General features: G+C 42.0%; 1 protein-coding gene across 5 annotated transcripts; it reads left to right on the top strand.

Moving 5' to 3' along the window:
- Positions 1-2856: 2856 nt before the first annotated feature.
- Positions 2857-99971, top strand: LOC115156246 (LIM domain only protein 7). 5 transcript variants are annotated; one of them, XM_029703684.1, is made up of 26 exons: positions 2857-3169; positions 24491-24607; positions 34887-35070; positions 36288-36543; positions 45299-45331; positions 46702-46816; positions 51754-51890; positions 53249-54089; positions 59063-59347; positions 60238-60352; positions 67054-67215; positions 68678-68865; positions 69130-69193; positions 69607-69666; positions 73172-73197; positions 74241-74348; positions 83961-84053; positions 84140-84519; positions 87407-87499; positions 89297-89352; positions 90951-91109; positions 91407-91593; positions 92031-92381; positions 98102-98210; positions 99023-99125; positions 99362-99971. In XM_029703684.1, the coding sequence occupies exons 4-26, from the start codon at positions 36326-36328 to the stop codon at positions 99382-99384; spliced, it is 3906 nt and encodes a 1301-aa protein (XP_029559544.1). In that variant the 5' UTR covers positions 2857-3169; positions 24491-24607; positions 34887-35070; positions 36288-36325; the 3' UTR covers positions 99385-99971. The 5 variants fall into 5 exon arrangements, with proteins under 5 accessions (XP_029559544.1, XP_029559545.1, XP_029559547.1 ...); XM_029703687.1 differs by having other exon boundaries at positions 2858-3169; positions 68765-68865; XM_029703685.1 differs by lacking the exon at positions 34887-35070.
- Positions 99972-144179: the final 44208 nt, after the last annotated feature.

Raw genomic sequence — 144179 nt, forward strand, 5'->3', positions numbered from 1 at the left:
CGCTGAGTATACTTTTAACCCTAACTTAGCCTATGACTTCACTTATGTATTACTGCCCCACAGTGGCCCAAAAACTATACAACAAGTAAATGGCTTCTAGCCTTCCATGCTAAACTGAAAACTAAACTGAAAAAAAAAAAAAAAAAATGTAAACTAAAATAAATTAAAATGAATATAAAAACACAACTATAATAACCTTGCTGGGGAGCATCTGTTTTCTTCAAATAGTTAAAGAGCACTATCGCTCTTTTTTTTACAAATAATGAAATGTATGTCTGTTCTCCAGAAATAGTTAGGCCTAAGTATATGCTCTCTACAAGTCATTAAGAAAATGTTTTATCTCTAAAAAAGAGTATAGAGATTGGACAATAGTTGGTATACTCCCGTTTTCTCCAAATAACCATCTCCACTCGACAAATTGCTAAGAGTATTGGATGTCTCTTCTCAAGAGTTAATATGATTGAGTTTTATCTTGAGAGGTATACTGTAATGAACTCCCTAAGTTTCTTGAAGAGCAAGTGAGTGGGAAAATATTTTTAGTGTTCTGGTACGTTGAACTTACATGGAAAGTATTCAGACCCCTTGACTTTTTCCACATTTTGTTACGCTGCAGCCTTATTCTAAAATAAAAAAACCCAGAAATATCACATTTACATAAGTATTCAGCCCTTTACTCAGTACTTTTGTTGAAGCATCTTTGGCAGCCTCGAGTCTTCTTGGGTATGACACCACAAGCTTGGCACACCTGTATTTGGGGAGGTTCTCCCATTATTCTCTGCAAATCCTCTCAAACTCTGTCAGGTTGGACGGGGAGCTTTGGAGCACAGCTATTTTCAGGTCTCTCCAGAGATGTTAGATCGGGTTTAAGTCCGGGCTCTGGCTGGGCCACTCAAGGACATTCAGAGACTTGTCCCGAAGCCACTCCTATGTTGTCTTGGCTGTGTGCTTAAGGTCATTGTCCTGTTGGAAGCTGAACATTCGCCCCCAGTCTGAGGTCCTGAGCGCTCTGGAGCAGGTTTTCATCAAGGATCTCTCTGTAGTTTGCTCCGTTCATCTTTCCCTGGACCCTGACTAGTCTCCCAGTCCATGCTGCTGAAAAACATCCCCACAGCATGATGCTGCCACCACCATGCCTCACCGTAGGGATGGTGCCAGATTTCTTACAGAAGTGACTCTTGGCATTCAGGCCAAAGAGTTCAATCTTGGTTTCATCAGACCAGAGAATCTTGTTAGTTGTATTGTACAGATGTGACGCTTGGCATTCAGGCCAAAGTGTTCAATCTTGGTTTCATCAGACCAGAGAATCTTGTTTCTCATGGTCTGAGAGTCTTTAGGTGCCTTTTGACAAACTAAAAGTGGGCTTTCATCTGCCTTTTACTGAGGAGTGGCTTCCGTCTGGAAACTCTACCATAAAGGCCTGATTTGGTGGAGTGCTGCAGAGATGGTTGTCCTTCTGGAAGGTTCTCCCATCTCCACAGAGGAACTCTAGAGCTCTGTCAGAGTGACTGTCAGGTTCTTGGTCTCTAGGAAGGGTCTTGGTTGTTCCAAACTTCTTCCATTTAAGAATGATGGAGGCCACTGTGTTCTTGGGGACCTTCAATGCTGCAAAAATGTTTTGGTACCCTTCTGTGCCTCGACACAATCCTGTCTCAGAGCTCTAACAGACAATTCCTTCGACATCATGGCTTGGTTTTTGCTCTGACATGCACTGTCAACTGTGGGACCTTATATAGACAGGTGTGTACCTTTCCAAATCATGTCCAATCAATTGAATTTATCACAGGTGGACCTCAAGTTGTAGAAACATCTCCAATGATCCTCAATGGAAACAGGATGCACCTGAGCTCAATTTTGAGTATCATAGCAAAGGTCTGAATACTTATATAAATAAGGTATTGTTTATTTGTAATATAAAAATAAATAATTGAATCCATTTTAGAATAAGGCTGTAACGTAACAAAATGTCGAAGGTCAAGGTGTCTGAATACTCTCTGAATGCACTCTTTTACGTTTGTATTTTTAATATGTGAATATATTAGGCTTCCGTATAGGTTTAATACTTCTAAATCAATGTGTGTCTGTATCAATATGGACTTAAAAAAAGATCAAGTCATTTGGGGGGATTTTGAGCTGTAGTAATTCTATAAATAGGACCTTTAGGATCTTTTAGGTTTCTCTGGAGACATAATGACATGTTATCCACAGCACCACAGGGTGACCAGACCTGTATCAGTGGTTTGAACCAGATCACCTGCAAAGAGAGAGCTCCCCATGTACTCACTTAAGATTGTACTTTTCTATACCAGGTATCATATGACTGTGTTCAAAACCAAAATTACCTTATTTTTGTGCAAATAAAAATATGCCAATGGTATACAAGTACTTGATAGTACTGCAATACAGAACTCAGATGCACTCTGAATCTACGCAGAGCTGTATTGTTGTCTATTCCAAATCGAAGTCTATTTTTTTGAATCCAGGAAGAGAATATTTTCTCCACTCCCTAATAGTTGCTCACAGGGAATATTTAGCTGTAAGTTTCAGTCACCTGACCTCTTGTTACATGGCAACCGCATGTTTCCAAAATAATCATCCACCCCTGAGATTCCACAGGTATTCTACAGCATGGGAGGAGAGGGAGAGACGTGTTAGAGAAAGTGTATTACAGGTTGTAGACTACACTCACTAGGTGGCAGCTCTGCTTTGCATGACTGGGGCTGGTGGGGGGTGGGACTAGTATGTAGCTCTGATGTCATTCTTCTTAGTTCCAAAAACCCTGCCCCTTTGACCGGCCCACACACTCCCACAGGTAGTTCTGGAGCTGTTAATTTGCTGCTGCCTAGCCTACCTGTGTTTGTGTGTTCTGTATTGCCACTCTCTATTTGCTACGCACACACGCTCCTACCTGCCCCCTTCTCAGTTCTTCCTGGTGGTATGAACTTTAGATGCAGCAGTGAAGTGTCGAACTGTTGCGTGTCACATCTGCCAGAGAATTCCTGAGTGATTATTGACGGTGACTGAAGGTGGACACACCTCTCTACCTATCAGTCTCTCAGTCCTGGCTGTCTGTCTGTCTACAGGACAATGTTATAGTCTTCCTCAGACTAAAAGAGGCACAGCTCTTTCGCCCAGGAGACCTCCAAGACACATCCACTAGAGTCGATGTCAAGTAAGTGCTGCTACATATGATACACAGATTACACATATTTACATACCGATGACAATATAATAATTACATTTTTGTCTATTGACTATTGACTATTGAAAATTCATTTTTTTGTCTATGACTGATCTGTGACTGGATCGTTATGAGACTAACTTTGAACAGTGCGAGAGACTCGCCTTTCTCCTAACTAGACTTTGGATAGATACTTCCTTGGGTGTGCAAGTGTGTGTGTGCGTGACTGGGGTGAACGTGTATCTATCTACAGTTGAAGTTGGAAGTTGGAAGTTTACATACACCTTAGCCAAATACATTTAAACTCAGTTTTTCACAATTCCTGACATTTAATCTTAGTAAAAATTCCCTGTCTCAGGTCAGTTAGGATCACCACTTTATTTTAAGAATGTGAAATGTCAGAATAATAGTAGAGAGAATTATTTATTTCAGCTTTTATTTCTTTCATCACATTCCCCCCCAGTGGGTCAGAAGTTTACATACACTCAATTAGTATTTGGTAGCATTGCCTTTAAATTGTTTAACTTGGGTCAAACGTTTCGGGTAGCCTTCAACAAGCTTCCCACAATAACTTGGGTGAATTTTGGCCCATTCCTCCTGACAGAGCTGGTGTAACTGAGTCAGGTTTGTAGGCCTCCTTGCTCGCACACGCTTTTTCAGTTCTGCCCACACATTTTCTATAGGAATGAGGTCAGGGCTTTGTGATGGCTACTCCAATACCTTGACTTTGTTGTCCTTAAGCCATTTTGCCACAACTTTGGAAGTATGCTTGGGGTCATTGTCCATTTGGGAAACCCATTTGCGACCAAGCTTTAACTTCCTGACTAAATGTAAAATGGTCCTTATGGCCAAACAGTTCTATTTTTGTTTCATCAGACCAGAGGACATTTCTCCAAAAAGTACGATCTTTGTCCCCATGTGCAGTTTCAAACTGTAGTCTGTCTTTTTTTATGGCGGTTTTGGAGCAGTGGCTTCTTCCTTGCTGAGCGGCCTTTCAGGTTATGTCGATATAGGACTCGTTTTACTGTGGATATAGATGCTTTTGTACCTGTTTCCTCCAGCATCTTCACAAGTCCTATGTTGTTGTTCTGAGATTGATTTGCACTTTTCTCAGCAAATTAGGTTAATCTCGAGGAGACAGAACGCGTCTCCTTCCTGAGCGGTATGATGGCTGCGTGGTCCCATGGTGTTTATACTTGCGTACTATAAGTTTGTACATATGAACGTGGTACCTTCAGATGTTTGGAAATTGCTCCCAAGGATGAACCAGACTTGTGGGGTCTACAATTTATTTTCTGAGGTCTTGGCTGATTTATTTGATTTTCCCATGATGTCAAGCAACGAGGCACTGAGTTAGACAGTAGGCCTTGAAATACATCCACAGGTACTCCTCCAATTGGCTCAAATGACGTCAATTGCCTATCAGAAGCTTCTAAAGCCATGACATCATTTTCTGGAATTTTCCAAGCTGTTTAAAGGCACAGTCAACTTTGTGTATGTAAACATCATATGATGTTTCTGTATTTTGAAAGTTATATATTTTGAAAACTTGATTGATGACATGCAAAACATTTTGATAACATGTGTAAAACAGTACAGTGATTTCTTAAGAGCTCTCCTAACAATGCAGTGTTAATAATTATATAGGTAATGGAAAATACAATAAAAAAAAGGTGTGTTTGCGCATATGTTTACAGTTTCTGTGTTGTTCTCCTTCTCACCTACGCACTGGGCAGAGGTGGATGCGGTATGTCGAACAACCTGTTTAGTTTTCACACAGGTGTGTCTCAGGGAGGTGGTGAGGTGGCGGGAGGTAGAGACCGTCCGCTTAAATACATTCACCACGGACGTAGCATGGAGAAACACATACACTATTAATACAAAAGTATGTGGATACTCCTTAAAATGAGTGGATTCTGATATTTCAGGCACACCCGTAGTTGACAGGTGTATACAATTGAGCACACAGCCATGCAATCTCCATAGACACACATTGGCAGTAGAATGGCCTTACTGAAATCACCCTTATAAGATGCAACCTTTCCAACAAGTCAGTTCGTCAAATTTCTGCTCTGCTAGAGGTGCCCCGGTCAACTGTGCTGTTATTGTGAAGTGGAAACGTGTAGGAGCAACAACGTTGCTAGGAGCGTGTAGGAGCAACAACGAAATCTTCTGATTTCCATCTGCCTCTGGAAGCAACGTCAGCACAAGAACTGTTCGTCGGGAGCTTCATGAAATGGGTTTCCATGCCCAAGCAGCACACAAACCTAAGATCACCATGTGCAATGCCAAGCATCGGCTGGAGTGGTGTAAACCTTGCTGACCATTGGACCCTGTAGCATTGGAAACGTGTTCTCTGGAGTAAAAATTCACGCTTCACCATCTGGCAGTCCGACGGTCGAATCTGGGTTTGGCGGATGCCAGGAGAATGCTACCTGCCCCAATGCATAGTGCCAACTGTAAAGTTTGGTGGAGGAGGAATAATGGTCTGGGGCTGTTTTTCATGGCTCGGGCTAGGTCCCTTAGTTCCAGTGAACGGAAATCTTAACGTTAAAGCGTGCAATGACATTCTAGATTATTCTGTGCATCCAACTTTGGCAACAGCTTGGAAGGCCCTTTCAGCATGGCAATGCCCCTGTTCACAAAGCGAGGTCCATACAGAAATGGTTTGTCTGGCCTGCACAGAGCCCTGACCTCAACCCCATCGAACATCTTTTGGGATGAATTGGAACGCTGACCGTGAGCCAGGCTTAATCACTCAACATCAGTGCCTGACCTCACTAATGCTCTTGTGGCTGAATGGAAGCAAGTCCCCACAGCAAAGATCCAACATCTAGTGGAAAGCCTTCCCAGAAAAGTGGAGGCTGTTATAGCAGCAAAGGGGGACCACCTCCATATTTATGCCCATGATTTTGGAAGGAGATGTTCGACGAGCAGATGTCCACGTAGTTTTGGTCATGTAGTGTTTCTGTGACGAATGGGATTTTCATGATAAATACGCTGTGTAGGAGGTGTGCCACACTACTGATGTAGTCTATTGACTCTCATGGGTGAAGTGTATTATACAGTGTACCCTTTTTACGAAGTGATTCATTAGACAAAGGTGTGTTCCAGTAATGTCTTAAAACACGAAACCACTGTGAAGTGAACCTGACCTGACATGCCAGTGAATCTCTCTCTCTCTCTCTCTCTCTCTCTCTCTCTCTCTCTCTCTAACTCTCTCTCTCTCTCTCTCTCTCTCTCTCTCTCTCTCTCTCTCTCTCTGTCTCTCTGTCTCTCTGTGTGCTTTAGTGCGTCATTCAGCATTGTCTAATGATGCAGCTTTAAATTAGCCACTCCTTTGATAAGGTCGCGCAAGCAGCAGGTTAATTTCTCCCAGGATTCACAATGACTGTCAACCGTCCTTCTATGGGCGCTGTCAAAAAGGTGTGCACGCACGCAGTAACACACACACACACACACACACACACACACACACACACACACACACACACACACACACACACACACACACATACACACACCAAACAAAGCCAACTCTGTCTGTTGGTAACTAACCACACCACACCCTCCGGACCCTAGCAACGTGGTCGGCACAGACAGAATATGAGATACAGATAAGGCAGGAGAGGGTAATGAATGGACAGATTATACAGGAAGTATGCTCCTTTAACATATTTCACACAACCACAGCCACAGGCGGAATATATCGTTTTCAATAAAACGTCACAATACGTTAGATTTGGCTGCTGGGGGGCAAGGAGAACCCCAGCTCCGCTAAAATCAATGACAACTACATGCCATTTTCAAGGGATTGTTTAACATATGGGTAACACTTTACAATAAGGTTGCATTTGTTAAGGGTTTATAAAGGGGTTATAATGATATTAACGATTATTTAATCATTTGTAAATCCATTAATAAACTGTTATTGCATTGGTCATAATAGTGCAATAACTGGTCAAGTGTTAGCCAAATAATGAGACAATATTTACCTCCAGTTATAAACCATTCATAAATGCACTTACGATTGCTTATAAGATTAACCCTTATGAATCGTCACACAACTTTATTTTCATTCGTTTTTCAGTTGAACAATAGTTATATTCATGTGATGCATTGGCACTCTGCATTGGGACCTTAAGCACTACCCTCTGTAGCGCCTTACGGTCAGATGCTGAGCAGTTGCCATACCAGGCAGTGATGTAACCAGTCAGGATGCTCAGGTGCAGCTGTAGAACTTTTTGAGGATCTGAGGACCCATGCTAAATCTTTTCAGTCTCCTGAGGGGGAATAGGCGTTGTCGTGCCCTCTTCATGACTGTCTTGGTGTGTTTGGACCAGGATAGTTTGTTGGTGACGTTGACACCAAGGAACTTGAAGCTCTCAACCTGCTCCACTACAGCCCCGTCAATGAGAATGGGGGCGTGTTCGGTCCTCCTTTTCCTGTAGTTCACAATCATCTCCTTAGTCTTGATCACTTTGAGGGAAAGATTGTTGTTCTGGCATCACACAGCCAGGTCTCTGGCCTCCTCCCTATAGGCTATCTCATCGTTGTCGGTGATCAGGCCTATCGCTGTTGTCGTCGGCAAACTTAATGATGGTATTAGAGTCGTGCCTGGCCATGCAGTCATGAGTGAACAGGGAGTACAGGAGGGGACTGAGCACGCACCCCTGAGGGCCCCCCGTGTTGAGGATCAGCGTGGTGGATGTGTTGTTACCTACCCTTACCACCTGGGGGCGGCCCGTCAGGAAGTCCAGGATCCAGTTGCAGAGGGAGGTGTTTAGTCCCAAATGTCAGTGAAGACACTTGCCAGTTGGTCAGTGCATGCTCAGAGTACACGTCCTTGTAATCCATCTGGCCCTGCTGCCTTGTGAATGTTGACCTGTTTAAAGGTCTTACTCAAATCGGCTACGGAGAGCATGATCTCAGTCGTCCGAACACCTGATGCTCTCATGCATGTTTCAGTGTTACTTGCCTCGAAGCAAGCATCAAAGTAATTTAGCTCTTCTGGTAGGCTCGTGTCACTGGGCAGCTTTCGGCTGTGCTTCCCTTTGTAGTCTGTAATAGTTTGCAAGCCCTGCCACATCCGACGAGCGTCGGAGCCGGTGTAATACGATTCAATCTTAGTCCTGTATTGATGCTTTGCCTGTTTGATGGTTCGTCGAAGGGCGTAGCTGGATTTCTTATAAGCTTCCGGGTTAGAGTCCGGGCTACCCTTTAGCTCAGTGCAGATGTTGCCTGTAATATATGGCTTCTGGTCGGGGTATGTACTGTGGGGACAACGTCATCAATGCACTTATTGATGAAGCCAGTGACTGATATGGTGTACTCCTCAATGCCATCGGAAGAATCCCGTAGCATATTCCAGTCTGTGCTAGCAAAACAGTCCTGTAGCTTAGCATCTGCTTCATCTGATCACTTTTTTATTGACTGAGTCACTGCTGCTTCCTGCTTTAGTTTTTGCTTGTAAGCAGGAATCAGAATCATAGAGTTATGGTCAGATTTGCCAAGTAGAGGATGAGGGAGAGCTTTGTATGCATCTGTGTGTTGAGTAAAAGTGGTCTAGAGGTTTTTTTCCTCTGGTTGCACATTTAACGTCCTGGTAGAAATGAGGTAAAACTGATTTAAGTTTCCCTGCATTAAAGTCCCCGACCCCTAGGAGCGCCGCCTCTGGATGAGGGTTTTCCTGTTTGCTTACGGCTGTATACATCTCATTGAGTGTGGTCTTTGTGCCAGCATCGATTTGTGATGGATAATATACAGTTACGAAGAATATAGATGAAAACTTTCTTAGTAAATAGTGTGGTATACAGCTTACCATGAGATACTCTACCTCAGGCGTCCCGTTGGTAGGATATTTGTGATCATAGTTTGTCTATTTTGTTATCCAATGATTGTACGTTAGCTAATAGTACTGATGGGTGAGGCAGATTACCCACTCGTCGTCGGATCTTTACAAGGTACCCCGAACTACGTCCCCTATATCTCTGTGTCTTTCTCATGCGAATCACAGGGATTTGGGCCTTGTCGGGTGTTTGAAGTAAATCCTTTGAGTCTGACTCAAAGGAAAAAAACTTCTTCCATTACGAGGTGAGTAATCGCTGCCCTGATATCTAGGAGCTATTTTCGGTCATAAGAGATGGTTGCAGACACATTATGTACAAAATAAGTAACAAATAATGCGAAAAAACACACTCAATAGTACAATTGGTTAGGAGACCGTTAAACGGCAGCCATCTCCTCCGGCGCCATTAAATAGCTTGAATTCTTTGGGGCATGGATTATACAAGGTGTGGCATTCAAACATTGCTTAATTGGTATCAAGGGACCAAATGTGCCTGTACTGTTGACACCAGGCAGGATGGGGCCATTGACTCATGGTGTTTATGCCAAATCCTGACTTTGTCATCAGCATGATGGAACAGGAACCGGGATGTTTTCCACTCCTCAATTGTCCAGTGTTGGTGTTCTCATACCCACTGGAGCCACTTCTTCTTGTTTTTAGCTGATAGGAGTTGAACCCAGTGTGGTCGTCTGCTGCAATAGCCCACCCATGACAAGGCCCGACGAGTTGTGCATTCAAAGATGATGTTCTTCACACCACTGTTGTACTGCCCCGTTATTGCCTGTTTGTGGCCCACTTGTTAACTTGCGTGATTCTTGCCATTCTTCTTCGATCTCTCATCAACTAGCTGTTTTCACCCAGAGGACTACCGCTGACTGGTTATTTTTGTTTTCCGCACCATTCTCGGTAAATCCGAGACACTGTCATGCGTGAAAAGCCCAGCAGGCCAGCCGTTTCTGAGATATTGGAACTAGCACGCCTGGTTCTGACGATCATACCACACTCATCCTCCTAAGTCACTAGTTTTTCCCATTCTTACATTCAATCGAATAGTCACTGAATGCCTCGATGCCGGTCTGCCTGATTTATATAGCAAGCCACGGCCATGTGACTCACTGTGTGCAGGAGCGAACCATTTTGTGAACGGGGTGGTGTACCTAATAAACTGGTCACTGAGTGCAAAAATTACACACCGTAGTATACAAATAGCTAAATAAAACTTATTTCAATATCCTTCAAATATATATGTTTATGTAGCCTATACTGTATTTATATTTGAATACAGTCATCTCTGTTTTCCTTTGAAGCGTCTTTATATCCTTGCAAAGAAATGGGCAGCTTTACATTTGTAGTCTAAAGGTAGGACGCCTGGCCGCAATGATTTGTTTTGCGTAATTGTTTTGCTTTTGTATATAAACCTGTTCAATGGAAAATCAGTGCGGCATGTGTAAATGGTAACGGCAAATACAGTGCATTTGGAAAGTATTCAGACCCCTTCCCTTTTTCCACATTTTGTTCCCTTACAGCCTTATTCTAAAATGTATTAAATTATATTTTTATTTCTCATCAATCTACACACAATATCCCATAATGACAAAACAAAAACAGTTTTTTTATAACTTTTTTTAGCAAATGTATAAAGAACTTAAAAAATACTTATTTACAGAAGTATTCAGACCCTTTGCTATGAGACTCAAAATTGAGCTCAGGTGCATCCTGTTTCCATTGATCATCCTTGAGATGTTTTAACAACTTGATTGGAGTCCACCTGTGGTAAATTCAATTGATTGGACATGATTTGGAAAGGCACACACCTGCCTATACAGTGGGGAGAACAAGTATTTGATACACTGCCGATTTTGTAGGTTTTCCTACTTACAAAGCATGTAGAGGTCTGTAATTTTTATCATAGGTACACTTCAACTGTGAGAGATGGAATCTAAATCTAGAAAATCACATTGTATGATTTTTAAGTAATTCATTTGCATTTTATTGCATGACATAAGTATTTGATACATCAGAAAAGCAGAACTTAATATTTGGTACAGAAACCTTTGTTTGCAATTACAGCGATCATAAGTTTCCTGTAGTTCTTGACCAGGTTTGCACACACCGCAGCAGGGATTTTGGCCCACTCCTCCATACAGACCTTCTCCAGATCCTTCAGGTTTCGGGGCTGATGCTGGGCAATACGGACTTTCAACTCCCTCCAAAGATTTTCTATTGGGTTCAGGTCTGGAGACTGGCTAGGCCACTCCAGGACCTTGAGATGCATCTTACGGAGCCACTCCTTAGTTGCCCTGGCTGTGTGTTTCGGGTCGTTGTCATGTTGGGTCGTGGCTGGGTCTTCCATCTTCAATGCTCTTACTGAGGGAAGGAGGTTGTTGGCCAAGATCTCGCGATACATGGCCCCATCCATCCTCCCCTCAATACGGTGCAGTCGTCCTGTCCTCTTTGCAGAAAAGCATCCCCAAAGAATGATGTTTCCACCTCCATGCTTCACGGTTGGGATGGTCTTCTTGGGGTTGTACTCATCCTTCTTCTTCCTCCAAACACGGCGAGTGGAGTTTAGACCAAAAAGCTATATTTTTGTCTCATCAGACCACATGACCTTCTCCCATTACTCCTCTGGATCATCCAGATGGTCATTGGCAAACTTCAGACGGGCCTGGACATGCGCTGGCTTGAGCAGGGGGACCTTGCATGCGCTGCAGGATTTTAATCCATGACGGCGTAGTGTGTTACTAATGGTTTTCTTTGAGACTGTGGTCCCAGCTCGCTTCAGGTCATTGACCAGGTCCTGCCGTGTAGTTCTGGGCTGATCCCTCACCTTCCTCATGATCATTGATGCCCCACGAGGTGAGATCTTGCATGGAGCCCCAGACTGAGGGTGATTGACCGTCATCTTGAACTTCCATTTTCTAATAATTGCGCCAACAGTTGTTGCCTTCTCACCAAGCTTCTTGCCTATTGTCCTGTAGCCCATCCCAGCCTTATGCAGGTCTACAATTTTATCCTTGATGTCCTTACACAGCTCTCTGGTCTTGGCCATTGTGGAGAGGTTGGAGTCTGTTTGATTGTGTAGACAGGTGTCTTTTATACAGGTAACGAGTTCAAACAGGTGCAGTTAATACAGGTAATGAGTGGAGAACAGGAGGGTTTCTTAAAGAAAAACTAACAGGTCTGTGAGTGCCGGAATTCTTACTGGTTGGTAGGTGATCAAATACTTATGTCATGCAATAAAATGCTAATTAATTACTTAAAAATCATACAATGTGATTATCTGGATTTTTGTTTTAGATTCCGTCTCTCACAGTTGAAGTGTACCGATGATAAAAATTACAGACCTCTACATGTTTTGTAAGTAGGAAAACCTGCAAAATCGGCAGTGTATCAAATACTTGTTCTCCCCACTGTATAAGGTCCCACAGTTGACAGTGCATGTTCGAGCAAAAACCAAGCCATGAGGTCGAAGGAATTGTCCATAAGAGCTCCAAGACCTGATTGTGTCTCAGCACAGATCTGGGGAAGGGTACCAAAAAATGTCTGCAGCATTGATGATCCCCAAGAACACAGTGGCCTCAATTATTCTTAAATGGAAGAAGTTTGGTACCACCAAGACTCTTCCTAGAGCTGGCCGACTGGCCAAACTGAGCAATCGGGGGAGAAGGGCTTTGGTCAGGGAGGTGACCAAGCACCCGATCGTCACTCTGACAGAGCTTCAGAGTTCCTCAGTAGAGATGGGAGAACCTTCCAGAAGGACAATCCTCTCCTCAGCACTACACCAATCAGGCCTTTATGGTAGAGTGGCCAGATGGAAGACATTCCTCAGTAAAAGGCACATGATAGCCCACTTGGACTTTGCCAAAGTCACCTAAAGAAACAAGATTCTCTGGTCTGATGAAACCAAGATTGAACTCTTTGGCCTGAATGCCAAGAGTCACGTCTGGAAGAAACCTGGCAGCATCCCTACGGTGAAGCATGGTGGTGGCAGCATCATGCTGTGGGGATGTTTTTCAGCAGCAGGGGCTTGTAGACTAGTCAGGATCGAGGGAAAAATTAACGGAGCAAAGTACAGAGATCCTTGATGAAAACCTGCTCCAGAGTGCTCAGACTGGGGTGAAGGTTCACCTTCCAACTGGACAACGACCCCAAGCACACAGCCAAGACAACACAGGAGTGGCTATTGGACAAGTCGCAATGTCCTTGAGTGGCCCAGCCAGAGCTTGAACCTGATCAAACATCTCTGGAGAGACCTGAAAATAGCTGTGCAGCGACGCTCCCCATTCAACCTGACAGAGCTTGAGAAACTATCCAAATAGAGGTACCAAGCTTGTAGCGTCAAACCCAAGAAGACTTGAGGCTGTAATCACTGCCAAATGTTCTTCAACAAAGTACTTAAAGGGTCTGAATACTTATGTAAATGTTATATTTCAGTTTTTTATATATATTTGCTAACATTTCTAAAAAACATTTTTGTTGCTTTGTCATTATGGGGTATTGTGTGTAGCATGAAACGTAACAAAGTCTACCTTCACTGTTAGTATCCCTCTGATGAACAACCTTTGCTGCAGGCTGTGGGGCATTACTCTCATCTTATCTCCACTTTGCTCCTTCCACAATTGTACATGAGTCGGTAGAAAAACAACAACAACAAAACTGAAAAGCTTTCCTCCTTCTTTTCGTCAGTTGTTTGGCCTAAACAACGTGCGTCTACCACACCCGGCATGAACCTTCCTTCTCTGGTAAAATGGCGTTCACACACATTCTATGTCCATTCCTACACCTACTGTAGCAAACTGTAGAAAAAAGAAATGGCCATTGCTGATTTTATTTTATTTATAAAAAATAAAAAAATAAAAACTTTTTGTTTTTGTTTTTACAACAACAGGCTTCTTCGGTCACAGTCCAATCCAAATCAAATCCCTTCTTGTGTTCAGTATTCCCTGCAATGCTTCAGCTGTTAAACAACACATTTCACTACATCTATCAAGTCTATGTGATATCCGGTTGCGGGTCATCCACTGCCATAGCAAACATGTTTTACACCCAAGTTCATGAGTTGTCCATAATTCATGAGGTAATGCTTGGCGTCTTCAGTTCTCATGGGCACACAAATCCAACAATGTAAGCCTATGCCATTGCAAAATCGAACGCTTTTGACCGAAAAGAGTAAACTATAGGCCTACTGTCATTAACTTATAGGCTACTTGTTGGATGGATTGGATGCACATTGGTGTCTAGCTGTAGGCTAGTTGTCTAGTGATATTGTCGACTATCACCTGTATGCAAACAAATGGCGACAAGGAGGAAGTACAAAGGAAAGTCTATGCTTAAAGGAGCTAAGATGAGGCCATTTCTTTCAATGTCCGCACCCCCATGGACATGGGGACATCATCTTTCAATGTGGACTGCGGCGCCACTGTAAAACATATTTACCACTGCATTTAAAACAAATAGGAGAGTGGTTAAATTAGCATTATTTAGAGACCCCCCCTCCCCCCCTCCAAAGTTTGACTTTTGTTACATTTAGGGGAGCCAACGTCTCATTCAGGGGACTCTGATTCTACCTCTCCTAATGCATCCTTTATCATCTTTGTGATCTCATAGATCTCAACAAGTATACAGTACATCATTGTTAATGAATCGCACTCCAACAAGAAAACGATTTTTATAATTTACAGCCATTTTTGCTCTATTTTTCGTTGACAGTCTTCCACTCTCTTGCTGAGCTTGCTCAGCTCTCCATCAGAATCAACCAGCACTTCTACTTCCACCGTCATTGCGTCCAGCTATTGCTTCTCCGACCTTCTCTCCATAGCTACATCCTCAGTACTGGTTTGAACCAGTCCAACAGCTTGTTAAACAGGAATCTCAAACCAACCGGCCATCCTAACGTTACAGTATGGTATTCACTCGCCTATGCAAAACCCATAGAAATAAGAATGAATAGAAAGGGCGTCTCCATTTAAGTCAAGGATAGCATAATAGGTGGATTGGCAGCCATTTTAAGTGTACCCATGCCAGGAAGTATAAGCAGGAAGTGTACCCTTCAATCTGTGCTGTGATTTGTTGAGTCAACGCAACTGACATTACAAAAAAATGTATACCATGGCATTGTTGAATACTCGTTTTTGATTGGCTTTAAGGGCATTCTAGAGTGAGCATTATTTCCCTCTAACCCACTTTTTATTCATGTACCTTTATTTAACTAGGAAAGGCAGGTAAGAACAAATTCTTATTTACAATGACGGCCTACCAAAAGGCAAAAGGCCTCCTGCGGGGAAAGGGGCTGGGATTAAAAATATAAAATAAAATATAGGACAAAACACACATCACGACAAGAGACACCATAACACTACTTAAAGAGAGACCTAAGACAACAACATAGCATGGTAGCAACACATGACAACAACACAACATGGTAGCAGCACAAAACATGGTACAAACATTATTGGGCACAGACAACAGCACAAAGGGCAAGAATACATCACACGAAGCAGCCACAACTGTCAGTAAGAGTGTCCATGATTGAGTCTTTGAGCATGGTACATCAGAACGGTAGAATTCAATGGCTGTACTTCATTATCAGCATTGCAGAATTCAATGGCTATACGTCATTCTTACATGTTCTATGTTTGAGATGCTTTTGACAGCAAAAATATAATTGAAAATATTATTGCCAATGCTGAATTCTGAAGGTTTGATTACTTTGTTCTGTTACCAAGGCAACTACTGTAGCTATCTATTAAACTTACTAGCTACTTCAGTGGATGTTGAACACATTTCTACTTTAAATTATAGCCATGGTATAAAAGGGATAATCAACTCTGGGTTCTATGCGTTCTCTGGAAAATAATGCAACTCCGTGGAAGGTTAGTTCCACTCTGCTAACATCTAGTGGAACCAGATTATGTGAGTGGAGTTGGAGCACATCGAGGAGCAAGTTTCCCAAAGGCTAGAGCGTTGGCCTTCTCACCTGCTCCAGTACTGCTCACTTATCAAGTTTAGGGCATGCCCGGTCCAGCATGCATTTGTAGTCTACTTGTGTGCTGCTATAGCCCCTTGCTTTAGCTACTATCATGGAGTTCACTAAATATTTTCATAAAGAAACTGATAAAACACACAGGTGCTAAATCAGGTTGATTTACAGAGATGAGGGAGAACAAGAGAGAGTGCGTTGATGTTGTGTCCACAACTAAAGAATCATTGTGGAATCTGAAAAGACACGTATCCCAAAAGCATGATGGTGTACTTACTACGTGCACATGCTAACAGAAAGGAATGACGTGGGTAGCTGGTTAAGTATGGAATTGTAGCAAAGTATTTATAAACAAAAATTCTGATCTCTTATAAGTTATATCTATACAGTAGGCTATAATTAATTTTGACCCAATAGGCCTGACATATTTCCTCTTTCAAATTATTTTACGTTTTGATAGGGTTATTTTGCCTAAAAACCTTTAGGCCTACCTATACATAAAAAAATAATTAAAGAAAACTGCCCAGCCTGGCAAGAGTGGCCTGAAGGGTGTTTAGCATCCCCAGCGGCTCCGCCAGTGTGAAGAGGGTATTTGCGACTGCTGGCCTGCTCTCCAGGCACCATCGCATGAGCCTGAAGCCAGACTCTGGCCAAACTCGTGTTTCTAGTTCAAAGGCACTAGACTGAGCCTAATAAGGCATTTTTGTTTCATTTGTATTTCATTCTCAGTAAGTCACAGCCTATATGCACAATTTATAGACTATAACGATTTAATTCAACAAAATGTTTAAACGCTGAGCCTTAATGTCCCTGCCTGCCTAGTGTGTCGCACTCGCAAATGCTTCACAATGTATTTCTTTGTAGGCTATATAGCCTTGGAATAATTTAAATAATAGGCTAATAATATACCCTAAGTAAAACATTTTTCTTCCTCCTTAGGCTACCTGTCTGGCTCTTGACCTGTTTAGAGTGTTTATATGCTGTTTAATAGGACATGTAGCCTATTTCAGATGATGAGCGCTTCTTTAGTCACCTTTTCATGTTTATTAAAATACTTTTCATTCAAATCATATGGCTTGGTTTCAAAACCAAATTGTAGGTCCAGGTAGTCACAAAAATAAATGGGTGTTGGTTAAATGGTGATTTTAATAAATGGAGCAAATTTGGAGTGGCAGGTTTTTTTTCCTGTGAGTGAGAAACGCTTTTTAGTGGAGCAGTTGGAAAGGAGGTGGAGCTCCAGAGCAGTGTGCCACCACAGCCCCTTAAGCATGAGCGGGATTTCTGACCGCTCAACTCCACTCACATACTCTGAGTGCAACACACCTTCCACATCTTTGATTATTTTCCATAGAACGCATAGCCCCACCTTGATTATCCCATACACATGCCATTGCATGAACCACATCAGTTAGCATCATTTTACTGAACATTCTACATTCCCATGGCAATCCAGCATCAGTTTATAGGACATTCCAAAATACCATGGAAATTATTGCATCACACAATACCAGGCCACCATTGGGATTGTACCAATGGCTTTACGAGCCAATTACCAGTGTTAGAGCTCCCAGGCCCGTTCTATTTATTCTTATGTCTATGGCAAAACCTCTCCTGGTGGTCGTCTTGTTCTTCTGGTATTATGGCAGCAACAAACAAACATTAGAGGTGAATGCTGCCACCTACTGTACTGGAGTGTGTTGTCAACAGCTTACCGACTAAATGATTAAAGAACCAAACATTAAGAAAAACTAAACCCTCCTACCTAATCCTGTACTACTAAGAAAATAAGAGCCCTACTAACTTCTAACAAATCCTACCCATAACCCAAATCCCTTCCAACCCCCACCCATCCCCGTCCAACCTCAGCAACCCTACACATCAATATTTCCCTCTCCAACATACCGGTACTTACAACAATACATCAACACATGCTTCACTGTTTCATCAACCATACATTCCATACACAAACCATTCACGTGCTTGCCAACCAGATGTCATAGGCGCAACAGAGCAAACACCACCTCTTCCTTCCTAATCTGACCTTTAAATGCTGGCCCTTGGGCTCGCTGTCACTCCGCTTCTGCCACACATCTATCATAATGGCTCTAATCTTACATTTGACCTCACCTACCTCTCCAGGTCATACTGTAACAGGGTTCCCCAACTGGCAGTAGTTTATTTTGTTCTATTGTTTATTTATTTGTGTTTATTTTTTTATTTTTTTTTGTAAATGTTCTTGTCTTTCAGTGTATGTATTTTGTTACTTGTTGTGTTTTTTGTGGAACCCGGGAAGAGTAGCCGCTGCTTCTACAAAAGCTAATGGGGACCCAAATAAACAGGTAAATGGCGTTGTTCAGCCCAATGTGATTTTCTGAAAATCCATCTATTTTTACTCCTGAACTTGTTTTGGCTTGCTATAACAAAGGGGCTGAATACTTATTGAGCCAAGACATTTCAGCTTCTCATTATTAATTCATTTGTAAAAATGTCAAAAAACATGATTCCACTTTGACATTATGGGTTATGGGCTTTGGAATTCCGATTAAAAAGCTATAATAATTTTAATGGCATTATTTCCTAATGCATTTCATTTAAAAAAAATTGTAAAACCGTGATTATTTTTTTATTGAACTGATCTCAAAAAGCACATCTCTCAGCACTACCGCTGGCTGGTGTATACGTCTCTATTACCCAGCCTTACGTAACCTAACCACTGATAAGTCTGTCAAAAGTGCACATACCTTGGATGAAAATTGCCATATGTCATGAAAAAGCTGTTGGGTTGAGGATACGGACTGATAAAATATTTCTTATGAAAACATGAGGTTGCATGTGACATGTAGAAAATATTCTATAGAAAACAAAAATATAAATTCAGAATCAAATGTTCATTTCACTACCATAAGCTTCATCAATGTTGTTTTAGAGAATTTGGCCAACTGGCTAACAACCACAGACCACGCCAGCCTCTTCACCTGCAGGTTCATCTGAGACCAGCCACTCAGACTTCTGATGAAATTGTGGGTTTGCACAACTGAAGAATTTCTGCACAAACTGTCAGAAACCGTCTAATCTGCGTGCTCATCGTCCTCACCAGGATCTTGACCAGACAGTGTGTATGGCGTCATGTGGGCGAGCGGTTTGCTGATGTCAATGTTGTGAACCACCGCCCCATGGTGGCGATGGGGTTATAGTATGGGCAGGCAGACAACGAACACAATTGCATTTTATCGATTTGGCAATTTGAATACACAGAGATACCGTGACAAGATCCTGAGGCCCATTGCCGTGTCATTCGTCCGCCGCCATCACGTCATGTTTCAGTATGATAATGCACAGCCCAATGTCGCAAGGATCTGTACACAATTCCTGGAAGCTAAAAATGTCTCAGTTCTTCCATGGCCTGCATACTCAGACATATCACTCATTGAGCATGTTTGGGATGCTCTGGATCGACGTGTAAGACAGCGTGTTCCAGTTCCCGCCAATATCCAGCAACTTGCCATTGGAGAGGAGTGGGACAACATTCCACAGGCCACAATCAGCAGCCTGATCAACTATGCGAAGGAGATGTCCTGCTGCATGAGGCAAATGGTGGTCACACCATATACTAACTGGTTTTCTGATCCTTTTTCATTTGTTGGAGTTAAGGTAGAAAATGGTTTCGCCCTAGTGTAAATTACCCCGGTCTGTGCACATTCTAAGCAATCAGTAACATTAAGGATGGATTCAGTGCCAAGGACACACTGGTGCTCCTGAGGAGTGTACTTAATAACAATTCCCCAAATACTACATGCAGCTTAAATATGGTGTATTTAGCCCTGCTTATGTTTAACTTTGTGGCCTGTCTGCTTCCTTTCTGTGTCTGAGAGGCAGACTACATTTATGGTCCAAAGTCCCTCTGCTGTTGGCCTTTTGGTTTAGCAAATTATTGACATGGGGTGTTTACTTCACAGCCCAAAAACAGAACTGCACAGAGGATTCTGAGGGAGGTAGAGTACAAAAATCTTTTGCCCCTGAGGGATTTAAACGACCGTCACCAGACAATTAGCTAGAGGAGTGGCAATGTGGCACGATAGCATATGATTATGTAATACTCTCTGCCACAGTTGATCAAGCAAACTGTCTGATTTACAGGGTGGAGTGCCTTTTTGTCAGACCACAATCCTCACAAATGATTGACGGCTGGATATTAAAGTTTACTTTAACTAAACAAAATCAAGCGGAAAAGGAATGTTGCACAAATATGCCATTAACATTTTTACATTTTCATGACAGTATTAACCCATTGACATACACCATCTCATATTCGAGGAGGTCCTGTATAAGTGTAATTGACATTTCAGAATTTCCCTGGTATGCAGAAAGAAACAGTGTTTGTTTGGTGGTTTTACCTCCACAATGACAAGTCTGGAACTGTCACTCTGTTTGCATTTATGATGTGTCTGTGTGACAAACTTGCACTGTATTGGTTTGGTTTCATCACAGGACCGCTCAAACTGTCTGTCCTCTATGCAGCCATGTGTGAACTGTGAAGAAATTGTGAAACGGAACGAGGAGTGATGGTGAACAGCCAATAAAGTCCTCTCTCTTCTCCATGGTTACGGCCCTGGCTGTAAACGGCAACGGGGCAACACAACACAAGGGCTATATTTGTGCTCCCTGGCTGGAGAGAGAAATGCCAGCCTCACCCTGTTTGCCCGCCCCGCTTCTCCTCTCACTCACCAACAGTGGCTGTAGTGTCTGATTAAGTGTTACACAATCCCTTTCTCATATGTATATATGTGTGTATATATGTATGTATGTATGTATGTATATATGTGTGTGTGTGTATGTATGTGTGTGTGTCACCTCCAAAAGCTGATGCCAGACTGATCTGACATTTCCTTCTAATTTTTCATAATGCTTCATTGATACTGGGTGACAAGGTGTTATGTGTACGCATACATGTGGGTTATTCACTGATAAAGAATGCAGAGAGAAAACATTCCATGCCCTTGCTGAATCAATCAATCAATCATGCAGAAAGACGGGTGATCTTTATTTTTGCAGTTGTGCTGACTGCACTGCTGTGCACACCCATTAATTTAAGGCTTTGGTATTTTTATTTTGGGATGGTGTACTTTCAGTACAACGTGGTGTTTAGGTAGGTGTGGTCAGTGTGTTCAGTGTTGAGGCATCACTCATCAGGAATGGCAGACCTACCCATCCATTGTCAGTGCGTGATGGCATTGACACACTGCAGGGCTTGTCATGGGTGAGTGAACAAATGGGTAATTGGTATGTTATGGGTGTGGCCATGATGGTGGTGCTCCTCCTGGGTGGGTGTTAGTTCCATCCATGTTCTGATTATAGTTTCATCTCTGGTACAGTGTTGCTGATGGACATACATAGAAGGCCATTGTATACAGGTAGTTAAGCACGGAGCAATGGCAGAAGTTGGCAATTTTTTGCAAGATCCTTTTGTTGTTTTTTTGCCATAATTTGTCTTACACCTATTCAAAATGTGTGTGTGCTTAGCCTGTGTGAGTATCTACATCTTTAGAAATTAAATGGAATGAAGTCACAAGAAATTAGCCAAAAGGAGACTGTGAAGAGCTAAGAAGGTGGCGCGGTACCCATCCACTGAATGAGCCCCATTCAAAACAGTCACATACATTCATGTACACAGTGTTTCTGAAAGATCAGCTCTTTTACTTGTAACTCCCATAGCCATCAGCCTATCAGATTTACAGCCAATGTGAACCTGTATGGTATATACTGGTGCAGGTAGGGCCTCTGTCAGAGGGCTCCAGTTGTGTCTCGGACGAAACCACACAAGAAATTACTGTCAGACTTCCTCTTCCATTCCCATTGGCGGTCGAACTAGGAAGGATGTTGTCTAAGACCTCTTCATCTATCCCGGAGTGTGGAGGTTTGAAAAGTTGTATAACTAAGAAGAGGTTGTAGCATTTGACTCACAGGAGGGGGCTATGTCCATGTTGATAAGTTATTGTCAAAGATTTGTCCCCGATTTGTCAACACCACCAAAATGAAAGCAATCCAGTTCAGCAAGGTTGTAAGTAAGGGTGTGAACGTTAAAACGAAGTTGGAATCCTTAATGTTAAGAAAACTCCTTAACTGAAAAACATTTTTTTTTTCTCCCCCACTTAATTAAAATCCAAGTTTATCGCGAAACATTATTTTCCGTATTACAGCCGGAAGGCTATAAAGGCTTGGGGAGTTGTGTAATTCAAATAAAACCAGAGAGGAAGAGGCAAACTTCATGCTACATGGGGAATTTGCAAGGCATGCAAGACAAAACATTGTGAGATACAGATTACCAAAACATGAGCAAGCTTCTCTGCCTTCTTCTCCCTCGCGTTGGCCTGCCTGCTCTGCCTGCTCGGTCTCTTTGCTAGTGATGTGTGTTCAGTTTTAGGTCTCTTGAGTGTATAATATCCTATCCTGTTCATGGGACCGATGTCCTACAGTAGGCTACTGGTAGCCTGCATTGATTAAGCTTTTCAGACATAATGGAATGTGGCCCCTTGAAAGCGCCTCGGCTAAGGAATGTTGTTTTTCTGGTAGGGTAGGCTACACTACGTTTTTTTGTTTAAAACCTCTGGTGATACGAACTGGCATTTTACTTCTGAAGCAGGACTAAAGTCCATCACTAGGCAATCAGAACAGTCAATCAAATAATCTTGAGCTGCTGCGCGCTTTCTGCTTGCCTGCTGCCTGCGCGCAGACCACTCTCTCCTAACAGAGTACTTTAAAGTTTATTTAATACCCTGACATTTAGTAGAAATAAAACACATCTAGCTACCATACCATAAAACTGCATAAAAAACAACACTGCAGCACATCAGTCAGCAACGTTTATTGTTGTCAGGGAAAAAATACAGAACATTTTACGTAGGAGCAGAATTCTACTGTCTGAAAACGTACATACCTGATGCTGCATCTTTTATTAAATTTTCTGAAAAGTTATCAATGGTCACTATTGACAATAGCTGCGTTCTATGTCTGTAACGGGTTGCGGGAGATTTAACTGCATTGCCTGGCCCTAGTAGTCATACATACAGTGCATTCGGAAAGTATTCAGACCCCTTCACTTTCTCTAAATATTTGTTAAGTTACAGCCTTATTCTAAAATAGATCTAAAAAATAACCTATACATCAACCTATACACAATACCCCATAATGACAAAGCAAAACCAGTTTTTTGACATTTTTGCTAATTAATAATTAATAAAAACTGAAAAACCTTATGTACATAAGTATTCAGACCCTTTTCTATGAGACTTGAAATTGAGCTCAGGTGCATCCTGTTTCCATTGATCATCCTTGATCTTTCTACAACTTCATTGGAGTCCATCTGTGGTAAATTCAATTGATTGGACATGATTTGGAAAGGCACACACCTGTCTATATAAAGTCCCACAGTTGACAGTGCATGTCAGAGCAAAAACCAAGCCATGAAGTCGAAGGAATTGTCTGTAGAGCTCTGAGACAGGATTGTGTCGAGGAACAGATCAGAGGAAGGGTACGAAAAAATGTCTACAGCACTGAAGGTCCCCAAGAACACAGTGGCCTCCATCATTCTTAAATGGAAGAAGTTTGGAACTACCAAGACCGAGACTCTTCCTAGAGCTGGCCGCCTGACCAAACTGAGTAATCAGGAGAGAAGGGCCTTGGTCAGGGAGGTGACCAAGCACCCGATGGACCTTCCAGAAGAACAACCACTCCACCAATCAGGCCTTTATTGTAGTGGCCAGATGGAAGTCACTCCTCAGTAAAAGGCACATGACAGCCTGCTTGGAGTTTGCCAAAAGGCACCTAAATACTCTCAAACCATGAGAAACAAGATTCTCTGGTCTGATGAAACCAAGATTGAACTCTTTGGCCTGAATGCCAAGCGTCACATCTGTACAATACAACTAATACAACTGTATTAGTTGAAAGCCCTACATGTTAACAAGGGGTTTAGGTCAGGTCAGTGCACACAAACAAACAGTGGTGTATCAAAGGATTCTGGATGAGGCAGGAAAACAAAGAGCTGGACACTAGTGTTCACAGGGGCCAGTATGACCTTATGACAACTCTGCTGGGTCATTACTATACAGAAATCTTATCATGATCCATCCTAACAGTCCACACTATATACAGTCTATTTAGTGTGCTGCTAGAATGTACTGTAAGTGTGTTCTTATCAATATAGAACTGAACGTCATACTGTTTTCAACTGTTTACCTGGGTTCACACAGTATGTTTTCTTTCAAATACTTTAGCCACACAAGTTCAAACCCCACCCAACTGGCACTCCAGGCAGGCTCAATCAAACACTCAACATATTTGAAAAGAAGCAAATACTCTCATAGTAATATGCTCTTTATTCTGTTGTAGAAAAATATTACAGAATTGGCATTGCTCCTTTAAAGAAACTATACGTACATTATAATTATAATGTTTGTATTAAGCCATGTCCTCTTTCTCCCAGGTGCTGATCACCATATACTGGCTAGGTAGGAAGGCACAATGCGAGCCCTTCTATAATGGACCTAACTTAAACCTCAAGGCCTTCGAAGGACTACTGGACATAGCAGCGCTATCCAAGGTAAATAAATAACCTTACTGTACGCTGTGCTAGCCTAGGTTAACGTTCTATTATTCTATAATCATCCACTCTATTATACTCTATATAACCCATTCCATTACTGTTTGTCCCTTCTAGTAATTATGTTTCTATGGGTACAGTATTTATAGCCTGGTCACAGATCTGTTTGTACTGTCTTGTTAACGTGTTTAACCATAGGAGTTTGCAAGACCAGGGCCAAGTACAGTATTAGCACTATTAAATGTAAATCTGCCTCACTCTACTACAGTGGTCTAGACCAGTTTGGGGTCCATCCATTTCAATTCGGTCAATTCAGGAAGAGAATTAACATTAAGAATGGAAAGGTGCCTTTTAATTTCAATGAGGATTTTTCAATACTTTAATTGGAATTTCAGTTCATGAGATTCATGAGATTGAATTAGAATGGACCGCTGACCTGATGTACCTGTTCTTTATTCAACCTACAGTTTTTATGTTATGTGTGCTACCCTGTAATGGTTTGAGTAATCAGCCTAACTAGGAATCGTATGAATGAAATCCTCTTTTACACCCACTGGCCAACACATGTCTATATCCTTCCTGGTATGTTAGCTATGTGTTAAGGAAGTCAGCCCATTGGTTTAGGGGCCTCAGAATACTTGACAGTCGGCACTAAAACCATCTCTACATCCTTCCTGGTATGTTAGCTATGTGTTAAGGAAGTCAGCCCATTGGTTTGGGGCCTCAGAATGCTTGACAGTCGGCACTAAAACCATCTCTACATCCTTCCTGGTATGTTAGCTATGTGTTAAGGAAGTCAGCCCATTGGTTTAGGGGCCTCAGTATACTTGACAGTCGGCACTAAAACCATCTCTACATCCTTCCTGGTATGTTAGCTATGTGTTAAGGAAGTCAGCCCATTGGTTTAGGGGCCTCAGAATACTTGACAGTCAGCACTAAAACCATCTCTACATCCTTCCTGGTATGTTAGCTATGTGTTAAGGAAGTCAGCCCATTGGTTTAGGGGCCTCAGAATACTTGACAGTCGGCACTAAAACCATCTCTACATCCTTCCTGGTATGTTAGCTATGTGTTAAGGAAGTCAGCCCATTGGTTTAGAGGCCTCAGTATACTTGACAGTCGGCACTAAAACCATCTCTACATCCTTCCTGGTATGTTAGCTATGTGTTAAGGAAGTCAGCCCATTGGTTTAGGGGCCTCAGAATACTTGACAGTCAGCACTAAAACCATAGCATAACTGATCCATTCTTCTGACTCAGCTATTTTAATCTTCTTTACTTAGGAGTGCATAGGTCACTTGGTACATGTATGGAAGTGTGTTGGTCTCTGTGTGTGCACATTCATGGACTTGTGTTTGTCACGACAGAGGGGGTGGAAGGCACAATGTTGAATTTGACAGTTTGGTTTGTTTATAGTTAGATTTACCAAGCAACCCCTGCAAATACGCTCTATACCATACGAATTTTATGATAAACAACAGTCAACAGTGACGGTTACCCAGCTAACAATTCTAGGGAGAGAGAGAATGTTTTTGTAATGTTACCCGTAATGTTTACCTAATATTTGAGTGTCCAGTTTTCCATTAGTTAGGGGAACATTCCATCTATGTTAGCAAAAATGTTCTGAGAAACTTTTTATCATGTTTTGGTGTTAAAGTTAGGAGAACATTCCCTTAATGTCAACCAGAACTTATCTAGAACATGGTTACAATGTTCTTAGACTATACAACATTAATGTTCTAAATGTGTTTTATGGGTGGTTGCAAGAACATTCATGTGTCCAGTTTTCTGAGGGTTAAGAGAATATTCCATTAATGTCCCACCAAACATACACAGAACATAGTTGCAATGTTCTCTGAATGTAAGATATTAATGTTCTAGACACGTTTCATGGAAACGTAACAAGAATATTGTTATCAGTTGTCCGGACATCGCCTGATGGTCCCAAAGAAATGTTCTCCCCCCCAAAAAGTGTTTTCAACTTACAGTGAGGGAAAAAAGTATTTGATCCCCTGCTGATTTTAGACGTTTGCCCACTGACAAAGAAATTATTAATCTATCATTTTAATGGTAGGTTTATTTGAACAGTGAGAGACAGAATAACAACCAAAAAATCCAGAAAAACGCATGTCAAAAATGTTATAAATTTGTTTGCATTTTAATGAGGGAAATAAGTATTTGACCCCTCTGCAAAACATGACTTAGTACTTGGTGGCAAAACCCTTGTTGGAAATCACAGAGGTCAGACGTTTCTTGTAGTTGGCCACCAGGTTTGCACACATCTCAGGAGGGATTTTGTCCCACTCCTCTTTGCAGATCTTCTCCAAGTCATTAAGGTTTCGAGGCTGACGTTTGGCAACTCGAACTTTCAGCTCCCTCCACAGATTTTCTATGGGATTAAGGTCTGGAGACTGGCTAGGCCACTCCAGGACCTTAATGTGCTTCTTCTTGAGCCACTCCTTTGTTGCCTTGGCCGTGTGTTTTGGGTCATTGTCATACTGGAATACCCATCCACGACACATTTTCAATGCCCTGGCTAAGGGAAGGAGGTTCTCACCCAAGATTTGACGGTACATGGCCCCGTCCATCGTCCCTTTGATGCGGTGAAGTTTTCCTGTCCCCTTAGCAGGAAAAACACCTCAAAAGCATAATGTTTCCACCTCCATGTTTGACGGTGGGGATGGTGTTCTTGGGGTCATAGGCAGCATTCCTCCTCCTCCAAACACGGTGAGTTGAGTTGATGCCAAAGAGCTCCATTTTGGTCTCATCTGACCACAACACTTTCACCCAGTTGTCCTCTGAATCATTCAGATGTTCATTGGCAAACTTCAGACGGGCATGTATATGTGCTTTCTTGAGCAGGGGGACCTTGCGGGCGCTGCAGGATTTCAGTCCTTCACGGCGTAGTGTGTTACCAATTGTTTTCTTGGTGACTATGGTCCCAGCTGCCTTGAGATCATTGACAAGATCCTCCCGTGTAGTTCTGGGGTGATTCCTCACCGTTCTCATGATTATTGCAACTCCACGAGGTGAGAGCTTGCATGGAGCCCCAGGCCGAGGGAGATTGACAGTTCTTTTGTGTTTCTTCCATTTGAGAATAATCGCACCAACTGTTGTCACCTTCTCACCAAGCTGCTTGGCGATGGTCTTGTAGCCCATTCCAGCCTTGTGTAGGTCTACAATCTTGTCCCTGACATCCTTGGAGAGCTCTTTGGTCTTGGCCATGTTGGAGAGTTTGGAATCTGATTCATTGATTGCTTCTGTGAATAGGTGTCTTTTATACAGGTAACAAACTGAGATTAGGAGCACTCCCTTTAAGTGTGCTTCCAGTCTCAGCTCGTTACCTGTATAAAAGACACCTGGGAGCCAGAAATCTTTCTGATTGAGAGGGGGTCAAATACTTATTTCCCTCATTAAAATGCAAATCAATTTATAACATTTTTGACATGCGTTTTTCTGGATTTTTTGTTGTTGTTATTTTGTCTCTCACTGTTCAAATAAACCTACCATTAAAATGATAGACTGATCATTTCTTTATCAGTGGGCAAACGTACAAAATCCGCAGGGGATCAAATTATTTTTTTCCCTCACTGTATACAGAGGCCCATTATCAGCAACCATCACTCCTGTATTCCAATGGCACGTTGTTAGCTAACCCAATTTTATTATTTTAAAAGGTTAATTGATCATTTAGAAAACCCTTTTGCAATTATGTTAGCACAGCTGAAAACTGTTGTCCTGATTAAAGTAGCAATAAAACTGGCCTTAGACTAGTTGAGTATCTGGAGCATCAGCATCTGTGGGTTTGATTCCAGGCTCAAAATGGCCAGAAACAAAGACCTTTCTTCTGAAACTCGTTAGTCTATTCTTGTTCTGAGAAATGAAGGCTATTCCATGTGAGAAATTGCCAAGAAACTGAAGATCTCGTACAACAATGTGTACTACTCCCTTCACAGAACAGCGCAAACTGGCTCTAACCAGAATAGAAAGAGGAGTGGGAGACCTCGGTGCACAACTGAGCAAGAGGACAAGTACATTAGAGTGTCTAGTTTGAGAAACAGACGCCTCACAAGTCCTCAACTGGCAGCTTCATTAAATAGTACCCTCAAAAACCAGTCTCGATGTCAACAGTGAAGAGGCGACTCTGGGATGCTGGCCTTTTAGGCATAGTTCCTCTCTCCAGTGTCTGTGTTCTTTTGCCCGTCTTAATATTTTATTTTTATTGGCCAGTCTGAGATATGGCTTTTTCTTTGCAACTTTGCCTAGAAGGCCAGCATCCCGGAGTCACTTCTTCCCTGGGCGAAGAGATCAATGCTGCCTTTGCAGAGTTTTTATTTGTCTAAAATTATATTTTTCCTCGATTAACTCAAAATTAAGGGGCAACACAGCTACCATACTTCTTAGATGTTCTGCTTTACGATAGCCTATTAGAAAATGGTTAGCCTTCAGCATGAATTCCATTAGCACGAGACAAGGCTTTAAAAAATATATTCAGTGACTTCAAAAAGTTTTCAAACCTCTTGACCACATGTTGTTTTGTCACAGCCTGAATTTAAAATTGATTAAATTTAGATTTTGAGTCAATGACTATATTGTCAAAGTGGAATTATGTTTTTAGAAATGTTTTGAAATTAATAAAACATGAAAAGCTGAAATGTCTTCAGTCAAGTATTCAACCCCTGTGTTATGTTAAGCCTAAATAAGTTCATGCATGGACTCAATTTGTATGCAATAATAGTGTTTAATATGATTTTTGAATGACTACCTCAGCTCTGTACCCCACACATACAAGAAGCAGTGCATTTCAAACACAGATTCAACCACAAAGACCAGGGAGTTTTGCCAATGCCTCGCAAAGAATTGCACAAATTGGTAGATGGGTACAAAACAAAGCTGACATTGAACATCCATTTGAACATTAAGTTATTAATTTCACTTTGGATGGTGTATCAATACACCTAGTCACTACAAAAAGATATAGGCATCCTTCTAACTCAGTTGCCGGAGAGGAAGTTAACCACTCAGGGATTTCACCATGAGGCCAATGGTGACTTTAAAAGTTTAATGGCTGTGATAGGAGGAAACTGAGGATGGAACAACAACATTGTAATTACTCCACCATACTAACCTAAATTACATAGTGAAAGGGAAGCCTGTACAGAATAAAACATTCCAAAACATGCATGCAGTTTGCAATAAGGCACTAGTAAAATGGCAACAAAAATAGCAAAAAAATGAACTTTATGTCCTTAAAACAAAGCATTATGTTTGGGGCAAATCCAACACACACATCACTTTGTACCACTCTTCATATTTTCAAGCATGGTCGTGGCTGCATTATGTTATGGGTATGCTTGTCATCGGCAAGGACTAAGGAGTTTTTTGTTTTGCCTAACTTGCTGACCACACCACTCGCATCGCATGCGCTGCAAAATAAATGTACACCTACATGTTATTCAATCATTGCACCCATACTGCTCGCGCGTGCCAATGAGCGTCTGCATTGCCAAGCACGAAAATAGAAGTTGCTTCTATTTGTGACGCAGAACGCGATGCAAGTCCTGCCTCACCCATCTCCTCATTGGCTTTTAGAAGTATATACCCACGAGCCATCTCCTCATTGCTTATACCCACGTGGGTGATTGATAGATGAACATGTCGGTTGTGGTAATGCACCTTATTATCAAAGTTAGTTGCCAATCGCCATATAAAGTCCAAAGAAGAAAAAGCCTGGAAGGAGGAGAGATGACTAGAAATGATTTGGCTGACCGTTTTATGTGTGGATTAATTGTCGGAGTGGCTACAGGTTCATCTGCCTCACCTAAAGCCCATTCTTGTGGGAAGCTGCTATAGACCACCAAGTGCTAACATTCAGTATATGGATGATGTGTGAAATGCTTGATAATGCATTGATATCAACAGAGGTATATTTCTTTGGGTGATTTTTAAATATTGACTGGCTTGCATCAAGGTGCCCACTCAAGAAAAAGCTTCAAACTGTAACCAGTGCCTGAAACCTGGTTCAGGTTATCAATCAACCTACCAGGGTAGTTACAAACAGCACAGGAATGAAATCATCAACATGTATTGATCACATCTTTACTAATGGTGCAACAATGTGCTTTAAAGCAGTATCCAAATTCTTCAGATATAGTTATTACAATATAGCCATATCTAGGAAAACCAAAGTTCCAAAGGCTGGACCTAATATAGTGTATACGAGGTCACACAAATTTTGTAATGATTCCTATGTTGATATAAAGAATATTTGTGGGTCAGTGGTGTGTAATGAGGAGCAACCAGACGCTGCACTTGACATTTATGAAATTGCTTATTCCAGTTACTAATAAGCATAGCCCCATTTAAGAAAATGACTGTAAAAACTGTTAAAACCCCTTGGATTGATGAGGAAATAGAAAATGGTATGGTTGAAAGGGATGGGCAAAAGGAATGGCAAATAAGTCTGGCTGCACAACCGATTGGCAAACGTACTGCAAATTCAGAAATAATGTGACTAAACTGACTATAATGAAGAAACTATGCTATGAAATAAAGATGCATAAAAAGCTTTGCAGCACCTTTAAATACATTTTTGGGCAAAAAGGCAAACTCGGCTCCATCATTCATTGAATCAGATGGCTCATTCATCACACTGCCCACTCATATTGCCAATTACTTTAATAATTTGTTTTATTGGTAAGATTAGTAAACTTAGGCATGACATGCCAGCAACAAACACTGACACTACACATCCAAGTATAACTGATACAATTATGAAAGACAAGCACTGTAATTTTTAATTATTTAAAGTGAGTGTGGAAGAGGTGATAAACAGCAATATTTTTTTCAACAATGACCCTGGGGTCTGACAACTTGGATGGAAAATTACTGAGGATAATAGCGGACGATATTGCCACTCCTATTTGCCATATTTTCAATTTAAGCCTACTAGAATGTGTATGCCCCCAAGCCTGGAGGGAAGCAAAAGTTACCTAAGAATAGTAAAGCCTCTTTTACTGGCTCAAGTAGCCGACCAATCAGCCTGTTACCAACCCTTAGTAAACTTTTGGAAAAATGTTTTTTGACAAGATACAATGCTATTTCACAGTAAACAATATGACAACAAACTTTCAGCATGCTTGTAGAGAAGGACATTCAACAAGCACAGCACTTACACAAATGACTGATGATTGGCTGAGAGAAATTGATGATAACAAGATTTGTGGGGGCTGTTTTGTTAGACTTCAGTGCGGCTTTTGATATTATCGATCATAGTCTGCTACTGGCAAAACTTATGTTTTATGGCTTTACACCCCCTGCTCTAATGTGGATGAAGAGTTACCTGTCTAACAGAACACAGAGGGTGTTCTTTAATGGAAGCCTCTCCAACATAATCTAGGTAGCATCAGGAATTCCCCAGGGCAGCTGTCTAGGCCCCTTACTTTTTCCAATCTTTACTAACGACATGCCACTGGCTTTGAGTAAGGCCAGTGTGTCTATGTATGTGGATGACTCAACGCTACATGTCAGCTACTACTGCGATTGAAATAACTGCGACATTTAACAAAGAGTTGCAGTTAGTTTGAGTGGGTGGCAAGGAATAAGTTTGTCCTAAATATTTGGGACAAATCATTCACTAAACCCTAAACCTATATGAAGTCTTGTAATAAATCATGTGGAAATTGAGCAAGTTGAGGTGACTAAACTGCTTGGAGTTATCCTGGATTGTAAACTCTCATGGTCAAAACACATTGATACAACAGTAACTAAGATGGGAAGGAGCTGCTCTGCCTTCTTGACAGCACTGTCAACAAGGCAGGTCCTACAGGCCCTTTTTTTTGTCGCACCTGGACTACTGTTCTGTCGTGTGGTAAAGTGCAATAAAAAAGGACTTAGGAAAATTGCAATTGGTTCAGAACAGGGCAGCACGACTGGCCCTTGGATGTGCACAGAGAGCTAATATCAATAATATGCTCTCCTGGCTCAAAGTGGAGGAGAGATTGACTTCATCACTACTTGTTTTTGTAAGAATGCACCGAGGTGTCTGTGATTTTGTATTGTAGTTATTTGGTAGTAGAGTAGTGGCCTGAGGAAACACACTTAATGTGAAAAGTGTTATGGAATGTAACGTAATATTTTAAATTGTATATAACTGCCTTAATGTTGCTGGACCCCAGGAAGTGTAGCTGCTACCTTGGCAGCAGCGAATGGGGATCCTTAATAAATACTAATACAAAAGTTGGCTGGATGTCCTTTGGGTGGTGGACCATTCTTGATACATACAGAAAACTGTTGTGCGTGAAAAACCCAGAAGCGTTGCAATTCTTGACACACTCAAACCGATGCGCCTGGCACCAACTACCATACCCCATTCAAATGCACTTAAATCTTTTGTCTTGCCCATTCACCTTCTAACTGGCACAAATACACAGTCCATGTCTCAGTTGTCTTAAGGCGTATAAATCCTTCTTTAACCTTTCTCCTCCCCTTCACTGATTTGAAGTGGATTTAACAAGTAACATTAATAAGGGATCATAGCTTTCACCTGGTCAGTCTGTCATGGAAAGAGCAGATGTTCCTAATGTTTTGTACAGTCAGTGGATAATTAAAGTGACAGATAATAAACAGTAGCAGCAGCGTGGTGCAAAAAGGGTCAATGCAGATAGTCCGGGTAGCTACTGGTTAACCTTAGAGTCGATGTCTGCTCCCCCACAAAAATCGAATTAGCATAATACAAATGCTAAATGTCTGTTTAATCTAGAGATGTCTGTTTTGTTGCATTGGATGCTTCTGGACCACAAGCATCTTGGGACTCATCTGAAGTCGGTACAGCCGATCTGCCAACTTCTGTCTGTAGCCTCCGAACAGTTTGGGCTACACACTAATATGACCCCTCTGTGGAAAGGTGTGTGAATACTTTCTGATTGCACTGCATGTCAAAGTGTGTCAAATATGTAAGTTGAAAACACTATGTTAAAAGCATTGTGTGTGTGTGTGAGTATTCCTAACCTTGCCAACAGACAAAAAGAGCTGTGAACGGATCAGTGGTTCACTGATTAGGGCCTTGATGGGCTTGGCAAAAGTAACAAGGCGTGATGTGCAATTAAACTACTTGTTTTGGAGAACATTTCTTTGGGACCATCAGGTGACGTCCTGACAACTGATACACAGAAATGTTATTCCCATGAAACGTGTCTAGAACGTTAATATCTTAATTTGGAGAACATGGCAACCATGTTCTGTGTTTGTTTGGTGGAATGTTGATGGAATATTCTCCTCACCCACAGACAACTAGACACGTTAATGTTCTTGCAACATGTAACTTGTCTAGAACATTCATATCTTATGTTCTGAGAACTTGGCAACCATATTCTGTGTATGCTTGGTGGGACGTTGATGGAATATTTTCCTAACCCACAGAAAACTGGACACATGAATGTTCTTGCAACGTTCCCATGAAAAGTATCTAGAGCACGGTAACCACATTCTGGGTAAGATCTACTTGACATTAAGGGAATGGTCTCTTGGAAACATTCCGTGCACGTCATGGGAACATTCCTCTGAAATCATTAGTTAATGACCTAATGAGACTCTTAAGGGAAGGTTCTCTAAAGTTGTGGGAACGTTTTATGTTAGCTGGGAAGGCCTTGTTTGTGTTCTTACGCTAAGCCCTTTAGACTGTAAACAGTTATCATTGTCGTCATCATCACACAAAGCATGGCTTATTGGCTGTGCTTGCATGACTGACTGGGAAACAGTTAGGGGTCAGAGTTCCGGTCATCAGAAGTGTGTGATGGGTGAGATGGCTGTGTGTGTTCAGTAATTTAGGGAAATATTCAATGCATTCTCTGGTCTGGAGAAGGGTTTAAGAAACTAACTCGAACTCTACAAGTGTTTGTGTCATGGGGGTACGTGTGTTTTTATGGGGGGGGGGGGGTTACTATCCTTGTTGAGACCAGAGGTCCTCACAAGGATAGTAGAACAGGGACAAGTGGGGACATTTTGCCGGATCCTACAAGGAAAAAGGCTATTTTGGGTTAGGGTTAGAATTACCGTCAGAATTACAGTTAGGGGGTTGGTGTAAAGGTTAGAGTTATGGTTAGGGATAGGTTTAGGGTTTGGGAAAATAGGATTTTGAATGGGAATCAATTATTTGTGTGTGTGATATCATGTGCCCGGGGAGGATAACCCTAAGGAGTTAAATGACTGAAAGACACATCACTCTTTCTTTCAGAGTGTGAGCTCACGATTGTGTTTGTTCGTGTGTGTGTGTATTGCAGGCACTTGAGGAATCATCCGGCCAGAGAGCCAGCAGCAGCAGAAGATTTAGAGAAAGAGACAGTGGTTTCAGAGACAGCTGGTATAGTGGGAGAGAGGATATATTACCTTTACTGAGAGGAGGAGGATACAGTGTTCTAGACCACACAGCAGATCCCTGACAACACGCTCAAAGCAGCAGTGAGGGTATGGACAAACACGCTCACACTCTCACTCACTCACTCACTCACTCACTCACTCACTCACTCACTCACTCACTCACACATGTCAATCTCAATCGGGCAGGACTCGAGTTGTGTGTGTTTGGTTCTACTTTGTTATGCTTCTACACACACGCACATACGCACGCACACACATCAATCTCAATTATCACGCACCCCAGTCGGACAGGACTTGAGTGTGTTTTGGTTTTACTTTTTATGCTATGTTTTAGGCTCTTAGCAGTATACCTTTAGCCTCTAGATCTAAGTCTGAAATCTTGAATGGTAGTGATTGCGTTAACGTGATGGTATTTCAAGGGCGGGTATCTATTTGTTTATTTTGGACTATCTGAGGTAATCTGTGAAGTTCACACTGAGCATGTTGATTTTACTGATACCAGGTCTTTGTTGGCATTTGACAGTGGGTGGACTAGTTTAGCGTTTCAGTCAGTAATTAGAGAGAGACTTGGCTCCCACTGTGAGACAGGCCAGAGATACATTCCAGATGCTTCTACACCAGCCTGTAAATTAAGCAAGGAGGGGGTAATAGGCCTCTGTTCCCAAAGCAATGTGCCCCACCCCCGCTATCCTGGTACTGGGGTGTGTTCAGTGAGGTGAAAGGTTCAGAATTTTAGTGAGGTGTTCAGTGAGGTGAAAGGTTCAGAGTGGACTTGTAGATCTTATTTTTATGTCTGTGTCTAGTATGAGGGAAGCTATAGGAAGTTTTGTGAGCCAATGTTAGCATGACTTCATCTGACTTTAAGGACGTAGATAAAGGGCCTCATTGCCAAAATCCCAAAGTATCCCTTTAAGTATAGAGCTGACCAGATTCCCTATTTTATCTGCCAGACAATTATATCACAAACAACACTAAGTAGACTTCTACTCTTCCGACCTTTTCCTTTTCTCTCCTCGTCTCTCCTCCTGGACCGACCTCTGAACTCTACCCTCTTCCATTCTCTGCTCTCCACTGCCTTTTCCTCTCTCCTCCCACCTTCCATTCCCCGCACCTCCCTTTCCAGTCTCCACTTGTCTATTCTGGCTTTCACCTCTTCTCTCCCCTCTCTCAGAGCCCTCCCTCTTACTCTTTCCTGCCCCTCTAATCTCCACTGTCCTTCCCCTCCCCTCTTCCTTCACCTCGCACCTCAATTTTACCCCTTTTTCTTCTGTCTATCTCATCATCCCCCACCTCTCCTCCCCTAGGTTCTGGGAGTGACGCGGAGACGGACTCAGTCTTCAGGATGGCGGCAGACAGTAACAAGGATTCACTGCACTACCGCCGCTCGCTGGTCATCGAGCCTAAAACGACCACGCAGTTCAACCAGTTCCTGCCCACCAAGGACAAGCCAGCGGCCTATGTGCCAGCGCCGCTCCGCAAGAAGCGGGCCGAGCGCCATGAGGACAGCCGCCGGAGCTGGGCCAGCCCCATGTACACGGAGGAAGATGGCACCTTCACCAGGTAGCAGAGTCATACACACATCTGTAGCCTATACACCAGAAATCAGCTGCCTCTAATCTTTGACCGCAGGTGCTGCTCTAGCATATCCTTTCAGATCTCTCAATGGTTAAATTATCCAGAGGGATGGGGCTCAATTCCATTTTATTTCAGTTAAATTCAGGTGAATTGTTAAATCGAAATGGTACCGAGCCAAAATATCCCACCCAGTTTCTTAGATCGTTATGACTCGTCATTGCAGCACCAGCTAAGCTAGCTTTATACGCCAGCTTGTCTTCTTTCACCGTGAAGAAAACTGCTGCTTTGGATAGTGAGTGCTGTGTATGTGCACTGTACCATCATATCCTCCTGTCGCGGCTGACCACAGAACACTGACCTCAGTGAGACCAGGCCCGATTCCAACCAACAACGGATGCATATCCCAGAATTCCCTGCAGTGGGCGTACAAGTGCGAGAGTGGCAGTGACGACGAGTCGGAACCCGAGTGGCCGGACCCCGACCTCGTTCTGGACGGCCTAGCCCCTCCCCAGCCCACCAACTTCACCCAACCCGTCAGCCCTGTAGAGGCTGGGAATTCCGTGGGGTTAGGAGGAGGGGGAGGAGGAGTTTCATTGGTGAGAGGAGGGACCTGGCCAATGGTCACAGTGAACACGAACACCCCACCACGGAAGACGGTGACCTGCCTCAGTGACCTGCCTCTCTGATAACCGTCTGACCAAGAGAGAGAGAATAAGAGAGAGAGAGCTTTTATGCCTATCTGACAAGAATGAGAGAAAGAGAGAGCGCTTCTTCTGTTACGTCTGCCAGATGAACGAGTGCGGGAGAAAGAAAGAATGAGAGAACAAAAGAGATCTTCAGTTTGCATGGTTTTCTAGAACCACCTTGGTCTTAACTTGCCGGCCGATTTTGATTTGATATAACTTTTGTTTTCTTTTATTGTTTTCTTTAGTTTTATTTGCTCGTTCCTCTTGCATTTGTATTTGCTGTCCCTGAGTGACTTCCCATCCGAAATATCAGATTTCATTTATTTGAAAACAACAAAGCTTTTGCTCCTCATGTGTCTGAGGAGATTGGGTGCTATGTACTCAAGGATGTTCCAAACACCATAACACCAAAAGCCCTTTCCACTCCGATTGGCTGGTCTTTTTCTCAAGCAGCAGTGGATCAATGACACCTGATGCGATCCCCCCACCCTCAGTGATGTGGGGTACGCCGAACCTGTTCAGGACGACCTGTACGCCTGCAAAGTGGGTGCTTCCCCCAAACCACCCGCCAACGGGTTATATGATGGGTTCCTACCCAAGTACAGGACACCCGAGGATGCATACGTGCAGAAGATGGAACTGGGGTCACAAAGGAGATGCTGGTACAAGAAAATCCAGGACTTCAGGCCTGTGGACACACTGATTGGGGGGGGGTGTATCATCATTATACCCCAAACCACATCATTTAAAGCACTTGCATTCCATTCAGATGTTCATACTGTACATAACAAATATGATATAAAACATTAGTACATACAATGTCAACATTTACAAAACAGACATTTCCTTACTCTTTCTTCCCTCCACTATTTTTAATGGCACAGCCCATGCTAACATTACTTTATCACTCTATCACAACAGTTTCCAGTGATTCCCGTTAGTCTTTTTTTGTTAGTTAATGCATGTGATTCCATCCTCATTCATAAAACTTTGATTTGATTGATTAGTTGGGTCTGCACTGCTTTACTCTACTTTTACACTACTTCACTGTGTTGATTCCACCTGTCTGACCTCTCTTCTCCCCACTCTCTCTCTTTTCTAAACCCTCTCCTCTCCCCGGGGCTGTAGCCGAATGAAGTCAGGTAGACTGCATGTCAGTCGCTGGCTCTCCTCAGCCCCGCCCCCTTCCGGCACCTCCCCCCTATCTCCCCCATGCACCTGAAGGCTCCACCCACACTAGCCACCACGCTGCCGGTCAAAGGTCGACACAGCTTTTCGATTGATTGTAACATCACAGGAGCACTCTAGATTGTTTTAGAGCTTTGCCTTAAAAGGGCAGGAGTTTTGATTGGCTGTCCTCTGTCACTTACTAATAGCGATACAGTTCTACAAAGCTAAGCTAATAACATTGTTCTTCCATACCTTGAAGAGCAGTTTGTTTTTAGAGTTATACCAGTTATATTATACTGAGGAATAATCGCTTTGCTGTCTTGCTGTTTAGTCCAATTTGCATCAGTACATATGTTAAGATACTGGCCGTGTCTGAAATATGGCATGCCTACTACTTACTTAAACTGTGTCCTAATCGTACTACATTCTATTTAGAACATACTGTTTAGTAAAAATATATTCAGTAAGCAACAAGTATCAACATACTACTCATCCATACTGAGGACGTAATCCAGTTTGCACATAATGTTCTGGAAACCATATGTTTCTTTGAGCTTTGTGAGAGTGTGGTTGTCCTATGGTTATTATGCATAAAAGAACAGAACAGAACAGGTGAAATGTACACTTCCCTTCTCAGAACGTTTAATTAACTTTTAATGGTTTTAATGGTCAGGAAACATATGGCTTTGTTCGCAGAACCAATGGTAAACCAAATACTTACGTTCACACAACTTCCAATGAACCAAACAAGCCACCTGGGAAGTATTGGTGTTCGGACACAGCCATAGTACTGTGTTTGCCAAACACTTACAATATGAATAAGCTGCTTCTGAATACTATTAAAAGGGCCCCTGTTTGATGGAGCCCTATTTTAAATCCAACATAACCTTCCTTTTTTCTTTCGATCTATCTTCTCTCTACTACTGCCCCCCCCTCCCTCCAGTACTTACAACACTCAGCCACTACACACTGCCCCCTACCAGCCCCCTAAACTGAAACCCACCAACATCCCGTACCTTGAGCACTCCCCGGTGGTACTCCCCAGGATTGACCGCACCTTGGTGCCCCGGCTGGTCAAATGCAAGAAGCGTGCCCTCCTGAGGCGTGAAAACCCCCCGACCCATTGGACGAGTCCCTGGTGAGCATCCTCCCTGACCTGGAGAACGACAACATGTTTGCCAGGCACACCCAGGCCTTCCACTGGCTATGCTGAAGACCTGGGTGTGCAAGAACCGCTCGTCTGGCCAACGCTACGCCTCGGACCCCCAGCTCAATATTTCTACTGATTCTGAAAAACATCAAAAGAAAGATGCCCAGGGTCCCTGCTCATCTGCGTGAACGTGCCTTAGGCATGCTGCAAGGCCAGAGCAATAAATTGCAATGTCCGTACTGTGAGACGCCTAAGACAGCGCAACAGGGAGACAGGACGGACAGTTGATCGTCCTCGCAGTGGCAGACCACGTGTAACAACACCTGCACAGGATCGGTACATCTGAACATCACACCTGCGGGACAGGTACAGGATGGCAACAACAACTGCCAGAGTTACACCAGGAATGCACAATCCTCCGTCAGTGCTCAGACTGTCCGCAATAGGCTGAGAGAGGCTGGACTGAGGGCTTGTAGGCCTGTTTTAAGGCAGGTCCTCACCAGACATCACTGGCAACAACGTTGCCTATGGGCACAAACCCACCGTTGCTGGACCAGACAGGACTGACAAAAAGTGCTCTTCACTGACAAGTCATGGTTTTGTCTCACCAGGGGTGATGGTTGAATTCGCGATTATTATCGAAGGAATGAGCCTTACACCGATGCCTGTACTCTGCAGCGGGATCGATTTGGAGGTGGAGGGTCCGTCATGTTCTGGGGTGGTGTGTCACAGCATCATCGGACTGAGCTTGTTGTCATTGCAGGCAATCTCAACACTGTGCGTTACAGAGAAGACATCCTCCTCCCTCATGTGGTACCCTTCCTGCAGGCTCATCCTGACATGACCCTCCAGCATGACAATGCAACCAGCCATACTGCTCGTTCTGTGCGTGATTTCCTGCAGACAGGAATGTCAGTGTTCTGCCATGGCCAGCGAAGAGCCCGGATCTCAATCCCATTGAGCACGTCTGGGACCTGTTGGATCGGAGGGTGAGGGCTAGGGCCATTCCCCCCAGAAATGTCCGGGAACGTGCAGGTTCCTTAGTGGAAGAGTGGGGTAACATCTCACAGCAAGAACTGGCAAATCTGGTGCAGTCCATGAGGAGGAGATGCACTGCAGTACTTAATGCAGCTGGTGGCCACACCGGATACTGACTTTTACTTTTGATTTTGATCCCTCCGTTGTTCAGTGACACATTATTCCATTTCTGTTAGTCATGTCTGTGGAACTTGTTCAGTTGATGTCTCAGGTGTTGACTCTTGTTATGTTCATACAAATATTTAAATTTGCTGAAAATAAATGCAGTTGACAGTGAGAGGACATTTCTTTTTTGCTGAGTTTATAACTCAAGCTATTGACTCAATCTAATCTCCCATGGACAGACACGCGTAACAAAGGATGGCATCATGGCGTCTGTCAACAGACTGTGGGACAACTAACAAGGAACTTTGTTTCCGTCGTGCAGATGTTTTCATCACTGATCATTTGGACAAATCATGATTTCGCAGGTGTTGCATCTTTTGAATTTCGGAAGGGGAGGGGACATTTGACCAATGTTTTGGCTGAGGGTTTCCATTTAGGGGGGGTGGAGACATCCTTGGTCTTGTTAGTATCTTTACTCATAAATTATACAGTGCATTTGGAAAGTACTCAGAGCCCTTGGATGGGATTAAATAAATGTTTTTCCTCATCAATCTACACACAATACACCATAATGACAAAGCAATTTGTTTTGCAGATGTATTAAAAATAAAATCCCAAAATAGCCTATTTACCTAAGTATTCAGACCCTTTGCTATGAGACTCGAAATTGAGCTCAGGTGCATCCTGTTTCCATTGATCATCCGTGACATGTTTCTACAACTTGATTGGAGTCCACCTGTGGTAAATTCAATTGATTAGACATGATTTGGAAAGGCGCACACCTGTCTATATAAGGTCCCACAGTTGACAGTGCATGTCAGAGCAAAAACCAAACCATGATGTCGAAGGAATTCTCCATAAAGCTCCGAGACCTGATTGTGTTCAGGCACAGATCTGGGGAAGAGTACCAAAACATTTCTGCAGCATTGAAGGTCCCCAAGAACACAGTGGCCTCCATCATTTTTAAACGGAAGAGGTTTGCAACCACCGAGACTCTTCCTAGAGTTGGCTGCCCAGCCAAACTGAGCAATTGGGGGAGAAGGGCCATGGTCAGGGAAGTGAACAACAACCCAATGGTCACTCTGACAGAGCTTCAGAGTTCCTCTTTGGAGATGGGAGAACCTTCCAGAAGGACAACCATCTCTGCAACACTCCATCAATCAGGCCATTATGGTAGACTGGCCAGACGGAAGGCACTCCTCAGTAAAAGGCAAATGACTGCCCGCTTGGAGTTTGCCAAAAGGCACCTAAAGGACTCTCAGACTGTGAGAAACAAGATTCTCTGGTCTGATGAAACCAAGATTGAACTCTTTTGCCTGAATGCCAAGCGTCACGTCTGGGGGACACCTGGCACCATCCTTACGGTGAAGCATGGTGGTGGCAGCATCATGCTGTGGGGATGTTTTTCAGTGGCAGGTAATGGGAGACTAGTCAGGATCGAGGGAAAAATAAACGGAGCAAGCTACAGAGAGATCCTCGATGAAAACCTGCTCCAGAGCGCTCAGGACCTCAGGCAGGGGGTGAAGGTTCACCTTCCAACAGGACAAAGATCCTAAGCACACAGCCAAGACAACACAGGAGTAGCTATGGGATAAGTCTCTGAATGTCCTTGAGTGGCCCAGCCAGAGCCTGGACTTGAACCCGATCAAAAATAATGGTGCAGCGACGCTCCCCATCCAACCTGACAGAGCTTGAGAGGATCTGCAGATGAATGGGAGAAACTTCCAAAATACAGGTGTGCCAAGCTTGTAGCGTCATATCCAAGAAGACTTGAGGCTATAATCGCTACCAAAGGTTCTTCAAAAAAGTATTGTGTAAAGGGTCTGAATACTTATGTAAATGTGATATTTCACAAACCTGTTTTTGATTTGTCAATAATAGGGTATTGTGTGTAGATTGAGGGATTTTTTTTCTTTTTTGGGTTTAATTTTAGAATAAGGCTGGAATGTAACAAAACATGGAAAAAGTCAAGGGGTCTGAATACTTTCCGAATGCACTGTATAATCTCCCCCCAGAACCTAATTGAAAATTTGATTCAAATAAGCAAGATTTTAGTCCTGGATTTCTGAGATAAACCCCACACTGTCACCAAGGCACTACACCAAACCAGACCTGGGTTCAAATACTATTTGCAATCAACTCTCAAAGTATTTTTTGTAGTATTTGAACCCAGGTCTGCACAGTAGCGGTAGATGATAATAGAGTGCAGGTTTGTTAGTAAGGAAGACAGACATGAAAACATGAAATTCCCCAATGCCGTGTGACGGGATGAAAGTTGTTGCCAGCCACTCTTGAGTCCATGGCCACGTGAAAACACATGCCGTGTACACACACTCACAAACACACATACACTTTCCTTATCACTAACACACACACACCATTTATGTCTGACACACACTCACAAAAAACTATCCATTTAAAATCAAATCAAATTTTATTTGTCACATGTGCCAAATACAACAGCTATAGACTTTACTGTGAAATGCTTGCTTACGAGCCCTTCCCAACGATATAGAGTAAAACATTTTATAATAGTTATACAATACACAAGAATGAAGCTATATACAGGGACTACCAGTACCATATCAATGTGCCAGGCTGCGAGGTATTTCAAGTAAATATGTACATAAAGGCAGGGTAAGGTGACTAGGCTTCAGAATATATAATAAGAGTAAGAATAAAAAACAGAGTAGCAGCAGCATATGATGTGTGTGTGTGCGTGTGTGTGCGTATGTAGTGAATGTGTGTGTGTGCGTGTGTGTGCGTATGTAGTGAATGTGTGTGTGTGTGCAGTGAATGTGTGTGTGTGCGTATGTAGTGAATGTGTGTGTGTGTGTGTGCTTATGTAGTGAATGTGTGTGTGTGCGTATGTAGTGAATGTGTGTGTGTGCGTGTGCATATGTAGTGAATGTGTGTGTGTGTGTGTAGTGAATGTGTGTGTGTGTGCGTATGTAGTGAATGTGTGTGTGTGTGCTTATGTAGTGAGTGCGTGTGTGTGCGTGTGTGTGCGTATGTAATGAATGTGTGTGTGTGTGTGTGTGTGTGTGTGTGTGCTTATGTAGTGAATGTGTGTGTGTGCGTGTGTGTGTGCGTATGTAGTGAATGTGTGTATGTAGTGAATGTGTGTGGGTTTTGTGTGAGAGTGTCATAGTCAGTGCAACAGGGTTATTGCAGGAAGTCCAGGATCCAGTTGCAGAGGTATGTGTTCAGTCCCAGGGTCCCTAGCTTGGTAATGAACTTGGAGGGCGCTATGGTGTTGAACGCTGAGCTGTAGTCTATGAACAACATTCTCACATTGACAACATGGCCAAAAGTATGTTTTGATGTTGGTCAGTGACTCTTTGTTAGTTCCCCCTTCTGTTTGAGCGACATTTTAGTTTTTCTAGTTAGGGAATGTAACAGTAGCATCCACATTAATGTAGAAGTGTTTAGAAAGATATTCTGTTCTTATTTACAATAAAAGTTACTCAAATGACACAATATATTATTTACCATTAATATCTATTGGGCACAAAATCATCTGAAACACAACCAAAACAAACACCAAATGCATCCAACAAGTTTGTAGAGTCACAAGTTGAAGTTATCATTGCGTGCTAGGAATATGGTTACAAATACTACATTTTTGACTACTTTAATAGACATACAAGTGAATTTGTCCCAATACTTTTGGTCCCTTAAAATGGGGGGACTATGTACAAAAAGTGCTGTTATTTCTAAACATTTCAGCTGATATGGATGAAAATACCCTCAAATTGAAGCTTGACAGTCTGCACTTTAACCTCATAGTCATTGAATCATTTCAAATTGAAAGTGCTAGAGTACAGAGCCAAAACAACAGCAACATTTTCACTGTCTTTTTGTCTACTTTTGGAGCTCCACTGTAGTTATTTCCACTCTTGTCCAGGTGGGAGAGGGCAGTGTGAAGTGCAATTAAGATTGAGTCATCTGTGGATCTGTTGGGGCGGTATGTAAATTGGAGTGGGTCCAGGGTGTCTGGGATGATGATGTTGATGTGTGTCATGACCAGCCTTCCAAAGCACTTCATAATTACAGATGTGAGTGCTACAGGGCAATAGTTCTTTAGGCAGGTTTCCTTGGAGTTCATGGGAACAGGGACAATGGTGGTCAGCTTGAAACATGTTGGATTACTGACTGGGACAAGGAGAGATTTAAAATGTGTCTGAGGCATCTGGATGTATTTCCCTCACACATTAAACTCCTGTAGAGTTTTCAGTTACACACACACACACACACACTCTCACACACACACACACACACACACACACACACACACACCTTCCTAGCAGGTCAAAGGAAGGGGATACTTTATCTGCGATACATAACCACTTTCAATAAAAAGCAAACCAAAACCCCAGGAGAAAGTAGAGTGGCACTAGCCATCCCTTAACACATATCTCGGATCAGGTTACTTTACCACCAATCCTAACATTAACTATTAGAGTGAGAGAAGAACACAAGATAGTGGTGAGGAATCACTTTACCTCTACTCATTCCCAGACTAGGGAAAAGAAGTCTGGCCCAAATGTGACATTTCTGTCTGTGTGGTTCTCTTCTCTGGTTCTCCTAGACTGCTCCAAAAGCGCACAGTTGCTAACGACGGGTGAGTTGACTATGTCTGTTCCAAGGAATGTGGCATGGTCGCTTACTCTCCGCTTTTGCCTTTGTGTTGCTGCTCTCGTTTACTAGCGCCCTCACTCGCTGGCTGACTGCTATACGCTGACACTGACACATTGCTGGGGATTGAGTGGTGTAGGGCCAAGCCAAGGGGGGGTGGGACACGGCAAGCTCCACAAATCTCTATTGACAAAGCAACAAAGTGGAGTGAGAGGATTGTACACACAATACCAATATGCTGTCATCCAATAAAACATACTGTGTGTTATGTACAGCTAAGAGTTAGAATTGTTGAAGCACAGGTTGTAGGCTACCGTAATAAGTTGGTTTTGTGTAACAGAAAGATATATTTATAGCAGTATGATTCAGAAGTTTACAGGTAAGTCAAACAGAGTGAATGTTTTTGGCCAATACAACTTTGAAAGCTTTTTTTGTATGAAAGGGATGGCTGAGATATACAGCTTGTGTTTTCTAACCCATTAGCTTAAAACCACATTAGCTCGTGTTTTCTAACCCATTAGCCTAAAACCGCATTAGCTTGTGTTTTCTAACCCGTTAGCCTAAAACCGCATTAGCTTGTGTTTTCTAACCCGTTAGCCTAAAACCACATTTGCTTGTGTTTTCTAACCCATTAGCCTAAAACTGCATTAGCTTGTGTATTCTAACCCATTAGCCTAAAACCGCATTAGCTTGTGTTTTCTAACTCATTAGCCTAAAACTGCATTAGCTTGTGTTTTCTAACCCGTTAGCCTAAAACCGCATTAGCTTGTGTTTTGTGACTCAACTGTTGCTTATATGTTTGCTTACTAATACCTGACTAAGAAATGTAAAAAAAGGGGAGCATGTTTTATTTGTGATACTTTTTAGTCTTAATAGTGTTATGTTGATGTTTTTCTTTCCTTATTATTAATGAATGTTGAACTTTGAAATGGTGTTGGTTCACTGTGTACTTACAATAAAAAAACATTGTTTAAAAGTATGTTGCAGTTGAAAATCACAGGTAATTTAATTGAGATTCAGTTTAACAAACTATTTTTGCTCCACATTTTGAGCACATTTCTGATTGGTATGTCCTGTTGACATCATTGCATGATTTGCACAGAAGTCTGTTACATAGACAGATACACAATTATTGGTGACCTTATTTCACTATAGCTCATGTTAGTGTGAAGGAATGCAAGTGTCCCAGCATTAGGGGATTGGAGTGGATTTGATGCATACATTTATAGCCTACTTTATGACTGTAACATCAGTCTTGTGCACAGTAGGTTTATGCTCCTAACTGGTGGTCCAATGCCTGTAGCAGGGTTGACACTGAACCCAAACCTTTAAACCCTCTTCCCTGGCGGTGTGTAGGAGCAAATCAATGACAGACCTTGCAGTGGACCAGGCAGCCCTGAAGCAAGTATGCTACGAGGAACTACAGAAGATCAGAGAGCAGGTCAAGGAGAATGAGGACCAGTGGCAGGATGTGAGTGTATATATACCTGCAACCACCACACACCTGGGCTGTGTTCAGTAGGCATAATGTAACAAAATGTTTTGTAATGCTAAACGAAAATGTGTGTATATTATTGGATTAGGAAGTCCTGGGGTGTATTCACTAGGAACCAAACAGGAGAAAACAGGATGAAACTGGGAGGGACCTACCTGCATTTGTCCAATAGAAACTCTCGTTTTGGTTGCAAAACGTTTTCCCTTGCAAAGTGTTTTTCGACAGTGTACACTAATGAATACACCCCTGCTAGTCCCTCCCTGTTGTTAGCCCTTTGGTTCGGTTTGGTGCCAAATGAACCCTGTATTCCCCACATGTCCGCTCACCACTAGGGGTTCCCAACTTACCAGGGGTCGCACACATTCACCCCAAAAGACTGCTGTTACACTTGACTTAAACCCTCCCTAATATAATAATCAAGACATAACGAATTGATGAGCTATGCCTGTTTAATCATCACCAATTGTAGTGTCTTTGATCATGTCAATATATAGGCCATGGTTATTGTATCCTTGTCTGAAATTAGTACACAACTCAAAGCCATCCCAACTGTCTACAAGTAGCAACATATGATAGATAAGTCTAGTTATAGTATTTGATATGGGGAGAATGGAGATCTGACGAGAACAGCTATTTTGGCCCAGTGTGGTGAAAGGAGAATGTGTTTTGTAAAGGTGGAGAGAGCGAGAGAGAAGACAAACAATTGTTTAAACAGCACTGCCCTCATTAAATGTCTTAATTTAAGGAGGCACAGCTGAGATTGTGTATTAATGATCACCACAGAATACCTCATCCTACTTTTAGATCTATATTTCCTCATTTGAGTATACACTCAGGCCTGCAGTGGCAACTAAACACCTATAACACCAAGACAATATTCTGGGAAAGATGACCAATCTTTCAAGGTCATTCCAGAATGTTCCACCGTGTCTAACTAAATTCATGTAATTATTCCACAAACTTCTACAATATGCAGTATATGAGTGAGTGTTATTGGTAAAGGCATCATTCTTACCTGTTACTGTAGTCAGTTACAGTGATATACACTACCAGTTCAAAGTTTTAGAACACCTACTCATTCAAGGGTTTTTCTATATTTTTCTATTTTCTACATTGTAGAATAAAAGTGAAGACATCAAAACTATGAAATAACACATGTGGAATCATGTAGTAACCAAAAAAGTAATAACATTTTCCAATGTAAAACATACGGGGTCTGTAAAATGTATATAGGTTCAGAACTTTTGTGAAATAGCACAGTTACAAATAGAAACTGGATGGACATCAGAAATAGAGGAAGGAGTAAAAACAAGGAGTAAAAACAAACAAAATATATCAATTGAAAAATAGATTGTGTCTGGAAAATGTGTATAAGATACAGTGAGGGAAAACAGTATTTGATCCCCTGCTGATTTTGTACGTTTGCCCACTGACAAAGAAATGATCAGTCAATAATGTTAATGGTACGTTTATTTGAACAGTGAGAGACAGAATAACAACAACAAAAAAATCCAGAAAAACACATGTCAAAAATTGTATAAATTGATTTGCATTTTAATGAGGGAAATAACTATTTGACCTCTCTGCAAAACATGACTTAGTACTTGGTGGCAAACCCTTGTTGGCAATCACAGACGTCAGACGTTTCTTGTAGTTGGCCACCGGATTTGCACACATCTCAGGAGGGATTTTGTCCCACTTCTCTTTGCAGATCTTCTCCAAGTCATTAAGGTTTCGAGGCTGACGTTTGGCAACTCGACCCTACAGCTCCCTCCACAGATTTTCTATGGGATTAAGGTCTGGAGACTGGCTATGCCACTCCAGGACCTTAATGTGCTTCTTCTTGAGCCACTCCTTTGTTGCCTTGGCCGTGTGTTTTGGGTCATTGTCACGCTGGAATACCCATCCACGACCCATTTTCAATGCCCTGGCTGAGGGAAGGAGGTTCTCACCCAAGATTTGACGGTACATGGCCCAGTCCATCGTCCCTTTGTCCCCTTAGCAGGAAAACACCCCCAAAGCATAAGGTTTCCACCTCCATGTTTGATGGTAGGGATGATGTTCTTGGGGTCATAGGCAGAATTCCTCCTCCTCCAAACACGGCGAGTTGAGTTGATGCCAAAGAGCTCCATTTTGGTCTCATCTGAGCACAACACTTTCACCCAGTTGTCCTCTGAATCATTCAGATGTTCATTGGCAAACTTCAGACGGGCATGTATATGTGCTTTCTTGAGCAGGGGGACCTTGCGGGCGCTGCAGGATTTCAGTCCTTCACAGCGTAGTGTGTTACCAATTGTTTTCTTGGTGACTATGGTCCCAGCTGCCTTGAGATCATTGACAAGATCCTCCCGTGTAGTTCTGGGCTGATTCCTCACCGTTCTCATGATCATTGCAACTCCAGGAGGTGAGATCTTGCATGGAGTCCCAGGCCGAGGGAGATTGACAGTTCTTTTGTGTATCTTCCATTTGCGAATAATCGCACCAACTGTTGTCACCTTCTCACCAAGCTGCTTGGCAATGGTCTTGTAGCCCATTCCAGCCTTGTGTAGGTCTACAATCTTGTCCCTGACATCCTTGGAGAGCTCTTTGGTCTTGGCCGTGGTGGAGAGTTTGGAATCTGATTGATTGATTGCTTCTGTGGATAGGTGCACTCCCTTTAAGAGTGTGCTCCTAATCTCAGCTCGTTACCCGTATAAAAGACACCTGGGAGCCAGAAATCTTTCTGACTGAGAGGGGGTCAAATACTTATTTCCCTCATTAAAATGCAAATCAATTTATAACATTTTTGACATGCGTTTTTCTGGATTTTTTTGTTGTTATTCTGTCTCTCACTGTTCAAATAAACATACCATTAAAATTATAGACTGATCATTTCTTTGTCAGTGGGCAAACATACAAAATCAGCAGGGGATCAAATACTTTTTTCCCTCACTGTATATAAACTGAAGGTAGAAGCCTAAGTGATTATTGGTTTACTCCAATTGGGGGAAGGGTGGTAGGGTTTGGGGAATAATGAAGGTATATTCTTAAAATGTATGTATATCTATATAGGTGTGTGTATGTGTATATGTATGCATGTGTGTATGTATATGGATATATATATATTTACCCAAAAAATATATGGAGGATTGGAAATGATGCAGACAAATACATTGATGGAAGCAACATTCTTTCCGCAATATTAAGCTGATCCACCCCAAAGAAAAAAAGGGGAAAAAAAGGATTAAATATATTTTATATTTGAGGTTCTTCAAATAGCCACCATTTGCCTTGATGACAGCTTTGCACACTCTTGGCATTCTCTCAACCAGCTTCATGAGGTAGTCACCTGGAATGCATTTCAATTAACAGGTGTGCATTTTTAAGTAAATTTGTGGAACTTCTTTCCTTCTTGATGCATTTAAGCCAATCAGTTGTGTTGTGACAAGGTAGCAGTCCATATTATGGCAAGAACAGCTCAAATAAGCAAAGAGAAACGACAGTCCATCATTTCTTTAAGACATGAAGGTCAGTCAATCCGGAAAATGTCAAGAACTTTGAAGGTTTCTTCAAGTGCGGTCGCAACAACCATCAAGCGCTATGATGAAACTGGCTCCCATGAGGATGGACAGAGGAAAGGAAGACTCAGAGTTACCTCTGCTGCAGAGGATAAGTTCATTAGAGTTAACTGCACTTCAGATTGCAGCCCAAATAAATTATTCACAGAGTTCAAGTAACAGACATCTCAACATCAACTGTTCAGCGGAGGATGTGTGAATCAGGCCTTCATGCTCGAATTGCTGCAAAGAAAACACTACTAAAGGACACCAATAAGAAGAAGAGACTTGCTTGGGCCAAGAAACACGAGCAATAGACATTAGACCGGTGGAAATTAGACCGGTCCAAATTGGAGATTTTTGGTTCCAACCGCCGTGTCTTTGTGAGATGCGATGTGGGTTAACGGATGATCTCCGCATATGTATTTCCCACCATAAAAGCATGGAGGAGGAGGTGTTATGGTGTGGGGGTGCTTTGCTTGTGACACTGTCTGTGATTTATTTAGAATTCACACTTAACCATCTTGGCTACCACAGCATTCTGCAGCGATACGCCATCCCATCTGGTTTGCGCTTAGTGGGACTATCATTTGTTTTTCAATAGGACAATGATCCAACACACCTCCAGGCTGTGTAAGGGCTATTTTTCAAAGAAGGACAGTGATGGCGTGCTGCATCAGATGACCTGGCCTCCACAATCCCCCGACCTTAACCCAATTGAGATGATTTAGGATGAGTCAGACTGTAGAGGTGAAGGAAAAGCAGCCAACAAGTGCTCAGCATATGTGGAAACTCCTTCAAGACTGTTGGAAAAGCATTCCAGGTGAAGCTGGTTGAGAGAATGCCAAGAGTGTGCAAAGCTGTCAAGGGAAAGGGTGGCTATTTGAAGAATCTGAAATAGAACATTTATTTTGATTCGTTTAACACTTTTTTGGTTACTACATGATTCCATATGTGTGTTATTTCATAGTTTTGATGTCTACACTATTATATTACACTATAGAAAATAGTAAAAATAAGGAGAAACCCTTGAATGAGTAGGTTTTCTAAAACTTTTGATCTGTAGTGTATGTCTATCAGTGGCATGATAACATGGTGTCTTAACACAGCATTTAGGTCACACACGGCCCCAATACACAGGGGACCAGACGCGGGAGGAGCTAAACTCACACAAATAGGACACCTTCTCAGAATTTAGTCCTTTCTCTTTCTCTCTCTCTTGCTTTCGCTCTCTCTCGCGCTCGCTCTCTAATCTGCAGCTCACCACGTTTACATTAGCCTTCCTGGCCATCCGTTAGGGGATTTAACTGTGTCACATGGGCTTTTCCAAGATGGGCGTTTCTAAGCTGGTCTCTGGCATGCATTTCATCTCCACAGGACCTCACCAAGTGGAAAAACCGTCGCAAGAGCGTCAACTCTGATATTGTGAAGAAGAAAGAGGAGAGGGAGCAGATTGAGCAGACCACAGCGAGCAGCGGAGGAGGGAGCGGTGGTTTCTTGAGGTCCAACCGGAGGTAAGAGTGACACCTGAGGACAGGTAGACACCAGGGTCAATACGTTCATTAGGGCACTCAATGAAAAAAATCTACGGAAAACGATGAGGGTTTCTTACTGGACATGTTGAGTTGATCCCTCCATGTCCAGGTAGTCCCTCCCTGTTTTTCCATTTAATGCATTATGAACATGACAGTGGGGACAGGTAGATACCACACCTAGGTTGAACACATACAGGTCTGGACATGAAACAGTTCCTTTTTTTAAATCCATGTGCTGCAGAAAACTACATTGTTATTGTGACAAAACTGTCTGGCAAGGTGATGCCAATCACCACATTGATTAGCAATGATCTAACAATAACCTATGTAATTAAAGGTGGCAGATAGCCTAGAGGTTAAGAGCGTTGGACCAGCAACCGAAAAGTCACTAGTTCACAATCCTCAAGCCGACTAGGTGTTAATGAAATATGTCCTTGATGGTGCAGTTTTGGTTTGCGAAAATCAAGCACCACTTGAATACTTTCAAGGATTTGACATGTATTTGACCCTGCTCTAGTATACTGAGGAAAAGGGCACACACTACAAATGGCAAGGTGCAGATTGACTGAATGTAAGACTTAAAGAAGGAATCTAGCCCCACAGCGACTGAAAAATCTACTGCTAGAGTAGACACCCTCAAGGACAAATCCTGCCTGTTTATAGTTACTATGCTCTCTTTATTCTTTTAACACACAGATACCAAATTACATTTGGACTAGCCATGCTCCTACAAGGAACACATCCTTCCATTTTTACAGACAATTAGAAACATATAATGCTTTATTGGTTGTAGATCTTTTACTACGTTTGAAGTATTTTGTCATCAGAATTCTCATCAGTATATTTAGACGTGTTTTCACTCTCACGCAAAACTGTCCTCTTACTGTATATGTACTGATTGCACCAACAAACATGTGTCGATGAAAATGAAGGCACAGATACAGGGCCATACAAAGTTTTGTGTTGTACACAGACTTTTGTGGAGACTTTTGCCCTGAGAGAAAGTGACCGGAGACTGTTAGTCAGTAATTGTCTCTGTGCTAAGTGTGAAAGTGTAGTATAATTGTGGCTTTAATCCTGCCTCCCCTCTACCCCCTCTTTGTTTTATTTTTCCCTGTGTCCCTTTCAACCTTCATCCACCTTTCAACTTTTCCCCTATTTTTTTTCCCATCCTCCCTTGCTTCCTCTCTTCTCTCTTTCCCTCTCACGCATTACACCTTGTAATCCCTTTCCCCTCTCTCCCCTTCCTTCTCCTCTCTCTCTCCCTCCCTCTCTTTCCTCTCTCCTTCACTTTCCTCCCTTTTTCCTCCATCCCTCTCTCTCTTCCATTCCCACAGCTCCATCGGCAGTCGTCTCAACTCCCTCGCCTCCCTGGACCAGGACGTGTTTGAAGACTCCGCTCCGGTCCTCCAAACCCGTACCCTCCCCCCCAGGAGCTACACCATCGACTATACCTACACCCCCGTTGACCGCCCCAGTCCCACACCACCCTCCATGCCCCACCCGAGAGAGGAGGACCCCGCTGCCACCATGGCAACTGACAGGGCCTACTCGCCCTCCAGGGGTGACATGAGCAACAGTAGTGACCGTCCCTCCGGTTCAGGTAGCGACATCACAAACAACACTACCACCATCGGTCGTTCCTCAAACTACAACCGCTACGTTCCAGCCCCGACCCCCTCGGAGAGAGCCCCGACCCCTTCGGAGAGAGCCCCGACCCCCTCGGAGAGAGCCCCAAGGGGTGCCCCGACCCTCTCGGAGAGAGCCCCGAGGGGAGCCCCAACCCCCTCGGAGAGTGCCCCGACCCCCTCGGAGAGAGCCCCAAGCCCGGCCTTGCGGTACACCAGTGCAGCCAAGACGGAGGAGACCTCCAGCACCACCACCGTCACCACCCCCAGCTTCCTCCCAAAACTACCCGAGCCCAGGCGCCCGTGGGCAGGCAAGGTGGCTGAAGAAGTGAACACTTCCACTGCTGGTGGTTCTCTGTACAAACTACAACCACAGTACAACTCGGTGGCGATGGAGCCAAAGCCTATGCCTCCCAGTGTGTCTCGGGTTTCTGCCTCTCTCCCCAGGAGCTACATGAAATCGGATAGTGCTCGCCTCACCTCTGTCGTCACGCCACGGCCTTTCGGGAGCCAGTCCACCTGCATCGCATCGCTGCCCCGCGCATACACCGTGAGTACTGTAGTATACTGGAATATTACTGCACCTTCCAGTTTTGTCTGTCTGTGTAGTTGTTTGTTACATCAGGACTGCTCTCTGCAGAAATAGCTTTTTAGGACATCTAGACTAGAGGATTTGGGTGATATACTTCAATGGCTGTGTACTGGGTCATGTTCATTAGGACGCGCAATGTAAAACAAATGTTGCAACAAAAAACGAAAATGTCAGTTTCTTAATAGAGTCCAGATAATCGCTCCCTGTTTGTCTGTTTTCCTCCATTTGGTGCGTAATGAACATGACCTAAGACTGTAAGAAAGTTGTGTTGTTTGTTGCATTGTGGTCTATTTCCAATGTAGTAGTTGCTCACACCAGCTAGCCTGATCTGTTTACCTTAGGGGAGTAACAGTTCACCAAACCCACGGTTCGGTACGTATTGCGGTTTTGGGGTCACGGTTCGTTTTTGGTACGGCGTTAAAATTAACTGCCATTCACAATGTTCCTTGCATTGTCTTTTGTGACCGGATTGTTATGTTGGGCCTCACAAGTATCCACTCTGATGCTGCATTTGTAACCATGTGGGAGGGGGAATTTACCAGTTGTGAATTTGTAAATACCAGTTGGATGCATTCATGTTATTTGAACTCGTTGAGAAAAGCAGATTGATTAATGGCCAACAAGCTGTGTCAACCATAAACTAAACGTACAGCTATCATGCTTGTAAACAAATTATAGAATTAAAAAAACACATGAACACTACAATTGCTAAAGCAGTCATTTTGACTGTTCATGAATGTAAAAAAGTATAACTCTGCCATTTAAGTCCTGCCCTCCTCCTTCCTTGACTTTCCGTTATTAAGTCTATATAACACACTGCCATTGTTAGAATCTTAATATCACAAATAGAACTTGAGTTATAACCAGTTATAGAAGGGCATGTCATTTTTTTGAAGGGTTTTCCTCGTTGCCCCTCCTTCTCCCGAATGTAGGGCCTGCTACGCTCCTTCTCCCGACAGTGGAAGGTGCCATGCCTAGTTGATAATCACCCCGAGATTTGCTTAGAAACTGAACCTAAACTAATTTCACACATGAAACAACAGATTATTAAGTAAATGGCCTACTTGGAGTACACAATGAGAGCATGCACAATTTACAATGGTAAGAAGACCAAGACGAATGGATGCACATGCTGTGTTAGCGCTGCTACAACATCTGAATGAAAATGACGCCGATGGTGGGGAAGAAATGAATCATAATCTCTATACAATGCTATACAATGCTATGGGACGATCATCATCACAAAATGTCATCACTGAGAGAGCAGGCCCTACAAAATGTCATCACTGAGAGAACAGGCCCTACAAAATGTCATCACTGAGAGAGCAGGCCCTACGTCTCAAGCAAAAAACATCAGCAACGCACTCAAGAGCTTTCCTTGTTTGTGTCATGGACAGCACATCAGGGACTGTGGCTGAGGCGCAAAGGGAGCAAGGAGACACTGCCTGGGATCTATCTGTGGATGAGCTGGAAGCGTTCATTTCAATGTCCATGGAAGAATGTCTATGGAGGATTCGGTGGAAAGAGCATGTGATATGTAGAGCTTCTGGTCAGACATGTATGGGATATCTTTCTTTGGAGAAACCATGTCAGTTCAGAAAGATCATGTGTTACCTCCGTTTTGATGACAAGAAACAAAAGCGCGATGCCTGGAAACCAACAAATTCGCCCTGGATTTCGATGTATAAATAATTGAGTTATTTTACTGTTGTCATACCGACACTTATATTCATAATACCATTATTGTTTTATGAAATGTAATAATTACACTGTTAATAATGTGTTGTTGCATTTACCTGTCAAATGCTGTTATAGAGGCCGTTTCCTTATCCACACTGAGGAAACGGTGCTACTAAGGAATAGACAGGTTTTTCACTAGTAATTACCAGTTTGAGGGCTGTTGAAGTGGATTTTTCCCAGTCGTATGTGTTAAATTCCCACTTCCCACTTGGTTACAAACGCACCATGGCACTGCATTCAGTGCCAGATGCACACTTGTCTCTCATAAAAGGGGAGTGTCTGTTGCATGGTACTCCGGGATAATGTGATGGGCTGTCACTGTTAAAGATCCAATGCAGACGTTTTTATCTCTATATCAAATAATTTCTGGGTAACAATTAAGTACCTTACTGTGATTGTTTTAAAATTAAAATAAAAAAATTAAATAGGGCAATTTCTCAAGCAAGAATTTTTCCAGGGTTGTCTGGTCTGAGTGGGAAAGGGAAAACTGTAAACTAGCTATTATTGGCAGAGCGGTTTCTTATTGGTCTAACTAATTTACCACCTGGTGATGTCACCAGACAGGCCAAAACTCAACCCATCAAAACAGGCAGAAATTTCAAGGGGTCTTTTAAAACAGTTCTTACGCTAAAAGGACATTAACATAATTTTCACAATTTTACGGTATTATTCCAAACGCATAGTGTGGAAATATATATAAAACACAGGGAAATCATGTTTTTGACTGCAATGGGCCTTTGAGTAAGCGCAACAATTCATTGAAAACTTTGTCTTTGGTTTGCTAATATAGAGCGAGTACTACCTGTTTGCTGAAATGGCTGCACAAGGGACGTTTGTAAAGTGGCTCAAGCACTTCCACGAGGCGCATATCCCCGGCTATAAACCAAAGACTGTAACAAATGGACAAAATAGCTCTTGTAATGTCTTTGGCCTGGTCAGTTTCTTTGCATTTCCGTCTTGCTCCAGTATACTGGGGTTATGTCAGTGTAGATGTGTCAACATACTTGAGGTGTTGGCAGCTCCATAGGCCATTCTTGTTGAGCGTGGGGATATACTGTCAATGTTTTATCCACAACTCTGTCCATAGCCATTGTAATCTACTGCGCCTCACAAAAGGACAGTTTAAAATGCACCAATAAGATTACAATTTTGATTAAACATGCACATAGGCTCTAACCGGTGCGTCAACCTAATTAACATAATACAACATTCTCATACAAACCCGTCAGTTAAAAAAAATATATAATAATCATATTTTACCATTATTTAACTAGGCAAGTCAGTTAAGAACAAATTCTTATTTACAATGACGGCCTACCGGGGAACAGTGGGTTGTTCAGCGGCAGAACAACAGATTTTTACTTGTCAGCTCGGGGATTCAGTCCAATAACCAAAACGCGCTAACCACTAGGCTACCTGCCACTCTGACAGTTTATGCTAGAGATATCCATTTTTTGCAGGGATGCATCTCAATCCACCGCATCTGCCAATGTCGCACTTCCACATTTGCGGTGAAAGGTGGCAGAGCTAGAGCGGTGTTTGTCAGACCATGAAATATACCAAAAATCGGTCTCAATGCAAAAACGACTGTAGCATCCGAACGGTTTGGCCTACAAACTATTATGACCACTCTATGGAAATGGGAGACTCTCATAAACACGATGCCGTTTTTCCTCACCCAAAAGTGTCACGGGACTCGTCTGAAGGTAACCTTCGGGAAGTTTGCAGACCACTTGACTTTTTCCACATTTTGTTACGTTACAGCCTTAATCTACACACAATACCCCATAATGACAAAGCGAAAACAGAAATTCCTGATTTACATACGTATTCAGACCCTTTGCTATGAGATTCGAAGTTGAGCTCAGGTGCATCCTCTTTCCATTGATCATCTTTGAGATGTCCACCTTTGCTCTATTTGTCACGCCCTGACCTGAGAGAGTCATTTTTCTCTGTTTGGTTAGGTCAGGGTGTGACATGGGTTGGGCATTCTATGTGTTGTATGTCTATGTTGTTTTTGTATTTCTTTGTTGGGCCAAGTATGGTTCCTAATCAGAGGCAGCTGTCTATCGTTGTCTCTGATTAGGATTCATACTTAGGCAGCCTGTTCCCCACCTGTGTTTGTGGGTTATTGTTATTTCTGTGTGTGTACGGCACAGTGCGTTACGTTTCTTGCTGCGTACCTGTTTATTGTTTTGGTTTCGGTTTCCCTAAATAAAGATGTGGAATTACCGGCATGCTGCACCTTGGCTCCTTTATGACAGGGAATTTGAGGATTCAGAACGTGACACTATTCCTTTTTAACTTAAAAACTCCCTAGCCGATGACAACTATACCCATAACATGATGCAGCCCCCACCATGCTTGAAAATATGGAGAGTGATTTTGGATTTGCCCAACGCTTTGAATTCAGGACACATTTTATGCAGTTTTTCTTTTTATTGCCTTATTGCAAACAGGATGCATGTTTTGAAATATTATTATTCTGTATTATTATTCTGTATTATTATTCCTACTTTTCACTCTGTCAATTAGGTTAGTATTGTGGAGTAACTACAATGTTGATCCATCCTCAGTTTTCTCCAATCACAGCCATTAAACACTGTAACTGTCAGTCACCAATGGCCTCATGGTGAAATACTTCCCTGGTTTGCTTTCTCTCGGGCAACTGAGTTAGGAAGGATGCCTGTGTCTTTGTAGTGACTGGGTGTATTGATACACTATCCAAAGTGTAATTAGTAACTTCACCGTGCTCAAAGGGATATTCAATGTCAGCTTTTTCTTTTTACCCATCTACCAATAGGTGCCCTTCTTTGCAAGGCACTGGAAAACCTTGGTGTTTGTGGTTGAGTCTGTGCTCAACTGAGAGACCTTACAGATAATTGTATGTGTGTGGTACAGAGATGAAGTAGTCATTCAAAAACCATGTTAAACACTATTATTGCACACAGAGTGAGTCTATGCAACCTATGTGACTTCTTAAGCAATGTTTTACTCCTGAACTTACAGTATTTAGGCTTTCCATAACACAGGGATGGAATGCTTATTTACTGAAGACGTTTCAACTTTTCATTTTGAATTCATTTGTAAATTCCCCTTTGACGTTATGGGGTATTGTAGGCCAGATTTGACAAAATGTCAAATCTGTAAATATAGGCTCCTTGTTAACCATATAAATATTGACTCCTCAGAAAAGTGTGAACGGCGAGATGGATGTCACCAAGAAGTCGTCCGCCCCCAGCCGCTATAGCCAGGTCATGACCCCCGAGGACGAGGCAAGTTCCCACTCCAACTCTGCCAACAGCAGTGGAAGAGAGGAAGAGGAGGAGGAAGAAGAAGAAAAGAGAGAGAGGGTACGGGGAGTGAACCCCACACTGGCCCCTACCCTGGCCCCCTCTCCTGTCCCTTCTCAGGCCAGGAGTCCTTTCACTGCACCAGCCCCGGTCAGTCTTGTATGTGCAAAGGACACAAACCAGGTAGGCTTAGATTTTGGTTACTATCAAGCCCCCCCCCCCCCCCCCCCCCAAAAACACTTTCAGTGTAAACTTAAATGACTAAAACCAAATATAAAGTATGTAGAAAAGATGATGGACCTATATATATTTTTAAAAGCTAAACAGTCAGGGGAATCGAAAATTCCAAAAACAATGAATTTAACAGTATTGTTTTTTTATTATTAAGTTTGAGCAAAATAACACAGCATTAGCCATGGCAAAATGCATAGATTTGCAGGAAATTATCTTTAAAACTGCTAAATGTTCTCTCAGCTACATGGCGGAATATGTAGAATCCCTGGAAATTGGCTTAAAGTTTTATGTTTTAAACATCAAGATGGGGGGCCTCTAAAATGTTCAAACTAATTCAGTCGCGCCGACTGCGCCCATTGCCACGCCACTAGCCAGGAAAAAACCTGATTAGGCATATAAGTATTTTTCAGAGCAAACTTACAGTATTCCAGAGTTGAAGCCAAAATTATCACAAAGTAATAAGGGCATCACAAGAGAACCAATTTGTTACAGAAAAGTAAAAATGTAAGTAACAGTCGCAGTGCTGGAGTGAGTGACTACGATTTACACTGGATACTGCATGCATACTGTACTATGTAGTAGTGATGGGGTGGGGATGATAGTTACGTATCAAGATATTATTTTTGACAATATATCGTATTGTTTTGGTAATATCGTGAGGTCTCTGGCAATTCCCAGCCCTTCAATGCAGCTAGTGCGAGAGACAGTAGGAGTGATGCTTGCCATTGTCAGACTGCAATTAATAATTCATAATGAAGAACAAGTTTTATCCGTTCCCTGGCTTCGAACACAGCCTAACATTCTTAATGAGTGTTTGTGTGTGTATGTGTGTTGTGTAGGAGAGCTACTCTGACATGCGAATCAGTCTGAACCAGAAGCCCAACAGCAGTCGAGACTTTGGCTTCCAGACAGAGTGGGACTCCACTGGAGCTCACGTCACCTCCATCCAACAAGGTAAACACACACACACACACACACACACACACACACACACACACACACACACACACACACACACACGCATTTAGCATGGTAAACACAAAGTAACAACTCCCACATTAAAAAATACTATTATATTTATATACTATAGTATTTACTGTAGTGTTTTTGCGGACGTGACTGAAGTATCTTTAGAATTCACTATAGTGTTTTGTGGACATGACTGTACTATGTTGTAGTAACACCTGCTGACTAGGGTTAGCTAAAATGGCAGACCAGACTACACCAGTTACTGTTTAATGAGGGGAACACCTCAACCAGAACATAAGACACCGGTTCATGACAGACCACCTATTGAGTTGGGTCAACAGTTCTGAGCAATGCAATGGACCAGACAACACCTTAGCAAACATATATATTTTTTATTACAAGAGCTCCCCAAGTGTAAACGGTGTAGATTGCCTCTGCGTTGTGTTTTGATCAGCTTACATATGACCAAAGGATCAGGATTGGTGTTGGTTTTTTATTCTCTGATAATGACAGAAAAAACTTCCATGAACATATGCTGCAATTCCCTTATACACCAAACTCCTGTCTTCCACATGGGTACAGTAGATGGGGAATATAACAATAATCTTGTTTCACATAACAGTACAATAGAAGGTAAATGCAATGTACATTATGAAATAGAAATGTACAGTATAGCCTATGGACCTAGGCTAGTCAACTTTCTCAATGACAGGTGTATGTACAGTACGTGATGTGATGTTTTAACATACAGGGTTGATTATGTTTTTTATGGGACAATTTTTCAATAACCTACCTCTTTCACATGAGTACAGTAGACAGGGAAGAGGTAAGGGGGGCAGGGAATCTTCATGAGGGGGAATGGAGGAAGTCTACGACATTAAAAAGGACACTTACAACAACGAAAGGAATGTACAGTAATATCAGGCAAGTAACTATTCAGATTCTGGGTAATTTTACAGCATGACATTCAACAGTTGTTACACAGGGACAGAATGTTCAAATCAAACCAGCATTAACAAAGCTAGCAGCTAGCAGTAAAACTATCAAATCTATCCAAAAATTCTAAAATAAGCACTAGGTGATCGAGTGATACTACAGTATGTAGTATAGAATTCTCCAGTATACTACAACATTCTATAGTAAGCACTATATAGTAAGCTTTCCAAGACCAGCATGCAATAATGGGAAGAGAGAGGAAAAGAGTGTTCAGCTTTCAATACAATGCAAATACACACACTGCTGAAACGACTACTGGACCTGAATGTCAATGGAAGCCTTACAGGGTGGATCAAGGACTTTTTAACTGACTGCCCACAGAGGGTCCTCATGAAAGGGTCCCTCTCTGATGAACTGACCTGAACACAGGGGCACCCCAGAGGTGTGTCCTTTTCACCGTTGTTTTCTATCTACACTAATGACATGAAGATCCAAAGAAACAGCGTAAGCCTTTTCAAGTATGACATGGCACCTGTGGGTTTTTTCTTTCAAGATGCTACATCAGATTGGGACAGCTATTTTTATAGGCCAACAACTGTCAAGAATGATGCCGGTCAAGTGCCCTCCACTTCAATGTGGACAAGACAAAGGAGCTGATCATCAATGTCCCAACCACTCTCTGAACGACCAACCAGTGAAGGTGGTTGAAATTGAAATTGATGACAAGCTGAGCTTTACAGAGAATGCAAGCCAGCACCTGATTTTAATCAGGAAATTAAAGGGGTTTGAGGTCAACCAGGATGTTCTGGAGAAGGAGTACAGCAGTCTGGTAAAGAGCATCCTCACGTTCAATAATACAGTCTGGTATGACAATCTGAGCGTGAAAAGCAAAAGTAAATTGACCAGAATAGTAAACACAGCTAGCAAAGTAATTGGTCGACCACAGGCACTGTTGAGCAGTCTGTTCCACAAGGCAACCAACAGGAAGGCACTGGGCTGGCGACCCCTCCCACCCTCTACACCTTCAATTCGAGAGGCTTCCCTCTGGCTGGTGCCTCAGAATGCCCAAGGCCAAGAAGAACGTGTTCAAACATTCATTCGTTCCTTGTGCTGTTGGACTACTAAATGCAATGTCAATTGTATTGGTAAATGTACTTATCTGTCCAGTGCAGTTGGGGCAGAGGTCAGTTGTGAGTGAATGTATCAATGTCCTCTGTTTTTAGTCTATGCAGTATGATGGACTGACTAGTTTAAATGTGTGTGATGTGAGAATGTATGTGAATGTGATCCTTTTAATGTAAGGTGATGCCAAATAAAAGTGTACATCCTGGATGGACAGTTTTATTCTATTCTACATGACAGATTTGATACTACAGTGTGTAGTATAGTATTCTACAGTATACTACAAAAAAAATGGTCATCTCAGTGAGACAGTTTTTAAGCCATGGACAATGTGTGAAACATTGGGAATAAAACTGCCCTTGGACATGATCATTGATCAATTATGAGCAAAGGTACTGTATTTTATTTAACCTTTATTTAACTGTACCGTTGTGGTGGTCTTCCTTTCCAGTGTCTAAATAAAGAATGCACCTGATTCCAGGTGAAAAAAAGGACTGTGTGTTCCTTTAGTTGATAAGTGTTTGCTATGAAGTGAGTTGTGGACATTGGCCTCAATCTCTTTTGTTAGAAAACCTTTTATAATTCACACAGAAGAACAAATATCATTTCACTGCTACCACTGCACCACTAGCTGGAGGTCAATGAGTTTGATGTGTTGAATGTGTTTGATACCATTGATTTGATTCTATTCCAGCCATTACGATGAGCCCTGTATTTCAGACAGGCACTGCTGGTGTTCTTCAGTTCGTGAGCTAGTAGGACCCGATGGGACCCAGTAACAGAGCATGTGACAGGTCTTATGTAGGGCAGCCTCTATCTGGGTCAGATCTGCTGGCCCTGTCTCTCTCTAGCCTATATATATGTACTAAGGAATCACTTGGCTATCGCTGCACCACTGTTAAGAAAAAGGTACTGATGCCACTGTGCACAAAATGGTGGAATCGCTTTTTCTAGTTTGATGTTTGCATTCATGCTTATATTGTAGGTTAGATTTGCCCTAATTTGCTATGGGAGTAGCTGTCACCTGTTGTCATACCACCCCATCAGTGCAGATGAAGGAAGGAGACAAGAAGCAGAAGCCACTTTAAATAAGTGAGAGGATTTATTGCAATCACTGCCTTGTCCTATCTCGGGCATGTCTTTTATAAAAAATAATAACGTAAATAAATGTATTGAATATTCAAAACATACAATATACTTGCAGTGAAGCCGCTCAACAACTACATCATACCAGTCATCCAACAGATTCCCATTTAGAGCGACACTCATAAGCATCCAGGGTCAATGCCCTGCTCAAGGGCACGTTGACCGATCTACCACCAGGCCAAAAAACGTGAACCCGAACCCTCCAAGACCCCCCCCACAGTTCCCCAATAGCTCTCCCTCAGCCATTCGAGACCCCTCCCACAGTCCCCCCCAAGAAGAAAAAAAAATACAGTTAATTCCATTCCCCACCCTCAAGAACCCCCCAATGCACCAATAACCAAGAGAATGAACTAAAGAGAAAAAAGGAAAAGACAGAAGAAAACAGCAAACAACAATGCAAAAAAAACACAACAAAAGAATACATTTAAAACAAAGAACATCAAGGACACCTGAAATCATAACAGCAATGCCAACTGTATATGTTTGTGTGCATGTCTGGCACAATTACATGTATGTGTGTGTTCTTGTATATGTATATTTGAATGAGAGTGTGTGTGTATATGCATGTGTACCAACACCTGCACGGCATCAGACTCAAGAAAACCGGTATTAGTTGTAAAAACACTGCCCCTCAGTGTCATTCAAATGTACGTTTTTAATTATGTTTTATTTAGACTTTTTTTCCCCTACTTTTATCTTTGACCATCATTCTATCTCCCGCACAGCAACTCCACTCCCACTTGTCTCTAATTCCACATCCCAACCCTCAGCTTCCCTCAGTCCATCCCATCTATCTCTGCTGGCCACCCACTTCAGGTTTCAACGCCACATATATCTTTCAACTATGCTGTGATGTTTAACGTACAATTTCAATCTATCTAATCGAATAGAATCCATAGATTGCGAGTTGAAGATAAATACTTTTACTAAGAGTATTAGTATATTAGTAATTGACTGACCCGGTCTCTCCAGATCTCCTAACAGTACTATTTCTAGGGTCAATTTTAGATCAATGCTATGCATTTTCAGCCATTCCTGAACCTGAGACCAGAAACAGGCTACCTGAGGGCAATACCAAAATAAATGGTCTATTGATTCTGTATCCTCACAACAAAATCTGCAGAACTTCGATGATTTTAACCCCCAAATATTCAACATTTTGTTGGTGGCAAGAATTCAATATAATAATTTTAGCTGAAAAGCACGAAGTCTTGAATCTTGCGTTGTTTTATATATCAACTCATACACCCTGTACCATGGAATCGGTACATCAAAAATCTCTTCCCAACTATTTTGCAATCTGTATGGCACAGTTGTCAACATCTTGGTCCTCAAATGAAACTGGTATACTTTCCTATTTATGCTATTTTTATTCCTCCGCCGGTTTTGATCCTTTATATTGGGCAGACAGACCAGTTCCCTACCTCCTTCCGCTGCCACCTGCCTCCTTCATTTTTGGGGTATTGCTGTAATCAGTTGGTTGTACTCTTGGATTGAGCAGACCTTCCCGTACAATTCTGATAACTCCATGAATGACATAACTCTACCATTCCAATTTAAAATATAATTTAAGAACAAAATACCCTTTTCCATAAATACAGGTATTTTATCAACCAGCACATTTGAGTTCAGCCATAATATTTGTTCTATCTTTTCAAGGGGGGTGAAATTGAAATTGTAGCCAGCTCTGCAATGCTTTTTTGAAAAAGAGAGATACTTTGAAAGAAGTATCATTTTCAATTAATTGAAAATGAGACATGGCAATCTGCACAAAGGCAAAAAGGCAATTTTTAAACAATGGATGAGCTTTTCTTATTAATCTACTTGAGAACCATTTAGGGTTCAAATAACTTTTGAATGAGTGAAGCTTTTAGAGAGATGTTTAGTGCTTTAATATTTAATAATCTCAACCCACCCAAATCATATTCATTATATAGATAGGCAAGTTTTATTTTGTCTGGTTTAGCATCTCAGATAAAGCGAAATATTTTTTGCTCATATGATTTGAAAAATGAATCATCAGGATTAGGCAGCTCCATAAGTAAGTGAGTAGACTGAGATATCACTAAGGAGTTAATCAGGGCAATTTGTCCATAAATAGACAGGTATTTACCTCTCCATGGTTGCAGGATCTTGTCTATTATTATTATTTTTTCTATTGAAATTCATTGTGGAGAGTTTATTTATATATTTTGTGATATGAATACGAGTATGTCTACTTCAACATCAGCCCATTTTATCGGTAAACTGCAGAGAAATGTACAAGTTGTATTTTTTAAAGATCCAATACGTAATATTGTACATTTATCATAATTAGGTTTTAGTCCAGAGAATACAGAAAAGTTATCTAGATCTTCAATGAGACATTTCGATAGCCATAACGAATAGACATGGTGACAGCGTACACCCTTATTTAACTCTTCTTGACAATTCAAAACTCCCTGAGAAGTAGCCGTTATTTACTATTTTACACTTTGGGTTGCTATACATTATTTTTACCCATTTTATAAGAGAATTACCGAAATTTTAAAAAATCCAGGCATTTATAAATAAAACCCAGTCTTACTTTATCAAATGCCTTTTCAAAATCCGCTATAAATACCATTCCTGGCTTCTTATATGTTTCATGATGTTCTATTATTTCTAGTAGTTGTCGTATATTATCTCCAATGTATCGTCCATGTAAAAAACTTGTCTGATGAGGATAAACAATACCTGATAAAACCCTTTTAATTATGAGTGCTATGCATTTTGCTAGTATTTTTGCATCACAACATTGAAGTGTAAGGGGCCTCCAGTGTTTTAGATAGACTGGGTCTTTATATTTGCCATATATTTGCCATTAATAATAGAGAAATCAGACCTTCCTGCTGACTACCTGACAGACTACCATTTCTATAGGAGTTACTGAATACGGAGTCATCTATGATTGTCCGAATGATATTTTAAAAGAGGAAGCTAATTATTTTAGGCAGATGTTCTCTTTTCCGTCTCATCCTCTCCCACTGAATGAAGATTATGGTAAGGAATCCTTTCCAAATAATCTAAAAAATGGAAAATTAACAAATGTACAGAAAGATCAGTGCGAAGGCCAAATTACAGAGGAATAACTTTTTGAGGCTATTAAATCCTTTCAGTCTGGAAAAACCCCAGGGCTTGATGGCATACCGGTAGAGGTATATCAAGTATTTTTTGATATACTAAAAGCTCCATTGTTAGATCTAACAATGGAGCAATAATTAGCTTCCTCTTTTAAAATATCATTCGGAGAATCATAGATGACTCCGTCTTCAGTAACGAGTTTCTGCAAATTCTTTTTCTCGGGCATGTCTTTCTATTGTGACATCTTACCCTTATCTTGAACTCTACATTGCTACTCTGACACCTGTCCTCTCTATCTCACCCCCTGTGCCCTCCACATTACATTATCTATATCAGAACTCTGTTTATCTGACCTCTCTGCCCATCTCTGTGCCCCCCAGGCAGCCCAGCGGAGCTGTGCCAACTGCAGGTGGGAGATGAAGTGCTGGCGGTGAGCGGGCACAGGGTGGCAGAGATGAGCTACGGCGAGTGGAAGAGCAGCACAGAGCAGGCCCTGCAGCAGGGCAGCCTCACCATGGACATACGTCGCCACGGCAGGAACAGTGAGTAGACGACTGGAGAGAGAGAGTGTGCGGGCGTGTGTGTGCCTACGTGCAAATGTCTGTGGGTGGTTGTTTGTTTGAGGCACGTCGAGAATTTGTATTTTTTATGTCAGTGTTGTTTATGTTTGTTGTGTTGGTAAACTATTGTGACACATTGAATTGGTCAGTAAATTGTTGTGCTCAATTATTTCAAGGCAGTTTAATTTCATTGTCTCGATAGTTTTCTAGTCTATTCTGGGATAAAATCAAATCAAAGTTTATTGATCGCGTACACAGATTTGTAGGTGTTATAGCAGGTGCAGCAAAATGCTTGTTACTAGCTCCAATAGCACAGTAGAATGTCTAGCAAATACAATACAAATACACAATCTAAAAATCTGATCAAGAAATGTCAAAACGAGTCCTATTAACAATTCAAAGTAGCTATATTAGAGTGAGCAGTGTCAGAGTCCAGAATATAAATATGTGGTGTGTATAGACAGTATATCATTTGGAAAAGAAAAGTGTATGCCCAGTAATAGGTATAGTAGGATGAGCTATGTCAAGAATACAATATATGCATCCACAGTGAGAAAACAACAGTATATTAACAGTATATGAAGTCACTAGTGTTCAATGTCTCTACGGTATATACATGGGGCATTAGTCTCAAGGTGCAGGACAGAGTACCGGGCAGGTAGCCGTTAGTGATGGCTGTAAAACAGTCTGATGGCCTGGTGATAGAAGCTGTTTCTCAGTCCCGGCTCTGATGCACCTGTACTGTCTCTGTCTGCTAGATGGTAGCAGAGTGAACTGAGGTCCTTAAGGATAACCTTTTAGTTAGTGATTTGGGAGCTCAGTTTTGGCTGTCTGTCTGTTTTACTTTTCGTGTGTCTATGTTTCAGTACTTCTGTTTCTTTCTTCTCTGTCTGTTTGTGTGTGTGTGTGTGTTTCTGAATGTTTATCTATGTCTGTTTCTGTCTTCCCTCTGTTCTCCTGTGTGCATTCCTTATGTGGTGCCTACCTTATGGATAATTAACCCAAACTCGGGTACAGGGTCCAAACTTGGTCTATTTACAGTATGTTTTCCCCAAGAGGCTTACACATGCTATTATAACACAATTACACCACCGAAACATGAATTAGTCTATTAAGTTGCATAATAGACACTTTTGCAGGAGAGCGTGTAAGCCTGTTGGTAAATCCTAGGGGTTTGTAGATTGTGCATGGGTTGGGAAGGTGGTTTCTAAATCCTCCCGCTGTTCTTTAAAATAACAAAACAATCTTATTTTCCCTTCCAAGCTGTAGCGTCTGTACTTTGTCCTATAGTTGTATAGTAGTACTTTTAAAGTACCTTTCCTAATATTGTACTTTCATGCACACACACATACTCTCTCTTACACACATACATTCTATCTTTCGCTCTCTCTCACACAAACACCCCTTTGATTCTTTGCCATTGTCATGTGTCTGCGATGTTCAGACTGGGACAGAGACCTACCTTCCCTGCCGTGTAAAAGCCATAAGACCATCAATCTGACCAGTATGAATCATCATCCAACACTTATAGGTTCCTCCAACACAGCCACTGTTAACTCAACCACCAGCTTGGCTTTCACATCTCAGGGATCCATAGAAACCACCAAGGAAATCGCCATCCAACAAATCATTGTGAGTTTTACACAAAGACCTCATGGTGTTGATAGGGTTCAAGTGTTTCTTGTTAGCTTTCTTATGTTACTCACAAATACCCAGATAAGATATTGCATTATCACAAAGTTGCAAATATGTTGTGAAAAGGTTGGTGAGGGCATTGATATAGGACATAATTGCGAAAAACTGTCGATTTTTGTAAGTTGCATGATCACATTTAATAACACGTGTTGATTAAACCCCAAACAGTTCTCAACAGGCTTTTCTTTCATCTTGTTGCAGGATGTGGCATCCATTGGAGTGAATGGAGGTTTCCGTGACGAGACGGTGACCATGAGAAACAAAGGTAAAGAGCATAGAGCAGAGATACTAACCAGAGCGTTTATGACTAGCCTTTATTAACATCAACAAGCTTGAGAAAGCAATGACAACATTCTCTCTTTGGGACTGTATGTGTTTTTGGTGGTGAAATGCTCATTGCTCAATTATGTACTGATGATATTATGATGTTCTGTTTGCTTGTAATGTTGGATATGTTTGTGTGAGCATTTTGGAAAGAGCTGGCCTGAGCTTACATAAATTAGTTTTTATTTTGAGTGTGATGACTTAATCCTAATGAAATTGTTATGTTTTCAGTGGGGGATAATGTAGATTTTGATAGAAGTTACCCATGCCATGATACTGTTACTTCAATGTTTCTCTCCCAGCTCCTCTCTTACACTCTGTGTTCCTGTTCTGATTTCTCCATCTCTCACGTAGTATCTGTAGAACCCATATCTTTGAAAAACTTAAAACGGAGGTCAGAGTTTTTTGAACAAGGTAAAAAGGCCCTGACTGTGCCCTGGTTTTGGTGACGGGTTATTATCAATAGTCTGTGTTACTATCAGGAGGCTGGGTGCTCTGGGCTTTCATCTCTTTCTCTCTATCCCAGTGGTTCTCCTATGGACCTACCTGGTATACAGGTTTTTGGCTCAACTATGACTTAACCTAATCATTATGATCAATTGTTTTTTAAATTTAGATGATTACGGGAAGGTTGAGACAAAAAAGTTGAATACTCAGGAGTTCCTCAGGGCTCCATGTTGGGCCTGCTGCTTTTTTTGTTTTTAGGTTCAGTCTTTGAAGCCACTGCCTTTTTCTGCCCCCCCCCCCCCCCCCCAGGCTTCTCAGGGCCCAGTCGCAGTGCACTGGTCTACCTCTGTGGTAAACAGGGTTGAGTGTGCAGTGATTCTCTCCACACCTCCACTTGCCACACCTGAGACACTGACATGCTGTCTGAGCCCAGTGAGTTTAGATCAGTGTTTCCCAACCCTCTCCTGTGGGACCAGCAATCAATCTACATTTTTGTTGCAGCCCTGTGCTGACAACTAATCACCCAGGCCTTGATTAGTTGAATCAGGTGTACTAGTTCAGGGCTACAACCAAATTGAGAACTGTCTAAGGATCCCTCAGGAGAGGGTTGGGAAACACTTGATGAGAAAGTAGTGTCTTCAACAGCACTTTAAAGCTCCAAAGGGTAGACTGCATGTTTGCCTTGATGGCAGCTTTGCATACTCTTGGCATTCTGTCAATCAGCTTCACCTGGAATGCTTTTCCAACAGTCTTGAAGGAGTTCCCACATATTCTGAACACTTGTTGGCTGCCTTTCCTTCACTCTACAGTCCAACTCATCCCAAACCATCTCAATTGGGTTGAGGTCGGGGGATTGTGGAGACAAGGTCATCTGATGCAGCACTCCATCACTCTCCTTCTTGGTCAAATAGCCCTTACACAGCCTGGAGGTGTTGGGTCATTGTCCTGTTGAAAAACAAATGATAGTCCCACTAAGCGCTAACCAGATGGGATGGCATATCACTGCAGAATGCTGTGGTAGCCATACTGGTTAAGTGTGCCTTGAATTCTAAATAAATCACAGACAGTGTCACCAGCAAAGCACCATCACATCACCTCCTCCAAGTTTTACGGTGGGAACCACACATGCAGAGATCATCCGTTCACCTACTCTGTGTCTCACAAAGACGCAGCGGTTGGAACCAAAAATCTTGGACTCATCAGACCAAAGGACAGATTTCCACCGAACTAATGTCCATTGCTCGTTTTCTTGGCCCAAGCAAGTCTCTTCTTATTATTGGTGTCCTTTAGTAGTGGTTTCTTTGCAGAAATTTGACCATGAAGGCCTGATTTCACGCAGTCTCCTCTGAACAGTTGATGTTTAGATGTGTCTGTTACTTGAACTCTGAAGCATTGATTTGGGCTGCAATTTCTGAGGCTGGTAACTAATTAAATTATCCTCTGCAGCAGAGGTAACTCTGGGTCTTCCTTTCCTGTTGCGGTCCTCATGAGAGCCAGTTTCATCATAGCGCTTGATGGTTTTCACTTGAAGAAATTTTCAAAGTTCTTGACATTTTCAAAATTGAGTGACCTTCATGTCTTAAGGTAATGATGGACTGTAATTTCTCTTTGCTTATTTGAGCTGTTCTTGCCTTACTATGGACTTGGTCTTTAACCAAATAGGGCTATCTTCTGTATACCAACCCTACCTTGTCACAACACAACTGATTGGCTCAAACACATTAAGAAGGAAAGAAATTCCACTATTTAACTTTTAACAAGGCACACCTGTTAATTGAAATGCATTCCAGGTGACTATCTCATGAAACTGGTTGAGAGAATGCCAAGAGTGTGCAAAGCTGTCATCAAGGCAAAGGGTGGCTACTTTAAATAATCTCACATATTAAATATATTTTGATTTGTTTAACACTTTTTGGTTACTACTGTCACGATTGCTAGGAGTGGTGGTAGGAGTCAGGCGCAGAGAGCAGAGGTAAGAAAAATGAGTTTTATTTTTCTCTGGTTCGACAACGGTCGACGCCAACACAACAGGCGTGAGAACTTAGTGCCCAACCCATACACAACGGGTCCACAGTTCGGAAAGAAAATAACTCAAGCAGATCCAAAAAAAGCACACTGACGAAAATAATCCCGCACAAACCTGGGTGGGCTAAACAGGCTTAAATAACCACAAATCAAGATACACAAATAAGGAACAGGTGCAAACAATAAGACATACCAACCGAAAAGGAAAAAGGGATCAGCGGCGGCTAGTAGGCCGGCGACGACGACCGCCGAGCGCCGCCCAAGCAGGCAGGGGGAGCCACCTTCGGTGGGATTCGTGACAACTACATGATTCCATATGCGTTATTTCATAGTTTTGATGACGTCACTATTATTCTACAATGTAGACAATAGTAAAAATTTAATAAAAACCCTTGAATGACTAGGTGTGTCCAAACTTTTGACTGGTACTGAAAGTATCAAATAATGTAATTTCCCCCTTTTTGTTTTTGCATACAATTTAGCTTATTTATTTGATACAGTCATATTTACTCCTTTAGCAAGGGTGTCAATAATTTCGGACTTCACTGTACATGCATCTATGGCTCTTAACCCTGAAAACTTATACTATCACAAGACTAAGTCAGGTGCCATGTGTGTGGTATAGTATGTTGGTGTGATGTCCAGGTGTCACACATTGGCTCCCCTCCCACTCAACCTTGCATGCTGTGCTGTGCTATGCTGCTGCTCTTGTGTTTCTACTAATAGCCAATGCTTCTGCATGCATCAATATATCAACATGATATTTGGTGACTTATTTTGATTTTTGTGTCCTATCCCTGTTTGCATCTTGTGCATGCTTGTTGTGATCTGTTTAAAAATGATTTTATTTTCATGAGATGTTAATACATTGAATGTAGTTAGTGTGATGTGCTTTGGTAACACACCATGCAGTACGTTGGTACCTACAATGCAGTATGTTGGTACCTACCATGCAGTATGTTGGTACCTACCATGCAGTATGTTGGTACCTACCATGCAGTATGTTGGTACCTACCATGCAGTGTATTGGTACCTACTATTTGACAGAATATCAAAGACTGGTATTCTGTCAAGTAGTAGACTCCTTGATTTCAAAATAAATGTTGTTTGCTTCAGGCTTGATTTTAAAACATCTCAAATTATAGCTGAGAGTTTGGTTAAAGTGTAAACACCATTTAATAGTTTTAGAAGTTTAAACACTAAAATCTGAGCACAAACTCAACCTCTGAGAGGTTTTAATTGAAATAAATGTAACATCTATCCTAGGTGCCAGTCTGTGTCCGCTTTAGCAAACGTTCAGTTGTCTTGACTAACGTGGCAATGATGTAGTATTTTGGAATATAAAAACAGTGCACTTGACGTGGCAGCATACTGAATGATGTATAACACTCTGAGATATAACGATAAACATTAGAGGTATTTGATTATGTTTATTATTTTTTTCAAGGAGGATCAGATTCTACGATATCAGATGTAAGTAATACTATTTAAAATTTACAAACTGTTGTTTTCTAAAACAAGTGGTTGGGGTTTTTGCTCTCAACTGCGTTCTCAAGCATGACAGCTTCTTTGTGAGTGACATCTTTACTGTGTGGAATAGTTATGGGTTATTTAACTACCACCCGAGGGGCAGGATCCGTTGCTCACTGAAACTCCTTGATTGCCCAGTTACCTTGACTACAGGGCAGAAAATGCTAGCCCAAATTCCCCAACCTTTGTGTCATTGAGTATTGTACTATGAACAATCTTTGAAACTGGATGATGATTATGATAACTTGAGTGGACTGAATCATCTGCGGCTCACTTTGAAAAGGCTCACGAAGGAATAACCTACTGTGGAACAGTTCAAGTACAAGTTTGTACTTCTCATCTTAGTTATAGAAACTGAAATACTGTACATGGGTAGCACTTTATGTCGTGGAAAATTGTCTTAATTACATAATACTCTTGCAAGAACTTTGTGAATTCAATATAGACTTTAATACAGAGTAGCAAAGCCGAGTCCTTCCATGAAAAATACTAAATTCTCATATTACAGAGTCCTATCTTTATAGGATTCTGTCTTTGCATAACGTATAGAGTCCCCTCCCTCTATATGAAAATAGCTTCCCTAGACCGTTCTTCGCCATTATCTCTCCATATCAGTTCTTGCTTGTTAACGCCCACATCTGACAGCTGTATAGGTTATAATGGTAGCAGGGCCTGGTCCTAAATGCTCCATTCCTTATATAGCCATTCTGTCTCAGCTCTTCAAAGTGGACAGCCTAAATGCTGCTAATAATGGAAATGTAATCATAGTCATGAGTTTTGCTCCCACAGTTAATACATAAACAATGAAACAATGAAATAAAAAACAAGTGAAATGCATGAAAATATGTATAAGGGTTGGGGAGACCCAAATAGTTTTGTTGATTGAATTACTTGTATTCAAGCATCAGATAGGGGGAAAGAATGTTGTTATTAGTGTAATGGCAGGATAAGTTTGACCTATAAAGGCAATGTCTCTCTTCCATCAGATGCCCGTTCCCTCCATCGCTCCCTCCTCTAACCACTGGTCCTGGGACCTGGAGGAGGAGCGCCGGAGGCAGGAGAAATGGCAGAAAGAGCAGGAGAGACTTCTACAGGTGAAACACTGCAGTGTGTGTTGTTGGGGGGGTTGTTTTGAGGTGTATGTATGCACGAGGGTGGGCTCATGTCCATCTGTGTCCACAGTAGAACATTTGGTTCCACTTTACATTACATCGACCTTGCTTCAAAAGGTATCCAACCTGACCCCTGCAGAGCAGCTGTAGACTAGAGGCCAAGGCTCGTTGTCTCCTCCACTCTATATTCCCCGCAGGTCAAATGGCCTAATTTCTTAGTGAGACAGATAGATTTTCTGCCAAGCTTCTACCCAAGTTCACCTACTTTGGCGGACGTAGCTGGAGTATAGAGCTTGTAAAAACAAACTGAGCGGTTTGAGGTGAAACATCTGGGATTGTTTCTGTTTTCATGGTCAGGAGTTAGGTAGACTCCTGTTAGTCTTGGATCTTATGTAATTCGTCTAGCTTGTCAGTTATTGTATGAGCGAAGGCACTTTACCTACTGTGAAATTATACTGAACAAAAATATAAACTCAACATGTAAAGTGTTGGTCCCATGTTTCATGAGCTGAAATAAAAGATCCCAGAAATGTTCTATAAGCACAAAAAGCTTATTTCTCTCAAATTTTGTGCACAAATTTGTTAACACCCCTGTTAGTGAGCATTTCTCTATTGCCAAAATAATCCATCCACCTGACAGGTGTGTCATATCAAGAAGCGGATTAAAAAGCATCATCATTACACAGGTGTACCTTGTGCTGGGGACAATAAAAGGCCACTCTAAAATGTGCAGTTTTCTCACATAGCACAATGCCACAGATGTCTCAAGTTTTGAGGGAGTGCGCAATTGGCATGCTGACTGCAGGAATGTCTACCAGAGCTGTTGCCAGAGAATTTGTTAATTTCTCTACCATATGCTACCTGCAACGTCATTTTAGAGAATTTGGCAGTAGGTCCGCAGACCATGTGAAACCATGCCAGCCCAGGACCTCCACATCCGGCTTTTTTTTACCTGCGGGATCATCTGAGACCAGCCACCCAGACAACTGATGAAACTGAGGAGTATTTCTGTCTGTAATAAAACCCTTTTGTGGGGAGAAACTCATTCTGATTGGCTAGGTCTGGCTTCCCAGTGGGTGGGCCTGGCTTGGAAGTGCGTGGGCCTATCCCCTCCCAGGCCCACCCGTGGCTGTCCCCCTGCCCAGTCATGAGAAATCCATAGATTAGGGCCTAAGGAATTTATTTCAGTTGACAGATTTCCTTATATGAACTGTAACTCAGTAAAATCGTTGAAATTGTTGCATTTATATTTATGTTCAGTATATCTCTCAAATCAAATTATATTTGTCACATGCGCTAATTACAACCCGTGTAAACTTGACATGCTTACTTACAAGCCCTTTCCCAGTGATTTACATTTAAAAATGAGAAAGAAAACATGAGGAATAAAGTACCAAAAAATCAAATAAACAACAATGAAGCTATATACAGGGAGTACCAGTAATACATACATGTGCAGGGGTATGAGATATTTGGACTTTCAGAAAGTATTCCCACCCCTTGACTTTTTCCATAATTTGTTGGGTTACAGCCTGAATTTAAAATGGATTAAATTGAGAGTTTTGGTAACTGGCCTACACACAATACCGCATAATGTCAAAGTGGAATTATGTTTTTGAAAATTCTACAAATTTAATAAATAAAAAATAAAAAAATGTTTTCAGTCAATAAGTATCTAACCCCTTTGTTATGGCAAGCCTAAAGTTCAGGAGTAATAATGTGCTTAACAAGTCACATACTAAGTGAATTAGACTCTCTGCACCCCACACATACAGTTGAGCAGTGAATTTCTAACACAGATTAAGCCACAAAGACCAGGGAGGTTTTCCAATGCCTCGCAAAGAAGGGCACCTATTGGTAGATGGGTAAATAAAGAAAGCATACATTAAATATCCTTTTGTGCATGGTGAAGTTATTAATTACACTTTGGATGGTGTATCAATACACCCAGTCACTACAAAAATACAGGCGTCGTTCCTAACTCGGTTGCCGGAGAGGAAGGAAATCACTCAGGGATTTCACCATGAGGCCAATGGTTACTTTAAAATCTTTGTGATAGGACAAAACTGAGGATGGAACAACAACATTGTTGTTACTCTACAATACTAACCTATTTGATAGTAAAAAGAAGGAAGCATGAACAAAATAAAACATATTCCAAAACATGCATCCTGTTTGCAACAAGGCACTAAAGTAATACTGCAAAAAATGTGGCTAAACAATTAACTTTTTGTCCTGAATACAAAGTGATGATATGTTTGGGACAAATCCAATACAACACATTACTTTGTACCACTCTTCATATGTTCAACCATAGTGGTGACTGCATCATGTTATGGGTATGCTTGTAATCGTTAAGGACTGGGGAGTTTAACAGGATAAAAAATAAACTGAATGGAGCTTAAGCACCGGCAAAATCCTAGAGGAAAACTTGGTTCAGTCTGCTCTCCACCAGATACTGGGAGATGAATTCACCTTTCAGCAGGACAATAACCTAAAATACAAGGCCAAATCTAGGCTGGAGTTTCTTACCAAGACAGTGAATGTTCCTGAGTGGCCGAGTTACAGTTTTGACTTAAATTGGCTTGAAAATCTATGGCAAGACCTGAAAATGGTTGTCTATCCCAAATCAATTTGACAGAGCTTGAAGAATTTTGAAAATAATTATGGGCCAATGTTGCACAATCCAGGTGAGGAAAGAGCTTAGAGACTTCACAACTGTAATTGCCGCCAAAGCTGCTTCGACAAAGTATTGACTCGGGTGTGAATATTTTCATTTTAATTCAGGCTGCAAAAACTAAATGTGGAATAATTCAAGGGGTATGAATACTTTCTGAAGGCACTGTACATATAGGCAAGGATAGATAATGCTAAGAGTAAAATAAAGAGCAGAGTAGCTGCAGCATACACTGAGTGTACAAAACATTAGGAAAACCTGCTCTTTCCATGACAGACTGACCAGGTGAAATCTATGATCCCTTATTGATGTAAATTGTTAAATCCACTTTAATCAGTGTAGATGAAGGGGAGGAGGGGTTAAAGAAGGATTTTTAATCCTTGAGACAATTGAGACATGGATTGTGTATGTGTGCCTTTCAGATGGTGAATGGGCAAGGCAAAAGATTTCCTTTGAGCGGGGTATGGTAGTACAGTGGTTCTTCCTTTAAAAGTTGCATCGTACTGCAGCACACACCTTGCGGGCTGCCGCATAATTCTATGGCACGTTATTTAAGTGTCAGCCATTGTTGGCATTAATGCTAGTTAGTGCTAGTTTGACCACCAGAGGGCATCTTTGAGAAGCTTTTGACTGTTTTTAATATTGGCTGTACTAGAAAATGTAAAACCTTTTTTGTAAGAACATAGTATATGGGATAGATATTTTTGAAATGTATCTTAATTATTTTGATTAATATTATCAAATCAAATCAAAGTTTATTTGTCACGTGCGCCGAATACAACAGGTGTAGACCTTACAGTGAAATGCTTACTTACAGGCTCTAACCAATAGTTTGAAAAAAAGGTGTGTGTGTGTGTGTGTATGTGTGTGTGTGTGTGTGTGTGTGTGTGTGTGTGTGTGTGTGTGTGTGTGTGTGTGTGTGTGTGTGTGTGTGTGTGTGTGTGTGTGTGTGTGTGTGTGTGTGTGTGTGGGTAAGTAAAGAAATAAAACAACAGTAAAAATACATTTGAAAATAAGAGTAGCAAGGCTATATACAGACACCGGTTAGTCAGGCTTATTGAGGTAGTATGTACATGTAGGTATGGTTAAAGTGACTATGCATATATGATGAACAGAGAGTAGCAGTAGCGTAAAAAGAGGGGTTGGCGGGTGGTGGGACACAATGCAGATAGCCCGGTTAGCCAATGTGCAGGAGCGCTGGTTGGTCGGCCCAATTGAGGTAGTATGAGATAAACAGAGAGTAGCAGCAGCGTAAAAGAGGGGTTGGGCAGGGGGCACACAATGCAAATAGTCCAGGTAACCATTTGGTTACCTGTTCAGGAGTCTTATGGCTTGGGGGTAAAAACTGTTGAGAAGCCTTTTTGTCCTAGACTTGGCACTCCGGTACCGCTTGCCTGCGGTAGTAGAGAGAACAGTCTATGACTGGGGTGGCTGGGGTCTTTGACAATTTTTAGGGCCTTCCTCTGACACCGCCTGGTGTAGATGTCCTGGATGGCAGGCAGCTTTGCCCCAGTGATGTACTGGGCCATACGCACTACCCTCTGAAGTGCCTTGCGGTCGGAGGCCGAGCAATTGCCGTACCAGGCAGTGATGCAACCGGTCAGGATGCTCTCGATGTTGCAGCTGTAGAACCTTTTGAGGATCTCAGGACCCATGCCAAATCTTTTTAGTTTCCTGAGAGGGAATAGGCTTTGTCGTGCCCTCTTCACGACTGTATTGGTGTGTTTGGACCATTCTAGTTTGTTGTTGATGTGGACACCAAGGAATTTGAAGCTCTCAACCTGTTCCACTACAGCCCTGTCGATGAGAATGGGGACGTGCTCAGTGCTCCTTTTCCTGTAGTCCACAATCATTTCCTTAGTCTTGGTTACGTTGAGGGATAGGTTGTTATTCTGGCACCACCCGGCCAGGTTTCTGACCTCCTCCCTATAGGCTGTCTTGTCGTTGTCGGTGATCAGGCCTACCACTGTTGTGTCGTCAGCAAACTTAATGATGGTGTTGGAGTCATGCCTGGCCATGCAGTCGTGGGTGAACCGGGAGTACAGGAGGGGACTGAGCACGCACCCCTGGGGAGCTCCAGTGTTGAGGATCAGTGTGGCAGATGTGTTGCTACCTACCCTCACCACCTGGGGGCGGCCTGTCAGGAAGTCCAGGATCCAGATGCAGAGGGAGGTGTTTAGTCCCAGGTTCCTTAGCTTAGTGATGAGCTTTGAGGGTACTATGGTGTTGAACGCTGAGCTGTAGTCAATGAATAGCGTTCTCACATAGGTGTTCCTTTTGTCCAGGTGGAAAGGGCAGTGTGGAGTGCAATAGATATTGCGTTATGTTTGGGCGGTATGCAAATTGAAGTGGGCCTAGGGTTTCTGGGATAATGGTGTTGATATGAGCCATTGCCAGCCTTTCAAAGCACTTCATGGCTACGGACGTGAGTGCAACGGGTCTGTAGTCATTTAGGCAGGTTGCCTTTGTGTTCTTTGGCACAGGGACTATGGTGGTCTGCTTGAAGCATGTTGGTATTACAGACTCAATCAGGGACATGTTGAAAATGTCAGTGAAGACACCTGCCAGTTGGTCAGCACATGCCCGGAGCACACGTCCTGGTAATCCATCTGGCCCCGCAGCCTTGTGTATGTTGACCTGTTTAATGGTCTTACTCAAGTCGGCTACAGAGAGCGTGATCACACAGTCGTCCAGAACAGCTGATGCTCCCATGCATGCCTCAGTGTTGCTTGCCTCGAAGCGAGCATAGAAGTGATTTAGCTTGTCTGGTAGGCTCGTGTCACCGGGCAGCTCGCGGCTGTGCTTCCCTTTGTAGTCTGTAATAGTTTGCAAGCCCTGCCACATCCAAGCGTCAGAGCCGGTGAAGTATGATTCAATCTTAGCCCTGTATTGACGCTTTGCCTGTTTGATGGTTCGTCGCAGGGCATAGCGGGATTTCTTGTAGGCTTCCAGGTCCCGCACCTTGAAAGCGGCAGCTCTACCCTTTAGCTCAGTGCGAATGTTGCCTGTAATCCATGGCTTCTGGTTGGGGTATGTACGTACAGTCACTGTGGGGACGACGTCCTCAATGGACTTATTGATAAAGCCAGTGACTGATGTGGTGTATTCCTCAATGTCATCAGAAGAATCACAAAACAGTCCTGTAGTTTAGCATCTGCTTCATCTGACCATTTTTTTATAGACCGAGTCACTGGTGCTTCCTGCTTTAATTTTTGCTTGTAAGCAGGAATCAGGAGGATAGAGCTGTGTGTGGAGTACAGGTGATCTAGAATTGTTTTTCCTCTGGTTGCACATTTAACATGTTGATAGAGATTTGGTAGAACTGATTTAAGTTTCCCTGCATTAAAGTCTCCGGTCACTAGGAGCTCCGCCTCTGGGTGAGTGGTTTCCTGTTTGCTTATTTCCTTATACAGCTGACTGAGTGCAGTTTTAGTGCCAGCATCTGTTTGTGGTGGTAAATAAACAGCCACGAAAAGTATAGCTGAGAACTCTCTAGGCAAGTAGTGTGGCCTGCAATTTATCACAATATACTCTACTTCAGGCGAGCAGAAAATAAGTTGCTGTACAATGTGAGTAGGCTACTAAGTGACTCTGAGTGAAGAGCAAAATAATCCCTTGGTCATAGAGCAACTAAAATGTAGTTGAAATAAACATCTGCATTTTGAAAGAGTATTTTTATCATTATTTTATTAACAAAAGCATAAAGATGTTGATGAACAAATACTGTACATTATATGCTTAATCCGACACGTTGCTTGCAGAGTTCACAGGTTGTGTTTGAAAACATGTTTTCGAAATGCCTCCAACTGTCCATCACTACTGTAAACCGAGAACTGCATTCTAAAAATAAAAACACAGCATTTACAGTGGTACAAATATATTATTGAATTCGATAAAATAACTATTTTGAAATGCAAATGTTTATTAGGCTACTGTGCAGTCTGACAAAAAACAACAGGACAATGAGATGTTTACTGTAGCCTACATAGTAAACATAGTAAAGTGCCTAATTCCTTACGTAAGGGAGAGCAGGTCATGTCCAGACTTTCTCGGTGACCTCAAGTACTCATTAACTCTGTCTTTAATGCTTTTTCTGGTTGCATCAGTCATGGACAGAAACTTCTGAGACAGTATTAATGATGAACACCCGGAGGTTCACTGGTAAGCCACATTTACCTCGGGATCCATCACAGTTGGTATTCTGTGTCCACTCGTGGTATCTCTCTTCGGTTACACATCCTTGGAATAGCAGAACAGCATAATGATCCAGACGGCCCTTGCTGTGCCTGGTGAGCAGTTCATCAAGTTTTGGTGTCAGAAGAGGAATGGAAATATCAGGGTGAACCGATCACCTGACTAACCCGCCACATTTGTTGCCTGTCGGAGGTGGAGTTTCAGAGCTCTCAGGTGTGCCTGGCATGGATTGACTCCATTTCGTTCTTCTTCCTCCTCAACGCGTCATTCTCCGCCTTGCGCCAATGCCGCGTGGCTCTGGACCAATGCATCATCTGTCGCCTGTATCTCTGCCCTCAGAGAATGTTTCTCTTTCTGCTGGTCTTCCTTAAATTATGTAGTTGAAATAAACATCTGCATTTTGTATTTTTTTATCATTTTATCAACAAAAGCATAAAGATGTTGATGAACAAATACTGTATATGCGTCTATATGCGTGTTACATAGTCAAGTTACAGCTTTTTTTTTTGTGTGCGAGACAGAGGAAGAGCAATTCTTACACTATTGTTTTAAATTCAATCACTCTCTTCTTCATACTCATCATTCAGTTAATTCAAATTCAATTGTAATACATTTAGTCACTCCCATAGCAAAATTTTAAAACATCCGGATTTGTGAAATTGTTTTATTCAACATTTTGCGGTTGTATGATGTTTGGTGATCACAGAATCAGTAGGTGTAGGCAAAAACATAAGCAAAAAAGGTCAACTTTGATTTGACTAAAGAGTTATTCAGGGTGATTTTTCCACAAATAGACAGGTATTTTCCTTTCCATGGTAGCAAGATCTTATCTATTTTTGCGAACTTTGTCCACATCCCTGTCAGTCCATTCTATTGGTAAACTACACGGTAATGTAAAAGTTATATTTTTTTGTGATCCAATACATAATATAGTGAGTAAAAATAATAATAATTAAGCTTGCAACAAATAAATCCTATTCATTATGAATACGATTTATTCAATTTATTTTGTTTACATTATTCATTGTAACCACAATGTCACAAATAATTGATCACGCATGAGCAGATTAACTTGGTCAAAACATTTCTTTATTAAAGACTTCTTCACAATAGCAAAGAAGATCTCACTTTATATAGAGGGGCTATCACTCTTTCACACTGGTAAATAAATCCAGTTTGTTATTTAGAATGATTTATTTCTGATTTTAGAGGAAGAGAAACAAAATGCCAACCGTGCCTATTTTTCGAAATCATCAGTCTACATGTCAAGTGTAATTCCCCCATTTGTATTTACTCAAGTCTCTCAACTCCAGGGCCACCGCCAGCATTTTTTCTTGTTGCCTGATGCAGGACTCTAGTGCCAGAGAAGAGACTCTCGGACTGAAAAAACCTCCATTCATTTACGAAAAGATTGTCAATTTGTGCCACAGTTTAGACTACTGATAGATCAGCATTCTGATAGTGTGGTGCAATGAAAGAACAATGCAAATTACCACAAACGGTCAAAGCTCAAAACTTTTAAAGGAAAAACTACAGTAGGTGGCAGGCACACTGGTTTGAATGTGTCAAGAACTGCAATGCTTCTGGGTTTTCACGCTCAACAGTTTCCCGTGTGTATCAAGAATGGTCCAACACCCAAAGGACATCCAGCCAACTTGACACAAATGTGGGAATCATTAGAGTCAACATTGGGCCAGCATCCCTGTGGAACGCTTTCGACACCTTGTAGAGTCCATGCCCCATTCTGTGGGTAAAATGGGGTGCAACTCAATATTAGGAAGGTGTTCTTAATGTTTTGTACACTCTGTGTGTGTGTGTGTGTGTGTGTGTGTGTGTGTGTGTGTGTGTGTGTGTGTGTGTGTGTGTGTGTGTGTGTGTGTGTGTGTGTGTGTGTGTGTGTGTGTGTGTGTGTGTGTGTGTGTGTGTGTGAGAGTGTCAGTGTAGTGTGTGGGTAGAGTCTTGTGAGTGTGCATAGAGTCCATGTAAGATAGGGTCAATGCAGATAGTCCGGTTAACCATTTGATGAACTATTGAGCAGTCTTATGGTTTGGGTGTAGAAGCTGTCTCTGAGCCTGTTTGTCCGAGACCCAATGCTCTGGTATCATTTGCCGGACGGTAACAGAGAGAACAGTCTATGGCTTGGGTGGCTAAAGCCTTTGGCAATTTTTCAGGCCTTCCACCTGGTATAAAGGTCCTGGATGGCAGGGAGCTCGGCCCCAGTGATGTACTGGGCCACCCGCACCACCCTCTGTAGCATTTTGAGGTCGAGGGCGGTGCAGTTGCCATACCAAGTGGTGATTCAGCCGTTCTCTCAATGGTGCAGCTGTATAACTTTTTAAAGATCTGCGGCCCATGTCAAATCTTTTCAGCCTCCTGACGGGGAAGAGGCGCTTTCGTGTCCTCTTCACAACTTTGTGGGTGTGTGTGGACCATGTTAAGTCCTTACTGATTTGGACAACAAGGAACTTGAAGCTCTCGACCCTGCTCTATTCTTCCTGCTTCCTGTAGTCTACGATAAACCCCATGGTCTTACTGATGTTGAGGGAGAGGTTGTTGTCCTGGCACCACACTGCCAGGTCTCTGACCTCCTCCCTGTAACCTGTCTCATCTCTGTCTGTGATCAGGCCTACCTATTGTTTGATTGTGATTAAAAGTTTTTGTCAGTAAGTATAGGGGGCGGGTGACCAAAGCTCCAGAGAAACTCTGTGTGTGTTTGTAAACAGGAAAAATACAGCCGTGACCAGGAGAAACTGGAGGAGGAGTGGCGTCGGGCCCAGCAGGATGCTGTGACTGAGGGGGGCAGACACCACCAAGAAGTGAGGAACCGAAACATAATTTTCTGGTAGTAAACTGAGGCACAAACTCTGGCTTTGGCTTTATCCCTTTACTGTCTATTCCTCAGGAGCCGAGCAGCAAGAGTATCAGCCTACTCTGCCCTCTCCGCCAGCCCATCCTGCCCTGGGAGGATCAGGAGGAAGAGAGGAGGAGGAGGAGGAAAGAGGAGGAGGAGGCACAGCGAAGACAGGAGGAGGAGAAGAGGAGAATGGAGGAAGAGCAGCGATGGCAGGAGGAGAGGATGAGAACGGAGGAGCGAGATCTGCTGCATCTTCAGAAGGAGAGGAAGAGGGAGAAGCAAAAGGAGGAGGAGAGGAGACAGAGGAAAGAGGAGGAGCTGAGATGGCAAAGGAGGAAGGAGGAAGAGAGGGAGGACGAGAGGAAGCACCAGGAGGCTGCTAATCAACAACACATGGAGAATGCCAGAATGCAGGAACAGCAGCAATGGTTAATAATAATAATATTATTAAATTTCACCCAAATTACAAAATTACATATTGGTTTCCTTAAGCAGTCTATAGACAAGGTATGACAGCAATCTATGCTTTGGTTTAGTTTCCCTGGCACTGTTTTCAAATGCTAATATTTTAGCATTTATGGCACAAATCCAATGCATGTCATGGTACCTATATTGTACATCATGCCCAAATTATCCTAAAGTATCTCAAATTGATTATGTAGATGAACAAACAACATTTAGATTATGGTCCACTTTCCATTTTAATGCTTTTTTATTTTTATCTTCTGTATACATAACAGGAATTATTTTTATTTTCACCCAGATTTTTTGGTTTAGATGTTTACAATGAGAATTGCAATAATATCGTATTTTTTCTTCTCCATAATTCCTCCTTCCCATCCCACCCAGTTAATTTCTTGAAGAATATTTGCATGCACTCCAAATACACACTCAACAAAAATATAAATGCAACATACAATAATTTCAAAGATCTTACAGTTCATATAAGAAAATCTGTCAATTTAAATAAATTCATTAGGCCCTAATCTATGGATTGTACATGACTGGGAATACAGATATGCATCTGTTCGTCACAGATACCTTAAAAAAAAGGTAGGGCCGTGGATCAGAAAACCAGTCAGTATCTGGTGTGACCACCATTTGCCTCATGCAGCGCAACACGTCTCCTTCGCATAGAGTTGATCAGGCTGTTGATTGTGGCCGGTATAATGTTGTCCCAGTCTTCTTCAATGGCTGTGTGAAGTTGCTGGATATTGGTGGGAACTGGAACACGCTGTCGTACACGTCGATCCAAAGCATCCCAAACATGCTCAATGGGTTCGTGTCTGTTGAGTATGCAGGCCATGGAAGAATTGGGCCATTTTCAGCTTCCAATTTTCAGTACCGATCTTTGCAACATTGGGCCGTGCATTATCAAGCTGAAACATGAGGTAATGGCGGCGGATGAATGGCACGACAATGGGCCTCAGGATCTTGTCACAGTATCTCTGTGAATTCAAATTGCCATCAATAAAATGCAATTGTATTCGTTGTCCTTAACTTATGCCTGCCCATACTATAAACCCACCGCCACTATGGGGCACTGTTCACAGCAACATTGACATCAGCAAACCGCTCACCCACACGACACCATACACGCTGTCTGCCATCTGCCTGGTACAGTTGAAATTGCAGTCAGGTCAAGACCCTGAGGACGATGGACACCCAGATGAGTTTCCCTGAGACGGTTTCTGACAGTTTGTGTGGTCAGCATGCCAAGTGCATGCTCCCTCAATATTTGAGACATCTGTGGCATTGTGTTGTGTAGCAAAACTGCACATTTTAGAGTGATGTTGTCCCCAGCACAAGGTGCACCTGTGTAATGATCATGCTGTTTAATCAGCTTATTGATATGCCACACCTGTCAGGTGGGTGGATTATCTTGGCTAAGGAGAAATACTCACTAACAGGGATGTAAATACATTTGGGCAGAAAATTTGAGAGACAACAGTTTTTGTGCATATGGAACATTTCTGGGATCTTTTGTTCAGCTCACTTTACATGTTGCATTTTATTTTTGTTCAGTATATATATTTTTATGGTAGTGGAAGAAGAATAAATTTGCAAATCTAGAGTTCAAGCTGAGTTAAATACTTTCAGCAAGCACACTAATAAAGAGAAGTATGCCAGATAACAGTAGTGGTCTTGCTGATGCAAGTACACTAATAAATAAATAAAATACCATTTCCATCATCTTACATGTACAGTTTTAAACTAAATGTAAGGATTAGAAAATAAAAGAAAAAGGGAAAAATAAGAAAAATGAAGGCAAAGATATCAACAATACTGTATACTATAGCAACTGCAAAATATATATTTTTTTACTTGATTCTGTTCAATGGCTTCTTTGTGTGTAAATCATGGTTTCAAATGTTTGAGGATTTAGTGCTTCTGTCGTATGCCTACCTTCTTATAGAGCCAAGGTTTTATTTACATTTATTATACACTACATGAACAAAAGTATGTGGACACCTGCTCGTCGAACATCTCATTCCAAATCATGGGCATTAATATGGAGTTGGTCCCCCTTTTGCTGCTATAACAGCCTCCACTCTTCTGGGAAGGCTTTCCACCAGATATTGGAACATTGCTGCTTGGACTTGCTTCCATTCAGTCATGGGCACTTATGGTGGGCGGTTAGGCCCCAAAGGTGTTTGATGGGGTTGAGGTCAGGGCTCTGTGCTTGCCAGTCAAGTTCTTCCACATCGATCTCGACAAACCATTTCTGTTGCTCCTAGACGTTTCCACTTAACAATAACAGCACTTACAGTTGACCGGGGCAGCTCTAACCAGGCAGAGATTTGACGAACTGACTTGTTGGAAAGGTGGCGTCCTATGACGGCGCCACTTTGAAAGTCACTGAGCTCTTCAGTAAGTCCATTCTACTGTCAATGTTTGTTGATGGAGATAGCATGACTTTGTGCTCGATTTCATACACCTGCCAGCAACGGGTGTGGCTGAAATAGCTGAATTTACTAATTTGAAGGGGTGTCCACATACCTTTGTATATATAGTGTATATTTTATATTCTATCCGGTCGATCTTGACTTTTATCATTACAGAAATGATCTTAAAGTACTTTTAAGGCTTTAAGATTTGTGTGTGCTAAATCTGTGCTTTAATCTTCAAAGGCTTATTGTAAACATTATCATTGCATTAATTCATTAATAACTTTTTTTTGCCTGCACTATTGTCTACTTTACATTGATGGTCTTCTAATGGTCTTCCTGTGTTTTATCCTCTATGCCTGTGTTTTGTCCTGTCTATTTGTCTGTCTGTATCCCCTATCCCGTATCTATATTCTCTCTGCTACAGCTGTAACCCCGTAACCCTTTCTCTGCTGGATGGCAGGGTGGGAGACTCCTGTGGCTATGCCAAGGTCCAGCCTGAGATATCAATGGCAGACAGGTCAGTGTGTGTATGCCAAGGTCCAGCCTTAACATCTGTTGAGTGTGTGTGAGTCAGACCAGGGTTAGAATATTAGAAAAACCTTTCAAATACTTTGAGCGTTTGCTTGAGTCTGCCTTGAGAGCCAGATGGGAAATGGGCTGGGTCTGCAGATTTTGGACTGTTGCAACGGTTTATTAAGCCAGGCAAGCTCAAACCTGCGCAGATAAAGTTTTTGATAGGATTTTTCAAGTGTTTGAAACCCAGGCCTGGTGTGCATGTGTGCATGCATTAGAATGGCTATAGTTTTGCCTCTGTTGCAAACAGACAAACATACAGTATGACTGGGGGTATTCCACTAAACTGTTTTCATAAAGTGTAGCCTTTTATAAACACATTTCATGCAATTCTACATCATTTTACATGACTGGAGACAAGCATAATATTTTTTAGTGCAACACCAGAGCATGTGAGCTGAGTGGATCGGGGCGTCGCACGTGCTTAATTTGGCGCAGCGGGTCAACACTCCAAGAAAAGTTGAAGTGTTGACCCACTCTCCATCTCCAATCCACTACAGTGTGTATGCAGTGTAGCCTCATTTTATTTACACCAGCAGTGCAAAAACTCGTGAAGGAAGTACATTTTGTTAAAAATATAACTTTGCACTGTGCTTCTCGAGCATGTATTTCTTATAGTCCAGGCTTATAGCCTATAGTATATCTGTATTACTATTAAATTTTTTTTACCTTTATTTAACTATGCAAGTCAGTTAAGAACAAATTGTTATTTACAATGACGGCCTAGGAATAGTGGGTTAGCTGCCTTGTTCAGGGGCAGAACGACTGATTTTTACCTTGTCAGCTCAGGGATTCGATCTAGCAACCTTTCGGTTACTGGCCCAACGCTCTAACCACTAGGTTACCTGCCGCCCCACGTATGCTATGGATCATTTGATTGAGACCACAGACCACAGGCGCACCTGATATTGCGCGTTCAGCAAAAAATCAGGATGAAGGGCAACATTGACCAATATTAAAATGTAATCGATTACAAATTACTTGACCCTCCCCTGGACAATAAAAAAAATAATACTAAACCCTCCAACTGACTGAAATTGAAAAAACATGGCCTTCCCACATTTTTCTCCGGGCCCCAGTTCTGAAAATTTGGAGCGTTCCCTTATTAGCAAATACAAGGCATGCGTCAGCCTATAACTAATACAGTATATTCTATGAGTCAATACTTAACCATGTCCCCATGTGTTAACCTGGGCAGTGTCTTAAATGGCACCCTATTCCCAATATAGGCCACTACTTTTGACCAGAGCCTAAGGGCCCTGGTCTAAAGTAGTGCACTATAAATGGAATAGGGTGCCATTTAGGATGCACACCTGCGCTAACCTTTACCTGAACAGAAGAACACATCTCCCAGTTTATTCCATGTTTCATAATGTGCCACATAGCCATAGCTCACAGTATATCTAATTTTCTGATTTGATAATTAAAAGTACATAGTAGGCTGCTCCAGCCAGATACAATATATTGGACTGTACGTATTTGAAAATACGTGTTATTACCTTCCTGTATTCAAGCACTTCTGAGCGTGTAACAGTATTTCATTCCAAGGATGCATCCCAAATGGCACCCTATCCCCTACATAGTGCACTACTTTTGACCAGAGCCATATGGACCCTGTCAAATGTAGTGCACTACAGTATTTAGGGAATAGGGTACCATTTAATCTGTACAAATTAATCTGTTTTCCAGTGTACATTGATTTGAGAGATAAGTAATATTACTGATTATTCGTGTCTTGCAGGGCAAAGTCCAAATCTACTCCAGAGCTAGACGACGTGGAGAAACCAGAGAATAAAAGTCAGTGGGGATTAATTATAATAATGTATTATTATTTGTCCTCATCAATGTCTTCATCAATATTCATTCATCCTTATTGACAGGAGGCATGGATCACCATCGGTGGAAGTTGAACCACACATTATTTAGCTGCTCACATTAGCAAGGGAAGCTGGTGTCGTGTGTGTGTGTGTGTGTGTGTGTGTGTGTGTGTGTGTGTGTGTGTGTGTGTGTGTGTGTGTGTGTGTGTGTGCGCATGCCGTGGCACTAGCGTGCGTTTGGCAATTCATGGGTTGCACTTTTTCATTGTGTTGAACGTTCATTCTCTTGAACATTCTCAATGGGTGCTGATGAAGATTTAATCTAAAGTGCATTATAGAAGCCTGGAAACACAATGACATATCAAAAGGAGGAAAATAATTAGTAGGAACGTCTTTTGTCATTCTTTTTATATCACCAGATTGACTTTAGGTGCAGTATAACTTTATCTAGCTAAGATTGACGGGACAGCACTGCATTTTTGCTAGCTAGCATTAGCATTGCTAGCAATCTTTTACAAACTGTGCTAGCAAATGGCAACATTGCCATCTCTCTAAAGTAAATTAGAAAATAAAGTTTTGTCCTACTAATTATTTGCCTACTTTAGCAAACTCATCATATTTCTATGCCACTATAGTATAATTTAGATGAAACAGTCATTAGCCTCCATTCAGAATGACTAGGCATCAATCATCAGTCGGTCATCAATATGTACGGTGTCCAATCAAAAACAGATATTTTGAACAATGGGTAAATAATATAATTGTGCAGATACTCCTCTACGAAAACCAATTGTCCAAACGTCATGTCTCTATCATAATCCATTCAAAAGTTATTGGAATTTTTACCCTTGTAGGATGGACAAAATTAGGGGGATTTAAATCGATGGAGGCCAGAGGGGAAAGAATTGTTAAAAATGTGGAAAATAGCATTGTGTCAGCTAGGCTGGATGCTGTGCAAGAATTAAGGCTAACTAACAGGCTCACCCTTTAACTAGTCATCTTTCTTATTGAATCCGAAAGGACTTAAAACCATAGAGGTAATATAGATAGTTCTGTGTATGCTTAATGCGAAATTCCTGTTGTTTTCCGAAGATTGCGCCACTGAGCGTAATGCAAGCTTTTTATTTTCAAAGCCTTTTAAATGTATTCAGTTGGTGTTAATTTGGCTTTTTGCAACCAGTGGAAACAACATTGCAGACGAGCACCACAACATTTCAAATCGCTGCGAGAAAGCGGCACAGCACTTTCAACAGAGCTCTGTGCTTATTATTGTATTAGGTTACAAAATCCGACTTTTTGGATGTAATGTTAATGATATGTTAGAAAGACCCCACTGAACATGAAGAATCATATTTGTCATGGTAAAATGTATTTTCTAATGAAAGCGCGTTTTCACCAAACCTACATATGGCTGCAGTGTTTGTAGAATGTTTATCATAAAGGCAACGATGCGACTCTATGAATAGAAGTCAGTGAGTGTCATCTGTATCTATAGAGGCTGTACCCAGACACTTTTAGCCAAGCTAGTGGTTTGTGTCTGTGCCACTGTGTCAGTGAGTGTGAACACACTGTGCCCAGGCTGGTACGGCCGCTCGGGGGGCATGGCCCAGAAGTTACTGGAGGAGGAGTTGAGACGTAAAGCAGACAAAAATGACCAGAGTCTCCGGGCTGCGTCAGAGCTGGAGTTGGAGAGGAGAAACATCCTGAATGCCATGCGATACAGAGAGCCAGAAAGAGGTGTGGTTCATGGACTCTGCCGTTCCTCGACCGCTTCTGACCACTGCTGTCTAATCAATGCAGGACCCAATCAATTAAACAACCCAGCTCAGCCGATCAATCGCGTTTGGCATGCAGAGTCAGACACTTCCAGATTTTACAAACTGTCTTGATCATGAATCACTGGTCGTATTGTTTCATGATTGTTTGATTCCTGTTCGATGGATAAATCATAAGCTCTCATCTCCTGACTCCTTCCTCTCCCATTGGCTCTTGTCTTTATTTACTGACTCCCTCTCCTCTCTCATTGGTCCACAGTGACTAGCAGTGGTGGGCTGGGCGAGGCATCGTGGAGGAATGGCCAGCAGAGCCTGTCCCAGGCAGAGCTAGAGAGGCAGCAGATTCTGCAGGAGATGAAGAAGAAGACCCAACTGGCCACAGACAACAGCTGGATCCGCCAGCGCACTACCACCAGCAGGGACCCCGCTGCCAGCCTCATCAGCAGGTGCTCGACAGTGGCTCCACTGGCCTGGGGGTGTAGGGGTGGTGGATCAGTACAGTACACTGTGTTTGTTGAATGATAGATAGGGTTAAGCCAGCCTCACTGGCCCCATCATGGGGCTCTCCTGGGGCTCCGCTGGCCTATGGTACGCTTTCCGTATTAGGATAGCGCCACATGACTCTGAAACATCTTCCATGAATTTGTGACTTGTACCAAATGTGTCCATATAAACTACAATAAAAAATTGAGTAAACGTTTTTTTAGTTACTTTAAAGTTTTGGGCTCGAGCCTTGGATGCCAGTCTGTTTTCTGTTTCAGTTTTCAGAGGAGTCAATATCAAAATAGTTGGCTAAGTAAGAAACATATTGGCCTGTGGTATTCAGGATATTTGGGTGCTTACGCTAACCCACTAACATCCACTATTGTGTTAAACTTTTCAGAGGTGAGTCTCTGGACAACCTGGACACTGCACCCCGCTCTTCTTGGCGCTCATCGTGGTCAACCTCATCCATCCCCAACTACAGCTCGCCTCACTCAGCGCTTTCCAGCCTCAACACCACATCCTCCTACGGTGATGGTGGCTACAGCGGTGGTGGCTACAGCGGCAGCGGGGTCGGTGGTCGTCCAGGCTCAGCCACCCTGCCCTTCTCCCTCTCCATGAGCTCCCTCAGAGGGGCCGGGGGGAGCAACCCGTCTCCCTGGTCCCAATGCTCGCCATCGCCATCTCCCTCCCCCACTACTTCTCCTGGCCTCGAACCCGAGTCACACCCATCCTCGCAGCAACGCAGCAGGTAAAACATCCAATGTCCAATCACATGGCAGAATACTGCTTACCAAAATAACTGAGTAGGTAGATTTGCTCTCAATCACTGATACAGTGTCAGATATTGGAAGTAAAAGTCTGATTCTAGATCTGGGGTTAACGTGTAACACCAATTTTTGAGAATCTCTTATACAATGGCTTAAAGTTATGAAAGTAACCCCAGGCGTAAAATAGTAAATAACGACTAATTCTCAGAAAGTATTAAACTGTCAAGAGGAGTAAAATAAGGTTGTCCACTATCGGGATATCTATTTATTATGGGCATCGAAATGTTAGCTGTTAAAATCAGATCCAACAATAATATCAAAGGTTTAGAAATCCAGGGATAGAGGGTAACCTAATCCCACTGACGGGATTGCTAGCATGGCGGGAAATTCAAAACATCAAAAATCTAATAATTTCAATTTCTCAAACAATCAACTATTTCACACCATTTAAAAGATAAACATCTCCTTAATCGAACCACATTGTCCGATTTCAGAGTCTTTACGGCGAAAGCATAAAGTTAGATTATGTTAGGAGAGTACATAGCCAAAAAAGTACACACATCCATTTTCAATTCAAGGACAGGCGTCACCAAAAGCACAAAACCAGCTAAAATTATGCACTAACCTTTGACAATCTTCATCAGATGACACTCCTAGGACATTATGTTAGACAATACATGCATTTTTGTTCTATCAAGTTCATATTTATATCCAAAAACAGCATTTTACATCGGCGTGTGTCGTTGAGAAAATGTGTCTCCCCCAAAACTGCCAGTAAATTTACAAAAAATACTCATTATGAAACGTGGTTAAAGTATTAAACTGTTATTCAAAGAATAGGAGAATGCAACTGCATTGACAGATTTCAAAATAACTTTACTGGGAAAGCATACTTTGCAATAATCTGAGTACTCTGGTCAGAAAAATACACTACGCAGTACAGATAGCTGCCATGTTGGAATCATCTAAAATCATAAATAACATTAGCAATATTCCCTTACCTTTAATAATCTTCATCAGAAGGCACTTCCAGGAATCTCAGGTCCACAACAAATGTTGTTTTTTTCGATGAAGTTCATAATTTATGTCCAAATAATTCCATGCTGTTCCGTGTTGTTAGCGCATTCGGTAGGCTACTCAAAATGTAGGGCGCGGGAGGGAAAAGTCACGAAAAGTCAAAACAAAAATCTATTTACGTTCGTTCAAACATGTCAAATGTTGTTTAGCATCAATCTTTTGGGCCATTTTTAACGTGAAACATCAGTAATATTTCAACTGGACCTCTCCTGTGTCTTGAAAGACGTTTTGAAAAAGGTCTCGCCTCACATAAACCCGCATGTGCGCGCAATAATGAAGTGACGACATCCCAGGGATGTCAACTTCCCTTCCTTCTCATTTGGTCTCTGTTCATCATAGATGCTTCAAACAACTTTATAAAGATCGTTGACATCTAGTGGAAGCCATAGGAAGTGCAAAATGAATCCTTTGTTACTGTGTGTTTTATTGGCAATGACTTGAAAATAGTACAGCCACAAAATGTTCATTTCCTGCTTGTATTTTTTCTCAGGTTTTTGCCTGCCACATGAGTTCTGTTATACTTAGAGACACCATTCAAACAGTTTTAGAAACTTCAGAGTGTTTTCTTTCCAAATATTCTATTTTCTGGGCCGGAGTAGTAACCTGTTTAAATTGGGTACGTTTTTCATCCGGCCGTGAAAATACTGCCCCCTAGCCCCAACAGGTTAAAAACAAAGGTGTCATTGTACCTTGACGATTCCTGTTTTCTTTTAAATCTGCAATTTGGATCCCTGCACAGCCTCATAGAGGATCTCGATAATTTTTTTAACCTCTGGATTTCAACCAAATTATTATGTATTGGATCGCAGAAAAATACAACTTTTACATTATCGTGTAGTTTACCAATTCAATGGTCTGATTGTGAACTGGACATACTCGGTATACATATCCTGAAAGAAAGACATTATCTCACTACAATACATTTTTATAAAAAGGTACCATAGAAAGGACAATACTTGTCTATTCGTGAAAAAATATATGCAAATGTCTGCTCTATCCAAAATTACAACCAACTGATTACAGCATTACCACAAAACTAGATGAGGCAAGTCGAAAGGGGGAGAAGGTAAGGAACTTGTCTGTCGGCCCTGCATTAAAGACCAAAATGTGTTAAAAAATATTGTAATAAATAAAAAGTTATACCAGTTTCTTTTAAGGACAAAAAAAATGACAGCTGCGCCATACAGGTTACAAAATAGTTGAAGAGATTTTCAAAATAGTTAAGGAGATGTACCGATTCCATGGCACATGGTTTATGAACTAATACACAAAACAACGCCTGATTCAAGACTTCGTTTTTCAATTAAAATTTAAAATTAAAATTTCTTAAATTTCTTAAATTAAATCTATGCACAATAACCCATAATGACAAAGCAAAAACTGTTTTTTAGACAGTTTTGCCAAAAACTTAAGATTAAATATCGCATTTACATACAGTTGAAGCCGGAAGTTCACATACACCTTAGCCAAATACATTTAAACTCAGTTTTTGACAATTCCTGACATTTAGTTCTAGTAGAAATTCCATGTCTTAGGTCAGTTAGGATCACTACTTTATTTTAAGAATGTGAAATGTCAGAATAATAGTAGAGAGAATTTATTTATTTCAGATTTAGTTCAGCTTTTATTTCTTTCATCACATTCCCAGTGGGTCAGAAGTTTACATACACTCAATTAGTATTTGGTAGCATTGCCTTTAAATTGTTTAACTTGGGTCAAACGTTTTGGGTAGCCTTCCACAAGCTTCCCACAATAAGTTGGGTGAATTTTGGCCCATTCCTCCTGACAGAGCTGGTGTAACTGAGTCAGGTTTGTATGCCTCCTTGCCCGCACACGCTTTTTCAGTTCTGCCCACAAATGTTCTATAGGATGGGGTCAGGGCTTTGTGATGGCCACTCCAATACCTTGACTTATTTGCCACAACTTTGGAAGTATGCTTGGACTCATTGTCCATTTGGAAGACCCATTTGCGACCAAGCTTTAACTTCCTGACTGATGTCTTGAGATGTTGCTTCAATATATCCACGTAATTTTCTTGCCTCGTGATGCCATCTATTTTGTGAAGTGCACCAGTCCCTCTTGCAGCAAAGCACCCCCACAACATGATACTGCCACCCCCATGCTTCACGGTTGGGATGCTGTTCTTCGGCTTGCAAGCCTCCCCCTTTTTCCTCCGAACATAACAATGGTAATTATGGTCAAACAGTTCTATTTTTGTTTCATCAGACCAGAGGACATTTCTCCAAAAAGTACGATCTTTGTCCCCATGTGCAGTTGCAAACCGTAGTCTGGCTTTTTTAATGGCGGTTTTGAAACAGTGGCTTCTTCCTTGCTGAGCGGCCTTTCAGGTTATGTCGATATAGAACTCGTTTTACTGTGGATATAGATACTTATTTTTATTTTTTTTACCTGTTTCCTCCAGCATCTTCACAAGGTCCTTTGCTGTTGTTCTGGGATTGATTTGCACTTTTCGCACCAAAGTACGTTCATCTCTAGGAGACAGAACGCGTCTCCTTCCTGAGCGGTATGACGGCTGCGTGGTCCCATGGTGTTTATACTTGCGTACTATTGTTTGTACAGATGAACGTGGTACCTTCAGGTGCTTGGAAATTGCTCCCAAGGATGAACCAGACTTGTGGAGGGCAAAAATGTTTTTCTGAGGTCTTGGCTGATTTCTTTTGATTTTCCCATGATGTCAAGCAACGAGGCACTGAGTTTGAAGGTAGGCCTTGAAATACATCCGCAGGTACACCTCCAATTAACTCAAATTATGTCAATTAGAAATGGAATAATGTGTCCCTGAACAAATTGGGGGTCAAAATCAAAAGTAACAGTCAGTATCTGGTGTGGACACCAGCTGCATTAAGTACTGCAGTGCATCTACTCCTCATGGCCTGCACCAGATTTGCCAGTTCTTGCTGTGAGATGTTACCCCACTCTTTCACCAAGGCACCTGGGGGGGATTGGACATTTCTGGGGGGGAATGGCCCTAGCCCTCACCCTCTGATCCAACAGGTCCCAGACGTGCTCAATGGGATTGAGATCCGGGCTCTTCGCTGGCCATGGCAGAACACTGACATTCCAGTCTTGCAGGAAGTCACGCACAGAACGAGCAGCATGGCTGGTGGCATTGTCATGCTGGAGGGTCATGTGAGGTTGAGCCTGCAGGAAGGGTACCACATGAGGGAGGAGGATGTCTTCCCTGTAACGCACAGTGTTGAGATTGCCTGCAATGACAACAAGTTCAGTCCGATGATGCTGTGACACACCACCCCAGACCATGACGGACCCTCCACCTCCAAATCGATCCCGCTCCAGAGTACAGGCCTCGGTGTAACGCTCATTCCTTCGACGATAAACGTGAATCCAACCATCACCCCTGGTGAGACAAAACCATGACTCGTCAGTGAAGAGCACTTTTGCTAGTCCTGTCTGGTCCAGCGACGCTGGGATTGTGCCCATAGGCAACGATGTTGCCGGTGATGTCTGGTGAGGACCTGCCTTACAACAGGCCTAGCCCTCAGTCCAGCCTCTCTCAGTCTATTGCGGACAGTCTGAGCACTGATGGAGGGATTGTGCGTTCCAGGTGTAACTCTGGCAGTTGTTTTTGCCATCCTGTACCTGTCCCGCAAGTATGATGTTCGGATGTACCAATCCTGTGCAGGTTTTGTTACACGGGGTCTGCCACTGCGAGGATGATCAGCTGTCTGTCCTGTCTCCCTGTAGCGCCGTCTTAGGCGTCTCACAGTACGGACATTGCAATTTAATGCCTTGGCCACATCTGCAGTCCTCATGCTTTCTTGCAGCATGCCTAAGGCACGTTCACGCAGATAAGCAGGGACCCTGCGCATCTTTCTTTTGGTGTTTTTCAGAGTCAGTAGAAAGGCCTCTTTAGTGTCCTAAGTTTTCATAGCTGTGACCTTAATTGCCTACCGTCTGTAAGCTGTTAGTGTCTTAACAACCGTTCCACAGGTGCATGTTCATTAATTGTTTATGGTTCATTGAACAAGCATGGGAAACATTGTTAAAGCCTTTACAATTAAGATCTGTGAAGTTATTTGTATTTTTACGAATTATCTTTGAAAGACAGGGTCCTGAAAAAGGGACGTTTCTTTTTTTTGCTGAGTTTATAATTATTTTGCCTCTATGGCCTATTTATTTCCTTACCTCCCTAATTTTCTACATTTGCACACACTGTAAATAGATTGTTTCTATTGTGTTATTGACTGTACGTTTGTTTATGTGTAACTCTGTGTTGTTGTTTTTGTCGCACTGCTTTGCTTTATCTTGGCCAGGTCACAGTTGTAAATGAGAACTTTTTCTCAACTAGCCTACCTGGTTAAATAAAGGGGAAATAAAAAAATATTAATAATTATAACCTTTGACCCCATTCCTCTTCCTGAACGTGTGTGTGGGTGGGTTGGTGGGCATGTGTATTGGAGCGGCAGGTATCCTTGAGGTTAGGCCAGTAACCGAAAGGTCACTGGTTCAAATCCCTGAGCTGACTAGGTGAAAAATCTGTCTGTGCCCTTGAGCAAGGTACCTGTAAATCGCTCTGGATAAGAGTGTCTGCTAAATGACTAAAATGTAAATGTAATCTCGATTATGCGATCTGTAATCTCAGGTCAGTGAGTGGCAAGAAAATCTGTACGTTCTGTGAGACGGCGCTGGGCAAGGGAGCCGCCATGATCATCGAGTCCCTGGGACTCTGTTATCATTTGACCTGTTTCAAGGTGAGAGTTCAAATTTCAAGACCAGACCTCCCTGAACTGGAGACTGAGGTCGTGATTGATCCATTACAGAGACTAAACCTGCCTTGTCATCTCAGTACTAACCTGATCAACAGAATGAGGCTGTCCTAATATGGATACCATGACCCTCATCAATGTCATACTAACCTAAAAAGCATGAAGGGATTACAATCTGGCCTGATCCTGTATAACGGCACATACAAAACCAAGGAAACAGAAGTCCAAAGCGGATAGTAACTTCCAATGATATTGACTGGAGTAATGTTTCCACTAACTTTTCAGTTAAATGAAAAATACACTATCTTCCAAATTCCCTAAGCTATATAACTTGCTACAGAAATGGCAAACAGTAATGGCACATTGTTTTCATGGTTTTCTGAATGTGTCATGAAATCTGACTGCATTTGTTCTAAACCACACTAATCAATCCTTCACCTTACTATTTCCTAACACCAACATACTTTATTTGTATTAATTCATCCTGGGGCTTCTGACATCACAACAAGCTTCCAAAAGTCCCTACATGTATGCTTGGGCTTGAACTGTCAGTTTCAGTAATCTCAATGGTCTCTCTGTCTGGCTGTCAGTCAAGTGTCAGGTGTTTCACATTGGCTCTGTCTATCTGGTTGTGGCTTCGCGGGTATATGTCTTACTGCTCTCCCATTGGCTACTCCTTCTGTGTCTGTGCAACTTGTCTTCCCTCCAGAGGGCAACTGTCCTCTCAACTCCCCATCTGAGAGTGAGGGATCTGGCCTAGCCCTCATTGACCGTTCACCTCTTTCCCTACCTTCCAGTGCATTGACTGTAAGTCCGACCTGGGAGGATCAGAGGCCGGAGCTGAGGTCAGAATACGGAACCGACAGCTCTACTGTAACTCCTGCTACATGCGATTCAAAAGTGAGTTTGACTTCAGCCGAGTACCAGTTGAAAAGTGCGGCAAGTAGATTATAAAACTCCATAGTCATATTTGACCAGTATTGCCAATACTAACAAGGTTCCAGTTACTATGTGTTCTGTTGTGTCAGTTATATTATCTTTAGTTGTGCCGTGTCATTTAGTGATATGCTGTGTTTGTGTTATCGAATACTATCATTTGGTATTGTGTTATAACCTCTATCTTCTTTCCCCTCTAGCTGGACAGCCAACCTCCATGTGACATCGCTGTACTACAGCAGATTGAGGAAGAGACAATTCTTGCCAACAACCCATGAACACTGCAATCACGACAACAAGCCGTAACACTTTGCTAGATGACAACTTTAGATGTATTAATGTGTATTATGATTCTGCAAAAAGCCTTATTCTTCAATGAACTACTATCTTATTATTTCTTATTACTGTATCCATGAGAGGGTGAGATTGACAAAAAAGTTAACATGTTTATTTCAAAGTATTATTATCCTGATTACTTCATATTTCAGAAACGTAAGAGTTTTCGTGCTAGGCTGTGGGAAGCCTGCGTTTTCTTCTCCTTTGGGGTTCCTTTTCACCTGTGCCTTTTTTGTTTGTGATGGTGGGAAGATTATTTAGATTAAATGGATTCAAAATATATTAAAAAAAACTGGCATGGTTGGTTAGAGAGAGTGAGCAATTAATGGGGAGTTGTTGTTCTTTCTCATTAATAGAGTGAATCTTATACATTTGAGATGTTAAGATCATTTTTGCCAGAGAAAAAATATATAATATATGGGATTGAGGCAAATGTTGTTCAATAACATTTGTAAATAAAAATTGTGATCCAGACTCGGACTTCGTCTTTTTTAATAGCAGGTTTTTTGTCATTCTATTTTGTACCATAATAATTATGACAGTCTCTTGCTGTCTATTAGTGCTGAGTGATTATCCAAAATGTCATTTCTTTTTAAAGTTTTTAAACAACTAATTGACCGATATTTCAATTAATTGAATTCCATTTCGTAGATTTTTCTGAGATCACTTCTCAGTTTCTGTAGTGATGAATCAGATCAAGCGTGAAAACGTGATTATTTTTTACAAATTGAACCGACCTCTAAAAGCACTTAGCGCTCAGCACTACTGTCCATCTCTCCTATCTGTCTTCCCTGTTCTCTCTCATTCAATGAGTTGGTGAGCAGGGTTGAGAGGACCTGTTGCCACAAGAAAAGGGCAAAAAACAGTGAAGAACAAATACCTTAGTATATACAACCCATATGTGTTTATTTATTACCCTTTTGTACTTGAACTATTTGCAAATAATTTGACAATTGAAATGACAATTTTTTTAATGCTTTTGTGAGGGTAATGTTTACTGTTAATTATTGTTTATTTCACTTTGGTTTATCTATTTCACTTGCTTTGACAATGTAAACATGTTTCCCATGCCAAGAAAGCCCCTTAAATTGAAATTAGAGAGAGAGAGAGAGAGAGAGAGACTCGAAACCTAATGTCTACATGGGCCACCACTCCACCCTACGCGTGAGCAGCCTACGACCAGGTCCACCTCTACAAGGCAGCAATCCCAACTTTTGCCAGGACCCTGAAGGACGCAAAATCACACTATACTTGAACAGAGCTTTGCTCAATCATGAGGCATCAAAGCCAAAGTAGCTGAATACTATTAAGAAATGCTGTAGATGGAAGGAGAGTAGTGTGGAATTCTACCAAAAAACAATTAGGCAACAACAAATTCAATCGCTTCTAGACAATTTCCTGGACAAAATGTTTCACTAATAGTGAAGGTGTAAACTTCAGTAGAAAACCTAAACAGTATATTTGACCTCTCAGCTTCCCTATCAAATCAAAAAATGTCAAGCAGACAACCTAAGAAAATTAACAACAATGACAAATTTCCACCCCAGTCATAGACTGTTCTCTCTATTACCGCATGGCAAGCGGTACCGGACAGTTTTTACCCCCAAGCCATAAGACTCCTGAACAGGTAATCAAATGGTTACCCAGTCTATTTGCATTGTGTGCCCCCCTCCCCCCAAACCCTCTTTTACGCTGCTGCTACTCTCTGTTTATCATATATGCATAGTCACTTTAACTATACATTCATGTACATACTACCACAATTAGCCCGAACAACCAGTGCCCCCGCACATTGGCCAACGGGGCTATCTGCATTATGTCCCGCCACCCACCACCGCCAACCTCTCTTTTACACTACTGCTACTCTCTGTTTATCATATATGCATAGTCACTAACCATATCTACATGTACAGTTGAAGTCAGAAGTTTACATACACCTTAGCCAAATACATTTAAACTCACTTTTTCACAATTCCTGACATTTAATCCTAGTAAAAATTCCCTGTCTTAGGTCAGTTAGGATCACCACTGTATTTTAAGAATGTGAAATGTCAGAATAATAGTAGAGAGAATGATTTATTTCAGCTTTTATTTCTTTCATCACATTCCCCCCAGTGGGTCAGAAGTTTACATACACTCAATTAGTATTTGGTAGCATTGACTTTAAATTGTTTAACTACGGTCAAATGTTTCAGGTAACCTTCCACAAGCTTCCCACAATAAGTTGGGTGAATTTTGGCCCATTCCTCCTGACAGAGCTGGTGTAACTGAGTCAGGTTTGTAGGCATCCTTGCTCGCACACGCTTTTTCAGTTCTGCCCACAAATGTTCTGTAGGATTGAGGTCAGGGCTTTGTGATGGCCACTCCAATACCTTGACTTTGTTGTCCTTAAGCCGTTTTGCCACAACTTTGGAAGTATGCTTGGACTCATTGTCCGTTTGGAAGACCCATTTGCGACCAAGCTTTAACTTCCTGACTGATGTCTTAAGATATTGCTTCAATATCCACATCATTTTCCATACTCGTGATGCCATCTATTTTGTGAAGTGCACCAGTCCCTCTTGTAGAAGAGCACCTCCACAACATGATGCTGCCACCCCTGTGCTTCACGGTTGGGATTGTGTTCTTCAGCTTGCAAGCCTCCCCCTTTTTCCTCCAAACATAATGATGGTCATTATAGCCAAACAGTTCTATATTTGTTTCATCAGACCAGAGGACATTTCTCCAAAAAGTATGATCTTTGTCCCCATGTGCAGTTGAAAACCGTAATCTGTCTTTTTTATGGTGGTTTTGGAGCAGTGGCTTCTTCCTTGCTGAGCGGCCTTTCAGGTTATGTCGATATTAGACTCGTTCTACTGTGGATATAGACACTTTTGTACCAGTTTACTCCAGCATCTTCACAAGTCCTATGTTGTTGTTCTGGGATTGATTTGCACTTTTCGGACCAAAGTATGTTCATCTCTAGGAGACAGAACGCGTCTCCTTCCTGAGCGGTATGACGGCTGCGCGGTCCCATGGTGTTTATACTTGCGTACTATTGTTTGTACAGATGAACGTGGTACCTTCAGGCATTTGGAAATTGCTACCAAGGATGAACCAGACTTGTGGAGGTCTACAATTGTTTTTCTGAGGTCTTGGCTGATTTCTTTTGATTTTCCCATGATGTCAAGCAACAAGGCACTGAGTTTGAAGGTAGGCCTTGAAATACATCCAGAGGTACACCTCCAATTGACACAAAGTGCACAAAGTAGATGTCCTAACCGACTTGCCAAAACTATAGTTTGTTAACAAGAAATGTGTGGAGTGGTTGAAAAATGAATTTTAATGACTTCAACCTAAGTGTATGTAGACTTCTGACTTCAACAGAACATGACCGAATGCAAATCTTAGAATCAACTATTTAAGACTATCAGAACCCACTGGATTCTCCAATTATATTGAATGAACTACAGGACAAAATACAAACCCTCCAACCCAAAAAAGCCTGTGGTGTTGATGGTATCCTAAATGAAATGATAAAATATACAGACAACAAATTCCATTTGGCTATATTTAAACTCTTTACCATCATCCTCAGCTCTGGCATCTTCCCCAATATTTGGAACCAAGGACTGATCACCCAAATCCACAAAAGTGGAGACAAATTTGACCCCAATAGCTACCGTGGGATACAGCATCCTTGGGAAAATCCTCTGCATTATCATTAACAGCAGACTTGTACATTTCTTCAGGGAAAACAATGTACTGAGCAAATTGTCTTTTTACCAAATTACCGTACGACAGATCACGTATTTACCCTGCACATTGACAAACAATCAAACCAAAACATCTCGATGCTTTGTTGATTTAAAAAAATCTTTCGAATCAAGTTGGCACAAGGGCCTGCTATACAAATTTATGGAAAGTGGTGTTGGGGGAATAACGTACAACATCATAAAATCCATGTACACAAAGTGGTTAAAATTGGCAAAAAACTAAAACATTTCCACAGGGCCGGGTGGTGAGACAGGGATGCAGCTTAAGCCCCAACCTCTTTAACATATATATCAACAAATTGGCGAGGGCACTAGAACAGTCTGCAGCACCCGGCCTCACCCTACTAAAATTTGAAGTCAAATGTCTGTTTGCTGATGATCTGGTGCTTCTGTCCCTAACCAAGGAGGGCCTACAGCAGCACTACAGCAGATCTTCTGCACAGATTCTGTCAGACCTGGGCCCTGACCGTAAATCTCAGTAAGACAAAAATAATGGTGTTCCAGGACCACGAATACAAATTCCATCTAGACACCGTTGCTCTAGAGCACACAAAAAAGTATACATACCTTGGCCTAAACATCAGCGCCACAGGTAACTTTCACAAAGTTGTGAACGACCTGAGAGACAAGGCAAGAAGGGCCTTATATGCCGTCAAAAGGAACATAAAATTCGCCATACCAATTAGGGTCAGGCTAAAAATACTTTAATCAGTTATAGAACCCATTGCCCTTCATGGTTGTGAGGTCTGGGGTCCACTCACCAACCAAGAATTCACAAAATGGGAGAAATTATGCACATGTGACTTTTTTTGTGCTACAGTATGACAGTCTATTACAAATCAGTCTTACAGTATTTTAGACAGTATTTCAATCTGAAGACAGTGTGGTTTGAACTGACTGAATTTCATTAGAAAGGTATTGGAAAGTTCAGAAGATCAGTTAATGAGGTAACTTTGGTCAACTCGGGATAACTGGTACCACGAAAGTGGCTCACCTTTCAGCCAGGTACATTTCTATGGAAACAATTATTTTAGAAATAACCTGCTCCAGGGCAGGCTAACTCAGAGCTACACCCCCAGGAAGATATATTTTATAATTATTTTATCGATAGGAGTGCGGAAAAAAAGGTATTTGAGCCAGACGCCTGGAGCACACCAAAGCCTGCATTAACGCAGTTACCAAAATAAAGACAGCACATCTAAAATACTATTTCTAAAAGCCTGCTGAATTTACAAGAAAACGTTTCTTTCATTTGGATTTCAGCACAAAGGAAAATGTGGCACTGATGAGTTCGGCAGTCGACTAGCCATGTGGATATGCATGCACAATTATATGCCTGCAGGCGGCCAAGCAATATCCACCATCGTAATACGGATGAAAACTGAGCTGGAATGTGAAACTAACTGAAGCTGTCTAGCTTTAGATGAGCCTGAGTAGATACATCTAGCTTGCATCGTAATATACCCTTCTGCTTCAGTCAGTAGTAATTCTGTGGCCAGGCCAAGTAGGATAAATACGACAGTTTTCTCTACAGATAGCTAGCCTAGCTGATGGAAATGCCTTCCACATGTTGTTGTGTTACAGCATGTCATGACGTGGCCCTTTTGGGGTGTAAATCGGCTCCCCCCTCTCTCACTCTCTCTCCCACATCAGGTTTTACAACGGCCGCCACCAAGCAACACGATGCTGCATTAGAGAGAACCAAGTTCAGCGAGTGCGCGCTACATGGCACAAAAATGGCCCTCGGATTGATATCCTGCACTCTCTTTTAAACTTCGCTGTGCCTCCCCCTCCATATTCGCCCTGTTGGCATATTCACCCTCTCATGTCCATGATTAGCAACGCCATGTTTCTGTAGTTTTGAGATGAGCAACTCGGTCATGCCTGCCCCATTGCGTCAAGCAGTTCACTAAACTCCAGGAAGTGCTCTCTCGTGCACACTAACCCATAATCCTCGGTTGAAACAAAATGCACCACCATGGTCATCTGCTCTGTTTTGCTCTTGTCTGGTGTGCAGTCCAAAATCATAGAAAAATATTTGCCTGCTTTTAGCTCACTGCACACTGTCTGCTGGATCTCTTATGCCAGCATGTCAATGATTTAATTCTGGATTATTTTACTGAGGTATTGTACATTTGTTTCTTTGGAATGCACTCTCCTTACATGCTCCTTCATGATTCCATCAAAGATACCCAGCATTTCCACAAACTTCAGAAAGTTCACATTATTTGTCTCGTTCAACCTGTCGTTGGTCCCACGAACGCAATGTTCTGGGTGGCCATTACGTGTATCAGGGCTATGAGCCTCTGGAGCACCTGCTGCCAGTGCAGAGTCTCTCTGTCAATAGCCCGTTGGGCTTGGGCATCAATAGTTTGCTTGGACACGAACCTGATCTCCAGCTCCTTCCACCTCTGGAAACTATCTAGGTGGTCATGCGACTTCTCGTGCGAGCTGAGGAGGTGGCACAGATTCTTCCAGTCCCTGGTTCCCTCCCTGACCAGCGCAGATTTGCACTCATGTGAAAAAACTTTGTGGCAAAAACAGAAGGCTGCATCGTTGTGATTGGAATATACAAGCCATGGTCTCTCAGCTCTTTCCCCGTTCGCCATCCTCCTATTCTAGTGGGCCACCGAAATCTTTCATTGGCCCTCATCTCTTGGGAAATTTCCCTCCTTATCCTGATGTGGCCCAGCCTGCTCTAACGTATCCCGTAAAGATCCATTCATATATTTTGGCCACTCACCGGGATCTTTTATGTTTTTTGTCTGGGAGTCGGATTTAGCAGCAGCACCACCACTGTCATCGGGGACGGGGAGCGACGAATCTGAGTCCAGGTCCAAGATAGTAGGGTCTTCGCCGGCATTATTTGGAGGTGTGGCTAGGCCTGGTGCAACCACCTGTTCTTTTCCAGCTAGAGAGCTGTCATCATTGGCGGAAGTGCATGGCTCAGACTGCTCCGGTTTGCCCTCTTCACTGCTGCTAGAATCAGCCAACAGGGGCTCGTTGTCCTTGGCGAATGAATGGCCTGTCCTCGGAGGCTTGTCATTCTCCACAACGGCTGATGGACATTGCTGCATGCTGATACATTTCAGAAGCAAATTTCTTTGGGTTAGAGATTGTGCCTCTTTTCTCTTTTTTGTATACTCGCTTCCTGATAGTTTTTGTCTTTTAGACATGGTAGCAAATTGTTTCAAATCTCCACAGCTTACTTTTAGCTGAAATTATATCCACTAGTAGTAGCTATCTAACTTTAACAGGCTAGGTTAGGCTACACACAAACATAAAAAACAATACAATAATTTAATTGGCAGATTCATTTTTATTAATGCTTCACAATTGGATAATCTGGTCTTGTCCTTTGGTAGAGTTGTAGTGCCGACCATTTCAACATGTAGCTACTGCTTTGTATTTTCTGGTCTTAGAAATTCAACCATTTGCAACCTTAGCTTACACCGTGGTTTGCGTGGTTATCTTTTCAAAATTATTCTTATACTTATTCAGTCCTTATACAACATTCAGATGTGAACCTGACAGCTGGGAAATGTACACCTTAAGAGATACAGTTATGTGTGTTTCCTGTCCTTCATGAGATCACCAAATGAAACATACTCGACATGACTGTCCCTTAAGTGTCCACGAACCATTTCCACATACTAAAAAATATAAATATAGTTTAATTCTCCCATTTTGGGGATTAGGAGTTTTGGCAAGAGAAGCACTTTGTTCTCCACAGACTCTCTCCCCCAGTACTGCATGGCAGTTTTTAACACCATCCAAGAGATTTATACATTTTTATCCAGATCTACACACTGCTGGGATGTGCTGAAAGATCATATAAAAGATGGACTCAAAGTGAAACCCCTCAGGGCCACGAGATGGGCCGGGTGGGGCTGTGAAACCCATGCGTTACCAACTCGGGGAGACATATGATGCCCTGTTGTCGATTGCCACCTACACCAAGCTCACAGGCAGCTGTTGTGCTAAAACAAGGTTGGAGACAAACAGCATTACCGCCAAGATGAACAACTTTGGCTTCATGTGCACAGTGGTCGTTTGGTATGACATCTTGTTTGAAGTGAACATCACCTGTAAGAGTTTGCAAGCATTGAGTTTTAACCTTTCACTAGCAATGGCTCAATTGAACTCAACCAGGGTATTCCTCCAAGTCTACCGCTCCGATGCAGCTTTCGCTGGCGCATTAGCAAGCGCAAAAAAGCTGGCAGAGGAGATGGGTATTGAGCCCTGTTTCCCAGTGCAGCCCACTGTTCATCCCAGGAAGAAAATAGTCTGTTTGGCTGTGAGGGAGAGGATGAGCCTGTGACTGACCCTTAGCAGAAATTCAAAGTACATTTCTTTAATCAAATTTTTGATTCTGCTATCCAGTTCATCAACAAGCACTTTACTCAGCTTGAAGAGCACAGCATTGTTTTCAGCATCCTGTACAACATCTTCACCATCAAGGACATGGACAACGCAGCACTTACCAGGGACTGCGCAACACTGGAGAGGGCCGTTACGTACGAGGATTCCAAGGACATTGACGCAAAATATCTGTGTCATGAGCTCAAAGTCTTGAGCAGGAGACTGGACAGTGAGGCAAAACCACTCGACGCACTGGAGTACATATCCAGACATCAAATGGCCTCCTTGTATCCCAATGCCTTTGTTGCCCGGAAAGTTCTTCTCCCACTCCCGGTGACAGTGGCAAGTGGAGAGCGCACATTTTCCAAGCTCAAACTCATCAAAAACTACCTGCGCTCTACTATGAGTGAAGAGAGACTCAATGGACTCGCCACCATATCTATTGAGCACGAGTTGGCTTACAAAATCAATCTCCAAGAAGCAGTGTATGCTTTTGCTGCCAGGAAGGCCAGGTGAATCAACTTGTCTGAATAAAAGGTCAGCGTTGATCAAACACTTGCATTAATTTGTAAGATTACTCAATTATCTATCAGCTGTTTACTTGTATTTGTTTTATTTAAATAGACTACATCCTAGTCTCACTCCCTCCCACTCTCTGTCTCTCTCTGTCTCTCTCGGTCTCTCTCTGTTTCTCTCTGTTTCTCTCAGATGATTTAATTTCAGGACCATGGTCAGCCACCAAGAGAAAACATCACTGACTGCAATGCAGCACCAAAGAAGAGGAAGGAGGCCACTTTAGGCAGAGACTAAATAAATAAACGCTGAAAAGGATGTTGGTCAATCAAATTCGATATGTACAGTTGAAGTCGGAAGTTTACATACACTTAGATTGGAGTCATTAAAACGTTTTTCAACCACTCCACAAATTTCATGTTAACAAACTATAGTTTTGGCAAGTCGGTTAGGACATCTACTTTGTGCATGACACAAAGTGTGCATGAAGTAAATTATCCAACAATTGTTTACAGACAGATTATTTCACTTATAATTCACTGTATCACAATTCCAGTTGGTCAGAAGTTTACATACACTAAGTTGACTGTGCCTTTAAACAGCTTGGAAAATTCCAGAAAATGATGTCATAGCTTTAGAAGCTTCTGATAGGCTAATTGACATCATTTGAGTCAATTGGAGGTGTACCTGTGGATGTATTTCAAAGCCTACCTTCAAACTCAGTGCCTCTTTGCTTGACATTATTGGAAAACCAAAAGAAATCAGCCAAGACCTCAGCAAAACAATTGTAGACCTCCACAAGTCTGGTTCATCCTTGGGAGCAAATTCCAAACGCCTGAAGGTACCATGTTCATCTGTACAAACAGTAGTACGCAAGTATAAACACGATGGGACCACGCAGCCGTCAAACCCGTCAGGAAGGAGATGCGTTCTGTCTCCTAAAGATGAACGTACTTTGGTGCGAAAAGTGCAAATCAATCCCAGAACAACAGCAAAAATTATTGTGAAGATGCTGGAGGAAACAGGTACAAAAGTATCTATATCCACAGTAAAACGAGTCCAATGTCGACATAACCTGAAAGGCCACTCAGCAAGGAAGAAGCCACTGCTCCAAAACCGCCATAAAAAAGCCAGACTACGCTTTGCAACTGCACATGGGGACAAACATCGTACTTTTTGGAGAAATGTCCTCTGGTCTGAATAGAATTGTTTGGCCATAATGACCATTGTTATGTTTGTAGGAAAAAGGGGGAGGCTTGCAAGCCTGAAGAACACCATCCCAACTGTGAAGCACGGGAGTGGCAGCATCATGTTGTGGACTGGTGCACTTCACAAAATAGATGGCATCATGAGGGAGGAAAATTATGTGGATATATTGAAGCAACATCTCAAGACATCAGTCAGGAAGCTAAAGCTGGGTCGCAAATGGGTCTTCCAAATGGACAATGAGTCCAAGCATACTTCCAAAGTTGTGGCAAAACAGCTTAAGGACAACAAAGTCAAGGTATTGGAGTGGCCATCACAAAGCCCTGACCTCAATCCCCCCAAAAATGTGTGGGCAGAACTGAAAAAGTGTGCGCGTGCAAGGAGGCCTACAAACCTGACTCAGTTACACCAGCTCTGTCAGGAGGAATGGGCCAAAATTCACCCAACTTATTTTGGGAAACTTTTGGAAGGCTATCCGAAACGTTTGACCCAAGTTAAACAATTTAAAGTCAATGCTACCAAATACTAATTGGGTGTATGTATACTTCTGACCCACTGGGAATGTGATGAAAGAAATAAAAGCTGAAATAAATCATTCTCTCTACTATTATTTTGAGATTTTGCATTCTTAAAATATGGTGGGGATCCTGACTGACCTAAGACAGGGCATTTTTACTAGGATTACATGTCAGGAATTGTGAAAAGTTAGTTTAAATGTATTTGGCTAAGGTGTATGTAAATTTCCATCTTCAACTGAATGTGTACATTTCTCAATTATGGGGTTTGCATCTAATTTTTCTATAAAATGAATGAGTAAAGATGAAACAATTTGTGAAATTATTTCATGTGATGTTAAACCTTTAATGTGAAAATGTTTTATTCCCTTTAAAGTTTAACTAAGTCATTGGCCCGCCCCCCGTGAGCACAGACATGATCTGACGTATAAACCCGCCTTTTCTATTGTTACGAATAAAACCCCCTCCTGAGGAAATCCTCTTCAGACCACAAAAACCTCAGTTTAAGCTAAGGTTGCAATGGTTGTTCAATTCCTAACCATACCACATGGAGCATTGGCTACAAGGCGGGAAATGGTTAAACTCTGAGACTATCGATCCCGACAGAATAAGAGCATATCTTAGATACTAATTACTAGTCTGCAGTTAGAAATTATGTCAACCTGTTTCGGCGGTTAACGGTCTATCTATGAGAACATTTCTGAGTGGTATTCTTAAGTATCCATTCTAACCACGAAAGACTTTGATCTTCAGGGAAGCAGAGAGAGAGACGATGATGAGCAGACTCTCCAACAGAAGGCCAGACGATTCCAACAGAGATCACGACGACACACTGGGCATAAATATATATTGATTGCAATTATTCCCGAATGAATGAGAGTTCATGTGCAAAGGATTAGCATTTAAACGAATATAATTAGTATGCCCTCTGTTCTTTCCCGCATGTTCTCAGTCCTCACTCACTTCGCTTTGTCCGTCATATCGGCTTAGCCCACTAGGGATCAAACAAGCTCACTTAATTTTGATTGAACATTTTGTACAATATTGATCTCACAGGAGTTTATCATCATTTCCTTGTAACCATATCTACTGTTTGTGCTTTTATGCATTTCTGTGACTATTTAGTTAGTTAGTAAATAAAAGGTTAAGACAATTGGTGTATAGATGATTCATAGTAAAGGCTGGGTTCGTGCAGATAACCAACAATTCACGACATTTGGAATGAGACTAATGTGAGGTAAAGAATAATTCATTAATTAGAAGACTAATTGATCAGATATTAAAATATCTGAAGAGTTATATTAGGAAAATTATAACTTTGTAATCTGACGATTTCCTTGGTGCCCCGACTTCCTAGTTAATAACATTTACATGATTAGTTTAATCACGTAATAATAATTACAGAGAATTGATTTGATAAAATAACAGTCTTCACTTTAATGATGCCAAAGACACGACATATTATGGTGATTTATATATACTGCTCAAAAAATAAAGGGAACACTTAAACAACACATCCTAGATCTGAATGAAAGAAATAATCTTATTAAATACTTTTTTCTTTACATAGTTGAATGTACTGACAACAAAATCACACAAAAATAATCAATGGAAATCCAATTTATAAACCCATGGAGGTCTTGATTTGGATTAACACTCAAAATTAAAGTGGAAAACCACACTACAGGCTGATCCAACTTTGATGTAATGTCCTTAAAACAAGTCAAAATGAGGCTCAGTAGTGTGTGTGGCCTCCACGTGCCTGTATGACCTCCCTACAATGCCTGGGCATGCTCCTGATGAGGTGGCGGATGGTCTCCTGAGGGATCTCCTCCCAGACCTGGACTAAAGCATCCGCCAACTCCTGGACAGTCTGTGGTGCAACGTGGCGTTGGTAGATGGAGCGAGACATGATGTCCCAGATGTGCTCAATTGGATTCAGGTCTGGGGAACGGGCGGGCCAGTCCATAGCATCAATGCCTTCCTCTTGCAGGAACTGCTGACACACTCCAGCCACATGAGGTCTAGCATTGTCTTGCATTAGGAGGAACCCAGGGCCAACCGCACCAGCATATGGTCTCACAAGGGGTCTGAGGATCTCATCTCGGTACCTAATGGCAGTCACGCTACCTCTGGCGAGCACATGGAGGGCTGTGCGGCCCCCCAAAGAAATGCCACCCCACACCATGACTGACCCACCGCCAAACCGGTCATGCTGGAGGATGTTGCAGGCAGCAGAACGTTCTCCACGGCTTCTCCAGACTCTGTCACGTCTGTCACGTGCTCAGTGTGAACCTGCTTTCATCTGTGAAGAGCACAGGGCGCCAGTGGCAAATTTGCCAATCTTGGTGTTCTATGGCAAATGCCAAACGTCCTGCACGGTGTTGGGCTGTAAGCACAACCCCCACCTGTGGACGTCGGGACCTCATACCACCCTCATGGAGTCTGTTTCTGACCGTTTGAGCAGACACATGCACATTTGTGGCCTGCTGGAGGTCATTTTGCAGGGCTCTGGCAGTGCTTCTCCTGCTCCTCCTTGCACAAAGGTGGAGGTAGCGGTCCTGCTGCTGGGTTGTTGCCCTCCTACAGCCTCCTCCACGTCTCCTGATGTACTGGCCTGTCTCCTGGTAGCACCTCCATGCTCTGGACACTACGCTGACAGACACAGCAAACCTTCTTGCCACAGCTCGCATTGATGTAGTGCAGCTCATCCATCCTGGATGAGCTGCACTACCTGAGCCACTTGTGTGGGTTGTAGACTCCGTCTCATGCTACCACTAGAGTGAAAGCACCGCCAGCATTCAAAAGTGACCAAAACATCAGCCAGGAAGCATAGGAACTGAGAAGTGGTCTGTGGTCCCCACCTGCAGAACCACTCCTTTATTGGGGGTGTCTTGCTAATTGCCTATAATTTCCACCTGTTGTCTATTCCATTTGCACAACAGCATGTGAAATGTATTGTCAATCAGTGTTGCTTCCTAAGTGGACAGTTTGATTTCACAGAAGTGTGATTGACTTGGAGTTACATTGTGTTGTTTAAGTGTTACTTTTATTTTTTTGAGCAGTGTATATTTTTTCATTTGTTTAACACTTTTTTGTTTGTTACATGAGTCCTTACATGTTATTTCATAGTCTTGATGTCTTCACTATTTTTCTACAATGTAGAAAATAGTAAAAATAAAGAAAACCCTTGAATGAGTAGGTGTTCTCAAACTTTTAACTGGTGGTGTACTTGTAGACAGTCTGTCAAGATATAGGTTATTGCAACAGTTAAAATCCCATATTATTAAATTAGTGCCACTGCGATCTGAGAGTAAATAAAAAACGTCAAGAGAACATGGGGGTCATTAATGTTTGGCCATCGATGCTGACAGGGAAAAAGTTCATATTTCCGGTGGGGTCTGTGGACTGATGAGAGTTGAACATTGATGTTTTTACAAACACCTCTAGCCTTGGAAGAGAAGGCTGATTGATAAACTTGAGACATCCAGCTGGATCTCAGACACAGCTGCTCGGTGTCCTTAATGTGCCTCAATGTTCTTTTTTGCTCTGCTCTACCTAGTTTGCAGGCTTCCGATCCAGGTGTCATGATCAGACAGGGCCTCATTGGCTGTGTTCATGTGGACCATCAGTTCAACTTGCATTGTTTTTAAAGACTCAATTTCTTGACACATGGCTTTGGTAGGACCTTGTTGGGTCCCTGGATAGTTGTTATTGTCGATGCTTAAAGTTTATTTTACAAGTGAGTTAGTGACACAATTAGCCTACCACCAATATTCTGAACTGCCTAAGTCACTTATGTGGCCATTTGTAGGGCATCTTGAAATGTGTTCCATGTGTGGTGCGTAAATATTTAGTGAATGAAAATATTTCCAAAAAGCCGTATCTAGTTAAGGTAAGGTTTTGTTTAATTGGGCTAGACGTGCCGCTAGCGACCCACCTCGACAACATACGGTGAAATTGCAGAGCGTGAAATTCAAAATACAAAAATCGTAATATTAAACATTCATGAAAATACACGTGTCATACATCATTTAAAAGCTTAACTTCTTGTTAATCCAGCTGCTTTGACAGATTTCAAAAAGGCTTTACGGCGAAAGCATACCATGCGATTATCCCCGCGTACAAAAGCATTAAAAACATTTTCCAAACCAGCAGAGGTGTCACAAAAGTCAGAAATTGTGATAAAATAAATTACTTACCTTTGAAGATCTTCCTCTGTTTGGAATCCCAAGGGTCCCAGTTACATAACAAATGGTTGTTTTGTTTGATAAAGTCCTTCTTTATATCCCAAATAGTCAATTTAGTTGGTGCGCTTGATTCAGTAATCCACCTGTTCCTGTCATTCAAAATGCATACAAAGGGAATTCCAACAGTTACCAATAAACTTCATCCAAACAAGTCAAACAACGTTTCTAATCAATCCTCAGGTACCCTAATATGTAAATAAATGATACAATTTAAGATGGAGAATAGTGTGTTCAATACCGGAGATAAATAACGAAGTGTGCGCTCTCATACACGCATGCCACAAGACTACAGTCAAAATGAGAGCCACCTTGAAAAACGACAAATTGTAGTTCATTTTCTATCCAATACTACCAATTATATGCATATCCTAGCTTCTGGGCCTGAGTAACAGGCAGTTTCCTTTGGGCACCTCAGTCATCCAAACTTCCGAATACTGCCCCTTATCCCTAAGAAGTTTTTAAGGTAAGGGAGTTTTTGCATAAGAGCAATATAAATGCAGAGAGACATATGCTATGAAGCTTTACAATGCAATAACTTGTTGATCCCCAAGTGGCAATTCGTTCTGAGCTGACACAGTGCTTCAAACCGGACAAACACACACTGACAGTATAACAAAATATAAACACTTATTAAGGCATCAGTTAAAGGTGCATAGCACAACTTTAAGAAACTAAAAGTTCATTGTATCCACAGTTCTAAATGATCTGTAGAATAGTCCCTAGGTATTCCTTAATGGTCTTATTAACCAGGGGATGTCCTCGGGCACAATCAAGGCCCTGCGACTATTGGTGGATCACTTGAGATGGCGCAGGCGGTGTCCAATTGGAAGCAGTTCGAAGAAAGAGGTCAGACTTCTCCCCGGTGATTAGAGCAGGTGTTCACAATGAATCGGAGGCAGTTCCTGTTCTTGTTAGAGAGAAACATGAACCCTTATGGAGAATCACAGAACTCGATGAAAGAACTGTAAAAGGTTTGCAATATCGATTTGTGGACACTCAATGAGTCTGACAGTCATTGGTATAGAAAATAAAAAGAAGAGTTGAAAGAACACAACCTTGTGGTGAACTTGTGCATGTGAAAGATATGCATGTATAGTTAACAATCGAAAAAGATTGGTGTGGATTTGAGCAGTTTTATCACATATTTTGCTTGAGGGGTGAAAGTGGCACATGGCGTGAAACTCTGCTTGAGTGCCACTGCGTCGGTCCCCTCGACGTGAGTATAGAACTTATTCAGCTCGTTGGGTCACAGATTCCCTCCAGATTCACAAGGCTCCTTTATGACTGTGTGTTTACAGCGGACATGTTTTTAATTTCCTGCCACGTTGCCTTGTAGTTCCCCTGCTCAAACTTCTGCTCAATATTAATGCTCGTCTGATTGGTTGAACGAGCAGCTTGATTGGACGAGCAGTGTTCCAAGTTGTGCACACTATGTTGTGTTTGAGACCACCTACAGGAAGATCTAATCAATAGCAACACTGGTGGGTGGGTCAAGACCGAGTCCGGGATGTGGGCAAGTGGTTTGAGACTAAGTCAAGACCAAGACCAGAAAAATCTAATTCAAGTCTAATTCAAGCCCATGATTGTAATTGTGTCAAATTGCCAACATAATAATAGTTCAAAATGTCCAGTATTTCGTGTTCATACTACAGAAGAACAGATGTATTCTTTAGCTCAGGGGTTGGTAAACTTTTTCAGCCTGGGATCCAAATGAGAAATTCTGTGTTTTCCTGTGACCCAAGCTCATGAAAACATGACCTCTTTTCAGTCAAATGCGAGGTTTGGTTTGGTTAGGGGGCCTCCATACAGCGAAGAGATATGAGATTTAGAATAGAATGTCTTTATGTTTATTATTTTTGGTACTTTTTACTCCTTTTTCTCCCCAATTCCATGATATCCAATTGGTAGATACAGTCCTGTCCCATCGCTGTAACTGCTGTACGGATTCGGGAGAGGCATGGCTGGCCGAAACAAGACCCCGCCAAGCCGCACTGCTTCTTGACACACTGCTCGCTTAACCCGGAAGCCAGCGGCATCAATGTGTCGGAGGAAACACGCACAGCTGGCAACCGAAGTCACTGACTTCATTGTCTGAGACCTCAAGACTGAGTAAAAATGTATCTGAATACTAACACCAGACCGAGACACTCAATGTGTGGTCTTGAGACCGGACTCTCGCTATCTAGTACTAAAACACGGATGCCTGCTAACAAATTTTTTCTTGCTTCAAACCTGGCATTTGGTTAATATTCGACCTTGGGAACAATGTTTTACTTTTGAATTTTGATCCCCATACCTTACAGTCCTTCCTCATTCTGCCCCTGAGCAAGCCAGTTAACCCACTGTTCGCCGGGCACCGAAGACGTGGATGCCAATTAAGGTAGCCCCCCGCACCTCTCTGATTCATTTCAGAGAGGTGTGGAAGACACATTTCAGTTGAAGGTATTCAGTTGTACAACTAACTAGGTATCCCCATTTCCCTTTCACATTTAAAAGTTGCATCATATTCCAGTATATATATATATGTGGTATGCCTTGGTATGCAGTACACTCTAAAAATGATGGGTTCAACAAGGGTTCTTCTAAGATCCTTATGGTTCTTGGCACTGAAAATGGCCACAAAAAGGTTCTCCCAATAACCCCATTAGGAGGTGGGGTTCATCGAGGAACCTCCTTAGTTGGTGGGGGTTCTTGCAGGACCCTAACTGCCCAACTGAAACTTTTGGATTTGAATTTGAAAGGACATATTTAAATTGATATTGTTTTACAATGATAGCATCTTTCACATTTGTGCAAATCTTTAAAAAAAATAAAATGGACACAATTCAATGGATATCTGTCATGTCCTGACCAGTAAAGGGGTCTATTTGTTATTGTAGTTTGGTCAGGACGTGGCAGAGGGTATTTGTTTTCATGGTTTTGGTTATGTGTTTAGATAGAGGGATATTTTGTGTAGAGTGTTTCTGGGGTTTATCGGGGTGTGTGTGTATTGTAGAGGGGTATTTGATTTATGTGTTCCGGGGTGTTGGGTATGTTCTTGTGTTTGTATTTCCAGGGGCTGTTCTAGTTTTGTATTTCTGTGTTGTCCTGGTATGACTCTCAATCAGGAACAGCTGGTCATCGTTGTTGCTGATTGAGAGTCATACTTAGGTAGCCTGTTTTCACCTGTCACTTTGTGGGAGTTTATTTCCGTGTTTAGCGTTATGCCTTACAGGACTGTCTATCGTCGTTGTGTTTTTGTATACGTGTTTGTTTTTGGTTTCCCTTCTTTGTTCGTAATAAAAGAAGATGAGTGTACATATACCCGCTGCGTTTTGGTCTCAATCCTACGACTACCGTGACAATATCAATCAAGAAAGAGGTAAGAATATGTAGGGTATAAGAATATGTTGAAGGCTAGCTGTATTGGGTGCAGATGACTGAACTGCTCACTTTTGTGTCTGTCTGCAGGTACAGTATACAGACAAGGAGGCATACAAAGGTATGCCTATTGGTATGTTAGGACGATCACATTTACCATCTTTCCTTACCTCGTCAATGAGTATCCTATAGGCCTCTACATTATGGACAACGTACGTGTATGAAAACAATTATCAAAGCAGTTTTTTTCCTTCACATTCACCACAAAAAACAAGGTATGAACACCTTCAACAACCCATGTACTCACATTGGATGGTTAGATCAGGCTTCAAACCTCCTCTCAACAGCCTAATACATATTCTTATGGAAAGTTTACCTCATTCATGTATTTTGTAATGTAATCATGTTTTAATGCAAGACATCATCCAATTCCACTCATTTAATCACTATGGTGAGTTTTTCCTGGACACAATTTAAGCCTAGTTCTGTACTAAAATGCAAGAACAACGGAAAATCTCCAGCCAATACAAACATGTATTAATAGGTAACTGATTCAAAATGTTTTATCTCTGTGCTTGAGCATTCACATCAGCAACAGGCCAATATGAGATTTTTTAAAAAGATGATTTTTACAACACTTATTATCTTAAAATAATTTATGCCGACTGGAACTTGACAGCCAGCAAAAGGTAGGGTAATATAATAATATGTCCATCAATATATCTATCTATGACACTGGAGATGTTCAAGAGAACAATACTATTGCTTGTAAATTAAGCTTACATTTTACACAAAACAACTTTATGGCTATGCCCTAGCTTGACCGGTTTTATACGCAGCCTAAAAAACATCCAGTAAAATCAATAAGAGCTCATTCTGAACAATCCACTCTCATAATGTAATGTGTACGCTGGGAGTCGGGAAGCAAGTACAGGGAGTGAATTTAATAATAAATGAAACATGGAACAAAACAAAAAACACGAGTAGCGTACAGACATGAAACAGAGTCAATAACTCAATAATGAGGAAAGAACCAAGGGGAGTGACAGATATAGGGGAGATAATCAGGAAGGTGATGGAGTCCGGGCTGGTCGTTTCTGCTGAGGCGCGGGAACCTGACGAGCCGGCTGAGGCATGGGAGCCTGACGAGCCGGCTGAGGCATGGGAGCCTGACGAGCCGGCTGAGGCATGGGAGCCTGACGAGCCGGCTGAGGCATGGGAGCCTGACGAGCCGGCTGAGGCATGGGAGCCTGACGAGCCGGCTGAGGCATCGCTGGTTGCTTCAGCAGTGGAACTTGGACCCGACGTCACCAGTGTAAAAAATAAATACCGGTTGCTTCCCCTTGGTGAGGCGTTATTCTATAACGTGTACGCTAATAAACGGGAAGCAAGTACAGGGAGTGAATTTAATAAATAAACGAACATGGAACAAAACAAGAAACACAAGTAGTGAACACACATTAAACATATAAACAGAAACAGAGTCAACAACGCCTCAGGAAAGAACCAAGGGGCGTGACAGATATAGAGGAGGTAATCAGGAAGGTGATGGAGGCCTGGTGAGTGTCATCAGGCGCAGGTGGGCATAATGTCGACGTTGAGTGCCGGAGAATAACGCCATACCATGGGGAAGCAACCGGTATTTTTAAATTACAAAAAAAGATATATTTTTACAACATCTACAGAAAATATATAAATGCCAATGAGCGTGATGTTGCATCTATATTTTAGGGCTCCCGAGTGGCGCAGCGGTCCAAGGCACTGCATCTCAGTGCAAGAGGTGTCACTACAGTCCCTGGTTTGAATCCAGGCTGTATCACATCCGGCCATAATTGGGAGTCCCATAAGGCGGCGCACAATTGGCCCAGCGTCATCCGGGTTTGGCCGGTGTAGGCCATCATTGTAAATAAGAATTTGTTCTTAATTGACTTGCCTAGTTAAATAATGCTAACAGTCAGTATCTGGATAATATGTGTGAATTGCTCGATAATGTATGTATTCTGGCCCCTGTAGTTGGTTTGAGTTAATTTTATAGTGAATTCCATTTTAAGGGTCCGTTTGCTTATGTTACCATAACCTGCAAAAGAAGAATCCTTGTTAGCATTGCAAATGTTTGTCACGTCCTGACCAGTATAAGGGTTATTTGTTATTGTAGTTTGGTCAGGACGTGGCAGAGGGTATTTGTTTTATGTGGTTCGGGGTGGTGGTTTATTTAGTAGGGCGTTTGATTTATTGTTTTTGGGTAATGTTCTATGTTTGTATTTCTATGTGGTCTCTGGTCTTTTGTATTTCTATGTCTGGTTTATTGGGGTTGGACTCTCAATTGGAGGCAGGTGCTTTCTCGTTGCCTCTGATTGGGAGTCCTATATATGGGTATGTGTTTGGTTTAGTGTTTGTGGGAGATTGTTTCTTGTTTTGCCTGTGTGAGCCTGACAAGACTGTTTTGTTGTTCGTGAGTGCTTCGTTTTTTGTTATTTTGGTGTTCACCTTTATTTAAAATAAAATACAAGATGAGCATCCACATTCCTGCTGCGTTTTGGTCCTCCATTCCCGACGACAACCGTTACAATGTTGAAAGTCTCTTTGTGGAGCTGCAGATATTATCAAGCAAACCATCCACATGTATTGATCACATCTTTACTAATACTGCATAAATCTGCTTTAAAGCTTTATCCAAGCCCATTGGATGTAGTGATCACAATATTGTAGCCATATATATGAAAACCAAAGTTTCAAAAGCTGGACCTAAAATTGTGTATAACTGGTCCTACACGAGGTTTTGTAATGATTCCTATATTTATGATGTAAAGAATACTTGCTGGTCTGTGGTGTGTAAAGAGGAGCAACCAGATGCTGCACCTGACACATTTATAAAATTGCTTACTCAAGTTACTAATAAGCATACACCCATTAAGAAAATGACTGTCAAAACTTTTCAATTCCTGTGGGTTGATGAGGAATTGAAAAATGTTGTGGTTGAGCGGTATGAGCCAAAAAGGCAAACTCAGCTCAATCATTAATTGAATCAGATGGCTCATTCATCACATGCTCTGACATTGACAACTACTTAATGATTTTTCATTAGCAAGATAAGCAAATTCAGGCATGACATGCCAGAAACAAATTCTGAAACTACACATCCAAGTATAACTGAGCAAATTTTGAAAGACAAGCATTGTAATTTTGAAATCCGTAAAGTGAGAGAAGAAGAAGTGAAAAAATGGTTGTTGTCTATCACGCCACCTGGGTCTAACAACCTGGATGGAAAATTACCCAGTATAATAGCGGACAATATTGCCACTCCTATTTGACTCTCTTCAATCTAAGTTTATAAAAAAGTGTGTGCCCTCAGGACCGGAGTTACCAACAATTAGCCAACTTTTGAAAACAATGATGTTTGACCAGATACTATTCTATTTTAAGTAGATAAAGTAACAACAGTCTTTCACCACGTGCTAAGCATGACTGATGAATGGCCGAGAGAAATTGATAATAGATTGTGAGAGCTGTTTTGTTAGATTCCAGTTCGGCTTTTGAACGTATATGTTACGGATTTACACCCCCTGCTATGTTGTTGATGAAGAGTTACTTGTCTAACAGAACACAGAGGGTGTTATTTCATGGAAGCCTCTCCAACATAATCCAGGTAGAATCAGGCATTCCCCAGGGCAGCCCCTTACTTTTTTCTAACTTTAATGAGCTGCCACTGGCTCTGAGTAAAGCCAGTGTGTCTAACAAAGTGGAAAGTCTGAGCTACTCTAAATAACAATGTTCCAACATATGATGTATTCCTTAGTTCCAACAAAACATATTTAAAAGGTTCTGATGAATGTGGTCCTGGTTGAGGGAGATGCTGCCTAACAACCTAGTGTGCAAGGCCTTCAGAGACATACTAAACATTACTGAGTTCAAGGAGGAGGTCCACTCTTTATGACAACCTTTGGAGGGTGCTGTGTGCTGGTGATATAACAAAACCGTTCCAATTTCAGCTCTCTGTCCATCAGCACTGTACTATATAATACTGGAAATAAAATATATAAAAAATATTTGCACAAACACAAATATGTATTTAGGTGGAGAAGTTTTTGGTGTCCTTGGCATGTTTATGGACAGCAAAACCCAGATAACTTAAGCAACGACTATTGAGAAGTAGACCGTAGAGACCATCCAAACACACACCAAAGGCTAAAGGGTGTTACACAATAGTCTTTATTTTAACAATGTCTAAAATGTCCCAATTTAACAGTGCAAAGAAAAGAAATAGATAATAGTTAAGTTTTAAAAAGTCCTTTAGGAGGGCTCCAGTCCTGTGCTTGGGGTTAGCTGGCTAAGGTAACATTATCACGTATCATGTTAAGGTCAATGTCTATTCACAGTAGTTCAAGTATTCAACTTAATTTTTCGATGCTAATAAGCAACACTGATAACTAGTGCTTGGCTGCCAAACGTATAGGTGTCCCCATAATATTTTTTAGGAAGTGTGATCATAATCACTAATTTAGTGATCAACGGCAAATGTCCTTCCAAATGAAAATGACCCCACTCCTGCTGATGTGAGCTGCTGAACAGCGCAATTGCACATGAGATGCGTTTATGGATATGAAAGTGAACTTGCCGTTTAAAAAAAAGTTTCTAAGTGTGGAAGCGATCTACTGTCTACATTTACAGTCAGGGTTTCAATGCTTTGTATTGCACATTTAATTAAATTACATAATTACATAGAATATAGGAATAATAACGTACCCATGAATGAATCAGTTGATTTATCCACCTATCCATCTATCTGTAACAAAATGTGTGTAATTGTAACCTGTGTACACAGGATGGCACCTTAATTGGGAAGGACGGGCTTGTGGTAATGGCTGGGGCGGAATAGGTGGATTGGCATCAAATTAACCAAAAACATGGTTTCTATGTGTTTGATACCATTCCATTCACTCAGTTCCAGCCATTATTATGAGCTGTCCTCCCCTTGGCAGCCTCTTGTGGTACTGTAGTATATAATACTGGAAAAATACATATTACAGAAACATTTTCAGAAGCTAATCTTTATTTTAACAATGGGTTCCATGGTCACCCCAGGGCAGGAACACTGAAGGCTCCAATCCTTTGCAGCAGGTCTCCTGAATCTTGGGTCTTGTTGCACTGAGTTAAAAGACAATTATTCTGTCAGCAGATGGCACTGTTGAGCTGAGGCCCGGTAGGCCAAATACAAGGACTCGAGATGGTCAAGTAAAGGAATAAAATAATATCCAAGCAAAAACAAATGCTAAAGGAAAGGAAATAAGTAAATCATTTCACACCACTCAATGGGAAGTTCAACAAAACTTGGTAAGATATTTCAAAATAAAATGAAATGGAGACGCAAGGGATAGCATTATCCGCTTCATCGGGCCACTTCTGTATTGAGCGCGTTATTGGTACTTTATGTTTGAGTTGCTTGTAAGCAGTAATCAGGAGGACAGAGTAATAATCTGATTTGCCAAATGGAGGGTGAGGGAGAGTTTTTTGTATTTTACTATATTTAACCTTTTTTTGACAGGGAAGACATATTGAGACCTAGGTCTCTTTTCCAAATGTGCCTTGTATAATACAATATAACAATACACATAATACACATAAATTAAACATCACATGTCACCCAGAAAAACTGTTACATTCCTCCACAAATAAATCCCCAATCAATACTTTAAAAAAAATGACACCACAACATTAAGATGAACTTTATTTTGATGACACTGGAGATGTTCAGGAGAACAATACCATTCCTTGTACTAAAGCCTACTTTTTTTTACAGCAGGGCCACGTTCGATAGTCCAACATTTTTTAACATTGCAGATAGATATGCTATGAATAGAGCCAACATTATTCCTTATTCTACATGTCAGAGAAGGGTGTTTGTTCTACGTAGCATATCTGAACGTTCCAAAACGTTCCAAAACTTTGCATGCTGTTGAATGCACACCTGGTCAGTTTGTCAGGTGGCAGGTCACATTTGATCATAACCGTAGGGGGACAGGGACAGTGGCGGAATGAAAGCCTGCAGCAGCAGTGACACAATGGTCACCAGTTACTTCAGCCAAAGTCATAAACCCTGCCTATTTCTACAATTTATCTTCTTAAAATGTAATTTTAAACATAACCTGTAGCACATAATTGAATATGGAGTCAATTATTCGTGTCATCTAGCTGCAATGTTTGGATACCGATCTTGGTCCTACTGTATGTGGATAGAAGGATAGGTGGCTAGATCATCTGATTTATTGATGGGCATGTTATTATTCTTATATTCTATAGAATTATATAATTTAATTAAATGTGCAATACAAAGTATTGTGCCTGGGACTATTTGACACCATGGCTGTAAAAGTAGGAAGAAGATCGCAAAGCAGGGCATACCGATTCCACACTTAGATAAACTTTTTTGAAATGGCAAGTTCATTTTCTCATCCATAAACACATCTCAAATGCAATTGCGCTGTTCAAGCAGCTCACATCAGCAGGAATGGGGTCATTTTCATTCAGAAGGACGTTTACCATCGATTGCTTATCAGTGAAGCTTATTAGTGTCTAGAAATTGGGTTGAATATCTTCATGTCTAGAATGAAAACCTCCAGGCTACCGTTATGACTCAGTTAAATAAAAACAAATGGAATTACAGGGGTGAGTTTAGAAAAACAAATCCAGTGAGCTCATCCTTTAGAATAAAGTACATGCAGGAGGAATAATTACATAACCAATGTCTCTAGTTCCGTATGAATAGGGCTAAAGGCGATTGAATACCTGAACTATTCTGAATAGACATGAACCTTTACGTGGTACCAGATAATGTTGCCTGAGCCAGCTAACTCCAAGCACAGGATTGGAGCCCTCCTAAAATACTTATCTATATAATTTTTGGGGAATTGTCAAATTGTTAAAATGTAGACTTTGAAATATAACATCCTTAGCCTTCGGTGTGTGTTTGGATGGTCTTTACGGTCTGCTTCTCAACAGTAGTTGCTTAAGTTAACTGTATTTTAAATGAACTCCGTCACCTAAACACATATTTGCACTTCTGAAAATATTTGTAATATATTTTATTTCCAGTATTTTATAGTACAGTACTGATGGACAGAAAACTGAAATTGTGAGTGGTTTCGTTAAATCACCAGCACACAGTACCCTTCTAAGGTAGACACGAAGAGTGGACCACCTATTTACTTAACCATGTTTGAAAGAAATGAAATGCTATTGACCGAATAATACCTGAATCAATGTTGATGACAGACGGCCTTGGCAATCGTTTGAAGATCAATAAATTAGACAGTCACATCTATGATCATTTACCAATGATAAGTTCTCTGTCTTGCCTGTGTGAATGAACATAAATGCTCAGCCTATAAAGGTGAAGCCTTAATTGCCAAAGAGAGAAACCTGACAGGCAAGAGAGGAGAAAGCGCATCATTCCAAACAAGTTGTGTCATTAAGATTCAGGTGTTTATGCGAGTGTTTTAATCAGAATCAGCTCTTATTCTTTTTACTGGATGTTTTCTTTAGGCTGCATACAAAATTGGTCAGTCTAGGAAAAGGCATAGCCGTAGGGTTGTGTTGTGTAAAATGTAAGCGTTATTACAAGAAGTGGTATCGCTCTTTTGAACATCGTGACAACAATATATGAAACTCACATTTTGGGGGGACAGCAAGGCCGTGTTCGGTAGCCAAACATTGTCGAACATGGTCTATCAAGGCCCTGTCGTTCCACCCCGAGCCGGCGGCCAAGATCTGGAACTCCAGCGCGAAGTCTTGAGCGCTCCTCGTCTCCTGCCGCAGTAGGAACAGACGCTCACCCGCCACTCGCCCCTCCGGGGGACGGTCGAACACGGCCCGGAAACGGCGGGTGAACTCTGAGTAGTTGTCCCTCGCTGAGTCTGGTCCCTCCCAGACCACATTGGCCCACTCCAGAGCTCTACCGGACAGGCAGGAGTCGAGGGCGCTCACTACTAACTAAATGAAATGAGAGGTTGACTGTGTGATGTTAGGTTGCTTCTTGTGTAAATATTTTCTGTCTCGATTTTAATGATAATAATAAAAATAATAAAAGACAAACCCTTGAACGAGTAGGTGTGTCCAAACTGTTGACTGGTACTCTATATGTTACCAGACTGTGAACCGTATTCCCCTTTGGCCTCATGCCACACCATTATTCCCCGTTTGTTATAATACACTACATGAATACCACAACAACCTATATCTCCTAATCACTTGAGGAATAGCCAGACAAAATCAACAATCATTTTTACAGGCTAAATTCCTGTCCAATCATTCAAAATGGTTACATTTCCGTTTCATTACATGGGTTCTATGTCTTGCTGTAAATGTTTTTTTATAATAGCCTGCACAAGGTCACAATTGTAAATGAGAACCTGTTCTCAACTTGCCTACCTGGTTAAATAAAGGTGAAATAAATAAAAATAAATAAAACAAGAGGCATGCGCACAAAGGGCTGCCGGTTGTATACCTTCCACCGCCATGCCAAAAATAAATATTCTATGGGGTTCAGAAATGGTGAGTATGGTGGGAGGTATTGCACGAGAAATGGTGGGTGGTCAGCAAACCAGTTTTGGACTGGGGCTGCACGATGAAAGCTCACGTTGTCCCATACTACAACGTACCGGGTTCTTTGATGGTCTGCATCATTCATACACTCTGGTGGTATGAGAATGTTGTGGAGTCTGTCCAGAAATGTGAGAATATGGGCTGTGTTGTATGGTCCAAGGTTGGCATGACGGTGGAGGACACCATGTGTATTGGAGATGGCAGCGCACATTGTGATGTTCCCACCACGTTGGCCAGGAACATCTATAATGGCTCTGTGGCCAATGACGTTTCTGCCCCTTCTTCTGGTCTTTGCTAGGCTGAACCCAGCCTCATCTATAAAGATGAACTCATGTGGGATTGCATGAGCATCCATTTCCATTACTCCCTGAAAACAAAGAACAAAAGCAGTCAATATGGTGTTATCCAGTACACTGGGAAACAATGTTGCGTGTAGTGTACTGCACTCAATATTGTACTTACATCCACATATGGTCGTCTGACCTCTTTGTTTCTTTGAGAGTTTCTCTCAAACGGCACCTTATAAAGCTGTTTCATTCTGATTTGGTTTCGCTTGAGAATGCAAGCCAATGTGGACAGACTAACTCGTTGAATATGGTGTTGTCTTGGATGATCTGATTTCATTATTTTCCAAAACCAAGTTTACAATGGCAGCTTCCTGTACCCCGGTGAACATTTGGCCCCTTCCTCCACCATGGTTGCGTCTCGCAGTCCTTTAGAAAAACAAAAAAGCAAAAATATAGGGCTTGGACAATGCAGCCTAAAGATATTTCACCCACAGTAGAGTAAATTCTACAGGACATTTGTGCAGTTAGTGTATAACATCAGCCAGTCATGAAGTAAACAGGTGTCACCCAACTGATACACTATGACATGGGGTGTACTACATAGTGTAAAAGACATTTTGGTTACATACCTGTACTCCAGTCTAAATGTCCGGATGACACAGGCGACAGTAAAACGGCTCAAGTTGGGCTGCACTCTCTGTCCAGCCTCTCGCATTGTCAGCCCATGGTTGATGACATGATCAACTAAGGTTGCTCTGATTTCATTTGAAAGTTGTTGTCTTCTTTGGCCATGAGCTCCTCTACCAGCTCTACTCCTACCTCTCACTCTTCCTCCCCCTCTCATTCTCACCCTTCCTCTTCCTCTCTCTGCAACGGCTTCCATTGTTGTTGAAAAACAAAAGGTGCTCACCTGTGGTCTTTTCATAGTGCTTACTTCCTGATTGAAGTGGTAACAATTAACCATTGAGGTGTCTGGCCAGGTGGCACATGTATTGGCCAATTAGCTCATGTATTGTCGTTTTGAATGGCAGTGTTTTGAAATGGCAAACATGTGACTATGTCAGATTGTTGTGTCTTATGCAGCGAACCGTGTGCAGTGCATTTAAAAAGTGCCATTTTGAATCGCAAAATGTGTGTAAAGCAGAAAATGTGTTTAGACTTTTGGAGACTTGAGAAGAGGTTTTGCTCTCTGTGTGTCAGTTTAAATAATTGTGCTGTGCATGTCATTTTAGTGTGTTAGCAATTGGAAAAAACTGTAATACCTAAACAGCAGCCGCTCACCGATTTCAACAGCTCTCCAACACAGTTAGACTTCCGATACTGCCGAAACAAAAGCAATGACAAGCACTTAGTGTGTCTGCTAACCCAGGTTAGTGCTGTTCTGATTGAATCCTGGCCCTAATCTCGGAACCCAGAACCATATCTTGTGGCGTTGGCCAGCTACTTGATTTGACATTAATGTTCACAGTCTGAGACTATTTCTTATCATATGTGAGCGGTGACCTCCCATCAATTTAATCAATCAATGCAATTCAGGGATGTAATGGCTGTCAAAGTTATTAACAGCCGAAGCTTGAACAGATCACGCCATGCAAAACTCAACGTAGGTAGTTGAACTCTTATATCAACTGGGGTAACTTCAGGCAACATTATACCCTTCAACTCCTAAATGTATCTGACTTCTCTCTTTGGCTTTTTAAAAAGCCAGAAGTAATCTGAATAGGCATTCCCCTAACTACTCACTGAGAGAAATGCATTTTCTCTTGAGTACTTCTCGTCTCTCTCCTTCCCCTCTCGTCTCTTCTTTTCTCCTCTCCTCTGCCATCTCATCCCCTCTCATCTAGTCTCCTCAATACGCCTCTTCCTTTACCCTATCCTGTCATCCCTCCATCATATCAGAGGAGACAGATTTTGCTCGTTCTACATTCACATAGGAACAGCAAGTTACAGAGTTCAGGGTACATACCCAGAGGGCGTTTTTGGGCACGTAAACGGTACTGTGCTAAAAACCAAGATAATTATTCATTCAGGTACTGGAATCAAAGGGACTAGAGAAAAGTAGAGAAACTGATCTTCTTCCTCTTCCTTTTAATACTGTGTGAAAAAAATGTAACCTGATTCCATGACTGAACAGAATTGGAACAGTTGAATTGAAACTGGAACACTTGCCATTTCCCTCGATGGGCCTCCTTCAGCATTCTAATCTGCTTTTGTTCTCCCTCCTCCTCCTGAGTGGGTCGCAGTATTGCCAGAATTGAAATGCATTGGACTTTCATTTTGGGGCTAAGATAAAAAATAAATATAGAGAAATGGAAAATGTAGCACGAATCATGAATGATAAGGCTGTTTGGTCGCAGCTGGAACACACAGATACGCTTGAGAAGTTATTATGCCCGGGGTGACAGGAGACCAAGTTTTCAGGCCCTACATTCATTACTCCTGCTTCACTGTTAAGACTGAACATGAACTTGAATACTGATGTCGAGTTAATTCTCCTGTTTCTCCTCTGAGATTAAAATTTGTGTTTTTGAAGAGGATGAGTGGAGTTAAATGATACGACACCATAGATTGGATGCTATCATTGCTGGCCATGCTCCCGACCTTGTCAATGACCTGCCTAAGCTTATCGGTCTATGAGACGATCAGATTATTCTATTTCTCTAGATGCCACGTTACACCATAGAGGAGGGTAGGCTTTGTATTTGAGCTGCACATTTGCCTTAGCTGGTATATACACATGGTATTAATTAAGAAACCATGTAAACGATAGATACTTTGTTGTACTTATCTCAAAGAATTCAACACAAATATCGTATTATACTTTTCTTTGAGGTTAATTGGCACAAGTATTGCTATGCATAGACATTTACATTTGCGTCATTTAGCAGACGCTCTTATCCAGAGCGACTTACAAATTGGTGCATTCACCTTATGATATCCAGTGGAACAACCACTTTACAATAGTACATCTATATATTTTTTGGGGGGGAGGGTGGGGATTAGAAGGATTACCTAATCCTATCCCAGGTATTCCTTAAAGAGGTGGGGTTTCAGGTGTCTCCGGAAGGTGGTGATTGACTCCGCTGTCCTGGCATCGTGAGGGAGCTTGTTCCACCATTGGGGTGCCAGAGCAGCGAACAGTTTTGACTGGGCTGAGCGGGAACTGTGCTTCCGCAGAGGTAGGGAGGTGAGCAGGCCAGAGGTGGATGGACGCAGTGCCCTTCTTTGGGTGTAGGGACTGATCAGAGACTGAAGGTACGGAGGTGCCGTTCCCCTCACAGCTCCGTAGGCAAGCACCATGTTCTTGTAGCAGATGCGAGCTTCAACTGGAAGCCAGTGGAGTGTGCGGAGGAGCGGGATGACGTGAGAGAACTTGGGAAGGTTAAACACCAGACGGGCTGCGGCATTCTGGATGAGTTGTAGGGGTTTGATGGCACAGGCAGGGAGCCCCGCCAACAGCGAGTTGCAATAATCCAGACGGGAGATGACAAGTGCCTGGATTAGGACCTGCGCGGCTTCCTGTGTGAGGCAGGGTCGTACTCTGCGAATGTTGTAGAGCATGAACCTACAGGATCGGGTCACCGCCTTGATGTTAGCGGAGAATGCCAGGGTGTTGTCCAGGGTCACGCCAAGGCTCTTAGCACTCTGGGAGGAGGACACAATGGAGTTGTCAACCGTGATGGCGAGATCATGGAACGGGCAGACCTTTCCCGGGAGGAAGAGCAGCTCCGTCTTGCCGAGGTTCAGCTTGAGGTGGTGATCCGTCATCCACACTGATATGTCTGCCAGACATGTAGAGATGCGATTCGTCACCTGGTTATCAGAAGGGGGAAAGGAGAAGATTAATTGTGTGTCGTCTGCATAGCAATGATAGGAGAGACCATGTGAGGATATGACAGAGCCAAGTGACTTGGTGTATAGCGAGAATAGGAGAGGGCCTAGAACTGAGCCCTGGGGGACACCAGTGGTGATGCCACCTGGTAGGAGCGACCTGTCAGGTAGGACGCAATCCAAGAGTGAGCTGCGCCGGAGATGCCCAACTCGGAGAGGGTGGAGAGGAGGATCTGATGGTTCACAGTATCAAAGGCAGCAGATAGGTCTAGAAGGATGAGAGCAGAAGAGAGAGAGTTAGCTTAAGCAGTGTGGAGAGCCTCCGTGACACAGAGAAGAGCAGTCTCAGTTGAATGACCAGTCTTGAAACCTGACTGATTTGGATCAAGAAGGTAATTCTGAGAGAGATAGCAAGAGAGCTGGCATAGGACGGCACGCTCAAGAGTTTTGGAGAGGAAAGAAAGAAGGGATACTGGTCTGTAGTTGTTGACATCGGAGGGATCGGGTGTAGGTTTTTTGAGAAGGGGTGCAACTCTCGTTCTCTTGAGATGGAAGGGACGTAGCCAGCGGTCAAGGATGAGTGGATGAGCGAGGTGAGGTAAGGGAGAAGGTCTCCGGAAATGGTCTGGAGAAGAGAGGAGGGGATAGGGTCAAGCGGGCTGGTTGTAGGGTGGCCGGCCATCACAAGTCGCAAGATTTCATCTGGAGAGAGAGGGGAGAAAGAGGTCAAAGCATAGGGTAGGGCAATGTGAGCAGGACCAGCGGTGTCGTTTGACTTAACAAACGAGGATCGGATGTCGTCAACCTTCTTTTCAAAATGGTTGACAAAGTCGTCCGCAGAGAGGGAGGGGGGGGGGAGGATTCAGGAGGGAGGAGAAGGTGGCAAAGAGCTTCCTAGGGTTAGAGGCAGATGCTTGGAATTAAGAGTGGTAGAACGTGACTTTAGCAGCAGAAACAGAGGCAGAAAATGGGGAGAGGAGGGAGTGAAAAGATGCCAGGTCTGCAGGGAGGCGAGTTTTCCTCCATTTCCGCTCGACTGCACGGAGCCCTGTTCTGTGAGCTCGCAATGAGTCGTCAAGCCACGGAGCAGGAGGGGAGGACCGAGCCGGCCGGTCATAGCCTAGCATTACTTACCAATTGTGTTGAATTCTTTCAGTTACGTACCAGAAAGTATCCAGTCAGGCAGCTTGAAAAAGATGTGTCACCGTCCAGGCTGATGTCACAGCAGTGGCATGATAGGGAGATGATAATAAATGCATTATGTACCTTTCATCACCAAAGCCATGTTAGCATTCACTGCATTGCACAACCATGTTGTTAGTATCATATTGATATTTGGAAATTCAAATACAATATTTAGTTAATAACCATTGATTGTAATACCTCCAGGGTCCTGTGGTGAAACGACTGCTGTGCATGGTATTGGGCAAAAGCTTTCTTCCCGGGATGTGTTCACAAAGCGTATTCAGAGTAGGAATAGTGATCTAGGACCAGCTGTCATATGCGTCGATGAAAGGGGACCAAAGCGCAGTGGGTATAGTGCTCATCTTCTTTTATTATCGTAATAGAGTGAACACTTAAACAAAAATAACAAACCAACAATCAACAGTTCCGTAAGGTTCTCAGACTATACAGGAAACAACCACCCACAACCCACAGGGAAAAAAACAGGCTGCCTAAGTATGGCTTCCAATCAGAGACAACGACACCTGCCTCTGATTGGAAACCATACTCGGCCACACAAAGAAAAACGGACATAGAAAATGAAAACTAGAACATATCCCCTGGAAACAAACAAACGTTCGATTCCCACGGGGGGCCAGTACAAAAAAAATGCATGAAATGAAATGTATGCATTCACTACTGTAAGTTGCTCTGGATAAGAGTGTCTGCTAAATGACTAAAATGTAAAATGTTTGTAGAAAGGGTTTCTTCTCCAGATGTTGTCACCAGTCAGCTCCAGAGTATTTCTACTGAATTGTCACAGATCCCTCCGGAACTGTGTCATTACGCACACCTGGTCCACATTCCCACTGATTGTAATTGTATAAATGTGCCCTTTGGTTCACCATTGGGGTGTCGATTATTGTACCTGTGCCTTGTTGTTTTGGCTTTCGTGACCTTGTGTATTGTGCAGATGATTACGGGTCTCGTCCCGTGTGTTAATCATTGTGCACATGTGTATCTATTTTAGGTACTCCTCGCTCTTTTGTTTGGTTCTCAACCCTGTGTTTTGTATACATGTTTGTTTGGTCTTCGTCCTTTACATTGCACGCTGTAATTTTGGTGAAATAAAAAACTCTATTACGCATTCCTGCGCCTGTCTCCCAATCCTTCCCACAACGTGACATGAATTAACATCACAGACAAAATCATAGGCTGCATCAACCACTTGAGGGGGTGTTGCATACTAGCGCATGTACTTGGGGGGGGGGGGGGGTTACTTGCAATATGGCCTTCAACTTCAAAAAGTCCCATCTGAGGAGCTATTGGAGCAAAAATAAGAGACGCAAAATGATCAGCTGTATGGATGCCATTTGCAAATATCTACACATTTTCCTCTCTGTCTGTCTGTCTGTCTGTCTGTCTGTCTGTCTGTCTGTCTGTCTGTCTGTCTGTCTGTCTGTCTGTCTGTCTGTCTGTCTGTCAGTGGGTGTGAGTATGAGTGCCTGTGTGTCAGTGTGCAAGCACATGCTGTGTGTTAGAGTGTGTATGAAATGCCATTGCTTTGCCTTCCCTTCCAAGCTGTTTGTGTATTGGAAACATCAAACTGTTAATCCTGACATGAAATTAAGGACAGATAAAAAAAAGCCTCGTCCTCCCTCTCCGATATAGTTCTAATTTACTATGGTTCAGAGTGACAAGGGATGACAAGGGGGCAGAACCCAACGCTCCACAAACAGGGCTGTGGTGTCATTTTAGTTCTCCTAACCTTTTACACTTTCAGTGGTACCAGAAGCAAGAGTTTAGCGTTTACCTGGGAGTACAGCAACAGTCTGTCTCGCAGCCATTCTGTCAAAAAATGTTTTATGTAACAACCAGGATATATATTTTAGTTGACACACCTGTGTGATTTCTGTTATACAGTACCAGTCAAAAGTCTGGACACCTACTCATTCAAAGGTTTTTCTTTATTTTACTATTTTCTACATTGTAGAATAATAGTGAAAACAAACTATGAAATAACGCACATGGAATCATGTAGTAACCAAACAAGTTAAAGAAATCAAAATATATATTACATTTGAGATGCTTCAAAGTATCCACCCTTTGTCTTGATGACAGCTTTGCACACTCTTGGCACACTCTTGGCAACCCTTGAATGAGTAGGTTTGTCCAAACTTTCGACTGGTACTGTATATGGAAAAAATGTATTAATCCTGGACATGAGACTTGCATTTATTTTAGACCTTTTGAATCTTAAACTCTAAGTGTATTTGTCTTGATGTTTAAGTTACCACAGAAGTTAGTTAAAATGTGAAAACCAATGTGACAAACATGCAATGGATAAGTTATTGTTTTGTAATCATACAACTTTTTAAATGAGTTGTTTATAAAACACTTTATTGCATTTGGTCTCTCCAAAATGCTGTGTTCCACAGCCCAGCAGACACACCTGGGGATTGCGGGATGAACAAATTGTAGTTTTTATTCAAGTCTGGGAGCATGAGTTTTGGAGTGAGTACAGTATATCAAACCATTGGCCCTGGATAATATACTATATTCTCATCACACAGGCAGACTGCAATAGTGAAGGTGGTTTACATAGCAGGAGGTTGGTGGCACCTTAATTGGAGAGTAATGGCTGGAATGGAAAAAATAGAATGGTATGGAACTCATCAAACACATGGTTTCACTCCATTCCAACCATTATTATGAGCAGTCCTCTTCTCAGCAGCCTCCTGTGGTTTACATTGTGCATCAAGTTTACTATTATGAGTGGAGCTTACTTCTCTGCGCTCTGGAGAGATCTCAGGTAGTTGGTCAAATGGCTCTGGAAGTCATTGGAATATTATGCCTGTAGCACCCGGAGAGCGATAAATAGAGGTAGTGAGGGTGCTTGAAGGAGAGGGAGCCCTCACCCCTAACCTCCACTAGCCCAGGGCCTCCTGCCTAACCCTCTGTCTCTCTGACAGGTATATCATTATATGAGTGGAGTATTAGCTCTTGAAATGGTATAATGTAATCTAAAGGAAAAATAATGTCTTACTGAGCTGGAGTGCTCCATGTTCCTGCTGGTAACAAGCCTCAACCTGGATGTGTCTTGCCTTAGAGAATGGTTGCATGTATCTCTACCAGGCTCCAATAAATCTGATTACAGAACTGCAGAGATTAACTAAATAAAATAGTATCTGTGTTTAGGATTCATGTATCAGTTTACTTACTTCATGATTCATGTCTGTAAATGACAACAATAGAGCTATAATAAAAAAAAAACATGCATGCCATTTTGTGCTAATGGCTATGACAAATGACATGGCATCAATGTGAATTTATAGCTCAGCTATTTATATTATGGCACCACTTCTCATCTCACTAACAATTGGTACCTCAACTTATTCCATCATGACAACCTCTCAGTTTTGGACAGTTTCATTCCGGAACCCATTTGCTAGGATCCGGTCCCTTCGTGGCATGAAAAATACTTTCACTGTTTGCAATGTAAAATTTGAATAAAAGTAATCAGAGTAAGGCTAATTCAAGTTGACTCCTCTGTAATTATCCTGGCAGCCCCGTGATAATTGATTTGAGTTGGGCCAGCACATGTTTATGATTTGCGCAACATACAGTGCATTCTGAAAGTATACAGACCACTTTACTTTTTCCACATTTTGTTACGTTACAGCCTTGAGTCTTCTTGGGTATGACGCTACAAGCTTGGCACACCTGTATTTGGGGAGTTTTTTACATTCTTTTCTGCAGATCCTCTCAAGCTCTGTCAGGTTAGATGGGAACGTTGCAGAAAAGCTGTTTTCATGTCTCTCCAGAGATGTTAGACCGGGTTCAAGTCCAGGGTCTGGCTGGGCCACTCAAGGACATTCAGAGACTTGTCCCGAAGCCACTCCTGCGTTGTCTTGGCTGTGTGCTTAGGGTTGCTGTTCTGTTGGGAGGTGAACCTTTGCCCCAGTCTGAGATCCTGAGTTCTCTGGAGCAGGTTTTTCATCAATGATCCATTTATGAATGATGGAGGCCACTGTGTTCTTGGGGTCCTTCAATGCGGCAGAAATGTTTTGGTACCCTTCCCCAGATCTGTGCCTCAACACAATCCTGTCTCAGAGCTCTACAGACAATTCCTTTGACCTCATGGCTTGATTTTTGCTCTGACATGCACTGTCAACTGTGGGACCTTATATAAACAGGTGTGTGCCTTTCCAAATCATGTCCAATCAATTGAATTTACCACAGGTGGAATCCGATGAAGTTGTTAAAATATCTCAAGGATGGTCAATGGAAACAGGATGGACCTGAGCTCAATTTTTTCAGTCTCATAGCAAAGGTTCTGAATACTTGTGTAAATAAGCATTTCTAAAAACCTGTTTTCACATTATGTGGTATTGTGTGTAGATTGCTGAGGATTTCGCACAGAACTAGAATGAGATTAACTTTCTATGATCTCTCTCCCTCACTCTACTCTTATAGATATGAGTCTGCAACTCTCATCTCACCAGCGTTGCACTTCATAATTGATTTCCTTATAGAATCATAGCCGTACGAAGTGTTCTGGACGTGCCGCAGCAGCAGCACCCCTGATACATTGAAATACATTTGCCACAGTTATAGAATTAATGCTGTCTGTTCAGAAATAAATTAAATAATTCAGAATACTACACCAGGAGTAGACCTATAATTTAGTCACAGTTATAGAATGTCTGCTGTCTGTTGAGAAAGAAATTAAATAATATTGAATACTACACCAGGAGTAGACCTGTAATTTAGCCACAGAGGATCAATATTTACATGTTTTATTGCCTAGTTGTGGATTGTATGTAGCCCAATAACTAGGCATAACCAACAGTCAGGAACGCAGCAAATCTGTCAGTGAACAGCATGCCGCCAAAACAGGCTTTCGCAATATTTCAAATACAATCGTGGGAAAATACAGGTTGGAAAGCAAATGGATCGTGCTGAAAAGAGAGGACTAATCTGTCTATAGCTTACCAAGTTATCAACTTCTAAATAGGCCTAATGAGCGAACAGCATTGTTTTACCAAGTAAAACAAGAGAGGGTTAATAAGCTTTTGGCACAAAGATGTGGCCATCACTGGAGAATGAGCTGACCATCATTGGGTGAGTCAGTGAAACTGGAAAGCTTTTTTTAGGACTATAATTTCCTCCTCATATTGTACACCTACATTAGATCTAGGCTATTGATGGATTTAAGACAAGGTCGTTTTATTGATCGCAGATTCTCAGTACGTCAGTGTCAAAGTAGCATGACATTTCGATCATTTGTGAGGTATTAAAAAATATTCTGGTAAGGTCTCCTGTCATCTAAGATGATGTAGAATTGCATGAAATGCTTTTATAAAACCAAAATTTTTCACGAAATCCTAGGCTACAACATTTTTTCCCCATGTGTGCAACTTCTGCAAGCGCCTCTACTCTACTGATCTATGCCAGTATGCAAAAGTGATGCAATGCTTTATTATGAAGAATATTTTTTTTCATGCGTCGCAGAGCACAGCGGATCACCCCCCTATCGGGCTCACTTTTTGTTAAGCACTGAAGAAAACTTTACTCCTTATTTGACTGCAGTTAGCTGCTAGCTTAGATAGCCAGATGCCTGTGATTGTTGAGGGGTAATTGCAGCCAAACTACTTCAAATATGGTGATTAACCTAGGTAGCTAGCTAGCTAAATGACTACCCTATTAATTATATTAGTATCGACTCTATTGCTTAATTCAGAAAGTAGGCATCACCTCCGAGTTACATCTGTAGGCATTAGCTAGCATGCTAGGTAGGTAATTTGATCTAGCTAACGTGAGTTATGCATTGTTTCTGACATGGCACGATCCTGCTGGCTTTACATTTGACAGATATTTAGCTAGATAAGAAATGGTTTATGATAATTGCAGTTTAGTCCATTAGCTATCTAGCAAGCAAGCTAGCCCTTGATCATGACCTGTGCTTCATTTTCAAAAGAAAAACACTGACACACAGCCATCTGGTACAGTCAAATGGCTCAGAGTTCCAACAGTTTTCACCAGAATCTACATCAAGCAAGGACAATGTTCTATTTCATGTTTTTATGCTGCCCGTGCAGCCCAGCAGTATATAATTGATTACATCTACAATTTACAATGTCGGAATGAAATAAAAGTTGACATATCAGATTAATACATACAAAAACACTTCAGCGAGCAGGCCTTTCTAATCGACCTGGCCCAGGTATCCTGGAAGTATATTGACCTAATCCCGTCAGGAGAGGATGCCTGGTTGTTCTTTAAATGTGCTTTCCTCACCATCTTAAATAAGCATGCCCCATTCAAAAAATGTAGAACTAAGAACAAATATAGCCCTTGGTTCACTCCAAACTTGACTGCCCTTGACCAGCACAAAAACATCCTGTAGCATAATGCATTAGCATCGAATAGCCCCCGCAATATGCAACTTTTCAGGGAAGTCAGGAACCAATATACACAGTCAGTTGGGAAAGCAAAGGCTAGCTTTTTCAAATAAAAATTTGCATCCTGTAGCACTAGTTCCAAAAAGTTTTGGAACACTGTAAAGTCCGTGGAGAATAAGAGCACCTCCTCCCAGCTGCCCACTGCCCTGAGGCCAGGAAACACTGTCACCACCGATAAATCTACGATAATCGAGAATTTCAATAAGAATTTTTCTACGGCTGGCCATGCTTTCCACCTGGCTATCCCTATCCCGGCCAACAGCTCTGCACACCCCGCTGCAACTTGCCCAAGCCCCCCCCCCCCCCTTCTCCTTCACACAAATCCAGATAGCTGATGTTCTGAAAGAGCTGCAAATCTGGACCACTACAAATCAGCTGGGCTAGACAATCTGGACCCTCTCCTTCTAAAATGATCCCCCGAAATGGTTGCAACCTCTATTACGAGCCTGTTCAAACTTTCTTTCGTATTGTCTGAGATCCCTAAAGATTGGAAAGCTGTTACAGACTCATGTCAATTCTGCCCTGCCTTTCTAAAGTCTTCGAAAGCCAAGTTAACAAACAGATCACCGACCATTTCGAATCCCACCATACCTTCTCCACTATGCAATCTGGTTTCCGAGCTGGTCATGGGTGCACCTCAGCCACGCTCAAGGTACTAAACAATATCATAACCACCATCGATAAAAAACAGTGCAGCAGTCTTCATTGACCTGGCCAAGGCTTTCGACTCTGTCAATCACCACATTTTTATCGGCAGTCTCAATAGCCTTGGTTTCTCAAATGACTGCCTCACCTGGTTCACCAACTACTTCTCAGATAGAGTCCAGTGTGACAAATTGGAGGGCCTGTTGTCCGGTCTTCTGGCAGTCTCTATGGGGGTGCCGCAGGGTGTGATGTCACTCTTGCTGCGGGTGATTCTCTGATCCACCTCTACGCAGACGACACCATTCTGTATACATCTGGCCCTTCTCTGGACACTGTGTTAACAAACCTCCAAACGATCTTCAATGCCATACAACACTCCTTCCGTGGCCTCCAACTGCTCTTAAATACTAGTAAAACTAAATGCATGCTCTTCATCTGATTGCTATCCGCACCCGCCCGCCTGACTAGCATCACTACTCTGGACTAGAGGTCGACCGATTATGATTTTTCTACGCCGATACCGCTACCGATTATTGGAGGGCCAAAAAAGCTGCTACCTATTAATCGGCCGTTTTTTCTTTTTTTATTATTATTTATTTGTAATAATGACAATTACAACAATACTGAATGAACACTTAATATAATACATCAATAAAATCAATTTAGCCTCAAATAAATAATGAAACATGTTCAATTTGGATTAAATTATGCAAAAACAAAGTGTTGGAGAAGAAAGTAAAAGTGCAATATGTGCCATGTAAGAAAGCTAACGTTTAAGTTTCTTGCTCAGAACATGAGCACATATGAAAGCTGGTGGTTCCTTTTAATAAGAGTCTTCAATATTCCCAGGTAAGATGTTTTAGGTTGTAGTTATTATAGGAATTATAGGACTATTTCTCTCTATACGATTTGTATTTCATATACCTTTGACTATTGGATGTTCTTATAGGCACTTTAGTATTGCCAGTGTAACAGTATAGCTTCCGTCCCTCTCCTCGCTCCTACCTGGGCTCGAACCAGGAACACATCGACAACAGCCACCCTCAAAGCAGCTTTATCCATGTAGAGCAAGGGGAACAACTACTCCAAGTCTCAGAGCGAGTGACATTTGAAACGCTATTAGCGCTCACCCGGCTAACTAGCTTGCCATTTCACATCGGTTACACCAGCCTAATCTTGGGAGTTGATAGGCTTGAAGTCATAAACAGTGCAATGCTTGAAGCACAGCGAAGAGCTGCTGGCAAAACGCACGAAAGTTCTGTTTGAATTAATGCTTACGAGCCTGCTGCTGCCTACCACCGCTCAGTCAGACTGCTCTATCAAATCATAGACTTAATTATAATATAATTAATATGGTCGAATCTGGAAACTATCATCTCGAAAACAAAACGTTTTTCCTTTCAGTGAAATACGGAACCGTTCCATATTTTATCTAACGGGTGGCATCCCTAAGTCTAAATATTCCTGTTACATTGCACAACCTTTAATGTTATGTCATAATTACGTAAAATTCTGGCAAATTAGTTCGCAACGAGCCAGGCGGCCCAAACTGTTGCATATACCCTGACTCTGCGTGCAATGAACGCAAGAGAAGTGACACAATTTCACCTGGTTAATATTGCCTGCTAACCTGGATTTCCTTTAGCTAAATATGCAGGTTTAAAAATATATACTTCTCTGTATTGATTTTAAGAAAGGCATTGATGTTTATGGTTAGGTACAGTCGTGCAACGATTGTGCTTTTTTCGCAAATGCGCTTTTGTTAAATCATCCCCCGTTTGGCAAAGTTGGCTGACTTTGTTAGGAAGAAATAGTCTTCACAGTTCGCAACGAGCCAGGCGGCCCAAACTGCTGCATATACCCTGACTCTGTTGCAAGAGAAGTTACACATTTTCCCTAGTTAAAAGAAATTCATGTTAGCAGGCAATATTAACTAAATATGCAGGTTTAAAAATATATACTTGTGTATTGATTTTCAGAAAGGCATTGATGTTTATGGTTAGGTACACGTTGGAGCAACGTGTACCTAAGCGATTATATGCAACGCAGGACAGGCTAGATAAACTAGTAATATCATCAACCATGTGTAGTTAACTAGTGATTATGATTGATTGATTGTTTTTTATAAGATAAGTGTAATGCCATCTAGCAACTTACCTTGGCTTCTTACTGCATTCGCGTAACAGGCAGGCTCCTCGTGGAGTGCAATGTTAAGCAGGTGGTTAGAGCGTTGGACTAGTTAACCGTAAGATTGAATCCCCGAGCTGACAAGGTAAAAATCTGTCGTTCTGCCCCTGAACAAGGCAGTTAACCCACCGTTCCTAGGCCGTTATTGAAAGTAAGAATGTGTTCTTAACTGACTTGCCTAGTTAAATAAAGGTGTAAAAAAAAAGAATCGGCCAAATCGGCGTCCAAAAACACCGATTTCCGATTGTTATGAACTTGAAATCGGCCCTAATTAATCAGCCATTCCGATTAATCGGTCGACCTCTACTCCGGACGGTTCTGACTTAGAATATGTGGACAACTACAAATTCCCTGGTTTCTGTTTAGACTGTAAACTCTCCTTCCAGACTCACATTAAGTATCTCCATTCCAAAATGAAATCTAGAATTAGCTTCCTATTTCGCAACAAAGCCTCCTTCGCCAAACATACCCTCGTAAACCTGACTATCCTACCAATCCTTGACTTCGGTGATGTCATTTACAAAATAGCCTCCAGCAAATTGGATGTAGTTCATCACAGGGCCATCCGTTTTGTCACCAAAGCCCCATATACTACCCACCACTACGACCTGTATGCTCTCGTTGGCTGGCCCTCGCTACATATTCATCGCCAAACCCACTGGCTCCAGGTCATCTATACGTCTTTGCTATTGTGTTATTGACTGTACGTTTGTTTATCCCATGTTTAACTCTGTGTTGTTGTTTTTGTTGCACTGTTTTGCTTTATCTTGGCCAGGTCACAGTTGTAAATGAGAACTTGTTCTCAACTGGCCTACCTGGTTAAATAAAGGTGGAAAAAAAACATTAACTTCAGAAAGTTTTCAGACCCCTAGACTTTTTCCACTTTGTTGTTACAAAGTGGGATTAAATGGATTTAATTGTAATTTTTTGTCAACGATCTACACAAAATACTCTGATGTCCAAGTGGAAGAACAATTCTAACATTTGTAAAGAATTCCTGAAAAATAAAACACTGAATCAATATATATGTTAGAATCGCCTTTGGCAGCGATTACAGCTGTGAGTCTTTAAGAGCTTTCAACACCTGAATTGTGCAAAATTGTCCCTTTCAAAATTATTAATGCTTTGTCAAATTGATTGCTTACCATTGCTAAACAACCATTAAGGGCTTGTAAGTAAGTATTTCACTGTAAGTAAGCATTTAACCTCTGTTGTCTCCTATTACAGCAGTTAAAATGTAACTGTTTTAAAGTCTGTTTAACTGTTTTAAAGCAGTTTCCTTCCTCTCCTGTAACTGAATTAGGAAGGACACCTGTATCTTTGTAGTGACTGGGTGTATTGATACACCATCCAAAATGTAATTAATAACTTCACCATGCTCAAACCCCATGACTTTTCCCACATTTTGTTGTGTTACGGCCTAAAATGTAAAATTCAATAGGTGCCCTTCTTTGCGAAGCATTGGAAAACTTCCCTGGTCTTTGTGGTTGAATCTGTGTTTGAAATTCACTACTCGACCCTGGGACCCTACAGATAATTGCATGTGTGGGGTACAGAGATGAGGTAATCATTTCAAAATCGTGTTAAACACTATGATTGCACACAGAGTCCATGCGACTTATTTATATGACTTGTTAAGCAAATGTTTACTCCTGAACTTATTTAGTCTTGCCATAACAAAGGGGTTGAATACTTAGTGACTCAACACATTTCATCTTTTCATTTTTTATTAATTTGTAAACATTTCTAAAAACATTATTCCACTTTGACATTATGGGGTACTGAGTGTTGGCCAGTGACAACAAATCTCAATTTAATAAATGTTTAATTCAGGTATAACAACAAAATGTGGAAAAAGTCAAGAATTGTTTGGGGAGTTTTCATAATGAAAAATGCTTTCTGGGAAAATTAAGAAAATGAAGTGGGCTTATATGCCGCGTTCAAAACAACTGGGAACTTGGAAATCTCGGACGTCCGACTTCAGTGCGTTCAAGACAACTGGAAACTCAGAAAAAAGGAGCTCCGACTGGGAAAATCTATTTGAACGGTCATCCAACTCGGAATTCCAGGTCGGAAACTAGGGCATCTTTCTAGAGCTCGGAACTCTGAACTTTGTGTGATGAGCTTTTGGCACCCAGAGCTGCTGAGGCATCACCTAAGTGGGTGCTACTACACAGAGTGAAAGAAGATAAGTCCAGTGGCTATAAGACTCTGGTTCCTAGACTTACCATCTCTAGGTTCATCAGCACATTACATTTGACCAGCTCCTTCCGTTGAAGCCATGAACTGACCCTCTCCATCTTGGGAGGATGCAGCATTCAAAGACTTGGCCTCTATTAGATGACCTGTCATGATATATTGCTTGTTTGTTTTTTGCTCTTGATTTGCTTTGAGATTCTATAAAATCGCTATAGAAGTTTAATAAATTATTAATGAAATTCATCGGAGTGCTTATAAGCATAGTGTGCTCTTTAAAGTAGCATTTTAATGTCATTTGCAACAGATTGTCCCATTATGGTGGCCATATTCTGGAATCCTCAGTCTCAGCAGGACTTGAAGAGTGATCATGTAGATGCACTGTCATTATTAGAGACACAGAATCTAGAGACCCAAATACAATCTAAATGTATTCTCTCTGGCTGAACATGGGCTGGTAATCCCTATTTAGTGCACTACTTTTGACCAGGGCTCATAATAATAGGAAGCCATTTGGGATGTACAACACAGACCCTGAAACTGAAACATCTCTGTCAACAGTAATAGTCCAAGGACAGTGCAATCCCACCATTAACACAGTAGCAGGGTGGCCATTCAGTGGATGTGGCTCTTGTCTTCATGTTGTTTACAAAGATATGGAGAACTGCTATAGCCTATTTCTATTTTGTTTGATTAGCTCCCATTTCCATTATTACATTAGTAATCAAATGTGAATGTATTGAATGTTTGCAGTTGCATTACAAATCACCTAGCAATCACACCAAGTCCCATGTTGGAAGACATTTACATTTTAGTCATTTAGCAGACGCTCTTATCCAGAGCGACTTACAGTAGAGTGCATACATTTTTATTACATTTTAAATACTGGCCCCCCGTGGGAATCGAACCCACAACCCTGGCGTTGCAAGCACCATGCTCTACCAACTGAGCTGCAGTGGGACCAAACCCAGTCTGTTGGAAGTCCTCCAATCCTCCACATGGCTGGCTGCATTTTGCTACCACCGGAAACTTTGGGAAGGACCCAGAAAACAGAAGCAGTGGGAGAACCTATTCAACTAAGTAAGTAAGTATATATTTTGAAAGGGATCTAAAACAAATGTACTATTAGCTAGCTAGCTTGCTACAGAAACTTAGTGTGCAGGCTAACTTTACATACTGTATAGCTAGGTGAATTAAATACGTTTGCTAACTTCCTATTAGCTAGTTAGCTGTCTTGATGTATTTATCGTTGTAACTTCAAATGCATTTGTAGCTAGATAGGATTAGCTATAGCACTTCCAGCTGTCATAGAATGGAGAGTAGGATACTCTGGATAAGGCAGATACCTT

Source organism: Salmo trutta, chromosome 20, assembly GCF_901001165.1.
Source record: "Salmo trutta chromosome 20, fSalTru1.1, whole genome shotgun sequence".
NCBI classification, from domain to species: Eukaryota; Metazoa; Chordata; class Actinopteri; order Salmoniformes; family Salmonidae; genus Salmo; species Salmo trutta.

Bases quoted from the DNA above. Each gene is read 5' to 3' on its own strand.
- LOC115156246 (XM_029703684.1), top strand. From the start codon at position 36,326: ATGGCGGCAGACAGTAACAAGGATTCACTGCACTACCGCCGCTCGCTG. The intron at 54,090-59,062 runs GTGAGTACTGTA...TTGACTCCTCAG, and splicing joins CGCTGCCCCGCGCATACACC to AAAAGTGTGAACGGCGAGAT. The intron at 73,198-74,240 runs GTAAGTAATACT...CTCTTCCATCAG, and splicing joins CAGATTCTACGATATCAGAT to ATGCCCGTTCCCTCCATCGC.